General features: G+C 44.8%; 1 protein-coding gene across 1 annotated transcript; it reads left to right on the top strand.

Annotated features, from left to right (window-relative positions):
- Positions 1–5,927: 5,927 nt before the first annotated feature.
- Positions 5,928–84,143, top strand: RAB31 (RAB31, member RAS oncogene family). The gene is made up of 7 exons (XM_073631339.1): positions 5,928–6,156; positions 18,150–18,229; positions 27,468–27,549; positions 50,354–50,425; positions 55,786–55,892; positions 72,748–72,857; positions 77,558–84,143. The coding sequence occupies exons 1-7, from the start codon at positions 6,121–6,123 to the stop codon at positions 77,653–77,655; spliced, it is 585 nt and encodes a 194-aa protein (XP_073487440.1). The 5' UTR covers positions 5,928–6,120; the 3' UTR covers positions 77,656–84,143.
- The last annotated feature ends 32,237 nt before the right edge of the window (positions 84,144–116,380 follow it).

The raw sequence follows: 116,380 nt of genomic DNA, 5'->3' as shown, positions 1-116,380 counted from the left end.
AACGTGATGGACTGGCCAAGCATGTCTCCAGACCTAAACCCTATTGAGCATCTGTGGGGCATCCTCAAACTGAAGGTGGAGGAGCATCCGTGATGTCGTCATGGAGGAGTGGAAGAGGACTCCAGTGGCAACCTGTGAAGCTCTGGTGAACACCATGCCCAAAAGGGTTAAGGCAGTGCTGGAAAATAAAGGTGGCCACATAAAATATTGACACTTTGGGCCCAATTTGGACATTTTTACTTAGCGGTGTACTCACTTTTGTTGCCAGCGGTTTAGATATTAATGGCTGTGTGTTGAGTTATTTTGAGGGGACGGCAAATTTCCACTGTTATACAAGCTGTACACTCACTACTTTACATTAGAGCAAAGTGTCATTTCTTCAGTGTTGTCACATGAAAAGATATAATAAAATATTTACAAAAATGTGAGGGGTGTACTCCCTTTTGTGAGATACTGTAGATGCACATCAGTATGGAAATAATACAAACTTTATATAAGAAAAGATTAATAACAGTACATACATTCAATTATGCACATACAGGTATATGTTATTATTCCTAAATACCTCCAGATGAATGTTTCAGCAAATTCCCATTGCAGGAGCTCCTGAGAATGATGTGGCATCTGTCTTTGTATTGGAGACTTGAAGACAAGATCTGCAATGATGAGGAGACCCTACAGCCATCACCCAACCAACCTGGAATGTAGTCCTAGTTAACTGGCAGTAATTGTCTCTTTCGATCTAGTATTAGTAGCATGGACAGGACATGTGGCTGAGACCTTCTCTCCCTATTCCAGGATTTTTTCCCAGCAACTCCCAAGTCAGGAAGTGACATACATAATTATACAGTTCAGTGTGCTATCAGCAGCTTACAGTAAAAGACAGCGTATCCCTACACATGTCACAGAATACATTACCCCCTACATGCACCAGCAATAACTAAAGGAACAGAACACAATATTGCCCAAAACTAGACACCTGCCTACAGGTGTTTCTCCTGTTCTGGTGTTCCAGGGCCTCAAGAAGTGTTAGGTAGTCAAAAAATTCGTATTCATTATCTGTTCCCCTTGAAAGTTTGAGGGCGCTTTTTGGATTTGGGCTCCTTTATGTAATTAGGCAGCCAAAAAGTTCCCCACATGTGGTATCCCCATAGTCAGGAGGAGTAGAAGAATGTGTTTTGGGGTGTAATTGTAAGTATGCCTTTGTTGTGTGTGAGAAATAACTTCAAATGACAAATTTGTAAAATGAAATACATTTTTTTACTTCATTTTCCAAATAATTGTGGCAAAAAATGACAACTTCAAAAAACTTACCATGCCTCTTGCTAGAATGGCCTAGTATGGATTGGGGGGGGGGGGGGGCACCCCTCTCAGTTTTTTGTTGTATGCCAGCTCTTTTTTTGTTAAGGCCGCAGCTGGTGTTATTTACTGGTGTTATTTACTGGTTGTTAAGGGTGCCAGAAACTTAACAACAAGCTATTCCCTGGTTGTTAAGGATGCCTGTGTTATTATACCGCAAGTTTTCAAAACTAAAATTGCGCATATAGTATTCTAGAAGTGTTTTTAGTAAACTGAAAAAAAAAAAAATTAAAAACGTAATGCGCTATTTTATCACTGATCTTAAAGTGGTGAATACCACTTAGTGAATGGAGAACATGTTACCTGTGGTTATTTTTGTAGGGTTACTCTACCCAAAACTTTCATTAAAAGATGGAGCAGTGTTATACTACCTAATAGTTTAGTTAATTGAGCTCCCAGAGATTCACATGCAATGCCACCATGGGAAGGAGGTTCAACTCACCTGGATGTGTAATCCAATTTATTGCATGGGGCATGCAACAGAAGAAGTGGGAACAGAGAAACAAACTATTGTAAGGTAATAACACTACGAGAGACATAAGAAGACAATGGGTGACTAAGGCCAGCAGTCTCCACTTGTAACTGAAATATCACTTTTGGGTGAACAGATCAGGTGGCACAAATGATATGGTGGTGGTGCACAAATAAAAGGAGTACAGGAAACACTGAATTACAGAAAGGCCAGTCATCACAGATCTAAAGGTTTTCTGTGATTTCACCCTGTAGAGCAAAGCAACATATCCATATAGCTTCCTTTTCCCTCTCGTGTCACTCAGTCTCTGTGAATGAATGTCCTGTGTAACCTAGAGTTGCACCTCCTCTGATAAATTTAATTACTAGCTACAAGATTGGATCCATAGCTGTTTATTCGGATGCATTGTGTTCAAATGAATGGGCTACCAACACACCAGAATAGACAAAAAGTTAGACCATTACTTCTTACTCAGTGCACCACAATAGATGTGCAATATGGTACGCTGCAATGCATGTGTGTCAGAGGTGCGTTGGGTTACTGTGTTGGGTTACCATTGACAATAAATGGCACTGCAACATGCTAACACGTGCAATGTGTGTAAACCTACATTGCAGTAATGCATGTTACCACAACACAAAAGTGTGATAGGGTGCTTAAACTCAGGTGCACATGGGGAGGGTGGTGCACAGAACCATATAATACACTGGGGTCGATTTACTAAAGGCAAATCCATTCTGCACTACAAGTGCACTGAAAGTGCACTTGGAAGTGCAGTCGCTGTAGTTCTGAGGGGAAGATCTGAAATGAGGGGAAGCTCTTTTGATTTTATCATCCAATCATGTGCAAGCTACAATGCTGTTTTTTATTTTCCTTGCATGTCCCCCTCAGATCTACAGCGACTGCACTTCCAAGTGCACTTGCAATGCACTTGTAGTGCAAAGTGGATTTGCTTTTAGTAATAACCCCGACAGTGTCCTCCAGCATACTTACCAGCTAGCCAGCAAAATAACAAAAAATCTAAAATGTTTCAGCAATTTGTGTTCGATTTATGTTGGATATATTTGCAAACATATGTGAAGTCACACTACCATGTCAAGGCCTCTCTGCAAAGTGCGGCCCTTAACGCTGCTCTAACATTATTTCCAAATTGTGACATACATACTGTAGCAAGAAATACATTCAGAGTCTAAACTACTTACAAAAATTAATTAAAAAACAGGTTTTGGTTGCATGCATTTGCAATCATAAGTGAAATCAACCTTCCATTATAGCCAGTCCAAAACATGCCTCCAACCTCCCCTCATAGCTAGTCCAACACAGATATATCATCATGACATCATAATGGTGTATGTATGAACAGGGCTTTTTTTCTCATAGAATAGGTGCAGGTACTCCCCCTTTCAAGTCACCCCTTGTCTCCGCCCCTATCCACCTCCAAGCACCATCCCATGGTTCCACCCCCTACCCACCTCCCAGTATGGCCACTTTTAAAGAATACAGAGCCAAATATCATTTTTTGGTATTAAGTAGTTTGTTTGGAAATTGCAAACAAAAGGCAGTAAAATAGATCTCCTGCAGCAACAATAGCCCCCCCCCCCAGCCAAAATAGATTCATCCAGCAACAATAGACCCCCTCAGCAACAATAGATCCCCCTAGCAACTATAGCTCTCTCAGGAACAGTAGCCCCCCCAGCAACAATAGCTACTCCCAGCTACAATAGATCCACCCCAGCAACAATAGATCTCCCAGTAGCCAGCAACAATAGACCCCTCCCTCAACAGTAGGTCTCCCCCATTTACAATTGACCCCCAGCAAAAAAAGATCCCCCCACCAGCAGCAATAGATACCCCCAGTGATGACAATAGATCCCCCAGCAGCCAGCATGAATAGACCTTCAGCATACCCCAGCACTCCTTGTCATTATATACATTCAGTGCTGGAGGTGCTGGAACTGCGTTCCGCTGCTTTCTCGCTGAAAAAAAACCCTTTATATGAAAATATGGGGGCACAAGAGGTGTAGCAGTGTCATAAATTGCTAGAAGCAAGCAAATCCGTGCGGTCTGATCTATATTGGACGCACTAAAAGGCTTTTGAAAATAAGAATTGCAGAGCATATAGCCAACATCAAACTGGGCTTTAAAGACCACAATGTGTCTCTCCATTTTAAGCTGATGCACAATCAGGACCCGTCGGGTCTTAAGTTTTGGGGCATTGACCACCTTAAGCCGAAATGGAGGGGTTCCAATCTTGTCCGTGATCTCTCAAAAAGAGAGACCCAGTGGATATTTTTGGTGGATACTTTATCGCCGAAGGGGTTAAACGTTGACCTGGACATCAATTGTTTTATAAGTGATTCTTAAATTTTTTATATATTTTTTTTTTTTTTTTTTGTAGCAATTTTGACGATGACAGTTTTTATTATATTGGCAATGATCATCTCTAGATTAGAGTTTTTAATTAATGTCAATCATATATTATGACCCCCATTATTATGCTGAATATCTATGTGTGTGATATTTTGCTATTTCCGTTTGTTATATTTTTATATTTGTATTCACGCATATTACTAAATGTTTTTTAGCCTGAACTAATCAGTGTAAACCTGACCTACATGCTTGGTTATGACAATGCTATTTTTGTAATGCATATTGTTCAATGGATTGCGCCTGAAATAATTTATGCAATCATAGCTTGCAAGTTTAACTACACCATTATGTTTTTACTATGTATGTTGTTGTTTTCTCTATAGTACATGTAACCATGGCTATTTTAAATAATTGCAGCGGCATCCACATATTTATTATGAAGTATGCCGGTTGGTGATTTTATGGGCATGTACAATGTGTTTGGGTTTGTGAGATGAGCGATCTCTCATGGATTCAAGCACTTTGTTATTGTTGTTATTATGTGCAGTGAGGCTGAGTACGCCCCCTTCTTATCCCTGCACTGAGCCGCCGCTGAGCATCCTGTCTGGCATCGTGCGCCTGACGTCAGACGGAGTGCTCGGTGATTGGCGGTTATGATTGGAGCGGGTGATATAAGCCTCTCATTACGCCATGTAGCCACGCCCTCTGTCGAAGTCAGGATATGACGAAATGCATCAGGGCGTGGCTTACACGACGCCCAAAGTGAGGTATGCGCTCCACCACAGCCTGGATCCACAACCAGGAAGTGTTTTGCTCCTTTGGTTACTGAGCCGGCTGATCTTCGGAACGGTGATGTGCAATACTTCTATCTGCTTGATTGACTGTTCTCTTTTGTACGTATATTGGTTGAGGGGTATTCTGTGAAGATTGTGGGGTTCATTTAAATAAATAGAATTACGCTATGTGCACTTTTTTTCTTTGTTATCTATTTATTTGGAGTTGTGACCCCCCGCCTGAACCCCCTGGAGTGGTACTGAGAGAGATGTGATTAGGAGATCTTCTTCTCTTGGAGGCTTATTTAACTTGCAGTTCTGGTGAGTTTGACCCCCTAGGGGGAGAGTGTCAACACAGGGTGAAATCCTACTGACCGGTGGAAGGTGCACACTGCGATTCAGCTGTATTATCACTTATGGACATTTTCCTGATCACCTCACAGACTCTGTACCTCTCTGTGTAATCACTTTTGTGCGTAGTTGGCCGCATGATATTTATATATATTTTTTTGCTCAACAATAGCGCTGTTTGTAGTGTATGTTTACTTGTATTGTTTATATATACTATTATTTTGCAAGTATATCATTTCTGTTAGTGTTCTATAACAGAAGGTCTTGAATGTGCAAAGTTTTCCAGAGATAGTACTGTAGCAGTGGATTCCTCTCCACCCTTATTACTGGATTACAACCACTTTCCACTGTAGCTCATCCTAGCTGCTATGGTTTACGTACTGGGAAAAAAAAAAAAAAAAACGTCAAAAATCCTTAAAGCAAGTGACCTAACAGTTAATACAGCACCTCCTGGACACATAAGGTATTCGTCTCAGTCATTGCGTGCCCCTAAAGTATTTTTTTGTATAATGTGCAGCATTTTTGGGGGATTACGAAAGCAGCAAATGAGTAGCTGTCTGCCGGCCATGTGACAGGACTGCCCATAAATAGCCCAGACTGGTTTCCGTTTGTTTTGTAGGAATTAAAACCTCCTCTCTCTCTCTCTCTCTCTCTCTCTCCTTCTCTTTTTGTTAAGTCAGGAAATTATTTGCATGCAATCCACATGAGCATACAAGAGCAGCTTGGGAGATGTCTGTGTGCTGAAGCGCTGCTCTCCTGATGATGTGGTATAGGAAACAAGAATTCCTTTAAAGGATGGCTATCCGAGAGCTGAAAGTTTGCCTTCTGGGGGTGAGTGTTGTTTAAAATCGGTTTTAAGAAAAGGTTACGGGTAGGATGGCGGTGTACAAAGGAACAAAGTTTCTAACCGAAGAAGGACATTAGCTTGCTGATTCTGTATCAAGGACTGATTATAAATTCAAGTCACTGGCAGCTGTACTTACTTGGCCCATATGTTTATCCATTCTTCTGCCAGTAATACATAGTGCAGAACTGCATCTCAGAGAATAAAAGAGAGGAAAGGTATTGCACAAAAGAGACAACAGAGATGTGTTACTTAAACAGTGGCCTTACAGCTAAAACTTCCATCTTGCTTTTGTATTTTTTTATTGTTCCGTACAACATGTAACCACAAACATTGATTTTGGCAGATGTTATTGAGGCATGCATGTGTTGGCAACTGTATACAGTTTTCCTTTTACTCTTCTATTATTATTCTCAGTGCCAGGGTATTGTTCATTTATTAAAACATTTTATATGCTGAAAAACTCTTAGCTTTAGCAAGTACAAAAGGACTTGATTTATAGTCACAAGCTGCAAGCATATATAGTAGATACTGGGTACTGACTTTTTAAAACTCATTTTACAACGTATATTTTTATTCCCATCATTTAAAAGGCTAGTCATTGTCATAAGTAGTAAAGCTGAACTCCAGGCAAACATTTAAATACACAGATGAAATAATTATTTCTGTCCATCTAATCCTGAGATTTACACAGCTACCACACAGCACAGCTCCATCTAGTATAAAAGTGGGTCTGATCTTTCTTTGCTGCAGTTTCACTTTCACTTACAGCCTCCTCCCCACTTCTACCCTGTGTCTGGAGAATGAAAGAAAAGTAACATGCCAGTGAGTTAATTTTTCTGTCAGTCTGCTTTGTCCTCCAATCAGTATGCTGCTTGCACTGCAGCAAACCTGGTTGGCTCCTGCTTCTCTCTCCTCCTCACTAAGCTCTGCTGTAAAGGGGGACTGCAAGAGACTAAAGGCATGTGGGCGCAAAAAACATCACTTTCAGCACTTTCAGATCCATATAGCATTTTTATTTTATAAACCTGAACTCAGTTCTATTATTGCCAATCTAGAACCCAAATCAAAATCTTGCATTTGAGATTAGTGTTTTTTGGCGTAATTTACACCTATACATGCGTATAACTGTATATAAATGTTTTCTAGTGAAGTTGGAAGAGTGGAAGAAGAATTTTTTGGTTATATATGCTGTTTAGACGTATACGTGTCTAAATGTAGTTTACACATCATCACATGCATTTTTTTATGCTGCATGTTTCTGCAAACTTCTGGCCTTAAGATCCAGCATAAATATGAGTATTTTAATTTCACTGTGTGCATTAGCTAGAAGCTCTGCATTTTATCTGGCTTTCCTGATTTGCATACTTGTTCCAGGTCAGTGACTCAGGAAATAAGGATGCCAGAGATGGCCAAGCACCTTGCAGTTTTATAAGGAGGTCAGCAATGGTAGCCACTATATTTCTTTCAATGCAGTTTCCTTTTAAAGCTGATCTCTAGCCTAATTCCCCCCCACACCCCTCACCAACTAAACTTTAAGCACCTTGCTCTAGTTAACCCCCTAATTAGACTTTTAAGACATAAAACTTAATGTCACAATTTCTGCTCTTAATTTGCGATTACGAGACACTCCCAAATATTCTTACTTCTGCACTAAAGATTGTGAGGGTCTTTTTTCAAGTGGCATGGACACTTTCTATTGGTTGTCCATTGGTGGGTCCTCACTCAGAACCAAAGGCTTCAACGTTTTGTTGATGTTATGGTGAGGGATTGCAACATAACCAGTCAGTGTGAGGGATTGCAACATAACCAGTCAGTGGTGGACCAGAATTGTAGTGGTGGAACGCCTTTCTCATCTTACAGAGAAGTTGCTGCAGAGAGTCACATAACATTGAACTCAGGTGAGTAAAACATTTTTTTTTTTTTTAAAGTAAATATTGGTTAGAGAAGAGTGGTTGGGAAGGATGATTACTTGTGCCCGGAGATGGGCTTTAAAACATAATCTTACGCTTGAAGGAACACTCTTAGATTTGGGCACCATGAAATCTCAATGCAATAGACAACAAGTCTTGAAACCTGTGGTATTAGTATATGCAACCAATTATCTGTGGACCATAATAAAAGTCCTAATAAGTAAGTGCAGTTAATCTCCAAAAGCCTACAGCCTGTATTTATTGACTATTAAGTACAATGTGGAAGAATGGAGTAACAAAGGCTTGTATATGTCTAGTGGCAAAAACGCCAAGACATTACACCAGTTATGTTATAATAAATGACAGAAGTAAAAAAAAAAGGTTCTAGCTGGCAATAAAACAGGATCAGTAATGAAATGTGTGTAGCAGTCAGCGGCATGCGGTATTACACAATAGTAGTGTATTTAGAGAAATGGAATACTGTAGATGGTAGATAACACAGCAAGCAGGGTTAGGACAAACCATTTAATGCAAGCAGGTCACTAACTGATGAAAAAGATTAGGTTAGGTAGCAAGCTAAAATGCCACTTTACATGTATATGTAAAAATCTCCTCTCAAATTCACAGCTACCTTATAATATAATAGGCTTTGTAACATTTTAATCTTTACATAGATTCAAATGAGTGACATGTTGGTCCAAATATAATTTAAAAAGGTACCCCGCGCTGCCTAGATAAATAGTAGCAGCTAACACAACAAACAGATATTTTTGTTTAAAATCGCAAAGGTGTATACCTGTAGCGCTAAAGTGTTTGGGTTGATATATATATATATATATAAGTACATATAAGTGGCTGAAAATTACAAAGATAATAAATGAATAAAAAATGAATGCAAAATAAATAAATAAGTCCGTGAAGTTCTTAGAAATCCACAATGTGCAATGAGTGATTAAAGTCCATAATATATAGTGAATAGATTGAGGGTCTTGATCACCGCAGAAGTATCCAATATGGTGGATGGAAACTAAAAACACCAGTGTGATAAGGCCACCACCAAGATAGATGTAGGCTTACCGGATGGTTTGAACTCCAAAGAACATACGTTCTATGAGTCAAACAGGCTTGTGTTGTCTGCCGACAACTAGAATGGAACCTTGGGGATCCTCCGTGATTGGAACTCGGAATGTCCTAGAACCTCATGGAAAATCCGTCTCCGTACGGGTGGTTGTAGGTCAGAAGATAGTAATCAATTGGATGAGGGAAATGGAAAAAGATGGCCACATAGCATAATTCCATATGAACTCACGAATAACAATGCAGTCCTGGCCGCCAGTCACCATGTTGGTCCAAACCAGCCATTATAAAAAATTAATATTAAAATCTCCTGTATATTCAGGACTTTAGAGGCCAAGGTCTCTAGACAATGGATCCATTATCCTAGTTTCTGATCTAAACAAATGATAGGGTAACCTCCTCTCCATTTTGCTGTTACTTTCTGTATAGCCAACATTTCAGTGAGCTAGGGTCCCGTTTATGGAAGCATTTAAAATGATGGGGTTACACCATGGTTTTTTTCCATTTGGTAATATTCCTTACATACTGTACGAGTTCTTCCACACATTTAGCTAGGGTTGTTTTTGTACAGCCCTCATACTGTTGTCCACATTCACACTCCAACAGGTAGATAACATGTACCATTGCAAGTCAGGAAATCGCTAATTTGACGTAAAAGGGTAATGTTCTTGGAGATATGTGAGTGCTGGCATTCTGATGTGTAAATTAAACTGATTATGCCCATATATTAATATGACTATGCTGGCATTAAGTCAGACAGAATTTCACAATCCTGCAGTCTCTGACCCCTCTCTCTCTCCTCCTGGAAGGCACAGATTGGAGTTGACCTACGTATGTATAGGATTACATAAACAAACGGGTTGTCAATGGAAAAACGATAAAGTATGGGCCCACTGGACTGCTAACTAGTATGCTAAGGAGGAATACGCACCTTAGTATAAATGCTAGTGAATATATGCTGCTAGATAACTGTTTGGATTGTAACTCCTGAGTATCTCTGTCACCATGACTATGAACTATTGCTGCATGTTTTGATGTACACTGATTCTTGATCTGGATGTGCATAAATATTTATTTCATGCAATGCTCTGTATTGTACCAATGGATATGCTGTTAATTCACCTACATGACAACAATAAAGCACCTTTGTTTTGTTACAAGTTATTTAGTTTGCTAAATACATACCATGTTCCTTTGATTCGACATCTTCATTTCAACAACCTTAAACTTTAACTGTTTGACACAAAAAAAGGACTAGTAAATGGTGTGCATTTTCATTTGTAAATGAAATAAAATGTGTACTACACTCTTTCTGAAACAATGAGTTCCTTGACTGTCATGCTGATCCACTGGCTTCAGTACTTCCTCAGTTACTAACCTAGAACAAGTATGTAGATTACTGTAAGTGTTTACTATGCATTTCCAGACATGACAGCCAGGCAGATTCACTGCTCCAAACCCCATTCGACCCTCCTCAGTCTTTGTCTCAGATATACCAGATGTGGACTACAGGAAGCCCATTTCCACTCCATCCTGCCATCACTTCCAAACATCATAGCGTACACTGGTGATGTCACGCATAGTAAAGTTTGTTCAGTCGGCACATAGTCTACAATTAAGCCGGTAAAGGTGAAACATGTAATAGTGAGGCGAACTGTAGGTGGGGACACTGTGGGGGTTATTTACTAAAGGAAAATCCACTTTGCACTGCAAGTGCACTTGAAAGTAAAGTCGCTGTAGATCCGAGGGGGACATGCAAGGAAAATAAAAAACAGCATTTAAGCTTGCACATGAATGGATGATAAATCAGCAGAGCTTCCACTCATTTCAGATCTACCCCTTAGATTTAGAGCGACTGCACTTCCAAGTGCACTTGCAGTGCAAAGTGGATATGCCTTTCGTAAATAACCCCCAGTGTGTTTGTTGTAGTTCGATAAACTTTACTACATGTTCCACCATCAGTGTACAACTTGGTATTTGGAATGTGATGACAGCCAGGCAACTAGCATTTTCAGAGGCAGGTCCATAATGGTAGTCTCCATATTTATATCAGTAAGGTGCTCTATTAGCAAGACCTTGCCTTACATTCCTTTCACACCGAGCCGTCCATAGCGTCGGTGGTAAAACGCCGCTATTTTTAACAGCGTTTTACAGTCGGATTTGTGGCGCATTTCGGCCGCTAGCGGGCGCGCTTTTACCCCCCGCTAGCGGCCGAGAAAGAGTTAAAACCGCCCGCAATGCACCGCAATAGCAGTGTTTTGCCGGCGGTATCACATCGCTGCCCCATTGATTTCAGCGGTGGAGGAGCGGTAAACACAACGCTCCTTCACCGCTCCAAAGAAGCTGCTGGCAGGACTTTTCCTGACGTCCTGCCAGCGCACCGCTCCAGTGTGAAAGCCCTCAGGCTTTCACACTGGAAACAATGGAGCAGCTGTTTGAGGGTGGATTGCAGGCGCTATTTTTAATGCTATAGCGCCTGCAAAACGCCCTTGGTGTGAAAGGGGACTTAGGAAACAGGGAGGCTGCCACGGCTCAGTTCTAATTCTGTAAATACTACTCACCTTTAAGTCACTGACCCAGACCTAATATTCATACAAAGACATCTGTTTTAAAGGAGCAGTATGGCCAAAGCTTTTTTGGACATACTGTGGGTCACAGAAGTGCACTTACCTTTTACTCTCCTGTGATCCAGAATCAGAGCCAGCTTCTCCCTCCCCTCCCCAGCCTGGCACTCCAGTGAGTGTTGGAGGGGCAGAGCGGAGAGAATTGTAAGCAGGTGGATGTGAAGTGTTTATGTTTGATCAAAACGTTCTACAGTTTTTCAGTTACAGTCTATGGTTAGAGTTTTGTGTTATAGAATATTGCACTCTTTAGCTGTGCTTGCCCTGCTGAGATGGTACACCTTGGGACATAAGGGTTTACACTGCTGGTCAAGTTTTTCTGGGGAACTACCACTCTCTGCTGGGGCAAACACATAAAAAGGGAGGGAACCACCTCTCCGGGGCACCCTAGTTATCAAGACGCCCAGAGGTCGGGTTCCCTGGTCTTCCCAAGCCAAGGACTTGCTGCTAAGGATGTGATCCATTACTTTGCACTTGACCACCCCTTGTAAGAGCCCACCTGGGGTTTCAGGGGTATGGACTCATGCTTGACTAAAGGTCTCAGAGGACTTTTTCACCTATTAATAGAATGACTACCTCACTGGGCAATCAGGGGCACCAGTGGACTAACTAAGATGCACTTAGAAGATCATGTACAGGAATGTGTACTGAAGACATCTTTGTTGAACTGTTCATTTCAGTAAAACAACATTTATTATACAACATACAATCTCCTTTAGAACTACCATAAACTATGTAGTGCAAGGGTCTGTCTGATATTATACTATTTGAATATGTAGATTGGATAGGTCTTTACATAGTCTTGTTGAATCTAAACAAGATTGTTATAATTAGATTGTATAGTGTATGGCCAGCTTAAGAGAAACAAAGAGTCTGTAAATGCTGAACTTTTAAAAATGCCTCTTGTCTGTTATTATTCTCATGCGCCAGCTTCAATACTTTCTGAGTCACTGACCCAGAATATGTATACAAATCATTTAAAGAAGTTTGAACTAGAAAATAAACATACATACTCACCTCCATGCTGAAGCATCAGTCTGATGCTGTCCCCCACTGGCTATAAGCTTGTGAAGTGAGCAATCTCACAACTACCGATTGTTTAATTCTCGGTCTTCTCAAAGCTGAGAGTGGTTGAGGGCAGGGATTACTACGCCCAAGTGGGGACCCAGAGAAATCGCTCACTGGTGCCCCCAAAAGCTGGCTGACGCTGTCATTTACCTCAAGGTTGGCATTAAAGTGTTACTAAAGTCATATATTTTTTTTTTAATTAAAATAACAAACATGTTTTACTTACCTGCTTTGTGCAGCAGTATTGCACAGAGTGGCCCCGATCCTCTTTTTTGGGGCCCCCTGGCGGCGATCTTGGCTCCTCCTCTTCTTTTTAGGACTACCATAGCCAGCCGATTGCTATGGGGAGATACGTGGTGCGTGCTCTCCTGACCTGTGTGTCTATGGAGCCGCGCTCCATAGACTTACACAGCGGGACTTAGAATAGATGCAGCCGTGCACAGCGCTGATCTCTTCTCCCCTCCCTTCCCCTTCACACAGGGGAAGGGGGGCACAGAGAAAACTAAAAATGTGTTTTACCTTAATGCAAACAATGCGTTAAGGTAAAAAATGTTTTTAGGTTTAGTAACACTTTAAGGCAGCACTCCAACTTAAAAGTGATGCTTCTCCAGCAGAACATAATTAACTCCTTGTAATCCATGGTCCAACTTCTGTACTCTTTACATTGTTCATTACGACAACAGTTTATTATTACACTTCATAATTCGTCTCTAATTTCGGTTGTGCAGCATTTCTGAGCCGGTCCTGCTAAGTTTGTACTGGAATCCACCAGCCCAGTAACCTGTCACCTCACTTCCAGTGACATTGATTCATATATTATGCTTGAATACTAGGAACTTGAACTCTTGTACATATCCTGTGCTTATTCTTCTCCTGAGGCCTCACTCCATCTTCTGTAACTTCTAGGCTGAGTGCCTAGGATTCGGTGATGTCGGACCCAGTATTGGGGTTCCAATAGCTAAGGAAAGAGCCTAAGCACACATGCGCCTTCACTTCCATCACCTATGTCAAGCTACACCACTTCCCGACTGGCTGCTTATCCACTTGACACTAGTACTGTAGTCATTAGCAATGGCAATAAAGCCTCCTCTAAATAGCTTCACTACATTTTGAACTTCTGTACTGCATCTTCTCTAAATAATCTCGTCCCATAATAAGCCCTATTTGTGATATGCCATAAATGCATGCACCCCTTTTAAGAATGTCCTCAAGTAACTTCAGACCAGGCCAAGTTGAATAACAATAAGATTTATAGGATATGGTCAGCCTTAGGAAAGGTTTTATTTAAGTTTTCTGTATTATGAAGACTTTGAGGTTACAAATGTTCTTTTTTTATGATATAATGTTGGTGCATTTGTTTATATAAAGGCAGGAAAAATCTTTCTGCTATTCACATCTCTACATGTATTCATTTCTAGTAAGAGGGCATTAGCAAATGCCAGAGACAGTTTGCGTATAAGTGGCAGTGACAAGACAAACAGTGAATTCATCTTGTGTGACACACTAGGTTTTCGGTACAGCAATTTGGAGGGCAGGCTCAACAAGAGGAAATTTTGCAATATCAGATGTAAATAATTTTGCTGCTAACAGCAAGCAAAACAGACCACATACAAAAGGATGAGCTATGTAAATGCCTGGCGAGGTCCCTGTCTGTTTCACCTCCCCCTCTTCCCTTGTTAACCTCCGTCCTCCTTGTTTCAATCAGAGAATGCAGGCAAATGATGTGCTTCCTGGAAATTCATCCAGATAACATTTCCATCTGGGAAATAGCTTTGTAAACTACAGATGAAAGTGCTGTGGATATTCTGTGTTATTTGCTTCTGCCAGGAAAAGGAAAAGCCATAATGTTAATAAAATGACACAAGGTCTGCGTTATTCAAGTATACATTTCTAGTGAACTACTTCGTGAGTTACTGAGACTTGCAGCCGAAAGTTGTAGATGTAGGAATGTAAGATTAGAGGCCTCTACACCATATAGCAGTTCATATTGACTTATATTAGTTGTAGATTACTTGTTGGAAAGTACAGAAACTTTAAACTTTGAAACTTGAATACTCTTCCTTATGTGTGGGGTAATCTGAAGGGGGAACTGATCTGGCTTAACCGGTAACTGTTAACAGTCCTTTGCTAACCTGCTCCAGGCCTTATAACAATAGGCCCTGCTCTGCTCCTTGGGCACAAGTTTTGTTTTTAGGAAATGTCCCAATATAGAGGTTAGGAGAAGTCCACATCAGAAATGCCTTTTAAACGGTTTAATAAATCAACAGAAGCAAAGCATACTTCAGCCATCCTTGGAAGGTGGTGGCACTCTGACAATAGTTCAGAAAGATCTGCTGCTCACAAGAAAGGAAGGTCCTTCCACTGCTCCAGGCTTCCACTCTACGGGGAAGCTAAACAAATAATGCCCTACTGCCTACTGGTCCAGTCCACTCATAGAAACAACCACACTTTTTTGGGAAGCTCTCAGCCTTCTTGTTTTAAATCAAAAGGCTTTTATTGCGACAAAAGCAAAAGGTACTTCCAATACAGATATGCATATATACGGTGCATACAAATAATGCAACGTCACTTTTGCAATCAGATACACTTACCTGCCTGCTTACAATCCTCTGTAGAATGTGCATTGAGCTGCGCATGCACAGCTGAGTTTATATTGCGGCACAGTGCCTGTGTACTGCGATGACTACACTCCTGCACATGAGCTGGAGTGATTTCATCCTGCGTCAGCATTTCAATGCAGCTGAAGTTGCCGACGCCAGCGAGGGACTCTGTGGACCTTGGATCACTGGAACAGAATTAAGCATTTTTCACTTTAGCTATGCTTTAAGCAATGAAATGTCCCCATAACCATAAGTTAGAAAAGGCTCAGAAAATGTTGGGGTTAAGTGCTAGTCCTGCCCCTGCTGAAGAGAAGCAACCTGGGTAAGAGTATAATAAGAAGGCAGAGACAGTAGGGGTTAAATATCTGTACCAAATTTTTGACGAGACAGGCCTAAAATCTTGTGATACACTGAGAGGGGAGTTTCCAATATTTTGCCAGTCTGTTTGCAATGTTTTTTTTTTTTCAACTTTGGTTCTGCTTTAAGAGGGAATTACAATGGGCCAACTCTGTGCCCAATCCTACAGGTTTAAATATTTATATATACAGTGGAACCTTGGTTTACGAGTAACGCTGTTAACGAGCGTTTTGAAAGACCAGCAACTTTTTTTTTTAATTCTGACTCGGTTTGCAAGTGTCGTCTCGCAAAACGAGCAGAATTCAAGCTAATGGTGCGGTGCAGTACCGCATTTGGCCAGAGGTGCGGGGGCGCCGGGGACACTTGGAACGGTTCAGAAATACTCGGGAACAATCAGAAATACTCTGTTCCCAAGTGTTTCCGAGCCTTTCCGAGTTCAGCCGAGCTGTCCCCGAGGCTCTCCAGCGCCCCCCCACCTCTGGCCACATGCGGTATTGCATGTAATAGAAGTCAATGTGGAAGAAATTATCTTCGTTTCCATTGAATTCTATGGGGAAACTCGCTTTGATATGCGAGTGCTTTGGATTACAAGCATTCTCCTGGAATGGATTATGCTCGTAATCCAAGGTTCCACTGTATATATTTTTTCTTTTAGATGTTATATGCTGTGTCGATATACACATGATTTTTTATATGCATTAAGATCGGTGCACATGTTTATACTTTATCTGATTTAATGCACTATATTTTGTTTATTCTGGGTATTTACTCATTGAGGCATTTATATCGAGACAGCGCACTTTATATACTTTTTTCACAATTGAAAAAAGTAAGGCAGCCAGTGCTTTTTTTTTTTTTTTTTTTTGAGTTTGGGCATTTAGCCAATGGTTACAACATAAGGCCTGAAAAATAAACATGCCTGCGGGACATCTTTTCTTTGTGTGTACAGAAATATTCCACTTGTCCCTATAGATTGTTTATTTCCTGCTTCTATGCCCTTGTGTCATTTTCTGTACACAGATACACAAAGTAAGCATATCTGAGTCTATGCCATAGCCAGTTCCAGATTTAAAACGGAGTAAAAGGGGCAATTGCTCTGGACCTCTCTGCCAGAGGAGACTTCAAACTTCCTTCCTATATATATAAAAAAAAAAGAAACATATTTTCCCCTGAGATTTCAGTAATGTGTTTGATGTCCAGTTTGCAGCTTTTGCCAAGCTCTGGTCATGTCTCACTCCATCTTAACAGGCAGTTTTATTACATGATGAAGGGCTTGCTGATAGCTTTCCAGGTGTTAATGTACCTATTATAATATAGTTGAGCATGATGGTCACTAGTTTTTCAGGAGAAAGGTAACTTAGCAAATTGGCACTGATAGAATTATCTGAGAACCACCCATGAATGCCCAAGTGATCTGTGCCTTCCAGCTGTAGAGAGCAGTGTCCTAAAGATGATACAGTTTGATGAGTTAGTTAAAGATTTTGTAGATGCTAAGTGCAGGAAGAAAGACTTTTTGAAAATATTGTAGTGTGATGCATAACTATGATGTACGACTTGACAGTTCCAATTACCTGTGTAATGTGTATTCTTACAGTCAATAAAATTGAGAAAAAAAAAAAAAAAATCAGACAAGTGTCTTCTTCGGAACCTAACTTATATTTACTTAGAATACATGTGGTTTATAATTAATTTCAGTTCACTGTTTTATTTGTCATACAATTTCATTTCTATGTTGAGGGGCCCCCAAACCTGAAGTGCCCCAGGCCGCCCCCCAAGGTCTACATCCGGCACTAGCCATAGCTATTGATTTACATATGTCATTACTATAAAAATAAGGGAATATCACATTCTAAGACAAAGGCTGGCCAAATTGTTAGATGTGTGGGGCATGGCAAAGACTTGAAGTATGATAGTCCATTAGATCTCAAAATGATTTTCTATCCAGTGGCTTTCTGCATCTTTGATCCCCACTGGGTTACTCAGTAACTTTGAGGTGATTGATAGAGAACGATCTGACTGCTGAAAAATCAAATTCCAACCACTATTAAAGAGGAAGTAAACCCTGGTGGGTTTTTCTTCCTTTCTTCGTCCCTGCAAAGTAAAGGCATAATGTGCTAGTATGCATCAAGTATATATATATATATATATATATATATATATATATATCTATATAGATATATATAGATCTATATATATCTATATAGATCTATATATATCTATATATATCCGTTACCATAGAAAAGTAACCTCCTATTCAGTGATAACCTCATATATGTTTTTCTTACAGGCATGTTTAGTATTAGAGGTTGACGATAGCTTGATATTTTTATGATTTCATTTGCAGGACACTGGGGTTGGCAAGTCAAGCATTGTTTGCCGATTTGTTCAAGACCATTTTGACCATAACATCAGCCCCACCATTGGGTAAGTAATATGCACAACAATGTGTCTGTTTTATTGACTGTAGGGCTTAACCGGTTCAATACAGGGCATTTTCACCCCCTTCCTTCCCAGGCCAATTTTTAGTTTTCAGCGCTGTCGCACTTTAAACGACATTTGCGCAGTAGTGCGACGTTGTACCCAAAAAAAATTGATGTCCCTTTTCCCCCACAAATAGAGCTTTCTTTTGGTGGTATTTGATCACCTCTGCGGTTTTTATTTTTTGCGCTATAAACAAAAGAAGAGCGACAATTTTGAAAAAAAACACAATATTTTTTACTTTTTGCTATAATAAATATCCCAATTTAAAAAAAAAAAAAAACTAATTTTTTCCTCAGTTTCGGCCGATATGTATTCTTCTACATATTTTTGGTAAGAAAAAAATCGCAATAAGCGTATATTGATTGGTTTGCGCAAAAGTTATAGCGTCTACAAAATACGGGATAGATTTATGGCATTTTTAAAAAAAAATATTTATTTATTTTTTTTAGCGGCGATCGCGATTTTTTTTTTTCGTGACTGCGACATTATGACGGACACATTGGACACTTTTGACACATTTTTGGGACCATTCACATTTATACAGCGATCAATGCTATAAAATTGCATTGATTACTGTGTAAATGTGACAGGCAGTGAAGGGGTTAACCACTAGGGGGACACAAGGGGTTAAATGTTTCCTAAGGAAGTGTTTCTAACTGTAGGGGGGGGGACGTACAAGGGGAGGAGACCGATCTGTGTTCCTCTGTACTAGGAACATAGATCGCTCTCCTCACAACTGACAGGACGTGGATCTGGGTGTTTACACACCCAGATCCACGGACGGCCCGGTTAACGGGCAATCGCGGGTGCCCGGCGGACATCGCGGGTCCCGAGCAACGCGGCGGGCGCGCGCGTGCCCCCTAGACGGCCGGGAATCCCAGGCCATCATATGACGTCCACCCAGGATGGGAGATCCCATCTGTGGACGTCATATGCCTATGGCTGGGTAGGGAAGTGGTTAATCAATAAGTCTGTCATGGTCTGGAGTCATGTGTGAAGGACAGTAGCTATAGCAAGAGGGGCACCCGCTGACCAGCTGGATGAGTAGAGAAGCAGGCGCGAAGTCTAAGTACTAACCAGTGTTTACCAGAGCTCCTGATGATGGAGATAGGTTTTGTTGTGTGTTATTACCAGGTCGCGGCCCTCGAGATCGCCCCACAAGGAAGGAGGTGAACAAGCCAGGGGCCAGTAGCAGATATAGCAGGTAGGAATAAGCAGAAGCATAGTCAGTTAACAAACCAAACATTGGTAATGAGTGGTTGCAGGTTGGGATCAAGCAGAAGCATAGTCAAGGAACAAGCCAAAGGTCGGTAACGAATGGTAGCAAAGATACAGCCGGCAGCAGGAGAGGCAAGAACGAGATATTGTCTTTATAGACCACAATAATCTGGCAAACAGGAAGTGCAGAGACATGGCTTAAATCAGGAAGTTTGTGGGAGCAGCAAAGAGTTCAAGGTTCATGAAAACTAGGGTTCAAGGCAAGATCATTTAACCACTTCAGCCCCGGAAGGATTTGCCCCCTTAATGACCAAGCCATTTTTTGCGATACAGCACTGCATCGTTTTAACTGACAATTGCGCGGTCGTGCAACGTTGTACCCAAACAAAATGTATGTCTTTTTTTTTCCCCCACAAATAGAGCTTTCTTTGATGGTACTTGAAAACCTATGCTTTTTTTTTTGTTGTGCTATAGACAAAAAAAGAGCAACAATTTAGAAAAAAAAAACAATATTTTTTACTTTTTGCTATAATACATAGTCAAAAAAAATTGTAAATAAAACGAGTTTCTTCATAAATTTAGGCCAATATGTATTCTACATATTTTTGGTAAAAAAACAAAACAAAAAAAACCCCCCAATAAGCGTATATTGATTGGTTTGCGCAAAAGTTATTGCGTCTACAAACTACGGGATAGATTTATGGACTTTTAGTTATTTATATTTTACTGGTAATGGATTTTTAGCGGGACTGCGACATTGCGGTGGACAAATCTGACCCCAAATTACACTTTTTGGGGACCAGTGACATTATTACATTGATCAGTGCTATAAAAACGTACTGATCAATGTATAAATGACACTGGCAGGGAAGGGATTAACACTAGATGGTGATCAAGGGTTAACTGTGTTCCCTGGGTGTGTTCCAACTGTATGGGGGGATGGGCTTACTAGGTCATGACAGAGATTACTGTTCCCGATCACTGGGAACAGTAGATCTCTGTCATTTCATCTGGCAGAACGGGGAATAGACTTGTTTACAAAGGCAGATCCCCATTCTACCTCTGTGCATAATGATCGCGGGCGGCCATTGAGTCCATCGGACCTGCAGTCCGCCGGACCCGTGGGCATTCTCCCGCGGCTCTCAGCACACACGCCCGCAATCTCACATGCACGGACTGACGTACAGGTAGCTTTATTGTTTTATTGTCACTCTGATGTACCAATAAACAACACTTCAAGGATTACAGTTTTGCCGGCTCTCCTTATTACTGTATGTCTGTTCGCGCAGGAGAGCCAACCTGCCCCAGTAAATTTAAATGAGCTGGTTGGAAAGTGGTTAAGGAATTGTCCAGGGAGATGTCCAGCATCCCAGGTGGCTCAGCAAATAGAGACATCACTAGACACAGCAGAGTTTGCAGGTTCAGACCCAGGTCCTGATAAACAGCAATGTAAAAAGTGCAATAACTGAACTGCATTGCCGGAGTAAGGGCTGATTTTGTTACACTAAACCCACAACACTAAAATCAGTCTGTATATGCAGTAAAGTAGGCTTGTTATACTCGCTGTGGAACCTAAGGAGTTAATCCTGCGCATTGTGTAAAAAGGCTGTTTGATTTTGTCTTCTCTGATCCTCCCCTTCTTTTACTGTCCCCAATCCATCTCCTGATAGAACAGAGCCTAGGGGCACTCTGCACATGTTCAGTTCGGTGTGTATTTCTTTTTCTTGGGAGGGTGCATGTGATCAGCAAAGGGCCAATCAGCACTGTCCAGACAGAGGGTCAGGGGTCCTGCAGCCTCATAGGGCAGTCGGGGAAGAATGAGAACTCAAGCTACAAGCTTTAACCAGTGCTCAACCTGACACAGATAGAAGTCACAAGACTGCTATATACTCATAGTTGCCAACATTGTAAAAAAAGTTACAGGGACACTTTTTTGGCTGTAGGAGGAGTCTTATAGTTAGGGGGCGGGGAACGCGTTTGTAGGCGTGACATGGCAAATAAAGAAAAATGTGCCGTGTCAAAAAACGGGCATGGTTTACGTAAAAAATGGGCGTGGCTTATATGGGCGTGGTTCAAATGGGGGTGTGGTTAGAGCCTGAGATGAATGAGAGATGGCGAAAGAAAGGGTAAAAGAGGGAGGGAAGGAGAGAGAAAGAAGGAATGAAAGAGAGAAGGAAGGAAAGAGGGATGGAGGCACAGCAGGCCCAGATCCTACACCACAATAGAAATGTGTTTTCCAGAGTTTAACAATCAGCAGATAAAGATACTCCAAACACCTGGTGTTAGTGCTTCAATCATCCCAGCACCATGGTTGTTGTGTCAGGATGATTGAAGTGCATTATTACATTGTAATATTGAATGAAATCATTCAACTCACCATAATCCAGAATCAGTGGGACCCCTGAGCGTGTCACCTGCCACGTCGCCTGCCACCAGATGCCATCAGGTTCCCCCAGCAGAGTCTGTCCTTGCATCAGGTGCCCCCAACAGAGTCCGTCCTTACCTCAGGTGCCCCCAGAAGCAGAGGCCCTCCTTACAGATCTGTGTCCCTGGCAGCAGAGCCCCTCCTTACATCTGGCGTCCCCCAGCAGCGGAGCCCTCCTTTACATCTGGTGTCCCCCAGCAGCGGAGCACTCCTTACAGATCTGTGTTCCCCAGCAACAGAGCCCTCCTTACTTAAGTGTCCCCAGCAGCTGGCAGCAGCGGAGCCCTCATTACAGAGTGATCTGTGTCCCCAAGCAACAGAGCCCGCCTTACTTCAGTGTCCCCGCAAGCAGCAGCGGAACCCTCCTTACAGAGCGATCTGTGTCCCCCAGCAGCGCGGCAGCTACAGTTCCCGGCAGTTCCCGACTTTCTGGTGTGTGTGTTCAGTGGAGAGGGGAGAAGCTGATTGGCTGCCCCTCCCCTCTCCACTGAACACAAGGGGAAATAATCCTCGTGACGGCGGCCATCTTTTTGTAGCCCGCCGGCCGTTTTTTCCTTAAACATTCCCAATTTTCCCAGGACAAAGGCAAAATTCTGGGAAATTAATCAAGACGAGCTCCGATCGGGATGAGGATCCCAAATTGGGATTGTCCCGGGAAAAAATCGGGACTGTTGACAAATATGTTCCTTACATCAAGTGTCCCCAGCGGAGTGCCTCCTTACATCAGGTGTCCCCAGCACAGTACCTCTTACATCAGGTGTCCCCAGCACAGTGCCTCTTACATCAGGTGTCCCCAGCGGAATGCTTCTTACATCAAGTGCCCCCAGCGGAGTGCTTCTTATATCAGGTGTCCCCAGCGGAGTGCCTCTTACATCATTTGTCCCCAGCGGTCAGTGTCCCCAGCGGAGTGCCTCTTACATCAGGTGTCCCCAGCGGAGTGTCTCTTACATCAGGTGTCCCCAGCGGAGTGCCTCTTGCAGCAGGTGTCCCCAGCGGTCAGTGTCCCCAGCGGAGTGCCTCTTACATCAGGTGTCCCCAGCGGAGTGCCTCTTAAATCAGTGTCCCCAGCGGAGTGCCTCTTAAATCAGTGCCCCCAGCGGAGTGTTGGCTGCAGATGGAGTGTTGGCTGCAGTCTAGCTACATCTCCTCTCGTTCCACGTGTTCAGTGGAGAGGGGAGGGGCCGATCCGTGCAGCCAATGAATCGTGTTCTCTCTTCACAATTCTCCAGCCGGGGTTAGCTGCACGGATCGGCCCCTCCCCTCTCCAAGAGCCAGAACTGCTGCAGAGCCAAACATTCCCGTTTTTTCATGGACAAAAGGCGAATCGGGGCGGCCTCCAATCGGGATGAGGGTCCCAAAATCGGGATTGTCCTGGGAAAATCGGGACTGTTGGCAACTATGTATACTGCTGATGAGAAAAGTTTTAGCAGTTTATATTTACTAAAATAATTGCATTTCCATGTTCTGTGTACAGTGGGAGACCAGATATAGTTAATGCAGGGTCCTGGGTACAGCAACACTTTAAATAAAATTTTACCTGCACAAACCAGTACAATAATCCATTCAATAAATCATTCATTTTTTTGTTCAAATCGCTCACTACAAATATAAAATTGTGCAAGGATTACATTTCCTTGCCTCAAGAAGTTCTAGAACCAAATGCAATCTGTGATAGCCAGGAGGAGCCATGTCCAGAAGCTAAATTGAAAAGCTCCTGAGCTTCCAGTTCTGGTGGGTAGCACAATGTAAACACCATATTTATCCTATATGTTTTATGCCCATGTAATTTTGTCTTCTTTAGGACATTCCTTTTGATGCCGGATTCAACCCTTTAAGAAAAGTTAACTCAAAATAAATAAAAATATCCCCCTCTTCTTAATTGCCCATCGAGGCGATGACTTTGTGTGATGGGGCCCCCATAACAAAAAAATTTAGAAACCCTGCGTCTGTCTAATTCCCATCGTAAAAACAATTCCTGTAGTGATACAGAATGCTAACTGCTTTAATAGCAACTACATAGGGATTCTAGTTTTAAATACATTTATTTTCCCCATATATTTTCTTTTGCTAACTGCATAAAAGACTGTGTAACCAGACAGTCCCAGGTCCCCTGTACATCCAGGCCCCACAGCAGTTACATGATCTCCTATAGCTATACATACAGTGGGGACGGAAAGTACTCAGAACCCCTTAAATCTTTCACTCTTTGTTATATTGCAGCCATTTGCTAAAATCATTTAAGTTCATTTTCTCATTAATGTACACACAGCACCCCATATTGACAGAAAAATACAGAATTGTTGACATTCTTGCAGATTTATTAAAAAAGAAAAACTGAAATATCACATGGTCCTAAGTATTCAGACCCTTTGCTCAGTATTTAGTAGAAGCACCCTTTTGATCTAATACAGCCATGAGTCTTTTTGGGAAAGATGCAACAAGTTTTTCACACCTGGATTTGGGGATCCTCTGCCATTCCTCCTTGCAGATCCTCTCCAGTTCTGTCAGGTTGGATGGTAAACATTGGTGGACAGCCATTTTTAGGTCTCTCCAGAGATGCTCAATTAGGTTTAAGTCAGGGCTCTGGCTGGGCCATTCAAGAACAGTCACAGGGTTGTTGTGAAGCCACTCCTTCGTTATTTTAGCTGTGTGCTTAGGGTCATTGTCTTGTTGGAAGGTAAACCTTCGACCCAGTCTGCGGTCCTGAGCACTCTGGAGAAGGTTTTCGTCCAGGATATCCCTGTACTTGGCCGCATTCATCTTTCCCTTGATTGCAACCAGTCGTCCTGTCCCTGCAGCTGAAAAACACCCCCACAGCATGATGCTGCCACCACCATGCTTCACTGTTGGAACTGTATTGGACAGGTGATGAGCAGTATCTGGTTTTCACTAAACATACCACTTAGAATTAAGGCCAAAAAGTTCTATCTTGGTCTTATCAGACCAGAGAATCATATTTCTCACCATCTTTCAGGTGTTTTTTTAGCAAACTCCATGCGGGCTTTCATGTGTCTTGCACTGAGGAGAGGCTTCCTTCGGGCCCCTCTGCCATAAAGCCCCGACTGGTGGAGGGCTGCAGTGATGGTTGACTTTCTACAACTTTCTGCCATCTCCCGACTGCATGTCTGGAGCTCAGCCACGGTGATCTTTGGGTTCTTCTTTACCTCTCTCACCAAGGCTCTTCTCCCCCCGATAGCTTAGTTTGTCTGGACGGGTTCTGGTCGTCCCAAACGTCTTCCATTTAAGGATTATGGAGGCCACTGTGCTCTTAGGAACCTTAAGTGCAGCAGAAATTTTTTCGTAACCTTGGCCAGATCTGTGCCTTGCCACAATTCTGTCTCTGAGCTCTTCAGGCAGTTCCTTTGACCTCATGATTCTCATTTGCTCTGACATGCTCTGTGAGCTGTAAGGTCTTATATAGACAGGTGTGTGGCTTTCCAAATCAAGTCCAATCAGTATAATCAAACACAGCTGGACTCAAATGAAGGTGTAGAAACATCTCAAGGATGATCAGAAGAAATGGACAGCACCTGAATTAAATATATGATTGTCACATCAAAGGGTCTGAATACTTAGGACCATGTGACATTTCAGTTTTTCTTTTTGAATAAATCTGCAAAACTGTCAACAATTTTGTGTTTTTCTGTCAATATGGGGTGCTGTGCGTACATTAATGAGGAAAAAATTTAACTTAAATGATTTTAGCAAATGGCTGCAATATAACAAAGAGTGAAAAATTTAAGGGGGTCTGAATACTTTCCATCCCCACTGTATGCCTTTGATGGTAAATGCTAAGGTTGATATTTGCAATTAGTGTTTAAAGTGGTTGTAAACCCTTACAATCCACTTTTGACTACAGGTAAGCCTATAATAAGGCTTACCTGTAGCTAGGCCGGATATCTCCTAAACCTACACGGTTCAGGAGATATTCCCCTTACCTGCATGTGCCGACGTCATCGGCACATGAGCACTGAAGCAATGGCACCTTTGCGTTGTTGCTTCAGTTAGTGTGCGGTTACCAGCGGCTCCCGCGTGCATGCGTGGGAGTGAAGTCATCACGGCTCTGCCAATCACAGCGCTGGAGCCCGCGATACCCAGAAGTAACTCCGGGAGCGTTGTCGCCGGCCAGAGCGGTGTACAGGGACTGCTGCGCGGGCTTTGATCTAAGGTGAGTATTTCATAATGAGGTTTACAACAACTTTAAAAGAGAAGTATGGGGTATATAAAAAAAAACCTTATACTCACCTAGGTGGATGCAGCATTGATCCGAGAGCTGCATCTGTCCCCCGCCTCCTCTGCACTGAGAATTTAGCATTCAAACACCGATAGTCACTGAGTTCTCCCTCCTGCTCTGAGCAGAGGGCCATGACTTTCAGTAACCGACTCTCTGTTCTGCCCCTCCAGCGCTCACCGGAGCGCAGGGCTGGGGACGGGAGGGAGCAGCTGGCTCAGTCTCTGAGCGCAGCTGAGAGGCTGTGCCAGCTGCCAGACCTGGCACCTGGGTGGATCCTGAATGTAAAGACGGGATATTTCTCCAGCTTCGGCCGGCTGAGTGATGCCAGCCACCAGCAAGCTTTAGCCCATTGTCAGCTGAAAACCGGTCGCTCTGCACTCCTGTGATCCATAGAAGCAGTAGGGCCAAAAAAGCTTTGGCCCTACTTCTCCCTACTCTCGCAAGTGTGCATACAGACTCAATATAATCTTACCTTTAAGTTACTTTAACAAATTCCACAGATATGTTAATTCTTGCATCGCAATGTTGAAAGTAAAAAAAAATATACTCCTAAATTAAAAGACAAATTTTGACTTTGTACTTTGCCACTCCACAATGCTATGTACAAATTGTAGTTATGTGGTATGCTTTTTGTCAGAAGGCAGCTATTATATGGGATGGTACTATTTACTTATAATGTGTGTTTAAAAAATAATCTGCATTTCCCTTTTACTGTATTAAAACCAGTAATATACAGATATATATTATATGTCTTCAAATCTGCTACAGATTTAGGCTCGGTTCACACTAGTGCGGGCCATGCTTTCCGGTTGCAGGAATCACATCAATTCCCAATTCCCGCAACCACCCGCAGCCGAATCGCACTGTTTTTGTGAGATGCGTGGGTGTGTAATTCGCACCCTCACGCATCTCAGCCCGCAACGTGATCACTGGTGTGGGAACTGCAGGGAAACTGTATGGTTAAAAAGACCATGCAGTTTGCCTGTGGTCACGTTTTTAAAAAGGTGCATGCACCTTTTTTGTGTATTTCACCTGGCACAGCAGCCCATTCAAATGAATGGGCTGCTGTGCCCGAGCAAATGCAAGACGCACGGCCCACACTAGTGTGAACTGAGCCTTAAAGCCCTTTGTGTCTTAAATAAAAACCATTATATCAAGTGACCTGAAACCAAAAAGTCATGGTACTGTGTAAGTAATGTGAAATTTATGATGTACTGTGTCTTAATGTATAAACTAACACTTAATATGATCAACTATAGTTTTGTATGTGATACCTACAAAGTAACTTCATGTTTTTTCCTAAGAGCGTCATTTATGACTAAAACCGTACCTTGTGAAAATGAGCTGCATAAATTTCTGATATGGGATACTGCTGGTCAGGAACGAGTGAGTATAAATTAATTATGTTTGTGTTTGGTCAGAAGCTATGCTAATTCGCTTATTGTGTAAAGCTATGGTGAGGATATTACAACTATCCCTCAAAATGTTAATAGGACTGAAAAAAGTATGTAATGTAAACTTCTGTGATCTCTAAAGATAATCCATTACTTTCTTTTGGCTGATAGTCAATGCCCAGAATACACAGGTATTTAACCACTTCAATACAAGGCACTTAGACACCTTCCTGCCCAAGCCAATTTTCAGCTTTCAGTGCTGTCGCAATTTGAATGACAATTGCACGGTCATGCTACACTGTACCCAAACAAATTTTTTATCATTTTGTTCCCACAAATAGAGCTTTACTTTGGTGGTATTTGATCACCTCTGCGATTTTTATTTTTTGCGCAACAAATAAAAAAAGACCGAAAATTTTGCAAAAAAACACGTTTTCTTTGTTTCTGTAAATTTTTTTGTAAATATGTTTTCTTCTTCAATGACGGGCACTGATATGGCTGCACTGACGGGCACCAATGAGGTGGTACTGAGGTGGCACTGGTATGCGACACTGAGGGGCACTCAGGTGGCACTGATAGGTGGCATGGATGGGCACTGATAGGTGGGCACTGATGGGCATGGGTGGGCACTGATAGGTGGCACTGATGGACACTGATGGGTGGCATTGCTGGGCATCCATGTTTTGTCATGTAAATATGATGTGCCAGTAAGTGCCCATTTGTGTATTTTGGGCATTTTTTTTTAGATGTGGATGACCATGGGGGATGTACCTGGCCATCCACATGCTGGGGACTTCCCTGGTGGTCTAGTGTGGGCATCTGAGGGGGGGCTGCGCTGATAAACAATCAGCGCATACCCCCCTGTCAGGAGAGCCGTCGATTGACTCTCCTCTACTCGCGTCTGTCAGACACGAGCAGTGGCGTAGCGTAGGCTGCCAGCACCCGGGGCAAGGCAAGTAATTTGCGCCCCCTAACCTGCGGACTTTTAGCACTCCCCAAGTCCCTTTACAAACAATAGTACTGACCTACCTGATTCCTATACTGACCACTACACTAACCTACTTGATTTCAACACTGACCAACCTGATTCCTTTACTGACCATTACACACTACACTGATAACTATACTATACTGTCCATTACACTGAGAACTACACTGACCACTATACTATACTGTTCACTACACTATACTGTCCACTACACTATACTGACCACTATACTACCCACTACACTGAGAAATACACTGACCACTACACTGTCCACTATACTATACTGTCCACTACACTAACCACTACACTACACTGACCAATATACTGTCCACTACACTGAGAACTACACTGACCACTATACTATACTGACCCCTACACTGAGAACTACACTGACCACTATACGACACTGACCACTATACGACACTGACCACTATACTGTCCACTACACTATACTACACTGACCACTCTACTACACTGTCCACTACACTGAGAACTACACTGACCACTATACTATACTGACCCCTACAATGAAAACTACACTGACCACTATACTGTCCACTACACTATACTGACCACCATACTACACTACACTGAGAACTACACTGGCCACTATACTGCCCACTACACTATACTGACCACTATACTACACTGTCCACTACACTGATCGCTATACTGTCCACTATACTACACTGTCCACTACACTGACCACCATACTACACTACACTGACCACCATACTACACTACACTGACCACCACACTACACTAACTGACAACCATATTACACTACACTGAACCACTATACTACACTACACTGACCACCATACTACACTGAACCACCATACTACACTACACTGAACCACCATACTACACTAAACTGAACCACCATACTACACTAACTGCCCACCATACTACACTAACTGCCCACCATACTACACTAACTGCCCACCATACTACACTAACTGACCACTATACTACACTAACTGACTTTCTCTCTCTCCCCTGCCCCCTGGGGCCAGTAACACAACTCTCACGAGGGAGTCTCCCTCACCTTCGTGTCTGGCTGGCCTGCATCAGTCCAGAGGAGGAGAAGACAGCGGTGGCTCACATTGCTTCTCTCCCCCGCGCTGTAGCTGCCATGTTCAATGTCCGGTGCAGCGCACTGTGATAGGGCGTATGGGGGTCATGTGCGGAGGCGGGACTTCAGGAGCGATCGCGGACAGGCCAGCTCTACGCCTCATGTGACCTCCATACGCCCAATCACAGGACACCGGACATTGAACATGGCGGCCGAAGCCTGGGGACACAGGAATTTTAAATCAGGAGGAGGCAGCCAGTGACACATACTGGCGCCCCCCTAAATGTCGCGGCCGGGGCCACGGCACCCCCTACGCTACGCCACTGCACGCGAGTGAGGAAATGCCGATCAACGGCTCTTCCTATCTACATCATGATCACCCGTGATTGGACACGGCTGATCATGTGGTAAAGAGCCTCTGCCGGAGGCTCTTTACTGAGATCGGTGTAGCGGTGTGTCAGACTGAAACACCGCACCACTGATCGCCGCGATGTGCGCCCCCATGGGCACGCACTGGCATGTTATCCTGCTGGACGTCATGATGCCCAGTCAGGATAACTGAACCACCGCCCGGCCGCCGTTCTGCTATAGGCCGGACGGGAAGGGGTTAAACAGATGCTTAAGGCTTATGTCAAAATGGCAGAATCCCATTGGTTTCAGGTTGATTTTCTTTGAATGTTTTTATACAGCTTATACGTTTTTAAAATGTGTTCTAATATACACAAATTTTACAAATAAACATTTCCTACATAATAAAAGATTCCCTGAGCATAATGGGTTAGCTAAATAGCTAGCACAGCAGATGTAGCTTCAGGCACAGCTGTGTCTTACTACAGCCTCTGACTAGTCTACTTGGTAAGGGATAAGTCATTGCTCATCTATTGATCTATTGACCTCTGTAATCAATAGTTCACAGGCTTAACGTAGAACTATGGGAAAAACTTTTATTTCATTTTTGATAGAGTAAGGAAGAGTTATAACCCCTGTCAGATTTTTTTTTCTGCCATCTGTGTCCTATTGGGGAGATTTCCACTTCCTGTCCCATAGCCACAAGAGGAATGAGAGGTAATCCTTGCAAATTAAGGTCATTTCTTGGGGACCCCCATGTCACCAGAACTAGTGTCCCCATTGAAAGATTTCCCCTCTATTACTTTTCTGGGGACAACCCAAAATTTGGGATTTTCTGTTACTTTCACTTTCAATGATAATGATTTCCAGGACAAATAGAGAGGGTGAATCTCTTTAACGGGGGCACAGACAGTGAAAGAGACTATCAGGGGTTCTGATCCCTCTTCACTCCAATCAAAACTAAAAACAACATTTTGCCATTAGTTACACTTTAAGGCCCTGATCTCATTGACATTAGAAGCAGACATTTGAGGCACATTTTTTTACTTCTCATCAAATGTCTAGTAAAGCAGTCTGCATTTGATAATATGGACAATGCACAGAGCTGTTCACATTATAAAAACATTACGTTTTTTGTCAAGTCGCGTTGCTGAGCTTCAAAAATGAAGCTGTATATCGAGTTTTGAAGGAGTTGAAGCATCTCAGCAGCTTCCATTGAAGTCTATGGCAAAGCACCATAAATATGCCAGCACATGTTTGTGGTGCGTTTGTGGCATGTTAGGCCTTGCTCACAACTATAAAAAAATAGGTGCCTGGAGTTTTTAATGCACCTTTAGACCCATTTCACACTGTGCCGCCACCGGCATCAGCGGTAAAGTGGCACTATTTTTAGCGTCGCTTTACCGTCGTTTTAGCGGCGCTTTTCTGCGGAGCGGCATTTTACCGGCGGTATCGCAGCACTGCCCCATTGATTTCAATGGGGAGCAGCAGTGAGTTCACTGCTCCAAAGAAGCTGCTGGCAGGACTTTTTCTGACGCCCTGCCAGCGCACCGCTCCATTGTGAAAGCCCTCAGGCTTTCACACTGGAGTGAATGGAGCAGCTGTTTTAGGGCAGTTTGCAGGCACCATTTTTAATGCTATAGCGCCTGCAAAATGCTCCAGTGTGAAAGGGGTCTTAATGAGCATCAAACATATGTCAAACAAACATAGTGAGTTTCGGGAGTGTTTTAACACACCTTTAACATGTGTTAACGCTATAGGCACTTTTGTTCAGTGTCAGTATTGCAAGTGTAAACAATGCCTAATAAAGAGCCTAACTGAGAATTTAACTTTTGCAGTGTGAGGGGGCCACATTGCATGGATAGATTTTTTTTTTTTTCATATTGTTGGGCTTTAACCGATTGCCGACCGTATGTATTGTGGGGAGATTAGCTTGTGGGGATCACCTTTTCTTGAAATGAAGGTCAGCGTACAGGCAGTTTCTTTAAAATCTGGCAGGTTGCCAGCTTTATTTACAGGTGGTTTGCAAAGTCATAAAAATAAACAAAACAGTAAAACAAATCCTTGCCGCCCACCGCTAAACTAAACAGTAGGCCGCTCTCTATTAGGTGTGGGGCTGGTCCCTGTCACCCACAAAACATGAGGTATAGCAAACCTTTGTTTTCAATCCAAACAAACAGGGCTCCTCTCTCTCTCAGATTCCCTGCTGAGTCTCAGGCCAGAGCACTACTGTGCTCTCTTCCTGGTCATTTAAAGTCCACCTGAGCATGGACTCAAGTGGACCAGAAGACCCGTACCAGAACCAAGCCTGCCACAGAGGCTGGAGAAATCCGGGCCAGATTCCGGTTCAGTCTCTGACAATAGAACAAATACGAGGTGAAATAAATTGATTATCGATGACCTCACCTCACATACCGTCACAATATACAGTGGCAAGGTGGCTCTCCTGCGCAGGATCATGTACCTAGTACGTGATCCTGCACTCCGGGGTCTGGGGCGCGCATGCGCGCTGCCAGCAACTCGCTCCCACTGTGATTAGACACATCGGGAGCTGATCTGCGGGTACTGTGGACTTGATGTCCGCCAGCACCCGCTGATCATTAGGCAGAGAGCCAGAACAGTAAACACGGCAGACTGCCATTCTGTCAGTAGGTAAGGCATTGATCCTGTGTTCCTGCAAAGCAGGAACATGGATCAATGCCTTGCCATAATAAAATCACCTCCCCCTCAGTGAGAAAACACATTGTTAGGCACACAGTTAACCCTTTGCCAGTTAACCCCTTCCCAGCCAGTGTCATTAGTACAGTGACAGTGCATATTTTTAGCACTGATCCCTGTATTTGAGTCACTGGTCCCCCAAAAGTGTCAGTTGTGTCAGTTAGTGTCCGATTGGTCCCACTATAAGTTGCTGATCGCCGCCATTACGAATAAAAAATAAATAAAGAATTCCATAAATATATCCCATAGTTTGTAGACACTATAACCTTTACATATTCAATATATGTTTATTGGGATTTGTTTACCAAAAAAAGTAGCAGAATACATTTTGGCCTTAATTTTCTATAGAATTTTTTTACATTTTTGTATTGGATGTGGTTTATAGCAGAAAATAAACATGTTTTTGTTTTTTTTTTTTTTTTTAAATTGTTGGTCTTTTTTTGGTTTATAGTGCAAAAAATTAAAACCGCAGGAGTGATCAAAAACCACCAAAAGAAAGCTCTATTTATGGGAAAAAATGACATAACTTTTATTTGGGTACAGTGTCACACCACCACGCAATTGTCAATTAAAGTAACGCAGAACTGTATCACAAAAAATGGGCATGGTCATGAAGGGGGGTAAATTTTCTGAAGGTCAAGTGGTTAAAGGAGTTCTATGGTCACAGCATATACTTTCATTTTATAACATTGGCATTGTATTAGCAATACAAAACAATAGATATTTTAGCAATCCAATATAAGCTTACTGGAAAAAAGTAATGGTCATTATGGCCCGTGCACACAAATCGAAAATTGGACGAAAAATACCGCTTTTAACGCGATCGTACTATAACTGGATTGTTAGTACAGAGCTTTCCAGAGCCGATCACGACAATTCATCCGATATTATTCGATCGGACAAGCACGAAAATTTTCCTCGTACGATACCAGATCATACGACTTTCGCTTAGTCAGTACAATTGTCGTCCGAAAAAACAATACAAACACATGACATCACTTTCCATTTTTTTTTCTGTCGTACGAGAATTTTCGTGACTTTAGTAACCTATTCAATTTGTACTTGCGACTATTAACCACTTGAGCCCCGGACCATTATGCTGCCTAAGGACCAGAGGTCTTTTTCCAATTTGGCACTGCGTCGCTTTAACTGCTAATTGCGCGGTTATGCAATGCTGTACCCAAACGAAATTTGCGTCCTTTTCTTCCCACAAATAGAGCTTTCTTTTGATGGTATTTGATCACCTCTGCAGTTTTTATTTTTTGCGCTATAAACGGAAAAAGACCGAAAATTTTGAAAAAAAATGATATTTTCTACTTTTTGTTATAAAAAAAATCCAATAAACTAAATTTTAGTCATACATTTAGGCCAAAATGTATTCGGCCACATGTCTTTGGTAAAAAAAATGTCAATAAGCATATATTTATTGGTTTGCGCAAAAGTTATAGCGTCTACAAACTAGGGTACATTTTCTGTAATTTACACAGCTTTTAGTTTATGACTGCCTATGTCATTTCTTGAGGTGCTAAAATGGCAGGGCAGTACAAAACCCCCCCAAATGACCCCATTTTGGAAAGTAGACACCCCAAGGAAATTGCTGAGAGGCATGTTGAACCCATTGAATATTTATTTTTTTTGTCCCAAGTGATTGAATAATGACAAAAAAAAAAAAAAAAAAATATTTACAAAAAGTTGTCACTAAATGATATATTGCTCACACAGGCCATGGGCCTATGTGGAATTGCACCCCAAAATACATTCAGCTGCTTCTCCTGAGTATGGGGATACCACATGTGTGGGACTTTTTGGGAGCTTAGCCGCGTACGGGGCCCCGAAAACCAATCACCGCCTTCAGGATTTCTAAGGGTGTAAATTTTTGATTTCACTCTTCACTGCCTATCACAGTTTCGGAGGCCATGGAATGCCCAGGTGGCACAAAACCCCCCCAAATGACCCCATTTTGGAAAGTAGACAACCCAAGCTATTTGCTGAGAGGCATATTGAGTCCATGGAATATTTTATATTTTGACACAAGTTGCGGGAATGTGACACTTTTTTTTTTTTTTTTTTGCACAAAGTTGTCACTAAATGATATATTGCTCACACAGGCCATGGGCATATGTGGAATTGCACCCCAAAATACATTTAGCTGCTTCTCCTGAGTATGGGGATACCACATGTGTGGGACTTTTTGGGAGCCTAGCCGCGTACGGGGCCCCGAAAACCAATCACCGCCTTCAGGATTTCTAAGGGTGAAAATTTTTGATTTCACTCTTCGCTGCCTATCACAGTTTCGGAGGCCATGGAATGCCCAGGTGGCACAAACCCCCCCCAAATGACCCCATTTTGGAAAGTAGACACCCCAAGCTATTTGCTGAGAGGCATGGTGAGTATTTTGCAGCTCTCATTTGTTTTTGAAAATGAAGAAAGACAAGAAAAAACTTTTTTTTTTTTCTTTTTTCAATTTTCAAAACTTTGTGACAAAAAGTGAGGTCTGCAAAATACTCACTATACCTCTCAGCAAATAGCTTGGGGTGTCTACTTTCCAAAATGGGGTCATTTGGGGGGGTTTTGTGCCACCTGGGCTTTCCATGGCCTCCGAAACTGTGATAGGCAGTGAAGAGTGAAATCAAAAATTCACACCCTTAGAAAGCCTGAAGGCGGTGCTTGGTTTTCGGGGTCCCGTACGCGGTTAGGCTCCCAAAAAGTCTCACACATGTGGTATCCCCGTACTCAGGAGAAGCAGCAGAATGTATTTTGGGGTGTAATTTCACATATTCCCATGGCATGTTTGAGCAATATATCATTTAGTGACAACTTTGTGCAAAAAAAAAAAAAAAAAAAAATTTGTCTCTTTCCCGCAACTTGTGTCGCAATATAAAATATTCCATGGACTCGACATGCCTCTCAGCAAATAGCTTGGGGTGTCTACTTTCCAAAATGGGGTCATTCGGGAGGGTTTTGAACTGTCCTGGCATTTTATGCACAACATTTAGAAGCTTATGTCACACATCACCAACTCTTCTAACCACTTGAAGACAAGCCCTTTCTGACACTTTTTGTTTACATGAAAAAGTTATTTTTTTTTGCAAAAAAATTACTTTGAACCCCCAAACATTATATATTTTTTTAAAGCAAATGCCCTACAGATTAAAATGGTGGGTGTTTCATTTTTTTTTTCACACAGTATTTGCGCAGCGATTTTTCAAACGCATTTTTTGGGGAAAAAACACACTTTTTAAAATTTTAATGCACTAAAACACACTATATTGCCCAAATGTTTGATGAAATAAAAAAGATGATCTTAGGCCGAGTACATGGATACCAAACATGACATGCTTTAAAATTGCGCACAAACGTGCAGTGGCAACAAAATAAATACATTTTTAAAAGCCTTTAAAAGCCTTTACAGGTTACCACTTTAGATTTACAGAGGAGGTCTACTGCAAAAATTACTGCCCTCGATCTGACCTTCGCGGCGATACCTCACATGCATGGTGCAATTGCTGTTTACGTTTGACGACAGACCGCCGCTTGCGTTCGCCTTAGCGCGAGAGCAGGGGGCGACAGGGGTGCTTTTTTTTTTTTCTTTATTATTTTTTTGCTTTTTTATCTTATTTTTAAACTGTTCCTTTCATTTTTTTTTTTTTTTAATCATTTTTATTGTTATCTCGGGGAATGTAAATATCCCCTATGATAGCAATAGGTAGTGACAGGTACTCTTTTTTGAAAAAATTGGGGTCTATTAGACCCTAGATCTCTCCTCTGCCCTCAAAGCATCTGATGACACCAAGATCGGTGTGATAAAATGCTTCCCCAATTTCCCAATGGCGCTATTTACATCTGGCGAAATCTAAGTCATAAAATGCTCGTAGCTTCCGGTTTCTTAGGCCATAGAGATGTTTGGAGCCACTCTGGTCTCTGATCAGCTCTATGGTCAGCTGGCTGAATCACCGGCTGCATTCTCAGGTTCCCTGTTGAGACAGGAGAGCCAGAGAAAAACACGGAAGACGGTGGGGGGGGGGGGGGGGCATTCCCTCCCACGGCTTGTAAAAGCAGTCTAGAGGCTAATTAGCCGCTAGGATTGCTTTTACATGAAAGCCGACCGCTGGCTGAAAAGAATGATACCAAGATGATACCTAAACCTGCAGGCATCATTCTGGTATAACCATTCAAAGTCGTGAATGGCGTACCTGAAGACGAAAAAATGGTTAACAATAAAGCACAGTAAACGGTAAAGTATAAAAAATTGCATACCTGAAAAGCAAACATGATAAAACATAATAACAATAAAACATTGCAGAATAGAATACAGTAAAAAAGAGCAGAACAAGAGAGAGAGAATAGAGAGAGAGAGAACAACTATTTTTTTTTATTTTATATATATTTTTTTTTTTTTTTTACACTTTTTTTGTAACTAACTTTTATAACTGTAACCGGTTCCAGGTTTGGGTCTCTCAAAATGCGATGGCATCTTGGGAGACCCTGTGAAAGTGTGTCCTAGTCTGTGCAATGCTGTACCCTACGCTAATACTCAACTAATGAATGGTAGCGTTCAAAACATTCACCAATGCAAAGACCAGGATTGTCAGGACAGGAGGGACAATAATAGCAGGTGTCACGCCTATATCCGCGCTTGCTGCAGACACGACATCTTTTTTGGGGGTTCGTTGGGTAGGGGTACTCGGGAGGACATAAAGAGAATGCCTCTCATGCAGCCGACTGCATTTGGTTGGGGATGTGAATGGGGGAAGTACGGGCGCTGCAGAAGTGGTGGGTTCCCAATTAGGATTGGCGAATGCAGCAGGAAGGGCACTATGGGCACAACGGGCCTGTGTTTGTCTTTTTGGTGGCAGCGGGACACTACTTGTGCTTGCCACCTCACCAGCTTGAACTGCACTTATGGGACTCGCCACGTCACCAAGTGTTACTGCAGTGCTGGTTTGACTACGACCAGGGTGTACTAGGCCGCTGGCGCTTGCCAGTTCAATAAAAAGCTACCAAAAAAACTGTTAGCGATCGCAGGGATCAGGCCTGACTCTGCGAACACTGCAGTTAGGCGTTTAGTGTTTTGTAAGTGTCAGTGATCGATCGATACTGCACTTGGGTGGGCTGGGCTGGGCCGGGCGGAGGGGCAAAACGCAGGTGCTAGCAGGTATCTGGGCTGATCCCGCTAACACTGCGTTTTTGGGAACCCTAAACTGCTGGGGACGCTAGTATAGATCTGATCGGATCAGATATTGATCCGATCAGATACTATACAACTAAGGGAGCTGTACGGTGCGTGCGTGGGTGTTAGCGCTACTGGCGCTAACCTGACGCTGCCTGGGGATGGTGCTTGCCAGTTCACCAAAATGCTACCAAAAAAATGTTAGCGATCGCAGGGATCAGGCCTGACTCTGCGAACGCTGCAGTTATGCGTTTAGTGTTTTGTAAGTGATAGTGATCGATCGATACTGCACTTGGGTGGGCCGGGCGGAGGGGCAAAACGCAGGTGCTAGCAGGTATCTGGGCTGATCCCGCTAACACTGTGTTTTTGGGAACCCTAAACTGCTGGGGACGCTAGTATAGATCTGATCGGATCAGATATTGATCCGATCAGATACTATACCACTAATGGAGGCGTATGCTGCGTGCGTGGGTGTTAGCGGTACTAGCGCTAATCTGACGCTGCCTGGGGCGACGCATATCACCGCCGGGCGATCAGGGGGCTAAACCTTTATTCGGTAATAAACGGCGGGTGCCCTGACACTAAAAAAAATAAACAAACTAACCAGCGTCACCCGTAACACTTATACGGTGATCAGTGGTGAAAGGGTTAACTAGGGGGCAATCAAGGGGTTAAAACATTTATTAGGTAGTATATGGGGGTCCCTGTCGCTATAAAACGCTGACGGCGAACCTAAATATTTAGGTCCCTAACTAGCGTCACCAGCGACACTAATACAGCGATCAGAAAAATGATCGCTTAGCGACACTGGTGACGGGGGGTGATCAAGGGGTTAAAACTTTATTAGGGGGGGTTAGGGGGGTATCCTAGACCTAAAGGGGGCTAATATTCACTGTCCCAACACTGTAACTGTCACAAACTGACACCAATGCAGTAATCAGAAAAAAAAAAAAAATAACTGCTGGTGTCAGTTTGTGACAGGGAGGGGGGGGGGGATCGGGGGGCGATCGGGGGGGGGGATCGGGGTCTTTTGTGTGCCTGGCATGTTCTACTGTGTTGTGTAGTGTTGGTGCACTCACAGTGAAGTCTTCTCTCCTCGGCGCTGCAACGGAATACCGAGCCGAGGAGAGATGACATCATTTCCTTTGCTGCTGTTTAGCATACAGCAGCAAAGGAAGTGATCTGATTGGCCGGCGGCGATCGCGAGGGGGGGGCCACGAACGGATGGCCTCCCCCTCACCTTTGATCGCCGCTGGACAAAAGACGACCGCCTCGGGCACCGGGGGGGGGTCCGATCGGACCCCCCACCCGCGGAAGGAAAATCACGTATATGTACGTGATTTTGCATGTCCGTGCCACCTTGCCGACGTAAATCGGCGTGAGGCGGTCGTCAAGTGGTTAAGCGGAAAGAGTCGGATGATCTGTCGTCTGATTTTCAGATCGTGTGTACGGGCCATAAACAGCAACATAATTGCTTTCATATGAAGCATTGACTGCACAATCCACCAAGCAGAATATTTTCATGGTTTTGGGTGGCAGTACCAAAGTGACACAAACAATTACAGTATTCACAGTGACATCATTCTCTGTCAGGGGCTTTATGTTTATTGAGTTGTTGCCTGCTGCTACCATTCTGATAGTTTTACTTTATAAGCATTCTTATGAATGTGGATCATTTTTTAACAAATATTTCCAACTAATGCACTGATATTCTTTGAGTTCCTAAATAGTGTAGGCATGAAAGCCAACACAGCTTCTTGCAGGCATTTTTAGTAGCAATTAATTTAGCATGTATGCACGACTCTACTATGAAAACCTTTTATTGCACTTGTACCATATTATTTTTCCTGGCCATTTTTACATTCCATGTACTCATGGAAAAAAGCAAAATTGGTTTGGCTACCTAAGATACAAAACAAGAAGCAGAGCCCAGCCGAGTTAAAGCAAAATTTAGCTCTAGTTTGGGGATAGTGAAAAAAGATAATAATTTTCTGTCTGACTGTCACATTAACCAAGCCACTAACAAGCTTCAGCAAGCTTTTAACGAGTTTCAAGTATTGCTTAAGTGCTTGTGTAAATTGCTAGCACTCAAATCACTTCAAATGCATAAACCTCTTATAATCTTTAATGTATTAATGTCATTTCAAAAGTAATTTTCAATATTTTGAAATCCGCACCTGTCTTGAAAATAATACCTGGTAATCCTGCCATGTTCAGACACTTTCTTTTAATAGGTGACAATGATCTTTTTCTAAAATAATGTAATGCAATCAGTGCAATCACAAACTATAAATAATGAAGCCACAATATCCTCATAAACCACAGTGTAAATGTCTTAGATTAAAAAATGTTTTTGCTCCCAATTTCTATAGACCACGGAAACCCGAGAAAAAGGCTATGGGCAATCTCAGGTCTTGCTCCATGATTTCACTTTCATATCTTATGACAAAAACAATATATAAAACAAATGACAGTTGTACAATGTTAGCAACAATCCTTTCTTTGCAACCTTGCTTGTTTTCTCTTCATATTAGATGTATATTTTCAAGCCTGACAACTTATTGGAAGCATAAGATGTATGTTCAAAGTTTTCACTGTCTACTCATTGTGGTTGTAATGACTTGTTTTTGCCTGTTTTGGGTGTTAATAAAAATTCTGTTTGGAAAAAAAAAAAAAAAAAAAAAAAAAAAACTTTTTTCCCTGCAGAAACACTCTACTGGTGATTTCACAACACCCACCACATTCCTCACATAAAACATAAAAAAGTGCAGCGCAACTTATATCATAATAAATCACAAATTAAACTACACATATACTTATAACGCTACATAAATGGTGAGAAACACAGTGACAGTTGGTGTGATTAACCATTTGCTTACTGGGCACTTAAATCCCCTTCCTACCCAGGCCAATTTTCAGCTTTCAGCTCTGTTGCACTTGCGCGGTCATACAACACAGTACCCATATGAAAATTGAACAATTTTTCACACAAATAGAGCTTTCTTTTGGTGGTATTTAATCACCACTGGGGTTTTTATTTTTTCTAAACAAAAAAAAAAAAAAAAGATCGATAAAAAAAACAGTTTTTTCATAGTTTCTTATAAAATTTTGCAAACAGGTAATTTTTCTCCTTCATTGATGTGCTCTGATGAGCTGGCACTGAAGGGCACTAATAGGTGACACTGATAAGCAGCACTGATAGGTGGCACTGATGGGCTGCACTGATAGGTGGCACTGGTAGGTGGCGCTGGCGGGCACTGCTTAGCAGTGCTGATATGCACTGGTAGGTGGCCCTGGTGGACACTGGTATGTGGCACTGTTGGGCAATGCTTAGCAGCAGTGGGCCTGGAGTGTGCGGGACCGATGTCCCGTTTACTCCAGACAGTAATCTGCTTTATTTTTCTCCTCACGCTGTCAGCGTGAGTAAAAAAAAAAAAAAGGTTACTGGCTTTGTTTACATCATGTGATCAGCTGTCATTGGCTCACAGCTGATCACGTGGTAAGGGGCCGGGATCGGGGGGGTCTTCTCTATGTGTCCAGTGAACCTCCACTGAGGCTTGGTTCACACCTATGCAGGTTGCAGTTGATGCATATTCCAGGTGCATTTTGCGTTTTTCAATATATATTTTTGATCCATTGAAGTCTATGGAACCAAAAACACAACCTGCTGCTCCCTGACCTTTTCCATAAAATGCACAGATGTAAACGTAACCTATAGGAAACCATGTTAAATGGACTGTAGTGTGTTTCTGCAAAACTGAAAACGCACTAAAAAATGCATAGGTGTGAACCAGGCCTTATAGGTGAAAAACCTGCTTATCTCCAAATTAGACCCCACTACAGAGTCATATTCTCTTATGACCATTTCCTCCTGCAAGGGCTTTAGCTCCACACTCCTCCTCCTCTTGGTCCTGAATGCACCATATATCCACTTCCTACTTCATTAGTCACCAAAATGACCGCATGAGAGGGAGAACCATGGTGCTCTCTGTAGCAATGTGCACTACAATTAAAAAGTACGGTGATCCTCCGGTATTTATATGCATCGCTTGTCTCTCAGTTGATAACACTAGTTCCAGTGTTATCAACTGACATCATGTTTGTGAGCCAAACTAAAGGGATTGTGGGATGAGTAGTTCCTCAGACTGATAATTGCTTTGCATGACTCCGTACCTGGACTACATATTCCAGGGATCATTTCATACCATTGGAGAGAATACTGGGAGGAACTATATAAGAAGCCAAAGCTCCAACCTGTGCTCTCTTCCTCCTGGGCCTGACGCGAGATGGACCTCTCCATGCATGGAGAGAGAGGTCGTGGCCTACCACGCGGTGTATTACATTTCAACCCGGCTGAGAGGGGCCTAGCACTGCTTGCTGTTCGTCAGACATCCATTCAGCACCACTTCGGTTGCCTGCCAACCTGTGTTCTGAGCCTCGGGAGATCGATACAGCGGATCCGCTGCACGTGTGTCGCTACAGGAGCTGCTGTCCGGAGGGCATTAAATTGACCTGGTCGTTGGTGAGAGGGCAATTGCTCACCTTTACAAATCCTGTTCTCACGGGTTCACTGGGACACTTTGCAATGACATCTTTACCTTGGAAATACTTTACTGAACTTGTCTTGAACACTGTGCATAGACACCTTTAGCTTTTACCATTTCAAGAAACCTTATTGCTTCCTATTACACCTTATTGGATACAATTAATGAGCTCTTACGGCCAGTAAAGACCATCAGATCTGCAACGGGGACATTGCTGTCATTATTGCTACAAGGGTCTTTATACCATTGCCATTAAGTCTGACCTCTCATTAGGGTTAAAGGTTTATAGGCTGGCCGAGGGTCCCCCTTTAGAAATTTGTCAGTATAACCATTTATCTCTGTTTATCCTTTCAGGTGCAAGCAGTACTCCACTGCAGTACTCTACAGTACTCCACTGTACATGTGTATATAATAGACTGTTTACCTGCAAATATCTTGACTTGTGTTATTCCGAGGAATTCCTTTGCTGAGTTGGCAGAGTTGGCAGAAAAGAGAAGAAGGCACCTGCTGAAGGAGTGGGAAGATTGTGGCGATTGGATAGCCATGAGAAGGTGTTGCAGCCTTAAGAGAGGGCCTGTCTGAAAGCCACAGTCTAGCTGTCATGGGACCAGCCGGGTCCTTACGTGGTGGTGGAACCTGATTCAGCAGAGGAGGAGGCTGGAATAGAACTGGTCTCTGAGATCGTACTAAGAAACGGGGGGGGGGGGGGGGGGGCGAATTCCTGTCAGCGTGAGGAACATCACTAGTCACCCAAAAAGCTTAAAGCCCCGTATGGTGATCGAAAAAGTGAGTGCTGCCACCCAAGTGGCAGGAGATGAGGTAGTTCAGAAGGGAGATGGAAAAAGAACCACTGCCCAAATCTACCCTCTGCATGGGAGGAGAGGATCAAAGCTCAGATAGCTCGATGGGAGAAAATGTTCTCCAAGAATGACTTTGATGTGGGCTGTGCCAGGAGTGCTCAACATCGAATTCGACTGACCGAAGATGAGCCTTTTCAAGAAAGGGCTAGGCGAATCACCTTGTGTGATCTGGAGGATCCTCAAGAGCAGCTGGCTGAATTGAAGAGATCAGGGGTCATTAAGGAGTCCAGGAGACTCTATGCTTTCCTGATCGTGGTAGCGAGGAAGAAGAATGGGTCCCTTCGGATGTGCATCATCTACTGAATCTTGAACCGAATAACTATCCCAGATCAGTACACAACCCCTCGCACAGAAGAAGCCCTGCAAAGCTTCTCAGGGGCCAAATGGTTCAGTGTGATTTAAAGAGTGGATATTACCAGATCCCCATGCATCCAGATGACCGAGAACAAGATGGCCTTTATCAGCCCTCTAGGGTTTTTTGAGTTTGACCGAATGCAACAGGGATTAACAGGGGCCGGCCCCTGCTACTTTCAAGAGACTGATGGAGAACACTGTGGGTTATATGAACTTGGTGGAAGTGCTAGTTTATCTCAATGATATCATTGTGTTTGGCAGAATGTTGGAGGAGCATGCAGCTTGGTTAAAGAAAGTTTTCCAGCGACTACACGCCGAGGGGTTGAAGCTGTCTTTAGAGAAGTGCCAGTTCTACCAGACCTCAGTCACGTATCTAGGGCATGTGGTGTCAGCCGAGGGAATAACAACTGACCCTCAAAAGTTGGAGGCTGTCACTTCCTGGCCTCGTCCAAATACCGTCACCGAGTTGAGGTCATTCTTGGGTTTCTGCTCTTACTATAGAAGATTTGTGAAGAACGTCTCACAGCGTGCTGGCCCTTGAACGAGCTGTTACAGAAGCAAGTGAAAGGGAAACCAGCAGAAAATCCAAAGGGGAGGCCCCAGGAAGCCTCGTGAGTCTATCCAGGAACAATAGACAGCGAAGTGTGAAAGGTCGTTTGAACGGCTGAAGGAGAGCCTGGTTGAAGCCCTGGTGTTGGCCTACACTGATCCTGCTAATCGTATGAAATACATGTGGATGCCAGCAGAGATGGCCTTGGAGGGGTGTTGTACCAAGAGACGGGGGGGAACTACGCCCAGTGGCGTATGTGAGTTGCAGCCTCACCTCACCTGAGAAGAACTATCCTGTCCATAAATTTGAGTTCTTGGCCCTCAAGTGGGCTGTGGTAGATAAGCTACATGACTATCTGTACGGGGCTACCTTTGTGGTGAAGACTGACAACAACCCCCTGACTTACCTACTGTCCACTGCAAAGGTGGGCACCACTGGACATTGGTGGCTGGCAGCTCTGTCCGATTTTCAGTTCAGCTTGAAATACCGACCGGGTGTGGGAAACAGAGATGCTGACGCTCATTCCCGAAGGCCTCACTCTATCAAGGCTGGCCCGAAGAGTTGGGTACATTTACCTTTCGAAAGAGTACAGGCTGTGTGTCAAGGAGTAGAGTATAAAGACAGAGGAGCCATAGGGGCCGAAGCTGTGGGCGTCACCCCCGCGGGAGTACCGAAGTTTTACTGTCACGGATAGTACTTACCGAGGCCGAGATGCCGAGAGCGGCTCGCCCTTGTGACCACGCGCACCCTGTCCCACGGAGGTGATATAGGGAACAGTTGGCACATGGAGGCACGGGCCACCAGCAGGTGAGAGTTCCAGAAGAATCTGAGGAGCTGTATGAAGGGTAGCTGAGCTTCAGGAACTGGCTGAGGGTCCAATGCAGGACAGAAGGATCAGGTGCAAAGACAAGCAGACAATGCCAGAGCTCAAGGCAGGTGATCAGATATAGCAAAACTGGAAACAGGCACAAACAGGAAGCTGACAACAAACCAGCAACCCGTTTGGGTGCCAGAGCCGTCTGAAATAGCCCCGCCACAGCATGCGCATCGGCGTGCGCCATTGTGCACACTGCATGCGCTACCGTGCACACTCGCGAGCAACTGTGCGCACACGGAAACTGTTGTGCACACGCACACTCTGCACCATCGGGCCATGCACATGTGTGCACCGAAGTGCCAATCCGCGGCGCATGCGCGCAGGAGCATGGGGTGCGAAGGTAGGAGTCCTTCTCTGACAATTACTGTGATTTGACCCAAGTACGCAGCCAAGAATTGCCTCAGCTGACAAAAGAGGATATGAGACGGGATCAACGGGAAGATGCATTAGGGAGTCTGATAAGGAAATCATTATTCGCCCAAGACCCTCAGATACTGGTGAATAGCCCCATCGAGGGGGCCAAAGTAATCCATTGAGAGTGGGAACGAATGAAGTTCAAAGATGAAGTCATAGATCAAAGTGGTCCCTTTGAGGAACCAGGAGGTGTGAGTCAACTGTTCTTCCCTGAGAAACATCGTCTAACTGTGTTGACCGCTCTTCATGATGATCATGGTCACTTAGGCCCAGATAGAACCTTCAACCTGGTCAGGGATAAATTTTACTGGCTGTCCATGAAAACAGAGGTGGAAAACTACTGTCGCTCTTGCATCAGATGCATTCAGATAAAAACTTTAACGGGCAGGGCAGCCCCAATGGGCCATCTTCAAAGTCAGGGACCCATGGAGTTGGTATGCATTGATTTCTTGTGTCTGGAACCTGAAATGTGTGGATGAAGTAATATCCTGGTTGTGACAGATCAATTCACCCAATATGCTCAAGCTTTTCGCACTAGGGATCAACAAGCTAGTACCGTGGCAAAGACTCTATGAAGAAATTCTTTCTTCATTAGGGGTTACCCCAGCGCCTGCATTCAGATCAAGGTCGGGACTTTGAGAGCAAACTGATCAAAAGATTATGTGAACTCTTAAGCATAAAGAAATCCTACTCCTGACTACTCCTTATCATCCTCAAGGGGATCCACAACCTACGCGGTTTAACCGTACCTTGCAGAACACGTTGGGGACTCTCCCATTAGAGAAGAAAAAGCATTGGGGGGGATCATATCGCTGCAGTAGTTCATGCTTATAATAAATGATTCTACTGGATACTCCCCCTACAGGTTAATCTTCGGGAGAGAAGCTTGTCTACCTGTGGATCTGGCTTTTGGAACATCACTAGATCACACCTCCCAAGCCTCTTATAGGGGGTACATTGAAAGACTTCAGAAGAATCTCAAAGTAGCTTATGAGAAAGCCAAGGAGGCCTCTACCATCAGAGAACAGAGGAACAAGAAAAACTTTGATCTCAGAGTGATGGTTCAAGATTTACAACCTGGAGATCAAGTGTTGTTGTGCAATCTAGGGGTGCCAGGGAAACATAAGCTGGCTGATCGATGGTGTTCCCAACTCTACATTGTCTGTAAACGACTACCTGGGCTCCCTGTGTACCAGATTCAGCCTGAAGGGAAGACCGGCCCTATCAAGACTTGGCATCGAAAACATTTGCTGTGCAGAGGCTGTTCGAGTACCCTCACCCCCTTTCTTAGAGACTTATCAGTCCCCAACGCTGAGGCCTAGGGCCCAGAAAACTTGCCCACCCACACCCCCTGAAGAGAAGAGGAGTAATGATGAAGAATTAACTCTTGATTGGCTGTGGGTTTCTCCTTCGGAAGATGATTCTATCATCCCTGCTACTGAGGAAGAAGATCATCAAAAGACATCCTTTAGGAGCAGGACATGTCTTCCTTTGCCTGAAATTGAAACAGATCCTCACCCACCAAGGGGAGATGAGGAGGTCAAGGTGGAACCCAGTGAAGTGCCGTGTGTAACGGATGCTCCCACTCCTACTAATCTCGCTGAGAGAGAGAGAGAAGGTCCCTGAACCAGAACCGGAGTCTGAAGTAGAAGTTGAACCTGAATCTGGATGCAGTTTCTGAGGAACAGAACAGGGACCAGAGTGGAAAACATCTACTCCCGGTTGAGACAGAGGATATGCCCTCCAAAAAGACTGACGTATGATGCACTTGGAGAAAATTCTGACGAACTTATACCTACTGCTCAACCTTCCAGTCAAGCACTTGCCTCCTTTATCGAACCTTTAGTAAAGGATGACTTTGATCCACCTCCTGAAACTACTGGGTGGGCCACTAACTTGTTACTGGCTTGTCACAAAATTAATATGACTTAAACTGAGGATGTATGTAATTTGCTTTTAGAAGATCCTTTGTTGGGTCAGTTGTTAGCTGTTGCAACATCTAGTTTATCAGATGATTAATTATTCAGTTCTTATGATACAGTAAAGTGATCCCACAGGTTGTGATCTGTCTTTAGGGACCAAAGACTTTCAAGTGGGGGGAGGATGTAGCAATGTGGACTACAATTATAAAGTACAGTGATCCTCCGGTATTTCTATCATCATGTTTGTGAGCCAAACTAAAGGGATTGTGGGATGAGTAGTTCCTCAGACTGATAATTGCTTTGCATGACTCTGTACCTGGACTACATATCCCAGGGATCATTTCATACCATTGGAGGGAATGCTGGGAAGAACTATATAAGAAGCCAAAGCTCCAACCTGCACTCTCTTCCTCCTGGGCCTGACGCGAGACGGACCCCTCCATGCATGGAGAGAAATGTCGCGGCCTACCACGTGGTTTATCACATTCCAACCCGGCTGAGAGGGGCCTAGCACTGCTTGCTGTTCGTCAGACATCCATTCAGCACCACTTCAGTCGCCCGCCAACCTGTGTTCTGAGCTTCGCATCGGGAGATTGATACAGCGGATCTGCTGCACGTGTGTCACTACAGGAGCTGCTGTCCGGAGGGCATTAAATCGGCCCGGTCGCTGGTGAGAGGACAATTCCCCACCTTTACAAATCCTTTTCTCACGTGTTCATTGGGACACTTTGCACAGACATCTTTACATTGGGAGTACTTTACTAAACTTATCTTGAACACTGTGCATAGACACCTTTAGCTTCTATCATTTCAAGAAACCTTATTCCATACACTTCCACACAGCATAAAAAAGCAAGCATTCAATTTTCTCAGCTCACCGCTAAACCTCGGATGGCCGATACGTGACATCACGGACTCGGCTCCTCCCACCCATACGCATTACGCCCCGTGATTGGGCTTCCTCAGTAGGAGGAGTGTGGAGCCCTTGCAGGAGGAAATGGTCATAGGAAAATAAGTGGGGTCTTATTTGGAAATGAGCAGGTTTTTTATCTATTGGTGGAGGTTCACTGGACAGATAGAGAAGATACAAGAATTGCGATTCACGTATTACACTGTGGTGTTGATTATTGGACGGGACTATTTTCAAGATATTTGATGGATGCAAGTGGTTAATCACATCAACTGTCACTGTGTTTGTCACCATTTATGTAGAGTTATAAGCATATATGTAGTTTAATTTTTGTTTTATTATGATATTCGTTGCGCTGCACTATATGAGGAATAATCTGTTTCTGTCTCCCAGTTGCTCTCTTGTGTTGTCACCTTGCCACGTGTCCTTTATGTATAGATTATAAGGGGCTGCACCAATACTCATAACTCAGGCATGATCTGCTTTTGTCATTATTAACAAGCCCGTACTGAGCAATGACATGTACTGTAGTCGACACAGTGAGGAGTGAAAACACTTTTTTTTAAGAGAAAGAAAATTCGGCAATTGTTCAACAAACTTAAAGGGATTTCAAAGTTAAAATGTGTTTTTCCCTAATGCATTCCCTGCATTAGGTAAAAGATACCCCACAACCTGCTCTACTCAACCCTATTCCTGAACACTTTCCTGGCTGTTGTAACCACTTCAGTGCTGTCACAGCTACAGCACTGTTCCCCCCACTTCCTGGTCTCACAGGAGACACTGAGGCCAGTAGGATCCATGGGTTCCTGCTGCTGTCAGTCATCAGTCAAACTTCTGTGGGGAGGGAGCAGGGACATGGCTTAACGGCATTGTGTGTGTGGACACACACACAGCTCGGCTCAAAAGTGCACATACACGGGTGCCTCCATAGCATCTAGCATGCTAAGGAGGCACCCGGAGGAGGTAGGAGCAGGCAGCGCCGAGGGGGGACTACCAAAAGAGGAGGTAAGGAACCTTTCTGCGCAATATCATTGAACAGAGCAGGTAAATAGAACCAATTTTCTATTTTAACCAAAAAAAAATGTATCCTTTAGCCTAGGTTCACACTGACTGAGGTAAAGAAAACGTGCGAGTTCAGCTGAACTCGCACAATTTCATTCCCGCATGACAGTCCCGACTTCGGGGGGCGATTTCAGAGACATCTGTGCGGGTCTGCACAGATGTCAATGGGAATCGCACCCCCAAATTGCCAAAAGTAGTACAGAAACTACTTTTGGGAATTGGTGTGGCACCGCAAATTTGGGGTCGCACCGATTCGGAAGCTGCCATTGCCGGCATGTGCTGCCGATTTGGCATGCGATTGAACATGTCCAATCGCATGGCAAATCGCATCAATGTGAACCAGGGCTGCATATCACTTTAATATTACCTGGTTAACGTTTACATCTACTTTAATGTGTCCAAGATGGAGTTAATGGATGCATTAAAGGACCCATTGACACCATATACATTGGGCTGCGCTGGGCAGCCTTGTTCGACTCAATCTCATGGCAATTTGCCTTGAGTTTTATGGGTTCAGTTTACACCACTGGGCTGCACTGATGGAAAGTAGGACATACTCTACTTTTCTTCAGTGCACTACATCACATTGCAATATGCTGCAGTACATAAAGATGAATGAATTGCAACTTTGTGACTTTTCAAGTTGAAAAAAGTAAACAATGCAATGCGTCATTACAACAAATTGTCAGCATACCCTTCACAGCACACACCAGTGGTGCTAGTATAATGCAGCTGGTGGGATGCACAAGCCCACAGGCTTCAAGAAGGCTGTTGGAAGCTTTATAATAGCTTGTTGTACACATTGTTCTTATACAAGCTGAATCCCATGTGTTCAAGACATATAAGCACAACAGGTCCATATACATTGTCAAATTTATGATATTGCAAAGGAATTCATGATGGCATGGGGTCACTGTTATTACAATAAATGTGAATAGGCCGTTTTCTTACTAAAATTATTGACTATGCATTATGTAACTCACTGACATCTAATGCCTTTACAGTTCCATTCACTGGCACCAATGTACTACCGAGGCTCGGCAGCTGCTGTTATTGTATATGATATTACAAAGCAGGTACGATTCATTATATTTGAAGTTATAGCAATCCATTCGACTGCTCTAAGGCCCAGCATCATCGTTGCCAGCACCGTCTCGCTGCATAATCATTTTTGCAGATAGTAATAGCATTTGCTAAATTTTATGTATATGTAGTTTGTAACTATGCGATTACTAAAAAAGCAATTGGATTTTATATCGCTAGAGGGATTGCCTTGGGGGGGCATTAATGGTTTTACTATGGGACCTTATCACAAAGGAATATACCAGGTTGTGTGTGGCATCCTGGGCAACTTGTTTCATAAGGAAGTGTAATATGGAGTGGGTAGATGACGTGTTCAGCATGATTTGAACCAAATGTCCAGTTTTAGAAAAGGATGAGTGTAATTTTGGTTCACTTTTTCTCTTTCAGCTATGGATGTAGGCACTTCTAAATCCAGGTACACAGTAGGAATTTAGAATAGTACAAGGCGCCATTCTCTGGTTCTCACACTTCCCTGACTCAGAATGCAAACAATTATGATTCTAGTGCTGTACCTTTTTTTTTTTTTTTCATTTTGCATAGAGTAAGGGAGTGCAAAAACCTCATCATGTGTTTGGTTTTTTTTTCGTCTCTGTCGCATCAGAGAGATTTCCCTATACTTCCTGTCCCATAGCCAAAACAGGTAGCGAGAGAAATGCCTCCACAGTAAGGGATTGTCACCAGGGTCACCAGAACTAGTCTCTCCATTGGAAGATTTCTGCTCTCTTTCTATTTTGGGGACAACCCAAAGGTTGGTATTTTCTTTTACATTCACTTTCAATCATAGGAAAAATAGAGAGGGTGAATCTTCCTAATGGTGACATAGACAGCAATAAAACCCTGACAGGTGTTCTAGATTTTCTCCTCTCCATTTAAAACAAAACCAAAAAAGTATGCTTTCAGTTATACTTGAACACGAAGGGGTATATTTACAAAAGGGTGAATCTGACATTCAGTAAAAGTGAAGTTGTCCTTTTGGAGGCATTTACACCAGGTGTGGTGGGGCTACCATGGGCAGCCTTTCCAAGCGCAGTCTCAGTGCAAGACAAGGCAAATGCCTTGTCTTCTACCAGGACAGTTCACATCACTCTATTGTGATGGTGTGCACTGAAATAAGTACGACAGGCCCCTTTCAGTTTGATGCAATGCAGTCCACAACCTCGCACCACACTGAGGTCAACAGAACTTAATGAAATGTCACTTAGGGGGAGATTTACTAAAATTGGAGCACTGAGATTATGGTGCAGCTGTGCATGGTAGCTAAGCAACTTCAGCTTGTTCAATTAAGCTTTGACAATAAGCCCCTGTTCACATCGGAGCGATTTGAAATGCGATTTGACATGTCAAATAGCAGCTTATTGCGGGCAATGGCACTGTCCCAAGCGGTGCGACTCCAACTTTGCAGGGCCGATCCTAGGGTCACAGACGCCTGGGTGCAGAAATATTTCTGGCGCCCCCACGTGGGCGTGGTCATCTTACCAACTCCTCCCCTTTACAAATGTTTCTATGGCAATGACTCAAACACAGAGATGCTCCCCTAAGAAGTCTTCGTTACCCTGGGCTCCTCCCATGATCTCTTAACAATAAGCCTCGGTTCACACCAGAGGCGGCACGACTTGCAGGTCGCCTCACCGAGGCGATCTGCACACGACTGCCCGGGCGACTTGCAAAACGACTTCTGTATAGAAGTCTATGCAAGTCGCCCCCAAAGTCGTACAGGAACCTTTTTCTAAGTCGGAGCGACTTGCGTCACTCCCCTTAGGACGGTTCCATAGCACAGAACGGGAGGCGACTTGTCAGGCGACTAGGTCGCCTGACAAGTCGTCCCTGTGTGAACTGAGCCTAAAGCAAATACAGGAAGAGTTTACACTTATGAGACCTGGAGCGGAGTCTCTCTGATGCACACAGAGAGGGCTTCTGTTAGAGAGTCTGTTAGAAAAAGCCCGCAGACATAGTACAGGAGATGATCAGAGACTGCAGACATGGTACAGGAGATGGTCAGAGACTGCAGACATGGTACAGGAGATGGTCAGAGACTGCAGACATATCACAGGAGATGGTCAGAGACTGCAGACATAGTACAGGAGATGATCAGAGACTGTAGACATATTACAGGAGATGATCAGAGACTGCAGACATAATACAGGAGATGGTCAGAGACTGCAGACATAATACAGGAAATGGTCAGAGACTGCAGACATAATACAGGAGATGATCAGAGACTGCAGACCTAATACAGGAGACGGTCAGAGACTGCAGACCTAATACAGGAGACGGTCAGAGACTGCAGACATAGTACAGGAGATGATCGGAGACTGCAGACATAATACAGGAGACGGTTAGAGACTGCAGACATAATACAGGAGATGATCAGAGACTGCAGACATAATACAGGAGATGATCAGAGACTGCATAGTACAGGAGATGGTCAGAGACTGCAGACATAGTACAGGAGACGATCAGAGACTGCAGACATGATACAGGAGATGATCAGAGACTGCAGACATAGTACAGGAGATGATCAGAGACTGCAGACATGATACAGGAGATGATCAGAGACTGCAGACATAGTACAGGAGATGATCAGAGACTGCAGACATAATACAGGAGATGATCAGAGACTGCAGACATAGTACAGGAGATGGTCAGAGACTGCAGACATAGTACAGGAGATGGTCAGAGACTGCAGTTCTTATGAACGTTAGTAGCTAATGACCGATCAGCCCTCTCACCTGACCCAGCGATACAGCAACAGTTCCTCTGATCAGGAGTCAGCTCACTCTGAATTGCCCGTGGTGACTCCGCTTGGTAGAGCCAGATATATATTCTGGCAATGACTCCATTCCTTTCTCTGCCAGGCATGGCACCAGGCTGTGTGGCTTTCCCTCATGTGGCGCAGGTCAGCGGGGTTCTCTCTCTGATGGTGTTCCCTCAGCACTGCCCTCTCCCTCTGGAGTCCTGGGTGTACTTCCCTGAAAGCTTTCCCAGGCTTCTGGCTCTCTCTCTCTCCCATTCAGCTGAGCATGCTGTGTGGGCTGCAGTTTCCATGTTACAGTGGGGCTGCCAGTCCTCGGGACTACATGTCCCACAATCCTCTTCTTTGCTCCTTTTTTTTTCTTCCCTGGCTAATATAAAGGTGGGGGAAGAAACATAGTGCGCCGCTCACTAGTACAGACCTCCCATCAGTATAGACCCCCCTCAGGACAAACCACCCCCTCCATTAGTACAGAACCACCCCTCCTCCATTAGTACAGACCCCCCAGAACAAGCCACCCCCCTCAATTAGTACAGACCCCCCAGAACAAACCACCCCTCCTCTATTAGTACAGACCCCTAGGACAAACCCCCCTCCATTAGTACAGACCCCCCGGACAAACCACCCCCTCTATTAGTACAGACCCCCCAACAAACCACACCCCTCTATTAGTACAGACCCCCCCGGCCAAACTACCTCCCCTACATTAGTACAGACCCCCCCAGGACAAACCACCCCCCCCTCCATTAGTACAGACCCCCCAGGACAAACCACCCCCCTACATTAGTACAGACCCCCCCAGGACAAACCATCCCCCTACATTAGTACAGACCCCCCCCAGGACAAACCACCCCCCTACATTAGTATAGACCCCCCAGGACGACCCCCAGAACAAACCACCCCTCCTCCATTAGTACAGACCCCCCCAGAACAAACCACCCCCTTCCATTAATACAGACCCCCCAGAACAAATCACCCCCCCTCTATTAGTACAGACCCCTAGGACAAACCCCCCTCCATTAGTACAGACCCCCCGGACAAACCACCCCCCTCTATTAGTACAGACCCCCCCAGAACAAACCACCCCCCTCCATTAGTACAGACCCCTCTGGCCAAACTACCTCCCCTACATTAGTACAGACCCCCCAGGACAAACCACCCCCCCACATTAGTACAGACCCCCAGAACAAACCACCCCCCCAACATTAGTATAGACCCCCCCAAGACAAACCACCCTCCCCCTACATTAGTATAGACCCCCCCAGGAGAAACCCCTCCCCCTACATTAGTATAGACCCCCCCCAGGACAAACATCCCCCCCATTACGTTAATTTAAAACACCCGGGCGGCAGCTGGAGAGTAGAGAACAGTGTGCAGCCGCGCCGCCTGGGTGGAGCATGTCAGGCTTGGGCAGCAGGCGGGATCGAGACACAGGAGGTCAAAGGAGGAGTACTGGAACACGTTGGGCTTGGGCACGGCACGGGCCGCCCCCCCCAGTGACATCACCGCGCGGCAGAGACAGCCACTCCGATCTCATTTTGCTCTCCTCCTCTGACGGGAGGAGGGGGGGAGGCGGGCTTCGGCACGTCGAGGCGGCGACCAGCAGAGAGAGCGAACAAGGAAGAGGAGGAGGGAGGGGAGCACTCTGGCGCTTCAGCGCCCCCACCTCTGTGGCGCCTGGGTGCACTGCACCCCGTGCACCCCATCCAGGATCGTCACTGTTTGCAGCGCAGCACCGATTTCTAAAAGTAGCTCCTGCACTACTTTTGGTGACTTCGGAGGCGATTTTAATAGATATCTGTGCATGAACTCGCACAGATGTCTTTCAAACCGCCCCCAAACTGCGGGTTTGAAATTGGGCGAGCTCAGCTAAACTCGCACGATTTCAAACCCGCCTTCAGTGTGATTGAGGGATAAAACCTGGAAGCTGATTGGTTTCTATGCAAAGCTGCACCATATTTTCCATGCTCCAATCTTAGTAAATCTTCCCCCAGTGTGACACTTCAATAAAGTTTGCTTACAAAATAAAATAAAAAGGCAACAGTGCAATGTGTCATTATCGGTGCATTGGTACTGCTATCATTCAACCACCTGTACTTACCTTCTATTGTGTTCTTCTCAGGATCAGAGGAATGGGGAGAGTGCTAAACACCACCATAGTTCATATACTGTATTTTTATTGGAAGGAAACACTAATTATTTCCCCCTGTACAGTTATGAGGAGCGAAAATCCAGCTGGTGCTGATAAAATCAAAAATGATCTGACAAATGCAGTCAAAAGCAGAGCAATCTTGTGCACTGATAGGCTTCAATGATACTGGAAGTCCTTTTTGAGTTTAGGAAAAATGAAGTTTTAGTGCACAAATAACAAATAGAAAGGTTGTGGTTGGGGGCCCAACCAGTGGTTTCAATTATGGGAGATGACATACAGCTTTTGAAGCGTTTATGTGAGAATCGCTTTGAAGAGCACATGTTTATGTACTGTCAAAGTCTTTGTTTTAGTATGCAGTAATACATACAAGATTTGAGAAATACAGTAGATGCTTCAAGGAACCATCAAACAAGAGGTAATGAATATGTAATGCTCTAATATGTACACAGGACTCGTTCCATACACTGAAGAAATGGGTGAAGGAGCTGAAAGAACATGGTCCAGAGAACATTGTTATGGCCATCGCTGGAAATAAATGTGATCTCTCTGACATCAGGTAAAAATTTGTATACATTACATGTGTACATCAATGTTTACAAAGGGTAAAGCAAGGATTTAAAGCAGTATTAAACCCAAAAGCAAACATTTATTATATTGCAGCTTACCAATTCTTAGATTTGATAGCTGCATTAGTTTTATTTTTGTAGGCTTTCTTTCTTCTATTTTTATTTGGTGATCCATCCAATAAGTCTGTTGTTTTTCAAAAGAACAAGCTTTCTTCCAGTTCATTTTCAGTTTACAGGGATGAGACAAACCATTGAACACTAACAGCATTTATTTATTCATGTAAAACCTTTATCCCATTAGGAAAAAACTGTTTGCTGTAACTGATTATAAACTGTGAGTTGGAGTTTGGCTTCAATTCTTAAAGTGGATATACACCCGATTCATGAAATTTGAGTTGGGCACATATATCTACAGCTTATTCTTATCTCCCTCCAAACTTCTGACAAGTTCTCCATCACATACAGTATGATAAAAGCAACCAGACTTTTGTGTTGGGGAGGATGCTATAAATAGATTAGCAGAGCCCTGAACTACTCAACAATCAGCTTTGAAAGTCTCTACCTATGAGGAGAGGGGGTGTGTGTCTTTCCTCCAATCAGCTGTCTTGGCTGTATGCCCAGGCTTCACTGCAATGTTGAACAGGAAGAGAAAATCTAACATGATCTGCACTTTCTAAATGGTATATAAAGATGAAGACAGCAGATATACATGTAAAACGTATGCAGGGAGATTTGTTTCATCCCTGTGTATCTGAGGCTGTTCACTTCACTGTGTATATGTGAGGCTAATATATCTAGTACTCCCTTCCCCAGACTGACAATGCTGTTGTCCAAAAGGATCTTCATTCATCCAGGGTATAGACACTTTAATACAGGAGTGGTGTTACTAGTCAGATCACCAGGGGAAAATAGAGGGAAAAAAGTCTAAAAAATAAAAATAATACAGCCACCACATCGAATGATTAGTAAGCTGCAATATATTATTTTTTTTGGTTTGGGTTTAATACCACTTTAAGTTATTGGGCTCATCTTTATATACTTAGTGTGTCTTGTTTGAAATGCTAAGTAAAAAAAAAAAAGAAAAATTATACATTTGCATTTGTACCAATAAAGGGGAGGGGTTTTAGGGGTTGTAAAATGCTCCGTAGGTCTTTCTCTAATTTGGAGAAGAAAGCTCATTGGGAAAACTATGACAATTTTACAGTTTGATAAGCAATTATGCTTGCAGTATACTTTTTTGCAAGCAAAATTTCTGCAATTCCTACTTTACGGCAAGTGAGGTACTGTTGATCCTGTCAAAAATTCAGGTCCTGTACACTCTGCATTCTCAAGCAGTCTTATCTGTCCTCCCAGTTCTCTTCTTGGGCTAAAGAACACCAACCCCCATTAGGAACCAAATGCATTTCTACTGGATCCACAAGTATTTTCTTGCAGCATTTTTAAAGGGATAAAGCATGGGGAAATGTGATATACTGTAGAGAAATACTGTATGTTTTAATTTTGGGGAGTAGCAGCCAGCTATCTCGATCCCAACAATGCTGTATTGTCCTTTGGTATGCCCAAACATACCCACTGCAGACATATTGTGGTCTTTTTGCTACAAGAAGCTTGATGTAACATCCAACATGCCTTGGACGTTTGTAACTGATTAGTAACACACTCTGTAACATTTTAATAAAGCTTAAAAACCGCACAGGAAAAATGTTAAAGAAAATCTGTTCTAAGGAAAAAATTGAGGCTGCTATTGCTGACTTCTTTCTGAGCATGTCAGTTATCCGGTTGACAATTAACTGGAAAAAGTTTGAAGATTAAATGTTTAGACTTTAACCGCTTCAGCCCCGGAAGATTTTACCCCCTTCCTGACCAGAGCATTTTTTGCGATTCGGCACTGCGTCGCTTTAACTGACAATTGCGCGGACGTGCGACGTGGCTCCCAAACAAAATTGGCGTCCTTTTTTTCCCACAAATAGAGCTTTCTTTTGGTGGTATTTGATCGCCTCTGCGATTTTTATTTTTTGCGCTATAAACAAAATAAGAGCGACAATTTTGAAAAAAACGCATTCTTTTTTACATTTTGCTATAATAAATATCCCCCAAAAATATATTAAAACATTTTTTTCCCCTCAGTTTAGGCCGATCGTATTCTTCTACATATTTTTGGTAAAAAAAATCGCAATAAGCGTTTATTGATTGGTTTGCGCAAAAGTTATAGCGTTTACTAAATAGGGGATAGTTTTTGTGGCATTTTTATTAATAATTTTTGTTTACTAGTAATGGCGGCGATCAGTGATTTTTATTGTGACTGCGACGTTATGGCGGACATGTCGGACATTTTGACACAAAAATGCACTGATTACTGTGTAAATGACACTGACAGTGAAGGGGTTAACCACTAGGGGGCGGGGAGGGGTTAAGTGTGTCCTAGGGGAGTGATTACTAACTGTAGGGGGATGGGCTAGCAGTGTCATTACACTGATCACTGCTCCCGATGACAGGGAGCTGTGATCAGTGACACTTGTCACTAGGCAGAACGGGGTCCCGCTGACTCGATCGCCACGGGGATACCCGCGATCGCCTCACGGAGAGGACGAACGGGGAGATGCTGATGAAAAACAGCATCTCCCCGGTCGTCCTCTCCGTGAGGCGATCACGGGTATCCCCGTGGCGATCGAGTCAGCGGGACCCGCGACCCGACTCACGGAGCTCCCGGCCGGCGGCGCACGCACAATGGCATGGTGGGAAATTCAAATGGACGTACCTATACATCCATTTGCCCAGCTGTGCCATTTTGCCGACGTACATCGGCATGCGCCGGTCGGGAAGGGGATGAACAAGAAAATAGCGACGATGGAAAAGATCCTGCGAGCCACACAAAACTTGGTAAAGCACTACTCAGCTGCATGCGTTAAACACGTCTCATACGCGTGCAAAATGACAAATGTAAAAATGCTTACGCTGCGCTAGAGTGTGTTAGACATGCTACTAAATTATAGCATGATAGAACAACTGCGTCTAAATAAACGCATGTGGATGTGGGAAACACAATACCTCTACAAGGTAAGCGGACCTAATAATAGATACCGTAAATACTCTGAATACAAATGTGAAAAATGACAAATACATATAAACGCATCAAAGTATAAATGCAAATTCGAAATGTGAAATAAGACAGATTAACGCATCAAAGTGCACATGTACCAATAAGCATAACTGAATCACAGCATTACTAGATAGTGCAGTGAATAAATGAATATAAACGCATCAAATGTGTCAATATGCATAACTAAATGTCAATATTGCTCAAATGTGCAAAATATAAAACGCATAAAGTGCAAATGTGCAAATAAACATACTTATTACAATATAAATATAGGGGGCGGGGAGGGGTTAAGTGTGTCCTAGGGGAGTGATTACTAACTGTAGGGGGATGGGCTAGCAGTGTCATTACTCTGATCACAGCTCACGATGACAGGGAGCTGTGATCAGTGACACTTGTCACTAGGCAGAACGGGGAGATGCTGTTTACATCAGCATCTCCCCGTTCGTCCTCTCTGTGAGGCGATCGTGGGTATCCCCGCGGTGATCGAGTCCGCGAGACTCGCGACCCGACTCACGGAGCTCCCAGCTGGCGCGCGCGCCGCCGGCGGTGCACACGCAATGGCACGGCGTGGAATTCAAATGGACGTTCAGGTACGCCCATTTGCCCAGCCGTGCCATTCTGCCAATGTACATCGGCGTGCGCTGGTCGGTTAATCGCTTTATACTTATTTCAGGTCAGCAACTCAAAAAGCTTTGAAACTAGAGGCAGTCAGACAACTAGCATGTTCAGAAGGAGGTCAGTAATAGCAGCATCCATTTTCTCTCAGTACAGGTTTGTGTTAAAGTAATAATAAACCCTTAGCCTATTTTTATTTTAACACATTGAGAGCAATAAAACAACCATTCCCCAGTGAACTATGTGTTAAACTGTTTACCCCAGCACTTGCACTTTGCAGCTTTCAATGCTGCTGCCTCCTGCTCTCTCCGTTTTGCTTTCCTGAACTTTCTGTTTTCACAGTGTAGGGCCTATCCCCGGAGAGACAGCTGTAAATAGAAAGGTTCTCCCAAGTAGTACAGAGGCTGCCAGTCAAACAAGAATTTAGGCTCAGTCCAAGGGATGCCTTTTTAGAATTTATTGCTGAAGAACTTTAACAGGAGAGGGATTTAGGGTCGCTGCTCCAAAATGATCAGTAACAATATTTGGGAGGACAGACTTCTCTCTAATCTTTCAATAGCAGTTTTCTGGAGGAAGCAGGGAATGGCCAGTATATCTAGGACCCTACAACAGAGGTCCATATAGCCATGTCTGGCTCTCAGTTTTCTTCCGGCACTTACACAATCAATAATCCCCAGCAAGGTCTTTACTCACTATGTCTGCCAAACAGCATCCACAGGTAGATATTCGTTGAGGAAGATAACAAGAATCTTCTCCAGACCAGAACTTCTTTGCAGTGCCCTCCAGAATATGTTAACCCTCAAGCAATCTTGCCCAGGCCCTCAGCTTCTGAGGCCCAGACCGCAAATTCTTGTCTTAGTATAACTGCCTCCAGAGGATCGGAACCCTCCCTTGATGGAAACTCGCTCATCCATGTCTTTATGGACCTTGCTTTGTGCACTGGTCCAAATCATTTGGTGGAGGGGGATTATGGTGTGGGGTTGTTTTTCAGGGGTTGGGCTTGGCCCTTTAGTTCCGATGAAGGGAACTCTTAAAGGGGTTGTAAACCCTAATGGTTTTTCACCTTAATGCATTTTATGCATCCACAGGTACAGTGGTGGTGTCTTTTGGGGGGATGGCAAACAAACAACACTGACAGCACCCCCCCCCTCCCCGGGGGGTAGTCCGGCACTTATACGCTTGTGTGGTAGGGCTTTCCTCCTGATTGGTGGGGAGGAACTTTAGTGTGAAAATAGCGAAAATTAATTTGCTTAGAGCCCACTGCTCTGCGCTCCGAGCCCGTTTTTGAAGCCTATTATCAGGTGCTTCAAAAAAACACCCACCCCACATTGGAATCCATAGTCCAGTGCCCTGATATGTAGATCAGGGGGCTGGACACATGGATAGGGAAGGCGGCGCCCATGTGCCCTCTATGGAAGCGCCGCCACTGCTAAACAACTAACTAAATATACAAATATATACAGTACAAATGTGAACTGTGTAAGGCAAGGGAAAACTGGAGGAACTGATGGGAAGGGGGAAACAAAACGGGGAAAGGAACAACAGGGAACAAGGCAGCAGGGTACTGGGTACAGGGCAGGAGCAAGAGTAAATGGCAACAGAGTCAGGCAGCAGGTCGAGCATAAAGAAGAACTGGGCTTGCGACTCCTCTATACTGGGCAATAGGTAGGCACACAGAATCACAGGCTCCCATCCTTCTTTTGTACTAGAACAACGGGAGTGACCCATGGTGTCACGTACCTGGTAGGTTGTGAGCCTGAAGTGCAGAGAAGGACCTCCCTTACAGCTCCCACTCCTGTTCCTCTGGAATGGAGACAGAAGGCCAGGAGTGAGGAGTGGTATGGGTGCCTGACAGGATCGACAGTCACCGGAAGTGCAGGAGTGGTGACACCCTCTGGGTCCAGAAGCTGAAGAGGACGCTGGATCGCAGGGAGGACCCGGAGCCACAGCAGATAAGGAAGCAGGTAAGTAAGCAGGTAAGTAAGTAGGACTGGAACCAGGAACAAGCAGCAGGTAGCAGCCTGGAACGCTGGACTGGAACCTGGAACAAACAGCAGGTAGTAGCCTGGAACGCTGGACTGGAACCCAGAACAGGCAGCAGGTAGTAGCCTGGAACGCTGGACTGGAACCTGGAACAAGCAGCAGGTAGTAGCCTGGAACGCTGGACTGGAACCTGGAACAAGCAGTAGGTAGTAGTAGGGCTGGGAAAAAAATCGATTTGAATCTTGAATCGAATTGAGAGGTCAAATCGATTCAAATCTTCTTCAAATCGATTTTTTTAGATTTTTTTTTTTTTTAACAGCACCACGCCGGGCCTGAGGAGCTGCGGGCACGATTTTTCAGGCGAGGCCCGACGCTGTGCATGGGTGGGTGGGTGTGTAGGCGGGGTAATGGGCGAGGCTGTTGGTGGAACACTGCTGTGCATTGGAGGGCTGTGATATCAGAAGGAGGAGGGGGTGGGGGGATCACAGGGACATTCCCGGGCTGCAGAGAGAGCGAGAAGGGAGGGTGAGTCAGAGCTGCCTGTATGGTGTATTTCATGAGATACTGATAGCCATGTGATCACTGCCAGAAAGAATAATACCTCAGAGGAGAGAAGTCACATCACATCCCATTCCATATATTCACCCTTCTTAAATTTCATTACACAGCACTGTGCTCAATATATGACAATACCCCCATATGACATCACACAGCAATGTGCTCATCACTGTATACTGACATGCTACATCACTGAATACTGACACACTACATCACTGAGTGATGTAGTGTGTCAGTATACGGTGATGTAGCGTGTCAGTATACGGTGATGTAGCGTGTCAGTATACGGTGATGTAGCGTGTCAGTATACGGTGATGTAGCGGCGTGTCAGTATACGGTGATGTAGCGGCGTGTCAGTATACGGTGATGTAGCGGCGTGTCAGTATACGGTGATGTAGCGGCGTGTCAGTATACGGTGATGTAGCGGCGTGTCAGTATACGGTGATGTAGCGGCGTGTCAGTATACGGTGATGTAGCGGCGTATCAGTATACGGTGATGTAGCGGCGTGTCAGTATACGGTGATGTAGCGTGTCAGTATACGGTGATGTAGCGTGTCAGTATACGGTGATGTAGCGTGTCAGTATACGGTGATGTAGCGTGTCAGTATACGGTGATGTAGCGTGTCAGTATATGGTGATGTAGTATGTCAGTATACGGTGATGTAGTATGTCAGTATACGGTGATGTAGTATGTCAGTATACGGTGATGTAGTATGTCAGTATATACAGTGATGTAGTGTCACCTGTCACCACCGAGCTTGCCTCAACCTGCTGTTGTTGATAGGTACATTTTCCTTGCAAAGAATGTTTAAAATGCACTTAAATTTTTTTTGAGATTTTGTTTGTTGATGCACTTTAAGATAATAATAAAAAAAAAAAAAATCGGATTCGAATCGTGAATCGAGTTTTTTATAAAAAAATCGCAGATTTTTTTGGGGGGGAAAATCTCCCAGCCCTAGGTAGTAGCCTGGAACGCTGGACTGGAACCTGAAACAAGGCAGCAGGTAGTAGCCTGGAACGCTGGACTGGAACCAGGAGCAAGGCAGCAGGTAGTAGACTGGAACGCTGGACTGGAACCAGGAACAAGGCAGCAGGTAGTAGACTGGAACGCTGGACTGGAACCAGGAACAAGGCAGCAGGTAGTAGACTGGAACGCTGGACTGGAACCAGGAACAAGGCAGCAGGTAGTAGACTGGAACGCTGGATTGGAACCAGGAACAAGGCAGCAGGTAGTAGACTGGAATGCTGGATACAGGTATCAGACTGAGGGGTGGTCAAACAAGCCAGAAGTCGGTATCGGTCGATCAGCAGAGGTACCAGGGACAACACAGAGGGATGGTCAGGCAAGCCAAGAGGGTCTGGTGCAGGCGGATAGCAGGATGGTCTAACAGGAAGCCGGGTCAGATAGCAGAGTACACAGGTCAGATCAGGTTAAGGCACACGGAACGTTGTAGAGCAGACAGCGGGGATGGAGTGTGACAGGCCGGTTTAAATAGCCCGCCTGGCACTAGCGGGAGTGCGCGCGCGCGTGCCCGTGCGTGACAGCACCCGTGAACGCGCGCGCATGCGCAGTGGAACCCGCGGCCGTGTCCCCCTGCGTCTGGATCGCTGATTATTGGCAGGATCTTCATGACATTGCCCCCCCCCAAGGGGCAGCCTCCGGATGCCCCTTTGAAGGAATTTCTCCGGATGGGCTCTTTTAAAAGATTGTAAAAGATTTTCAGCATGAATATTATCCTCGGGTTCCCAAGAATTTTCTTCTGGGCCGAACCCCCTCCATTTTATCAAAAATTGATTTTGGTTGCCTCTTCTCCTATGGTCCATGATAGCCTCCACCTCGAATTCTTCCTCCCCATCCACCAAAATTGGATCAGGAGGATCCGTACTTCGGCCTGGAAATGGATTAGAAACAGAGGGTTTGAGTAGAGACACAAGAAATACTGGGTGCACCTTTAATGAATCCGGTAGTTCAAGTTCGTATGCCACCTCATTAATCCTTCGCTTAACAGGAAATGGGCCAAGAAACTTGGGACCCAATTTCTTTGATGGGCAAGCCATCCTGAGATTTACTGTAGATAACCATACCTGGTCCCCGGGTGTAAGTAACAGCTCACCTCGTCTCTTCTTATCAAAAGTTGCTTTATTATACTCCTGGGTCCTGGTCATGGTCTCCTGCAAAACTTGATTGTTGGAAGTGAAGAAGTCCAACCTCTCCTGAACTGCAGGTACTGTGCACTCTGGAAGAGAATTAGGCAGAAAAGAAGGGTGGTAACCATAATTTGCAAAAAATGGGGTTTGTTTGATAGCGGAATGAATAGAGTTGTTGTAGGCAAACTCAGCCAATGGAAGAACAGAAATCCAATCATCCTGGGCAAATGAGGAAAAGCAGCGTAAATATTGTTCAAGAGTCTGGTTTGTTCTCTCTGTTTGCCCATTAGTCTGGGGGTGGTAAGCAGATGAAAATGAGAGTTCAATCTTCAATGTTTTGCATAGAGACCTCCAGAATCGGGAGGTAAACTGTACCCCCCGATCTGAAACGATATTAACTGGTACCCCATGGAGCCTGATGACTTCTCTAATGAATGCCTGTGCCGTTTCTGTAGCTGAGGGGGTGCCCTTCATTGGGACAAAGTGGGCCATCTTCGACAACCGGTCTACAATGACAAAAATTGAGGTGAAACCCCCAGCCGGAGGTAATTCCACAATAAAATCTATAGAAAGCATCTTCCAAGGTCTATCTGGGACAGGTAATGGCTTTAGCAGACCCCAAGCCTTGGTCCTGTGCCCCTTGTTTCTGATACAGGTGGTACAGGATTCAACAAATCTCCTACAATCATCACGTAACTGAGGCCACCAAAAGGTACGCTGTACCAGATCAGTAGTTTTAGCCACTCCAAAATGCCCAGCAAAAGCATGGTCATGACAGAGTTCTAGTACTGAAACTCGTAGTTCTTCAGGTATAAAAATCCTATTCTCGTGCCATAATAACCCATCCTTAACTTGGAGTTCTGGCCTAATGGAAGACCCCAATTCTGCGGAAGCCTGCTTAATCCGGGAAAGCAGATCTCCCTGAAGCAAAAGAAAATTCCCCGGGGACAGAATGGTGTCCGGAGGGGAAATCTCTTGGGGTTTTTGAAACATCCTGGATAGGGCATCAGGCTTGGTATTCTTGGAACCAGGGCGATAAGTGACATGAAAAGAGAACCTGGAGAAAAAGAGGGCCCACCTGGCTTGGCGTGGCTTCAACCTTTTTGCAGACCTCAAATACTCCAGGTTCTTATGATCTGTAAAAATTAAGACTGGATGAGCGGCACCTTCTAGCAGATAGCGCCACTCCTCCAATGCGGATTTGATAGCCAATAATTCTCTGTCACCTACATCATAATTTCTCTCTGCCGTGGACAATTTACGAGAGAAGAAGGCCACAGGATATAACAGGGCCTTAGTTCCCTGTCTTTGGGACAACACTGCCCCTACCGCAATTTCGGATGCGTCCACCTCTAGTACAAATGGCAAAGAGGAATCTGGATGTTTTAGCACGGAAGCAGAGGTAAAAAGGCCCTTGAGAGTCTCGAAAGCCTTTTGCGCCTCAGCAGACCAGTGGAAACGTGTACCCTGTTTAGTTAGCTGTGTGATGGGTGTGATGATGGCTGAAAAACCCTTAATAAATTTGCGGTAGAAATTCGCGAATCCAACGAATCGCTGGATCCCCTTCTTATCTGTTGGGACTGGCCAGTCTAGTACTGCAGTGACCTTTTGGGGGTCCATCTTAATGCCCTTGCTGGAAATGATTAACCCCAAAAATGGAATACTTTCCTGTTCAAATTCACATTTCTCAGCTTTTGCATATAGACCGTGTTGCCGAAGCCGGGCCAATACACTTCTGACGTGCCTGCGATGGGATTCAAGGGAACAAGAAAAAATTAGTATGTCGTCTAGATAGACGATAACAAACAGATCTAAAAAGTCTCGTAAAACGTCATTGATGAAGTACTGGAATGTAGCAGGAGCATTGCACAGTCCAAACGGCATCACAAGGTATTCAAAGTGTCCATAACGGGTACGAAAGGCGGTCTTCCATTCGTCTCCGTCCCTAATACGAACCAAATTGTAGGCTCCGCGGAGGTCAAGCTTAGTGAATATGGTAGCTGTCCCAAGTCTTTGGAACAGCTCTGGTACCAGAGGAAGAGGGTAACGGTTCTTTACAGTGATTTTGTTCAGCTCACGGTAATCTACACATGGTCTGAGGGTCTTGTCTTTCTTTTGTACGAAGAAGATACCTGCACCTGCTGGAGACGTGGATGGACGAATGAAGCCTTTCTTTAGATTCTCATCGATATATTCTTTTAAAGCCCCTTGTTCCACTTCTGTTAAAGGAAATATTCTTCCAAAAGGTATCTCGGCACCGGGGAGTAATTCGATAGGACAGTCATAGGCCCGGTGAGGGGGTAAGACCTCTGCCCCCTGCTTGCTGAATACATCTAAGAAATCATGATATGCAGAAGGGATGGAAAGGTGCAGACTAGGATCTGTGTTTAAACAGAGCAAGGTAGGATTCGTCTGAGTGTCCTGAAGTCTACAAGACTGTTGGCAATATGAGGAGGAAAAGGTAACCTCACCTGTAATCCAATTAATGTCAGGATTGTGGGCCTGTAACCATGGCATGCCGAGGATTATGGGGAACATAGGTGAAGCGATGATATCTAGGCGTAACAGTTCTTGATGAGAATTGGAGATGGAAATGGGTAGTGGAACAGTCTCTTGGGTAACAGGCCCTGACTTAATGGCTGTTCCATCAGCTAGATGAATGGAAAGTCCATGGGTTTTAGGCAACAGAGGTATCCGGTGTTGGGTAGCAAAAAGAGAGTCCATGAAACAACTGCAAGCTCCAAAGTCAATAATGGCGGCTATTTGCAGGGTCTCTCCTGGAAGCTGTAACAGGAGAGAGAGAGCAAGGTGAGTAGTGTTCTTAACCAGAGGTGCAACATAGTCAGAGGACAGAGATAGGCACTTACGAAGTTTAAGGGGACAGTTCCTGACATAGTGCCCAGGTTCCCCACAATACAGGCACAGATTATTCACTCGACGACGTTGTCGTTCCTCCTGAGTCAGAGAAGGCCGCAGAACCCCTAATTGCATTGGCTCAGGTGGGTTAAATGTAGACATTGGTGGTGCTGGTGATGTATGATGGGGAACTTTAGGGGTAACCCAAGCTGGGCGAGAGGTTCCCATCGCTCTCTCAGTCCTTCGTTCTCTTAGACATCGATCGATCTGGATGGTTAGATCGATCAATGCGTTCAAAGTCTGTGGGGTACCCACCCTGGCCAATTCGTCTTTCAGAGTCAGAAAGTCCCATTCGAAACTGATAGCGGAGAGCCGCATCATTCCAATTCGTGTCTACACTCCACTTTCTGAATTCCGCCACATAGTCTTCTGCAGCCCTGCGACCCTGCTGAAGGGTGTGCAAAGCCGCTTCTGCAGTCACGGACAGCTGGGGGTCATCATACAGCTGACCGAGTGCGTCAAAGAAGGCGGAAAGATTAGTCAAGGATACGTCCTTTTGCTCCAAGAGGCAGTGGGCCCAGGTTTGGGGGTCACCAGAAAGCAGAGAGATTACGTAGCCCACCTTAGTAGCCTCAAGGGAAAAGGTACGTGGCTGAAGAGCAAAGAACAGTTCACAGGAGTTGCGGAAAGCCTTGAATTTGAGGCGATTTCCAGAGAAACGTTCAGGCGTCGGAACCTTGGGTTCTGGAGGGAGCATCATCACTGTTGAGGAAGGCCCGACTGAAGGAGCAGAAGCGGAAGGGACTCCCTGAGCCCCAATGGGATTAGACAAAGTTAACACTCGTTCCTCCAGCCTGGTGTATCCTTGCTGCAGATTCTTGACTGCTTCAGTCAATCCTGCCAGGTGTGCACAAAGTTCCTCCATGGGAGACGTTCCCTGCTCAGGCTCAGACATGGCTGTCTGCTACTGTCACGTACCTGGTAGGTTGTGAGCCTGAAGTGCAGAGAAGGACCTCCCTTACAGCTCCCACTCCTGTTCCTCTGGAATGGAGACAGAAGGCCAGGAGTGAGGAGTGGTATGGGTGCCTGGCAGGATCGACAGTCACCGGAAATGCAGGAGTGGTGACACCCTCTGGGTCCAGAAGCTGAAGAGGACGCTGGATCGCAGGGAGGACCCGGAGCCACAGCAGATAAGGAAGCAGGTAAGTAAGCAGGTAAGTAAGTAGGACTGGAACCAGGAACAAGCAGCAGGTAGCAGCCTGGAATGCTGGACTGGAACCTGGAACAAACAGCAGGTAGTAGCCTGGAACGCTGGACTGGAACCCGGAAGAGGCAGCAGGTAGTAGCCTGGAACGCTGGACTGGAACCTGGAACAAGCAGCAGGTAGTAGCCTGGAACGCTGGACTGGAACCTGGAACAAGCAGTAGGTAGTAGCCTGGAACGCTGGACTGGAACCTGGAACAAGGCAGCAGGTAGTAGCCTGGAACGCTGGACTGGAACCAGGAGCAAGGCAGCAGGTAGTAGACTGGAACGCTGGACTGGAACCAGGAACAAGGCAGCAGGTAGTAGACTGGAACGCTGGACTGGAACCAGGAACAAGGCAGCAGGTAGTAGACTGGAACGCTGGATTGGAACCAGGAACAAGGCAGCAGGTAGTAAACTGGAATGCTGGATACAGGTATCAGACTGAGGGGTGGTCAAACAAGCCAGAGGTCGGTATCGGTCGATCAGCAGAGGTACCAGGGACAACACAGAGGTATGGTCAGGCAAGCCAAGAGGGTCTGGTGTAGGCGGATAGCAGGATGGTCTAACAGGAAGCCGGGTCAGATAGCAGAGTACACAGGTCAGATCAGGTTAAGGCACACGGAACGCTGTAGAGCAGACAGCGGGGATGGAGTGTGACAGGCCGGTTTAAATAGCCCGCCTGGCACTAGCGGGAGTGCGCGTGCCCGTGCGTGACAGCACCCGTGAACGCGCGCGCATGCGCAGTGGAACCCGCGGCCGTGTCCCCCTGTGTCTGGATCGCTGATTATTGGCAGGATCTTCATGACACATGGACTACGGCTCTCCCAAATTACTCTAATCTGCAGCATGTTGCAGATTGAGTCCTTGATCTGGCACATAGGTTGGGAAAAATGTCAGTAACACACCAGGATGGGTGGAGTGTCTCCCGTATGAATCGGGTGGTCTATTGCCGACTGCAGCTGTAGTCCTCGGGGCTGGTAGCAATGAGCAGTAGGTACGTCTCCAGTAGTTGATGAAGTAGCTGAGGTAGAGACTTAGTCCCAGAATGGAATGGCCAGCTGTTCCAGCAGTAATTTGTATTGCAGCTCATTCAACGAGGTCATGGCCGCCTGTAATGGGGTGCAGATGGCTTCCACCCCTAGCTTGGCCTCAGAGATGCAGCTGCCTGGTACCACATAGAGGTCTGCAATACTGGTGTGGGTAGGGAGTGGGGTCGTGGAGGTCTCCAGATTGATAAGCTGGACCAACACCTTTCCTTTGTGTACTTTGGACAAGGTGCTGGCGACCAGCCACTTGCCCAGCACGGTTGGGTCTTTGCGGGGGTTCCACCATTATCCTGGCCCCTTGCATCTTCCTGTGGGCCCCAATGGGCAGAGACCAGACTACCTCTTGGAGGGGTGCCAGGAGTTTTGCTTAGAGCAGCATACGGACAATACCCCCATGTTCAGGCTGCTTTCTCACTGCCTTCTGGTAGGCCTCATAGACTCTGATCACATTCAGCCACACAGCTCGCAGACCACAGCCTTGTGCACGCTGGCCTGAAAGCTCAGACTTGGCCAGCAAGTGGTGTAAGTCCAAGTCTTTCAAGACGTGCATGCCCAGGACAAAAGGCACTGCTGAGCTCACTGAGCTGCAAGTCACCATGACCTCAAATTGCTCCACTACCTGGTCGTCTATCTGTGTCTTCAACCAGGTGAGACCTTCCACCAAGATGGGCAGGTTGTTGGCTGCTTTTAGGGACAGCCAGGAGAGGTCCAGTTGGTCCGGTGTCCTAAACCGCTGGGAACAGAACTCGTATTCCATGACAGTGACATTGATCAGGCAAGGGACTTCTTGATCATTGACGAGGGCATTCACCATTGGACGTAGCAGGACCATAACCTCTGATATAATGAGACCTTGTGTTGACAGTCCCAGGGGTCAACCTTCAGCCCCAGAAGCCAAGAGTTTAACGGCGGCCTCTGGGTATTCTTGGATTTAGGCTGACCACAGTTCCTGGCTACATGCCCAAAGTGGCCACACAGACAATGTTTACAGTCTTCAACTGGGTCCCTCCCCCCTTGGAGGGTTGGCCCAACTCCTGTTTGAAGGTAAACATTTCTTGTTTCAAGGAGGCCACATCCTGGGTGAGCTTTCTGATGGCCGTCTGCATGGCCAACAGGGGAGATGGAGCTAAGGCCTCCTCTTTCAGGTGTAGCGGTTCGAACCTCTTTGTCACCACCACAATTGCTTCTGCATCTTCTCACAGCACTGTGTCCACTACAGTATGGTTGAATGAGAGGGTGGGCTGTGCTTTTATTCGCTCCTGTATGGCTCTCCTGACTGGCCAGTCTTCATTCCCACTATGAACTGATCCTTCAGTAGTTTGTCTGAGGCGGTTATGTCAGCACAGCCGTGTACATCGTTCTTCTCTAGGCATTTCCACTGTCACGTACCTGGTTCATGAGCCTGATGTGTAGAGGAGAGCCTCTCGTACCACACCAGCTTGTGGGCCACTGAGGTTGAGACAGCAGCCACAGAAGCACAGTGACATAGGAGTGCCTAGGATCAGTCCAGTATTTAGTATGGCTGGTTGTCCGTGGCTGGATATGTAGCAGGAAGACCGGTAAAGGTTAAGCAGAGCAGAACTGTGGCAGGCTGAGATCGCAGCAGGAGCAGGATGTGATCCGCAGAGCAGAGCCGTAGTGGACTGGAAGAGCAGATGCAGGGTTAGGCAGGCCGGGTCGGTAACGCTCGAGCAGGATCAGCAGAGCAGCAGGCAGAAGAGAATTCCAAAAGCAAGCCGGGGTCGGGGTATCAAGCAGACAGCGTTAGAGAGAACAAGCCGGATCAAAATCAGAGGTCAGCACAGAAAACAGGTCAGGACACACAGAAGCTGCAGACCAAGCAGCAAAGAGTCTTTGGTCGATCCCGGCCCCTTACCTCGTGATCAGCTGTCAGCCAATGATGGCTGATCACATGATGTAAACAGAAAGCTTGGTTATTGGTATTTTTTTTTCCTCACGCTGTCAGCACGAGGGGAAAAAAAAGCCGATCACCGGCTTCTGTCAGAGGGACATTGGCCCCTCACTCAGAAAGCCGCGGCTGTGCCCACCAGTGTCACCTGCCAGTGTCCACTGTGCCACCTACCAGTGCCATCCATCAATGCCCACCAGTACTGCCAATCAATGCCCATCAGTGTCTAATAATCAGTGCCACAGATCAGTGCTGCCTATCAGTGTCACCTACCAGTGCCCATCAGTGCCCTTCAGTGCCACCCATCAGTGCCACCCCTCAGTGCCACCTATCAGTGCCGCCACATCAGTGCTTATCAGTGCCACCTATTGGTGCCGCCTCATTAGTGCCCATTAGTGCCGCCTTATCAGTGCCTATCAGCAGAGCCTATCAGTGCCCATCAGTGCAGCCTCATCAGCGCACATCAGTGAAGGAGAAAAATTACCTGTTTTCAAAATTTTATAACAAACTATGAAACAATTTTGTTTTTTTCTTCAAAATTTCGGTCCCTTTTTGTTTTATTTAGCAAAAAATAAAAAAACCAGCAGCAACTAAATACCACCAAAAGAAAGCTCTATCTGTGTGAAAAAAATAATAATAAAAATTTCATTTGGGTAAACTGTAGCATGACCGCGCAATTGTCATTCAAAGAGTGACAGCGCTGAAAGCTGAAAATTGGTCTGGGCAGGAAGGGTGTTTAAGTGCCCAGTAAGCAAGTGGTTAAAGGAAGCCTTTGCTCAGAAAAATAATAAGGGCTGCTAATGCTGACCTCCTTGTGAAAATGCTTTGTGTCTGGCTGTCAGGTTGATCTAAGAACTTCAAGACTTTCTAAGGCCGGGTTCACACCTATGCGAATTAGATGCGGGTTTCTCCGCATCCAATTCGCATAGAACCCGCATCCAATTCACATAGCAGGAGAATATGACTGGCTCCCTATGGAGCCGGTTCACATATCTCAGTTGCGGCTGTGGAGCGCACTGTGTGTCTTTGGCTCCGTTTCAGGACCGACTTCAAGCATAGAATTGGCCCTGATTCGTCCCTGTAACGGGGGAACAGGGATGCACAGCGCTCCCGTGTGATCCGCAGCGGGTTACAGTGTGAACCCGGCCTAAATCATGACCTTTAGCAAATATGCAACAAGTGAAGGCAGAGCTTCTAGACTGCATATTTATCCGGGTTAATTGGTTCAGAAAGTACTGAAATCTTTTGATCCACATGAGAGCCAGGCATGTAGCATTGCAAAGGGATACGTTTTGATCAGTCTTTTGGAAAAGTAATTAAAGCAAATTCACGGCCTGTTATGTAAATGTGGCCAATTCAGTAACTTGTGTTTGTCTTTATTTCAGGGAAGTATCAATGAAAGATGCCAACGAATATGCAGACAACATTGGGGCAATCGTTGTTGAAACTAGCGCAAAGAATGCCATCAATGTTGAGGAACTCTTCCGTGATATAAGTAAATATATGACTTTCTTTTATTTATATTAGCATAGTATGTATTTTCCTTTTGATGTATACTCTGCATCTTGTTACCCACCCTCCCCCCTCCCCCCCCCTACAAATCCCCAACCCTCAACTTCCAACTACAGAGAACAAACTATGCTGTAATTCTAATCTACAAAGCCAGTGTCCCTACTTTGCATTTCTTCCTTGAAATCTTTCTTCTTTGAAATTTAAATAAGTGACATATGAAAACAGTTGCTTCTAGGACTGAAGATGGGCTTGGGCCTATGTTGCCATCCCTGTAATATCTGCAAACATTGTGCTGTCTTCTCTTCTTCAGGCATCCTTGTTCATATAGAGAGAGTGTGTGTGTGTGTTGTAGGGTTCAATATTGAGTTGGCCCTCCCTTTGCAGCTATAACAGCTTCAACTCTTCTGGGAAGGTTGTCCTCAAGGTTTAGGAGTGTGTCTGTAGGAATGCGCACAGAGTCCTGACCTCAACCCCATAGAACACCTTTGGGATGACTTAGAGAAGAGACTGCGAGCCAGGCCTTCTCGTCCAACATCAGTGCCTGACCTCACAAATGCATGTTCTATTGGGTTGAGGTCAGGACTCTGTTTTTTAGGGAACAAAATGACAGTCATTGCAACTTTTTATGTCACACAGTATCTGTGCAGTAATTTTTGAAACACGATTTTTTTGGAAAAAATATAATGAATTAAAAAAAACAAAAAAAAAAGGTTGGCCCGATTTTTTTGTATAATTTGAAAGATGATGTTACGGCAAGTAAATAGATTCCTAACATGTCATGCTTTAAAATTGTGCATACTCATGGAATGGCGCTAAATTTCAATACATAAAATTCTCCATAGGCTGCACTTTACAAATTTTTACAGGTTACCTGTTTAGAGTTACAGAGGAGGTCTTGTGCTAGAAATTTTCCTCCCACTCTAAAGTTCGTGGTGATACCTCACATATTTGAACGCCGTTTACATATGCAAGCTCGATGTACGTATGCTTTCGCTTCTGTCTCTGAGCACGCGGGGATGTGGGCAGTTTACATTTTTATTTTTACACTTTCTTTTTCATTTTATTTATTTTTTGATCACTTTTATTCCTATTACAAGGAATGTAAACATCCCTTGTAATAGGAATAGGGCATGACAGGTCCTCTTTACAGTGGGATTTGGAGACTATAAGACCCCACATCACTCCTCTAGGCTGGAAAGCCTAGGATAAAAACTAAAACTGATCTCAGCCTTTTCAGTTGAAAACACAGCATTATTTACATCTGCCGGTGCCAGAAGTGACATCATAACGTCGAGCCCGGTCTCCGAGAGTCATAGAGATGGCCTGGAACCATCTGATCTTTGGTCAGCTCTATGTTAAACTTCAGCTGTCGACGGATTGCTTCTCCGCACGCCCCCCCCCCCCCCTCCCCTTCAGCCGCCGGTTAAAACAATCAAGGTGTAGGGAATCGCTGGCGGAAAAGAATGATATCTGAATGATGCCTGCAGCTGCACTCACCATCCAGATATCACCACTCAAAATCTAAGATGTCATATGACGGTCCTACGGGCAGGAAGTGGTTAAAACATACTTCTTCTCTTACAAAGTATTTTTGTCCTTTTACCGATGTACAATCTAAATGAGTTTGATCACAAATTATGTAATTCTAATAACTAAATAATAATTGTGTGCAACCAATGAGAACATACAGTATCTAACAAAAGTGAGTGCACCTCTCACATTTTTGTAAATATTTTATTATATCTTTTAATGTGACAACACTGAAGAAAAGACACTTTGCTGCAATGTAAAGTAGTGAGTGTACAGCTTGTATAACAGTGAAAATTCGCTGTTCCCCCAAAATAACTCAACACACAACCATTATGTCTAAACTGCTGGCAACAAAAGTGAGTACACCCCTAAGGGAAAATGTCCAAATTGGGCCCAAAGTGTCAATATTTTGTGTAGCCACCATTATTTTCACTGCCTTAACCCTCTTGGGCATGGAGTTCACCAGAGCTTGACACTCCTACCCCCATGCTTGACTGTAGGCAAGACACACGCTTGACACCATCTGAACCAAATAAGTTTATCTTGGTCTCATCAGACCACAGGACATGGTTCCAGTAATCCACGTCCTTAGTCTGCTTGTCTTCAGCAAACTGTTTGTGGGCTTTCTTGCGCATTATGTTTAGAAGAGGCTTCCTTCTGGGACGACAACCATGCAGACCAATTTGATGCAGTGTGCGGCGTATGGTCTGAGCACTGACTGCTGACCCCCACCCCTTTAACCTCTGCAGCAATGCTGGCAGCACTCATTCATCTATTTCCTAAAGACAACCTCTGGATGACGCTGAGCACGTGCACTCATCTTCTTTGGTCGACCATGGTGAGGCCTGTTCTGAGTGGAACCTGTCCTGTTAAACTGCTGTATGGTCTTGGCCACTGTGCTGCAGCTCAGTTTCAGCGTCTTGGCAATCTTCTTATAGCCTAGGCCATCTTTATGTAGAGAAAGAATTATTTTTTTCAGAGTCTCAGAGAGTTCTTTGCAATGAGGTGCCATGTTGAACGTCCAGTGACCAGTATGAGAGAACGAAAGAGATAACACCGAATTTAGCACACCTGCTCCCCATTCACACACTGAGACCTTGTAACACTAACGAGTCACATGACTCAGGGGAGGGAAAATGGCTAATTGGGCCAATTTGGAGTGTACTCACTTTGGTTGCCAGCGGTTTAGACATTAATGGCTGGGTACTGAGTTATTTTGAGGGGACAGCAAGTTTACACTGTTATACAAGCTGTACACTCACTACTTTACATTGTTGCAAAGTTTAATTTCTTCAGTGTTGTCACATGAAAAGATATAATAAAAAATATTTACAAAAATGTGAGGGGTGTACTCACTTTTGTGAGATACTGTACGTGGCCTGGTGTGAATGTAATGGCTTGATGCATTTGCAAAGCATGTAGGGGCTCTCTAGGAGACAATAACAAGAGTTTCCTATTGTTGAACTTTCTCACTTATGTTCGCTAATATTTTTTAGCTTGTTAGGAAATCCCTGACAGACAGGTGATAGGGGAAAAAGAGTTGGGTTGATAACTACAAAGTAGTGGAGGCCTATCAAGTTCAACGATAAGCAGATGTCCACCACCCTTGGTGAGAAATCTGAGTGTACATAGTCATCCGTACTCTGACACACATGCAAAATAACAATATTAATTAGTGAGTGTTACAAAAAAGTCCTATTCAAGTTACACTGTGTAGCTGAAATTTTGTGAACACCAAACATATCACACCTATATCAGCTGGTTGGACATCCCTTCTAAAACTAGATGCAAACATAAAAATCTTTTATGCTTTCCTAGCAGCTCCAAACTGGTGCTTATTTGTGTTATTAAGCCTAGGTTCACACTGACTGCAGGAATTAAATCGTGCGAGTCCAACTGAACTCGCACGATTTCATTCCCGCATGTCAGTCCCGACTTCGGGGGCGATTTCAGAGACATCTGTGTGGGTTTCTGCACAGATGCCAATGGAAATTGCACGCCGAAATCGCCAAAAGTAGTACAGAAACTACTTTTGGGAATCAGTGTGGTGCCACAAATGTGGCGTCGCACCGATTCGGACACTGCCATTGATGGCAATTGCCGCCGATTTGGCATGCGATTTGATATGCACTCACCAGAAATATGCTATATAAACGCATGTAGTATAAAATCTCCTGAAGTTGACAAAAATATTCCACCACATGAAGATGAGAACAAGTGATATCAATCCTCCCCCCTTTACGCACTCACCAGAAATATAATGTTTAAATGCTTGTAATAATCTCTCCACAGGGCCCCCACACTCGACGACACAGGGCACCTCCAAATGGGTGAAAGCTGTGTACAGAAAGGTCACCACATGGAGCCAGAAAATGCTGAACATAGCGTAATATTTATTATATATGAAAAAATTCCAACTAAAAAGCTGCAGCATGAGCATTCAAATAAAACAAACAACCTCAGCCGGACTTACAAAGATAGCTGCTGTCGTGGAAACTGAAAGCGGCGGCATGACATCAGCATGTTGGCCCCTCCCAACGCATTTCGTGCATGCGCACATATGTCCTCTGGTGATTAGTAAGCTTGGTGTGGAGAAACTTGAATAACCTGCATAAACCTCTAGCTTCAACCTTACTGAGAATCTGTGGGATAATTTGGAATGCCTATTGTGAGCCAGCTCTTCTTGTCCAACATCAGTACCTGACTTTAAATTCTCCCAGACACACCAAAATCTTTCCAGGAGAATGGAGGCTGTTAAAGCCACAAAAAAGGGGGTTAGGTGAAATTTAATATTATTGCCCATGGTTTTGGAGTACTAAGGCCAACAAGCTCATATAGATGTAATGCCTGGATGTCAAAGAAACATATGGACCATATAATGTAGTTGACTTCCTTTTGTTGCGAACAGACATGTGGACATGTGGTAACAATTGCACATGCGATAATTAAGCTATATAAATTATTATACAGGTAGCCTTCTGCCATATGTTAAAGGATATTTGTTAAAGGAAGCTTATTTTGTTCCTTCTTGTGAAAATATTACCTTTCTGATGATAGGTTTACACATGAAAAGAATATTATTTTATGAAGAAATTAGTTCTAAAGAAAGTGCTGATTTAAATTATTGACAAAATGGCTGTGTGTTTATTGCAGGTCGGAGAATCCCTCCACTGGATCCACATCAGAATGGTTCTAATGGAGCAATGAAACTCGGAAGACAGACCACGCACACCACAAACAGATGCTGTTGATCTCACTAGCCATCATTTAAATTGCTCTTTTCACACAATGAGATTGTTTGCTAATAATAAGCAGTACCTTGAAACAAACCAAGAGAGGATGTAAAAACAGAACAAAAACATGCTGAATTTTAGAATCTTGAGCAAGCAGTTATTTTTTTTCTAATTGTTTACAATTGCGTTCTACTCAATGTTTAATCGTTTGAAAGTAATTACTGTACTGCATTTTTTATATTTTTATCAGAGGCCTTGAAATTGTGACTTTATTTTTACAGTGAAATGCATACAATTTTATGAAGGCCTAATAACCTAGTTACAATATATTTTGCACAGTACACTAAAACATTTCTATAGTAATTTTCATGAGCTACAAGGGAAACTAATGAAGCTGTAAATAAGGCTCACTAACCAAAATACCTATTGGAGGAGTTCAGGTACAAGGACCTTAAAAAAGTCATCACATATCTTTTTAGCCTAGTACTCATTTACAGTATAAAAGTCAGTGTGTACCAGTGCATGTAATACTGTGCCTCAATACTGTATGAATGTTTTTCAAAGAGGACCTGAACTTTGGAAGCTGTGCACAAAAAAGGCAAGCAGTGGACGAAGGACTAGTCAACTTATCTGTAGGCTCTCTGTGGTTGATCCTTCTCCTATTTCTGACTTGACGTTGCTGTTTTACACTGTGTTTCTGTGTGTATGTGGCCATCTTTATTGAAAATTAGGGCTTTACTTCCTTGGAGCTGCACTGACCCTCCCCTTCCCCTCTGATTACTGGGGGAGCAAAACTTAAGAAGCAGTAGGAAAGGTATAGGAAGAACAGATCCACAGAATAAATTAAATAAAAAAGCAGTGCATATTCCTGTTCAGCAAGCAGCACAATAGCGACATCTCCAAATCGCATTAGACTAGCAGGCAGATGCAGCAATGCTTTACATGATTTCACACAGCAGACAATCAACAAAGAGGCTGTTGGGACCATCACATTGTCAGGAAGTGCACTGCTATTTTTCAGTTGGAATTCAAGAAAAAATGTACTTTTTCAGGGTACTACTTAGGCACAATTAACAGTTTTAGATATTCATTATAACACAGAAAGTCTTCATTTCTTAACATCAGGTCCAATTTAAAAACTAACAATAATTATTTAGATAGTTTATATATGTTTTTTTTTTATTTGCTTAAATTCTAAGGCCCCTTGCGCACTTTTGGGAAGTCTGTGTAGTAATAAGAAGCCCCAAGATATGATCACATAGAATGCAGTGCAGCTAAGGGTATTCTACAGAGCTAAAAGTATCCGCAATTACAGCCTTCACCCAGTGTTCATTTTTTCTTAATACCATGATGTGTTTTCCTACATTACTTCAGCTGTGAAGACCCCATTAAGAAGTGTTAAGGGGTTCAGAGGACTCTTTTACCAGATCATGTAATTATATTTCCTTTGGGGGCCCTAACATTTCTGTGGGCCCTAGACACAGTGCCTACATTTGTCTAATGATAAACTGAACCATGTACTGAGTCAGTTATCTGTCGACATGCAATCAGTCATTTGCAGTTTCAGAAATGTTGTATTATAAAATGCTATACAGAATGCTACCCTTGCACAAGGGATAGAAAATCCTTGATAACATTAGAACTACTCAGAGATCCTATTGCCACATTCCCCGTTGAAGGCACCTCAAATAATATAGTAGTTGAGAAATTTGGCAGGTTCTACCACTGAGACATGAGACATATAGGTGGATTGCCAGAGTCTACTCTAATCACATACATACTTCCAGAAACAGAGGTATTGAAGCCTTCTGCATAACTTTGAAACAGAAATCTACTGTTTTATGATAGAATAAAGTTGACTAGCCAGTGTTTGTTTTTTTGCCAAGTTAATGTTTGTATTCAGTGGATTTGCAACAATCCTATCAAGCTTCATTTTAAAAAAATGGAATTCCGGATTTTTTAAAGAACAGTGATCAGATTCAAAATAATAAGTTGTACGAGCATTTAGGGACTTATGCATCCACAATGAATATCATTATTTTTAAAAAAAAGCCAGTTTAATGGAAATCTGTACCGAGGAAAAAATAGAGGCTGCCATTGTAGACCTGTTTCTAAGAATGTTAGTTCTCTGGCTGTCTCTGGAAGACTGAGCTGGAGTAAGAAGAATCAGATTAGTAAGTGATGTCAGAATTCTTCATCTGCATACATACATGTTCCAGGTCAGTGTCTCAGAAAGTAATAAAATCACTGGATAGGCATGCCAGCTTGGCAACTAGCATTTCAGTAGTAATGCCTCAGCAATGCCTCACCATTCTGTCAATGGATGTTTTTTTTAAGTTATTCATGAACAATATTTCTATTACATATCTTCCTACTTTTAAAAACTTTTCCTGTCCCAGGAACACAATGCCCACCATTGTCTATGGGCTTAAATCTTTAAAAGTATGGAGGATGACCCTTAAAAAGAGGTACATTTTAAAGTGGAGCTCAAGATCAATGTTTTTAGGGATAAAAAGGGCACATTTTGAAATGTTTAATAGTGGCAATCTACAAACAAATACATTAAGATAATTGCAGGCTTTTAGTGCTGCCTGTGTCTCTGTTGGAGAGATTTGTTCTTTTTTTCTAAATGGTTACAGGAGTGAAGAAAAATCTTCAGAATGGTGAAAGGCAGGAATAAAAACCTAACACGGTTCCCAACATTTCCCCACACTAAAATGAAAAAAAATAAAATTTCAGTAGAAATTCATTAGAACTTACACTGGCCATATACAACCTGCTAAAAGAAGGTAACGTAACCAATATGAACATCACTCATGACAAAACAATGTTATGACAATAAGGCTATTTACAAAGGGTTATTAACAAGTACTTGCAACTGTTGGAAGTGATAGGATTGTCATTAACCCATTTCCTGACGATCTTTTCTTCATATGAAGAAAAGGGAAAGAAGCTTTCACTGTGCGTGTGTCCTATTTGTGCATCGGTCAAATTTGGAAGGAGATTGAGGCAGGCTCTGGAAGCAATTAAGTTGGCTTCCTTAAAAGAAAATCTGATTGGTGGGACACATTTGTAAACGAGGCTCAATGTTGTAGGTAGGACATACATAGCTTGTGCCAACATATGGATGCCAGTTGACAATTCATTTTTTTTTTTTTTTGCAAAAGAATACAGTAGTAAACAAATCATGTACCATATCAAATAGAGCTTAGGCATGAAGACAGCCCCCTAAAGCATCTTGATTCTTGGACTCGTACAGGACATGTCACAAAAAAGAAACCAGAATTCTGAGTAGGTTATCTGCTAGGAGGTATGAGATCACTAGGCTTTCTTGCAGCATCAATGCAAGCTGTAATCTTTATGCCACGTACAGACGATTGAACATTCCGAAAACAAAACCGTGGATTTTTTTCTGAGGGATGTTGGCTCAAACTTGTCTTGCATACACGCGGTCGCACAAATGGTGTCAGAAATTCTGAGCGTCAAGAACGCGGTGACGCACAACACGTACGATGACCTGAGAAAATGAAGTTCAATAGTCAGTGCGGCTCTTCTGCTTGATTCCGAGCATGCGTGGACTTTTGTGCGTCGGAGTTGTGTACACACGCTCGGAATTTCCGACAAGTCTTCTTGTCGGAAAATTTGAGAACCTGATCTCAAACAGTTGTTGTCGGAAATTCCGACAGCAAATGTCCGATGGAGCATACACACGGTCAGAATTTCCAACTAGCTCACATCGAACATTTGTTGTCGGAAATTCCAATCGCGTGTATGCGGCATTATGCCCTGTACACACAATCGGACTTTCCGACGGAAAATGTGCGATCGGAGCTTGTTGTCGGAAATTCCGACCGTGTGTGGGCCCCATCGGACTTTTTCCATTGCAATTTCCGACACACAAAGTTTGAGAGCAGGTTCTAAAATTTTCCGACAACAAAATCCGTTCATGTAAATTCTGATCGTGTGTAGACAATTACGATGCACAAAGTGCCACGTATGCTCGGAACCAAGCAGAAAAGCAGCACTGGCTATTGAACTTCATTTTTCTTGGCTCATCGTACATGTTGTACGTCACCGCGTTCTTGACGTTCAGAATTTCTCACCAACTTTGTGTGACCGTGTGTATGCAAGGCAAATTTGAGCCAACATCCGTCGGAAAAAGTCGGATGGATTTTGTTGTCGGAATGTGCGATCGTGTGTACGCGGCATAAGAGTGCCCATGAAATTAGTTTTCAATCTTAAAAGACCAGTACATTGCTAAATGTATCACTTTTTTTTTAAGTTATTATTGTCAAGGATTTGGTAACAGCTATTTTCCTAAATGATTCAGACTCATAAATTAAATTTACCACCAGAAGCAAATAAACATGCTGATACAGAAGGGAGTGGACCTCATGTATGAAAAAAGTGCTTGGATCTTGTTTCCATTTCCAGTATGCCTGGCAAACATTATGGCTAGAAGTAAATTGCTTGATATTGCATCTTAACAGTCCTTAGAAGAGGTGGCTGCATTCATTTTCTCCTTTTCAGGCTTTTCCCCCCTTATTTTAACCTGGTAACCCTGCAAGTAAGTGGCTATAGTCACTCCACTGTATCTACGGAGGGAGCCACAGCTGCCATTGGGGTTAGACTTCAGGCATATATTTCCCTCTTCATCTCCATTATATGGGGAGTGGGGAATTAGTAGTTTACAGAGGTAACTTCCAGTTTAGCTCACATAAATTGACAAGGACACTGCATTTCTGGCAAGATCAACAAACATTTTCTGTATTTGCTGAAAATTGTATTAGCTTGAAAATGCAAACCACCATATCTAAGAACTGCTTAAATTTTAGTTTTTACATTAAACATCCATTAAAGAAACTTTCATAGTTCTGCTGGCTCTGCCAAACGTGCAATTCTGCAGTAGAAATGACATCTGGAGAATGAAAGTTTGGAGCCGAATTGTTATGCTGGGGCAATACAGACAGTTCTTATCAAATATACTAATAAAGCAAGCCAGTTTATTAAAACAAGTTTAGGGTTAATTTCTTTTCTTTTTTTTCATTTATCCATTTTCGAACCTTATTCCCATTTGACTATATATACAATATATAATTTAATTTTTCAAATAAAAATTGAATACATTGTGCACCCATAACACAGGAGTTAAGCCTGGGAGTGTTTTCTTTCTGAGAGGGCACAGCAGAAGTTTTAAGACTCTCTCTCTCTTTAATTAAAAGATTATAACCAACCAAAAAGAGCAAGCAGAGACGGAAGGGGATGTATCCCTTCTCTCATTCAGTCATGCATTTACATTTCAGGCTCAGCAATGAGCTCTATAAACAGAGTGCTTTTTTTCAGCAAAGCAGACAAGATTTGAGTCAAGATTTGCCTGAAAAACCTGCAAAAAGAAGCCTAGGGCTCCATCTGCTGGCTGGAAATGTGGATATGAAATATTCATATACTGTACAATATTTTATACTGGATTTACCTGTATAAAAGCATTTTAAATTTATATTTCGTTTTGAACTGTATGATGCAAATCTAAATTCTCCTTCAGTTTTTCTTTCCAGTGCATGTTTGAATTTTATTGGTGGCTATGCACCAACATTTATGGTTCTTAGGTAAGATGCGTTAAACAATAGCATAGCATCCCAAGGTTTCAATACTGGGAGTTGCTGATATTAAACAAATAAGTTGAGAAGAATTTTTGACTTCCTATTATGCATATTTGTTCCAGGCCAGTGACTCAGAACACTTTGAAGCCAGTGGGTAAGTATGATAGCCAGTTAACTAGCATTCTCAGAAGGAGGTCAGCCCGTTTTTTTCTCTTCTGACAAGTTTATTTAGTCCCTATGGTGGACATATTTTTAGTAGTCATGTGGAAATCAAGGTTTGCAGAATGCACAGAAGCAGATCCAACTATAAATACTGTATGTGTAGTAGGAAGGCAGTCTTTAATTTGACCTAGTCTCTATGAAGTTGAAAAACCCATGAAGACTTACCCAAACTACCGTATCATGTTATAGCTTGCAATGTGGAGCGCAAGGGAAGGTCGGATATGTAAATATTAATGTAATGCGCCGCTTGACAAAATAATATGGACGTTAAATGTAGCTTTTAAAAGCAAATGTTTTACAAAGAATGCTTTGAAATAATAGTTGGCATTAGTTGAATCTTAACAGTAGTCATTGTTCTTAAGAATACCTGAAATGACTGTCTTTCGGCATCAATGCTAAAGTTAATAGTGAAAGGTCAAATTCAATCTATCATAAGTATTAGTTTATTATCCTGCTTCCACCTCATGCAAACTTATCCGGATATATTAGTGTTACTATGTGCAATGATTATTCCTTGTTTTTGTTATTCTATAAATGTGCAAGTGGGCTGGTTCCCAAGTTTTTTGAATTATTGTATAACACTCAGAAAATATGTTCATTATTCAACATTTTATTATATTATACTTTTTATGTGCTTATGATTTTATTCAAGACTAAACTGAATAAAGACTTGTTTTTCATTAACTGTGATCATGGAACTGCAAACAGTGATGAATTATGATTTTAGTTCTTAGGCTTATATACATTTATATACTGTATGTGCAATATACTGTGTATATATATATATATATATATATATATATATATATATATATATATATATATATATATATATATTGATGCTTCTGTTTCTTCTGGACCCTCCTTTTTATCTGTTGTGTTGCTATTCGTGTTGCTTTCTCTTGGTTGTTTTAGACTCCAGTGTCTTTGCTGTGTGCTTATGTTCTGCTTGGCCCACAACTCATTCTTCACTCTAGCTGCCCTTAAAAGTGTTTCTTGGTTGCAGGTCCATGTGACGATCCCCCCTGGTGGGTGACATAGGCTCTCTCAGGGAACAGAATCTAACAACCAGTTGGTCTTCACCACAGCTCCTAATGGTGGAGATGGGCCGGAAACCCTAGTGGTACCACCATTCTTTGCTGCAGCTGGCACCAGGTTGTGGCCCCTGGGATTGCTCCACCAGGAGCTATCAGGTACAGGAGGGCAGAGAATGGAGACTAGAGTGCAGTCAAGATCAAGCAGGGTTCTTGCATCAAGCAGAGAAAAGTCAGACAATCAGATCTGGCAACAAAGGTCAACTAGGCAGAAGAGGAGAGAACAGTTAGGCAATCTGGCTGGAGCTTAAAAGTACCATATGGGTCAGAGGGCATGCTTGGAATCATTTTAGGAAACTTTGGAAGTCCTCGTATTGATTCTGCATGTACTATTGGAGGTATTGGCAGTAAATTTGGATGTCCTGGCAGGGATTCTGTGTGTAAATTGGCAATACTGGCATAAATTCTGGAAGTCCTGACAGGGATTCTGGAAGTTTTGTAACAGTGCATTTCTCTGTGCTTCTTTTTTATTTATCTCACTGCTGCCCCTCTCTGAACCTTTTGTGACCTTTGATTCCATTTTACATGTTGGCTTTGACACATGGTTTTTAGATTTACTGGTAAAGATTTAGCCCCTGAATTTAGTTTTACATGTTGATATGATGTTGATATGATGCCCAACTATTTTGGACCCTTGCTTGCACAACTATTACTCTGTGTTTGATTCCTTGGTGCTGTTAGCTCACACTGGTTAAACCGTGTACCCATTTGTTCTTAGCTGGATGCTATATGAGAGATGTGGTTCAGCTCTGGTTAAACAGTGATTTTACATCAAGCTAGGTATAGACATGATATCATTCTGTTTCAGATCTTCAGCAGATCTGCATTATTATTAGAGATGGAAACAGCTCTGCTATCACAAACTATTTAAAGGTTTTCGGTTAGACTGCAGTTTTTCATTTTGTACATATTACATACATTTATAATTCTAGAACTATTTATTGATATACATGTAGATTGTAAAACTGCATTGGCCATCCCAGCCATTTAAAGACTAACTCCACTTTTGTTGAGAATAAAACATTCTCCTCTGGGTGATCTATGTACTTTGCAGGCATTTTAAGAAACTTTGTTATAGATTCCTACCTGTTGTTATTCTGAAGAAATCGATGTTTTGTTTGTCTGGGTCCTTGTAGAAAGTAAATCTAAAGGGAGTGAATTTATAATTATCAATCAGCTGCTGCACTTGCAGGGTTTTAATGAGGAACGTGGCAGGGTCTGCATCACTTTAGACCTGATTTCCCTTTCGGTGTATCAACAAAAAATGAAATTTTTGTTGCAGGGAATGTCCACAATCTGACTTGTAGCTTAGTGCAGACATTTGGGAAAATTAATAAGCCAATAAGACAAGCAGGAAATGACATATCTGGGGGCATCCTGTACACATCTGTGTACAGAAAGCCTCAAGGTTACCATATTGCATTGCAATTTACAGAAAATTACAGCGTTGCAGACTAGACATGTGCATTGCCGAAAAATGTGTTAGTTTTCGTTTTAGAAAATTTGAAAAATTCGAAAATTCGTAAATTCGAAAATTTGGAATTCGTAATTTTGAAAATTTGAAAATTCGGAATTCAGAAATTCGGAATTTGTAAATTTGAAAATTCGGAATTCAGAAATTCGGAAGTTCGAAAATTCGGAATTCGGAAATTCGAAAATAAGTAAGGAAAATCCAAAAATTAGAAAGAACGAAAATCCAAAAATCATAAAATTTGAAACAATAACTAACTAACTAACTAATAATAACTAACTATTAATTTATAGGTATTGTAATTTCCTTTCAAATTTGGCTGTTATTGAACGTAACGAATTCGAATTTATCTGAAGTTACGAATTATCCAAAATAAAGAATGCTGCATCTAAACAAATGGAACAAAACTAAATATGTTTTTATTGTTATTATTATTATTGTTATTTATTATTATTAATTTGTTACATTCCCTTCGTTTAGATATGGCATTCGTTATTAGGCTCCATGCACACTGAAGCTCATAAACGGCCGGTTTTGGGAGTTTGGGCATTTTTTTTAACAGCCCACACGGACGTTTTTCAGCAGTGGAGTTTATGGGCTGTTGTCTGAACGCCCTAAAATCACATTCAGGAGCTGTTACCCACAAAAAACCGCTTAAAAACGTTAAACGTGTTAAACGTCGATAAACGCTCAAAAACGTGGCTCACCAGCATTTTTTAACGTTTTTGATCCATTGAAAAAAAAATTCCAAAAAAAAAAAAAAACATAAAAAATGCTAACGCGGAAAAACGATAAAAATGCTCATAAACGCTATTGCAAAAAATTAAAAACCATAGAAAAACTCGCTGTAAAGCTACTGCCGTTTTTATAACGTTATTTTAACGTCCGATGTGCTCGGAGCCTTACAGATGATTCGTAACTTTGGATACATTCGTATTTGTTACGTTCACTTACAGCCAAATTTTCCAAATAAAAAAAAAAAATTCCAATACCTACTGTATAATTTAATAGTTAGTGATAGTCAAGTTATTATTAGTTAGCTATGATTTCAGATTTTCGAGTTTTTGGGTTTTTGAATTCTCGGATTTTCATTCTTATTTTTTGATTTCCGAAATTTCGGATTTTCGAATATTTGGATTTCCGAAATTTAGAATTTTCGGATTTTCTCATGTTGAATTTCCGAAATTTAGAATTTAGAATTTCCGAATATTCTGAAAAAATCGGAAATTCGAAAATTCGGATATTTCGGAATTAACTAATTTGTCTAATTGGTTAAGAGACAAATTTGGAACTAAACAAATTGCACATTCTACTGCAGACTGAAAATGAAAGGTAATTTTACAATTACAATTGAATTAGAATATGACTTTTGTAGCAGTTGCATATAGAATATTATTATTTTTTATATGCTATTTTTTTTTTCTACGAAAGTGAAGTTACCCTTTAATATCAATATATCAAATTAGTATTGGAGCTTGGAACTTCTACTAAATGCATCACCTCCTTTAAATATGACAAAAAAAGTATATACTCAAAGAGCAAAGAATGGAGTTTTAAGGTGCAAGAAAATCAATCAGAATCAAATTTACAAAAAATACAAAAAAAATATTTATTACATAGATAGTATAAAACTATTTATAAAATTAGGGCCAAAACAGGCCAATGGTCAAAATACAAAAGAATGGTTGCCTCTACAGGTTTCACCCAAACGTGGCCTCTTTTGGAGCTTTTGTAGGACCTTTTTTAATACACTACCACCTTTCAGAATAAACATGTTTCCAAATAATTCCCAAGACCCACCAAGAGGTCCAATGGGGGACGTCTGTGCCACAAAGAGTGAGGGAAGAACAATTTCCCAACAGTCACACCTGTTATCTCAAGAAGCAAATTAATCGATCAATATTCATGTCTTTTTCCCAAATGCAAACTTCCTCTGGTGACGGCAAATTTCAAGGTACTTGTGCCATCTGAGCACTCCCTGCTTTCAATCTGCCACCGTTCCTTAGCTCAGTATCAATATGACACCTTTTAACCAGGGAGGATCAAAACTTTTATGTAATCTATCCCAAGGGATTGACCCTTTTAAACTGGTTTTGGAGCCTCACTGGTAACAGGATGAATGGCCACAGTGGCCATTTAATGGAACCAGGGTGTTTTTTTTTTAAAGGGGGCTATTTGTAAGAAAATATACAACCTTTACTGAATATATTACTAAGCACTGGCACTGTGTATGTTACATCAAGGGCTTTTACAACCTGCTGCAGCCTGATGATAATTTCATATGTAATAGGCATATTCTTACTTAGTAATTACTAGACTAAACAGCACTTGGGGGAAGGTACGTTGTATTTGCACTTTCTATAATGTACAGTAGGTGTATATTACAAGCTAATGGCTTCAAGTTACAGTCACATTACTTACACAGATGCATTATTCATTTTAGCCTGTTGATGACTACAATGGCCTATGCTAAAAGATGTGCAGCTGACACCAGTTTTATCTAAGTATAACCTTTCCTAAGGCTCGGTTTCCACTATTGCAACCCAAAAGTCGCGCAATTTTGCCGAAATTTTACTGCGATTTTTTGCCGCGACATGAAGCAATGCCTGTGAATTCTTGAGGTCTATGGACCTCAAGTCACATCAAAGTGGGACCAAAGTTGTGCAGGGACTACTTTGAAGTCGCTGCGACTTGAAGATACGAACAGATACGAATGGTACTCATTGGAAATCATGGGGTACGACTTGTCATGCGACTTTTCAGTTCCAAATCGCATGTAAAGTCGTACTAGTGGAAACTGAGCCATAATGAAAAGGCAAAGACTTTAAAAAAAAAAAAGTTATTGCCACCTAAATTGGTTGTGTCATGATACAACGTTGTAGACACATAGAGAAAAGAGATAATAATAGACCCTGGAGTAGTGATGAATGGATCTATTCCTAAATTAAGGAAATCTGCATTTAGAACTGGTTTGATTTTCTTGAATATATGCATACAAATACACTAAGTCCATGAAGAGCCATGTCAAGAATCACAACTTGTGGTCTGGTGTGTTGCAATGAGGTGACTATTTATTTGACTGAGCTGGCAATGCACCAGTAAGCTCTAAAATAAGTGCATGGACCATTTTTTGCAACTCAATGCACCACAATGCACAGTAGTACATTAACATGCCTTGCAGTGAGCTATAATGCAGATGCATTGAGATGCTATTCTAAGTGAAAAGCACAGCAGCGTACCAACGAGCATAATGTGCACTGCTGCAATGTAATAGTGTGATCCCAGCCTAATTCCATGATTATCTACAGATTAGTCAGATCTACATGCAAATATACAGGCAAATCATATGTATTGGAAACCCACCTTGGAGTAAAGTAAGTTGTGAATCATATAGTATGTAATGTGCTTTCTTGTAATCCATCAAAACCCAACCAGTCCATCTAAGTGTCAATTGTTATACAGAAATCACATACAGTCATGTTTACAAAAATAAAACATAGGACCCACTAACCAATTGTAGTATGCAAATTTGTATATCTACACCGATTCGTCACTTAGACAGGACCCCTCTAAAGCTATAAAGAGTCAATTGCAAAAACAAGGGCCTGAGACAACGAGATGTCTCCCAAAAGATAGCAATAACGGGGGTCAACCACGGTATATCAAAAAAATATATATAGAAAAACAACCTTTATTATACAATGAAGTGATATGAAAATAGCACTAGGGGTGAATATCCACCATGCTAGTGGGATAACCCGCCCAGAGTGCCCTATTAAAAACACTCTACTAATAAAATGTTGACAACGTTGTCACACTAAGGTGCCAAACACCGGGCCCCAAACACACACACATGCATAACCAACTAGGAATGCCTGGAGCTGTTGGAGGGATTTAAACAACAAGGTAGTCCACACAGAGCATATCCAATTCAGGACTGTTGCAATAATTGTGTAGAAATATTCAAATGAACAACTGCATTGATCACTCAGGATAACATGGTACTATATTCGGGAACCAATGACATTGACTGCATAGATCAGCCTATAGCTGAGAAGCTGCGGTATAAATATACCAAAAACCACGCAACTAACACGAGGATACACTCAGGATTTGCCTATCGCTGACTGCAGTGCTCATGAAGGAATATATCCTCTCAGTCGCAATTTCAGTAAACGTATTTTATTGGGATTATATGTGGTAGACCAACACAAAGTGGCACATAATTGTGAAGTACAATGAAAATGATAAATGTTTTTTTTAAACATGTTTTACAAATAAATATCTGAAAAGCGTGGCGTGCATTTGTATTCAGCCCCCTTTACTCTGATACCCCTAACTAAAATCTAGTGGAAGCTTTGTTAGAGAACCTTAGTGAACAAACAGCATCATGAAAACCAAGGAACACACCAGAAGTGGCTTATACCTCCTACACACGATCGGACTTTCCGCCAACAAAACTGTGGAATTTTGTCCGAAGGGCGTTGGCCCAAACTTGTCTTGCATACACATGGCCACACAATTGTTGACCAACAATTACAATTGGCCTTGGCGTTATTGCTTTGACATTATTTTTTTGGTTGAATAATGATTTGATTTGGTATATTTTCTATATTTTTGGATGCATAGAATGCACTTTTAGGTTACATTCTATTGGCAGATAGCATGTCTAATTTTATTTGTTTTATTTTTTTAATGCACAGTAAAAAAATTGTGGAGAATAATACTTGGCTATGTGTTTTACTTGTAAACTAGCGTTCGTAATGGAGAATTAACATTAGTGACGTGGCAAATTATGAAATCTCCAAATGCAGCGCACAATTCTGTTCTTCTTTAATGGGATAATAATGAAGCTGCTTTGCTGGTGATACTGATAGAGTTATTGCAAATGAATTTTCAAAGGATTTTTTTTTCTAATGATATCAAGAATATTATTTTTTTTTTTTTTTTATTTGGGCAAGGTACCACAACACCATTATCCTGTAGTTTTTAAGATCAAAGATACAACTATGTTGGTGTCACTTGTTAATTTTACATTGTATTTTTTTTTTTATGTAACTGCCTACTACCAAACTGTCATTTGAAGTAAAAAAACAAGATATTTGGGGGGCACACCCTAAAAGATGCATCAAAGATGGTGCAGCCATAAGACCATACAACAGAACAAAATATTACAGTGCACACAAGAGCGCACACAAGAAAGACATTTACCTCCTGCAAGGCTTATTTAAAACACCTAGACATTTTCAAAAAACATTATCAAAAAATATGGGGATTTGTTCACACCATATTGCTATATGGTGCTTAAGCCCACTTACTGCACCAAAGTATCCCATGATTAGTGGGTCCTACACTATCCATAGACTGGAAGATCCTGCTTCTCTGAACCATGGGACCAATACACTCCTGTCAGGGAAATAGCCGTAGGAGAACTGGCAATGCCAGTTGTCAGAGAACCAACAACAGGAGAAGGGCTTTAGGACCCAGAATCTCTGGCAGAAAAAAGAACTTTAGGACCCAGTATCTTTACCAGCAGGTCACATGGGCCTATATAAGGAAGTCTGCTAGTGTCTGCAATTGCTGGTTTGTCTTCAGCCTTCCTGTGTTCCTGAGCCTCTGTACAATTGCTGTTTGGATCTCCCATTGTGACCCGGCTTGTTCCTGACCTGTCTGATCTGCTCTCCTGGTTTGACCCCCTGGCTTTCTTCACCGACTTGTCACCTTCTTCAGTACCTGATTCCGGCTTGTATCATGGACTTTGCTACAGTTATCTGTTCCTGCCTGCTTCCTGATAACAGACCTTTGGCTTGTCTCCATTTCTCCATGCAACCTGCCTCTTCCTCCTGCCAGATCTACTGTCTTTGGCCCCTGGCCTGGTTTCCACTACTGTTCAAGATGTTGTGTCAACAAGTCACCACCCTTACACAAGCCATTCAGAAACTCCAGGAGGGCTACTTCCAGTTGGAAGATCGGCTCCAGCATTTGCCTGTTGCTCCAGCCTTGGTGGACTCCAGTCCATCCTCCACTAACACAGCGCAAGCTTTCCTGCCTCAAGAATATGCTAACCCAACCCATACAGTGATAGTGCCTCCATCCTGAACTGCGGGTACCTACACCCGAACGATTCTTCGGTGACCAGAAAAAGTTCAGGGCCTTCAAGAATGCTTGCCTACTGTACCTGGCCCTCCAGCCTAGAACTTTTTCTTACGAGTTTGTGAAAGTCGGATTTATCATCTCCCTACTATCCAAGGAACCCCAAGCCTGGGCTCATAACCTGCTGGAACAAAAGAACTCGGCTTTGAATACTATGGACACTTTCTTTGAGGCTATGACTCTATTGTATGATGACCCCCAGCGTACGGCCTCCGCTAAATCTTCCTTAGTCGCTTTACGGCAAGGAAAAGGCCCAGTGGAAGATTATACCAAGGAATTCTGCAGATGGTCCACCGATACAAGCTGGAATGAGGCGGCACTCAGGTTTCAGTACCACCAAGGACTGTCTGAGATCCTTAAAGATGAATTAGCCCGAGTTTCTATTACCGACATTCTGGACGAACTTATCCACCTAGCCATTCAGCTTGACAGGCGCCTGCAGGAGTGGCGGTCAGAATATGCTCAAACCTTCCAGCCTACCCAGAGGCCACCCAAGATTCCACCTGCTGTTGCACCCACGTCTGTTTGCCCTGCAATCCCGAAAAGAGGACCAAAGCAAGTTGGCCTGGTCCATTCCTCCCTTACTCTTGATGAGAGACAACGCCGTTGGCAGGCCAATCTCTGCCTGTATTGTGGAGGGGCTGGACATTTTTTACGCAGCTGCCCCATAAGACCCAGTAAGGTCTACCCACCAAGTTCCACATATTTCCAAGTCTCTGGATCCTCCCATTCTTACCTTGTTCTCCCCGTCTCCTTACAAGTGGCAGAAAGAGAGATCCGACTACAAGCAATCATCGATTCTGGGGTATGCAGTTGTTTTATGGACTTATCTCTGGTTAAGAAACTTGGTGTGCCCCTTTATGAAAAGAAACAAAGACTAGATGGTTCCCTGCCCAGTTCTGGACTCCTCACCCAGGAAACCATACCCATCTTCACTACTACAGATATTGGCCATCAAGAATTTGTCCGTTTTGACGTTTTATGCTCTCCCATGTTTCCCATCATCTTGGGAATTCCGTGGCTGCAGGCACATAACCCACAAATCAACTGGGCAGAGAAGAAAATCTCCTTTTCTTCAGTATATTGCTTGCAACATTGCTTTACTTCCAATTCCAGTAAGCCTGTTAGCTGTCTGGCCATGCAACCTGCTCTCGATAACCTCCAGCATGTTCCTTCAGCCTATCATGAGTTCATAGACATTTTTGACAAGAAAAGGGCTGATGTCCTCCCACCTCACCGGCCTTATGACTGTCCAATTGAACTGCTACCGGGGCCGAGATCCCGTTTGGACGAATCTTCCCCCTATCTGAAAATGAGCTGGAGGCCTTATGTTTATATATTGATGAGAACCTTGAAAAGGGGTTTATCCGACCCTCTTCTTCTCCTGCTGGGGCGGGTATATTCTTCGTGGAGAAGAAGTATGTGTAGACTACAGAGACATCAATAAAATCACTGTAAAAAATCGATACCCACTCCCTCTTGTTCCTGAACTCTTTCAAAGGTTCCGAACCGCCCGGATTTTCACTAAATTAGATCTGAGGGGCGCCTACAACCTTGTCCACATCTACCAGGGAGACGAGTGGAAAACAGCATTCCGGCCGCTTTTCGGCCACTTCGAATACCTTGTGATGCTGTTCGGAATATGCAACGCCCCAGCCACATTCCAGCATCTAGTGAACGTCATTTTCCGGGAATTCCTTGATTACTTTGTAATAGTATACCTCGATGATAGTCTCATCTTTTCTGCCTCTTTGGAGCTTCATCGAACCCACGTAAAAAAGGTGCTCCTTACCCTGAGAAAACATGGACTATATGTCAAGTAGGGCTGCGCATCTTCACTGGTCTCACGATTCGATTCGATTACGATTATCTGGTCAACGATTCGATTCGATTCCGCGATGCATCCTGATGCATCACGATTACCGACGAGCTCCCACTTCCGCTTGGGCCGCCTAGGTGGCCCTTCCACCCTGCAATCTTCTGGGACACATCACAGTTCCCAAAAGATTGCCCGGCTATGCAGGACAGCGCAGTGAGACATGCGCACCCGGCTGTGAAGCTGCAAGCTGTCACAGCCGGATGCCCACAGTAGTATTGCCAGCGCTGTGGACAGGTGGGGGAGAGAAGGGAGGGTTTGGGTGGCCACGTCGCTGGATTGTGGGACAGCTGAGTGTCTTTTTATTAAAAGTCAGAACATGCACTTTTTTTGTAGCTGCTGACTTCTAATAAACAAAAAATTGACTGGAACTCCGCTTTGAATTAAAAATAACCTCACTCCCTAAAAAAGTGCACTAATCCGGTGCACTACAGGGTACAGAGATTCACACACACTGCTGCTGGGAGGTCAAAAGGGATAGAATCCATAGATGACAAACAGCCCTGTGAAGTTCCCTGTACTGTCTCTGTGCTGACCAGTGGCGGCTGGTGCTCAAAATTTTTTTGGGGGGCGCAAACAAACTGAAAAATACTGAACCTCCCCCGTCAAACGCAGCCATCTGTGCCCGTCAAACGCAGCCACTTGTGCCCGTCAAACGCAGCCACTTGTGCCCGTCAAACGCAGCCACCTGTGCCCATCAAATGCAGCCACCTGTGCCCAAACGCAGCCACTGTGCCCAAACGCAGCCACTGTGCCCAAACACAGCCACTTGTGCCCAAACGCAGCCACTTGTGCCCGCCAAACTCAGCCACCTGTGCAAAAACGCAGCTACTTGTGCCCAAACTCAGCCACTTGTGCCAGCCAAACTCAGCCACCTGTGCCCAAACTCAGCCACTTGTGCCCAAACGCAGCCACTTGTGCCCGCCAAACTCAGCCACCTGTGCCCAAACTCAGCCACTTGTGCCCAAACGCAGCCACTTGTGCCCGCCAAACTCAGCCACCTGTGCCAAAACTCAGCCACTTGTGCCCAAACGCAGCCACTTGTGCCCAAACGCAGTCACTTGTGCCCACCAAACTTAGCCACCTGTGCCAAAACGCAGCCACTTGTGCCCGCCAAACTCAGCCACCTGTGCCCAAACTCAGCCACTTGTGCCCAAACGCAGCCACTTGTGCCCGCCAAACTCAGCCACCTGTGCCAAAACGCAGCCACCTGTGCCAAAACGCAGCCACCTGTGCCCGCCAAACGCAGCCACCTGTGCCCAAATGCAGCCACCTGTGCCCGCCAAACGCAGCCATCACTGACCCCCCCCCCCAATTACTTTCTTTTAATAAATATATTACAAAGGATGGTGTGCCCCCGCTGTATGTGCTTTTAAAAAACGATGTCACTTCATACCAAATTTTGCCGGTATACGATCATGTGACTCCCGGCCGTCCCGCCCCTCTCCGCTCTCCTCTTCCCTCTCCGCTCTCCGCTCACGTGTCTCCTGAGTCCTGACGTCAGCGGGGAATTCTCAGTCCCGCCCGCTGACTATAGTTATCGTATCAGAAGAGAGGCGGGCGGGACTGAGAAATCCCCGCTGACGTCAGGACTCAGGAGGCGGAAGCGGAGAGCGAAGAAAAGAGCGGAGAGGGGCGGGGCGGGCCGGGAGTCACATGATCGTATACCAGCGAAGTTCGGTATGAAGTGACATTGTTTTTTAAAAAAGCACATACAGCGGGGGCACACCATCCTTTGTAATATATTTATTAAAATAAAGACAGTTTAAAAATTTTCTCGAGCGCTTTCCCGGGAGGGGCGGGGCTATTAATGACGTCACCAAACATCGATTTTCGGGGTTTTATGCATCGATGCCGCATCGGGGACACCCGAATCGCGATGCATCGATGCAACGATTAATTTCAGCACCCCTAATGTCAAGGCAGACAAATGTGACTTTGAAAAAACATCTATTCAATTTCTGCATCTCTTCATCTCCACAGAAGCAATTGCAATGGTCCCAAAAAAGGTGGAAGCGATACTAGACTGGCCAGCTCCCTCAGACAAGAAAGGTGTTCAGCGCTTTATAGGGTTCTCCAATTTTTACAGGAGGTTTGTGAGGGATTTCTCCACCACCATTGCACCCATCACTCAATTGACCCACCAGAAGGTCTGGTTCCAGTGGTCCCCAGAAGCTCAGACAGCCTTTGACAAATTAAATAATCTGTTCATTTCTGCACCAATCCTACAGCACCCAGACCCAACCCTGCCTTATGTGTTGGAAGTGGACGCTTCTGAAGTAGCTACAGGGGCTATCCTGTCCCAATGGCAGGGACCTAAGGCTCTTCTTCACCCTGTAGCTTTCTTCTCTCGAAAAATGAGCCCACCAAAGAGAAATAATTATGTCGGAGATCGAGAACTATTAGTCATTAAATCTTCCTTAGAAAAATGGAGGTACTTATTGGAGGGTGCCGCTCACCCCATTATGATTTTTACAGACCATAAGAACCTGGAGTACCTCAGGACAGCCATACATTTAAGACCCCGGCAAGCCAGATGGGCTCTGTTCTTCTCCAGGTTCAATTTCCATCTTACATATCGGCCAGGTTCCAAGAATGGGAAGGCGGATGCACTCTCCGGAATGTTTCCGAACACCCCTGAAACAACAGAGGCAAGTACGATTCTATCCACTCAGAATTTTTTGCTTATCCAACCCGACTTAAAGACTTTGATCAAGCAAGCCTCAACCCAGTGCCCTGGATCAGAAGTGTCCTCATTGAGAAACCAAGATGGACTTTTGTGGCACCAGGATAAAATTTTTGTTCCCCAGCCAGTCTGTCAGGAGACGCAGGTCGCCTCCGTCCGCCGGGCTTTGGGGCACATGCGCAGCGGGCTAGCACTGAGACGTACACCCGTGCGCGGCCTGATGGTGCGGCGCGCGTGGGTGCACGGCGGTCCCCGTGTACGCGCCGTGGTCCGTGCGGGTGCCCGGTAGCGCGTCACGCTGACGCGCTCGCTGGGAGGCTACTTCAGACGACTCCAGCGCCCAGTCGGGTTGCTGGTTTGTCGTCAGCTCTCCTTGTTCCCCTGAGCCCTTTGCTAAAGTTCTTGTTCCTGTCTGCCTGCCTGATACCCTGACCTCTGCCTGTCTAAAGGAATACGCTGTCTGCCTGATACCCTGACCTCTGCCTGTCTAAAGGAATACGTTGTCTGCCTGATACCCTGACCTCTGCCTGTCTAAAGGAATACGTTGTCTGCCTGATACCCTGACCTCTGCCCGTCTAAAGGAATACGTTGTCTGCCTGATACCCTGACCTCTGCCTGTCTAACGGATTACTCTGACCGCCTGTGACCTCTGACCTCAGCCTGTTTAAAGGAATACTCCACCTGCTTATACCCCTGACCGCTGCTTGCTATAAGACTCTGATCTGCCTGATATACCGGTTCTGACCCCTGTCTGCCTATAGGACTTTGATCTGCCTGATATCCCGGTTCTGACCTTGCTTGCCTTACCTTCCTGTTCCTCAGTTCCCCGGTCCTGTACCACACCTGCTGGTACTCTCCAACTACCCACCAGGACTTCTAGTCGGCCTTCCTGTGATCCCGCAACTTCCGGAAGCCCGTGCCTCAGCGTGCCACCGACTCCCTGTATCACTTTCAGGGGTTCGGGTGCGCGTGGTCGTAAGGGCGAGCCGCTCTCAGCATCTTGGCCTCGGTGAGTATTAGTCGTGACAGTACAAACCAGCCAGATGTCCGTGGCCGACAGAGCGCGCTCCCCCTTGGAGATCCTGTGTCAGCAGGTTTCCACCTTGGCCGATTCAGTGCAGAAACTGCAGGAGGGATATACGCAAATCGACAGTCGCCTCCAACAGCTTACGGGGCCACTCCCCTCTGCTGCCGCAGCTCCCGCACCCAGCAGTGAAGTTCTGCTTCATCAAGCTACCGCCAGTCCCACAGTTGTCATGGCACTTCCGGAACCCAGGGTCCCTACACCTGAACGGTTCTCAGGGGACCGTAAGAAATTTAGGGCTTTTACGAATGCATGTTCTCTCTATTTCGCCCTCCAGCCCCGAACCTTCACATCAGAGGTGGTCAAAGTGGGATTTGCGATCTCATTGCTGTCCGAAGAACCTCAGGCCTGGGCCCACGGCTTGATGGAACAGGGGAGTCAGGTACTAAATACTATTGATACCTTCTTCGAGAGTATGTCCCAGCTTTATGATGACCCCCAGCGTATGGCCACAGCCGAAGCCATCTTGCACCACCTATCCCAAGGAAGGAGACCAATTGAAGATTACACGGTGGAGTTCCGTAAATGGGCGGCTGATACAAACTGTAACGAGCCGGCCCTGCGCTATCAATACCGTCAGGGCCTGTCCGAACTCCTTAAGGACGAGTTAGCCAGGATGGAGACTCCCGCATCCTTGGAGGAACTAATCCAGGCAGCCACAAAGCTGGATAGACGTTTGCGGGAACGTCGTTCAGAACGGTTCCAAAATCCACGTCCTGCGTGGACACCGTTGAAACTCCTACCTGCGCAATCACCATCTCCTATGGCAGCTGGTTCTACTCCACTTCCCGAAGCCGAGCCCATGCAGCTCGGCCTGGTCCGGGCACCCCTGACCTCAGAAAAAAGGCAACGCAGACGGCAGTCCAACTTGTGTCTCTATTGTGGGGGGGCCGGAAATTTCCTGCGCAACTGCCCGATAAGGCCCAGTAAGTTCCTTCAACCAAAATCGATGAATTGCCAAGATAACACTGCTCCTAAATCTTATGTAATGTTGTTTGTTTCTCTACAGCTACTGGAAGGGGAGTCCCGCCTGCCAGCCATCATTGATTCAGGGGCATGCAGCTGCTTCATGGATGCTGCCTTGGCCCGCAACCTGCATGTTCCCTTGCAAGCCAAAACTCAGCATCTACGTGTACATCTGGCTGATGGGTCTCTCCCCAGTTCAGGTCCCATCACACAGGAGACCCAACCTATCTTAGTAACCACCGACTCCGGGCATCAAGAGCTCCTACGCCTAGACCTCATTCACTCTCCCATGTTTCCAGTCATTCTAGGCCTACCCTGGCTACAGGCTCACGATCCACAGATCCAATGGAGTACTAAGGCGGTTTCGTTCTCCTCTCCATATTGCTCCCAACATTGCCTTCCTTCGGCTCCAAAAGCCTGTGCTACGGTGACTGTCCCATCAGAGAATCTTTAGCATGTTCCCCAGGAATATCTTGAGTTCCAGGAGGTCTTCAGCAAACAAATGGCCGATCGCCTACCACCTCATCGACCTTATGACTGCCCAATTGACCTGCTGCCAGGGTCAGTAATCCCGTTTGGTCGTATATTTCCCCTCTCAGAGACTGAGCTGGAGGCTCTCAAACAATATATCGATGAGAACTTGAAGAAGGGGTTCATCCGTCCATCATCCTCACCTGCCGGTGCGGGTATATTCTTTGTCGGGAAGAAAGACGGCTCCCTTAGACCCTGTGTGGACTACCGGCAGCTCAACATTACCATCAAGAATAGGTACCCTCTGCCGCTCATCCCGGAACTGTTCCAACGGTTCCGATCAGCTAGAGTCTTTTCCAAATTAGATCTCCGAGGTGCCTATAACCTTGTCAGAATCGGGGCCCGGGATGAATGGAAGACGGCTTTCAGGTCCAGGTTTGGACACTTTGAGTACTTGGTGATGCCATTCGGGCTTTGCAATGCCCCAGCCACCTTTCAGCACCTAGTAAATGATATATTCCGAGAATACCTGGACGACTTCCTTGTGGTCTATTTAGACGATATACTAATTTTCTCCTCCACGATTGAGCTACACAAGGGGCACGTCAGAAAAGTCCTCACCATACTGAAACAACATAAACTCTACCTGAAAATGGAGAAGTGCGAGTTCGAAAAGTCAGTCGTGCAATTCTTGGGGTTCATCATATCAGCAAATGGGGTCGCAATGGATCCCCAAAAGATACAAGCTATCCAGGAGTGGCCAGCCCCATCGGATAAAAGAGGGGTCCAGCGGTTTATAGGATTTGCCAACTTCTACCGGAAGTTTATTGTTGGATTCTCTGCCATAGTGGCGCCCATCACCCAGCTAACCCGCCAGCACGGTTCATTCCGGTGGTCCCAAGCTGCACAGGAGGCCTTTCTGAGATTGAAGACCCTGTTCAGTTCCGCTCCAGTTCTTTGACACCCCGACCCTTCTCAGCCATTTGTACTGGAGGTGGACGCATCGGAGATCGCAACAGGAGCAATTCTTTCTCAACAACAGGGACCTAAGGCCATCTTACATCCCGTTGCGTTTGCATCCAGGAGACTTAGCCCGCCGGAATTAAACTATGATGTGGGTGACAGGGAGCTGCTGGCCATAAAATTCGCCCTGGAGGAATGGAGATATTTGCTTGAGGGGGCACTCCACCCGGTGATGATCTTTACGGATCACAAGAACCTTGAATATCTCCGGACAGCAAAACGACTCAAACCCAGACAAGCTCGTTGGGCCCTCTTCTTCTCTCGCTTCAATTCTCATATTTCCTACAGACCTGGACCAAAGAATGGAAAGGCAGATGCTCTCTCTCGGATGTTCTCGGCTGATCCCCAAACTCCGGAACCGAGTACAATCCTCTCTCCTCAAAATTTCCTTGGGCTGGCGCAGGCGGACTTAATGTCATCCATCAAAGCCTCATCTAATTCATGTACGGAACCAGTAGTACATTCCCTGAAGAAATATGGGAATTTTTTTTGGATCCGGGGGAAAATTTTTGTACCTCAGGAGACACAGTCAGTAACCCTCAAAATGTGCCATGACCACAAACTGGCAGGGCACTTCGGAATTAGGAAAACATCTGAGCTGGTCTCTCGCTCCTTCTGGTGGCCTGGGTGGAGACAGGATTGCAAGGAGTATGTGGCCTCCTGTCCTCTTTGTCAATGGAACAAGGGCCAGAACACTAAGTCCTGGGGTCTGCTCAAACCCCTGCCCATTCCGGAACGACCGTGGACCGACGTATCCATGGATTTCATCGTGGACTTGCCGACCTCGGAGGGCTGTACCACTATTTTTGTTGTGGTCGACCGTCTCTCCAAGATGGCTCATTTTTTGCCCATGGAGGGCACTCCTTCTGCAGTAGAGACTGTCAATACCTTCCTGAAAGAAATCATCAGGCTCCATGGCATACCGAGGAGTATAGTGTCGGATAGGGGCGTGCAATTTACGTCTAAGTTCTGGAAAGAACTCTGCAAAGCCCTGGATATCAAAGTTTGCCTCTCATCAGCATACCACCCTCAGAGCAACGGTCAAACGGAGAGGACGAACCAGACCTTGGAGCAATACCTCCGTTGCTTCTGCTCAGGATTCCAGGATGATTGGGCAAGTCTCCTCCCGTATGCGGAATTCGCTTACAATAACTCTGTTCACGCAGCCACCAACCAAACTCCTTTCTGGGCAAATTACGGATTCCATCCTACGTTTCTGTCTAACGATATTCCTGAGATAGCAGTCCCTGCAGTTCACGACAGGATAACCTCCTTACAATTTAATTTTCAGAAAATCCAAGACACGTTACAGAAAGCTCAAAGGGACTACAAGGAGCAGTATGATCGGGGTAGGAGGGAGAACCCAACGATATTGGGGAGGAGGTCTGGTTATCCACCGCCAATCTTAAACTACCGGTGCCATCTCGGAAACTGGGACCTAAGTTCATTGGTCCTTTTCCTATCAAGAGAATTATCAATCCTGTGGCCATGGAACTAACACTACCAAAGACTTACAGGATCCATCCTGTCTTCCATGTGTCCCTGCTGAAGACGGTGGTGCCTAGTGCTTTTCCAGGGAGAGGAGAGTTTCCTCCTTCACCAATCAGGGTGGATGGGGAGAATGAGTTTGAGGTAGAGTCCATCCTTAATTGTAGAAAGAGGGGCAGGCAACTACAGTATCTGATCCAGTGGAAAGGATACCCACCTGAGGACAATTCATGGGAGCCTGCAAGGAACTTACATGCACCTCGTTTAATGCAAGCCTTTCATCGAGACCATCCGGAATTGATGTCCAGCCTTGGCGTCCAGTGTCCGCCCTTAGGAGGGGGGCACTGTCAGGAGACGCAGGTCGCCTCCGTCCGCCGGGCTTTGGGACGCATGCTCAGCGGGCTAGCGCTGAGACGTACACCCGTGCGCGGCCTGATGGTGCGGCGCGCGCGGGTGCACGGCGGTCCCCGTGTGCGCGCCGTGACCCGTGCGGGTGCCCGGTAGCACGTCACGCTGACGCGCTCGCCGGGAGGCTACTTCAGACGACTCCAGCGCCCAGTCGGGTTGCTGGTTTGTCGTCAGCTCTCCTTGTTCCCCTGAGCCCTTTGCTAAAGTTCTTGTTCCTGTCTGCCTGCCTGATACCCTGACCTCTGCCTGTCTAAAGGAATACGCTGTCTGCCTGATACCCTGACCTCTGCCTGTCTAAAGGAATACGCTGTCTGCCTGATACCCTGACCTCTGCCTGTCTAAAGGAATACGCTGTCTGCCTGATACCCTGACCTCTGTCTGTCTAAAGGAATACGTTGTCTGCCTGATACCCTGACCTCTGCCCATCTAAAGGAATACGTTGTCTGCCTGATACCCTGACCTCTGCCTGTCTAACGGATTACTCTGACCGCCTGTGACCTCTGACCTCAGCCTGTTTAAAGGAATACTCCACCTGCTTATACCCCTGACCGCTGCTTGCTATAAGACTCTGATCTGCCTGATATACCGGTTCTGACCCCTGCCCGCCTATAGGACTTTGATCTGCCTGATATCCCGGTTCTGACCTTGCTTCCCTTACGGACTTCCTGTTCCTCAGTTCCCCGGTCCTGTACCACACCTGCCGGTACTCTCCAACTACCCACCAGGACTTCTAGCCGGCCTTCCTGTGATCCCGCAACTTCCGGAAGCCCGTGCCTCCGCGTGCCACCGACTCCCTGTATCACTTCCAGGAGTTCGGGTGCGCGTGGTCGTAAGGGCGAGACAAGGCATCTTGGCCTCGGTGAGCATTAGTCGTGACACAGTCAGACTCACATGATCATAAACTTGCCGGACATTTTGGGATACGAAGAACCACTGAACTTGTTCAGCACTAATTCTGGCAGGCCAGCCTTAGATAGGACTGCAGAAAATATGTTAACTCTTGCAGCATGTGCCAGTGCAACAAGGGTTCCAATGCCAAGCCATGGAGACTTTTGAGGCAATTACCCATTCCTGAACAACCCTGGAAAGAAATATCCATGGATTTTATAGTAGACCTGCCCCCCTCTGGGGGATGCACCACCATCATGGTGGTGGTAGACCGCCTTTCCAAAATGGCACACTTCCTTCCGATGATTGGCACACCCTCCGCTTCGGACACAGCAAACATGTTCATTAAGGAGATTGTCAGATTACATGGACTAACAGAGGGGTACAGTTCACCTCCAAGTTCTGGAGAGATCTCTGCAAGTCTCTATCAATTGAAGTGTGTCTTTCCTCAGCTTACCACCTCCAGAGCAATGGTGAAACAGAGAGGACTAACCAGACCCTAGAACAGTATCTTCGATGTTTCTGTACTTGCTCACAGGATGACTGGATCTCCCTTCTTCCCTGTGCTGAGTTTGCATATAATAACTCATTACACTCAGCCATCAATCAGTCTCCTTTCTGGACAAATTATGGATTCCACCCCTCCTTCCTTCCGAATACTATACCTGAAACTTCTTCCCCCACTGTCCAGGATCGATTAAGGTTCATTCAAACCAACTATAAGTTGCTTCAGGAGGCCATGCGAAAAGCCCAAGAGGACTATAAAAAGTTCCATGATAAAACAAGAAGAGGGAATCCTGTCTTTAAGATTGGGAACAAGGTATGGCTTTCTTCAGTAAACCTCAAGCTCTCATGTCCCTCCCGGAAGCTTGGACCCAAATTCATCGGTCCCTTTGAAATCAATAAAGAGATAAATCCGGTCGCTTTCGAGGTGGCACTTCCCAATACTTACAAGATCCATTCAGTGTTCCACATCTCCCTGCTTAAACCAGCCGTACCCAGTCCCTTCCCTGGAAGAGAAGAGCCACCTCCAGTCTTGGTAGAAGGGGAAACAGAATTTGAGGTCGAAGCTATTATGGATTGCTGGAGGAGAGGTAGGCAGGTCCAGTATCTCATCAAATGGAGGGGGTACCCTCCTGAAGACAATTCCTGGGAGCCTGCAAACAATGTGCATGCTCCTAGACTTGTGCAGGACTTTCACAGAAGACATCCCGAAGCATTGGCCCGTTGGGGCATCCGGAGGCTGCCCCTGGGGGGGGCACTGTCAGGGAAATAGCCGTAGGAGAACTGGCAATAGTGCCAGTTGTCATAGAACCAACAGCAGAAGGGCTTTAGAACCCAGCATCTCTGGCAGGAGAAAGACTTTAGGACCCAGTATCTTACCAGCAGGTCACATGGGCCTATATAAGGAAATCTGCTAGTGTCTGCAATTGCTGGTTTGTCTTCAGCCTTCCTGTGTTCCTGAGCCTCTGTACAATTGCTGTTTGGATTTCCCGTTGTGCCCCGGCTTGTTCCTGACCTGTCTGATCTGCTCTCCTGGTTTGACCCCCTGCCTTGCTTCCCTGACTTGTCACCTTCTCCAGTACCTGATCCCAGCTTGTATCAAGGACTTTGCTACAGTTATCTGTTCCTGCCTGCTTCCTGATAACAGACCATTAGCTTGTCTCCATTTCTGCAACCTGCCTCTTCCTCCTGCCAGATCTACTGTGTTTGACCCCTGGCCTGGCATCAACTACTGTTCCTTGTGCACACCTTGCCAAGTGTTACCGAGGATTCTTAGAGACTTCAGCCCAGCTGTGTTTTCTGTACTACCAAGTGTTCTTCAGGGATCCACCAGCTCTTCTCTCCTGGATCCATCTGGCAACCTGTGCTTCTCTGGGCACTACACCCTCTGTACCCAACTTCAGGGGTGTACTGCACTCAGCCGCAAGGGGAGCCCTCTCGGCATTTCGGCCTCCAACCAGGTACGTGACAACTCCTTTATATGGGAGAACTGAGGTCTCCACCCATGACACAGGTGGACACTAATGAGAGGCACTGATGAGGGTATTTAAAACACCTAGACATTTTCAAAAAACATCAACAAATATGGGGATTTGGTCACACCATATTGCTATATGGTGCTTAAACCCACTTACTGCGCACTTACTGCAATTACAGCACACACATTCACATCCATATTTTTTGATAATTTTTTTTTTTAATGTCTAGATGTTTTAAATAAGCCTTGCAGGAGGTAAATGTCTTTTTTGCATGTGTGCGCTGTAATATTTTCTTCTATTGTATAGTCTTATGGCTGCATCATCTTTAATGCATCTTTTAGGGTGTGCCCCCCAAATATCTTGTTTTTTTACTTCAAATGACAGTTTGGGAGTAGGCAGTTACATTAAAAAAAATACAATGTAAAATTAACAAGTGACACCAACATAGTTGTATCTTTGATCTTAAAAACCACAGGATAATGGTGTTATGGTAACTTGCACAAATAAAAAAAAAATAGCATAATAATATTATTCTTGATATCATTAGTGTTCTGTTCTCGCTACACGTTTGCCCCTGGCGTGTATGTAGCTCAACCTACAGTTTAAACCTTAAATCCCACAATAACCAGACTGTCTGTAACTTTGGATCTTTATTACGATGAACAGGTGATGGTCATATAAGAATAGGATATGATATGCACACGGTGAAACTAGGAATAAACAGACAATGAACATATATAAGAATTACATGAACATAACAAATGTCTACTAGGTATACAAATAAACAGTCTTTAGCATACCAGCGATGCTGCCCTAGAAGGATTGGGAACTCCTGTGAACATGTAGTACAGGCTTAGCTGGCTCCATTGCAGTCTCTCCTCCTCATGGTAAAGATGAAAGAGTTGCAATAGGAAGTGGGCTAGTTCCTAGTGTTATGACAGGAAATGTCTATTAACCATAGAACACTACATATCAATAGTCCTTTGTTGAGAGTGGCATCTAGTGGGCAATGTTGATATTGCAAGCCAAGAAGATGTTATTTTTCCTTTATAGGCTGAAGGCATGACAATTAGAAAAAAAATCCTTTGAAAATTTGTTTGCAATAACTCCATCAGTATCACCAGCAAAGTAGCTTCATTATTATCCCATTAAAGAAGAAGAGAATTGTGCGCTGCATTTGGAGATTTCATAATTTGCCACGTCACTAATGTTAATTCTCCATTACGAACGCTAGTTTACAAGACCGACCGCTTCTGGCTCGTCCTTGCTTCCGAGCATGCTTGTTTGTACTTTGGACTTTTGTCCGACGGACTAGTGTACACACGATCGGAAAATCCGACAACACACATTTGTTGGCGAAAAATTTGAAGACATGCTAGCCAATATTTGTTGGCGGAAAGTCCGACAACAATTGTCCGATGGAGCATACAGACATTCCGATTTTCAGCCTGACATCGAACATTTCCCGTTGGAAAATCCGATTGTGTATACGGGCCTTAAGTCTTATGCTGCGTAGAAGGTTTTTCACGGTCAGGGCAGTAAGGATGTGGAACTTTCTTCTACAATCTGTGGTGTCAGCAGTAAGTATTGATAGCTTTAACCCCTTCCGGACCAGCCGCCGCAGTTGTACTGCGGCAGGTTGGCTCCCCTGCACAAAACCACATAGCTATACGTCGGCTTGCGGGGTCCGGATAGCAGGCGCGCGTGCCTAGTGCTCAGCGGGGGGTGACGATGCTCGTGGCCGACGGTCGCGATGACCGCTGGCCACGAGTGATCTTGAGCAGGAGGCACAGAACAGGGGCGAGTGTGTGTAAACACACACTTCCCTGTTCTGTTCTGACAGGAGTGACAGATCGTGTGTTCCTATTAGCTAGGAACCATCCGTCCTCTTGTTAGTCCACTCCCCCTTCAGTTAGAATCACCTCCCAGGGAACACAGTTAACCCCTTCACCGCCCCCTAGTGTTAACCCTTCACTGCCAATGGCATTTTTACAGTAATCAATGCATTTTTAATCGCACTGATCGCTGTATTAACCCTTTCATGACTAAGCCTATTTCTGACATTTGGTGTTTACAAGTTATCATCCGTATTTTTTGCTAGAAAATTACTTAGAGCCCCCAAACATTATATATATTTTTTAGCAGAGAATCTAGAGAATAAAATGGTGATTGTTGCAATATTTTATGTCACACGGTATTTGTGCAGCGGTGTTTTAAATGCAACTTTTTGGGAAAAGGGACACTTTCATGAATTTAAAAAAAAGAAACAGTAAAGTTAGCCCAATTTTTTTGTATAATGTGAAAGATGATGTTATGCCAAGTAAATAGATACCAAACGCTTTATAATTGCAAGCACTCGTGGAATGGCGACAAACTACGGTACCTAAGAATCTCCATAGGCGACGCTTTAAATTTTTTTTAGGGTTACCAGGTTAGAGTGCTAGAATTATTGCTCTCGCTGTGACGATTGCGGCGATACCTCACATATGCGGGCGCGACTTCCGTATGCGTTTTCTTTGCTGCGCGAGCTCGCAGGGACGGGGGTGCTTTAAAAAATTTTTTTTTTCTTATAAATTTTTATATTATTAAATTGTGTTTAAAAAAAAAAAATTTGATCACTTTTATTGCTGTCACAAGGAATGTAAACATCCCTTGTGACAGTTATAGTTGGTGACAGGTACTCTTTATGGAGGGATCAGGGGTACAATGCCCTGTACACATGGTTGGATTTTCCGACAGAGAAAGTGCGATCGGATTGTGTTGTCGGAAATTCTGATCGTATGTGGGCTCCATCGGACTTTTTCCGTCAGAATTTCTGACACACAAAGTTTGAGAGCAGGATATAAAATTTTCCGACAACAAAATCCAATCCTTTAAATTCTGATCGTGTGTAGAGAAATCCGATGCACAAAGTGCCACGCATGCTCAGAATAAATTAAGAGACGAAAGCTATTGGCTATTGCCCCATTTATAATCCCAACGTATGTGTTTTACGTCACCGCGTTCAGAACGATCGGATTTTCCGACAACTTTGTGCGACTGTGTGTATGCAAGACAAGTTTGAGCCAACATCCGTTGGAAAAAATCCAATGGATTTTGTTGTCGGAATGTCCAATCAATGTCTGATCCTGTGTACAGGGCATAAAAGACCCCCAATCCCTCCTTTGCACTTCAAAGTATTCAGATCGCCATTTTCGGCGATTCTGAAAATTGTATATATTTTTAAAACCGGCACCATTGGCAGCCAAGTAAACAGGAAGTTACGTTGTGACGTTGCTTCCGTGTTTACAATCAGGAGACTGGCACAAAGCCGTTTCTGGCTTTGTGCCAGTCTGTCCCTAGCTGCCGGAAGAAGCGGATCGATGATCGGGCCTTCCGGTGGGACGGGAACCCCGTTCAGAGCAGCCAGAGGCGGTGGGAGGGGGGGACGTCCCCTCCCGCTCCTCCGGGATAACAGCCGAGCAGCTTTTAGCCGCATCAGTTGTTATCCCTGGAAAGGCAATCGCCCGCTCTACAATATCGTACTGGGATGATGCCTGCAGCTGCCGATCCTGGCCGGGGTGCACGGGATGCAGTGCACCCGGGCGCCACAGAGGTGGGGGCGCTGAAGCGCCAGAGTGCTCCCCTCCTCCTCTCCTTGTCCGTAGGCGGCTCTCTTCGCTGGTCACCGCCACCGCCGCCGCTGTGCCCATCCCCCCTCCCTCCTCCTGTCAGAGGAGGAGAGTGTGCAGAGAGAGACCGGCCGCGCAGTGACGTCACGGGGGGGCGGTCCGAGCACGACCTCGACGTGTTCCACTTCTCCTCCTGTGTGTAAGCCTGACAAGCTCTGTTCTCCACCCGGGTGGCGCGGCTGCACACCGTCCTCTTCTCTCCAGCTGCCGCCCGGGTGTTTTTAATTAGCCTAATGGAGCGGGGGGTCTGTACTAATGTAGGGGGGTGGTTTGTCCTGGGGGGTCTAAATTAATTTAAGGGGAGGTGATTTGTCCTGGGGGTGGGGGGTCTGTACTAATGTGAGGGGGTGGTTTGTCCTGGGGGGTCTATACTAATGTAGGGGGGTGATTTGTCCTGGGGGGTCTGTACTAATGTAGGGGGGGATTTGTCCTTGGGGGTCTAAACTAATGTAGGGGGAGGTGATTTGTCCTGGGGGGTCTATACTAATGTAGGGGGGTGGTTTGTCCTGGGGGACAAACCCCGACGTGTTCCACTTCTCCTGTGTGTAAGCCTGACATGCTCTGTTCTCCACTCAGGCGACATGGCTGCACACCGTCCTCTCCTCTCCAGCTGCCGCCCGGGTGTTTTTAATTAGCCTAATGGAGGGGGGGTCTGTACTAATGTAGGGGGATGGTTTGTCCTGGGGGGTCTAAACTAATTTAGGGGGAGGTGATTTTTCCTGGGGTGGGGGGGTCTGTACTAATGTGGGGGGGGGGTTGTCCTGGGGGGGTCTATACTAATGTAGGGGGTGATTTGTCCTGGGGGGTCTGTACTAATGTAGGGGGGGTGATTTGTCCTGGGTGGTCTAAACTAATGTAGGGGGGTGGTGATTTGTCCTGGGGGGTCTATACTAATGTAGGGGGGGTGGTTTGTCCTGGGGGTCTGCACTAATATGGGGGGTGGTTTGTCCTGGGGGGTCTATACTAATGTGGGGGGGTGGTTTGTCCTGGGGGGGTCTAAACTAATGTAGGGGGGGGTGATTTGTCCTGGGGGTCTGTACTAACGTAGGGGGGTGGTTTGTCCTGGGGGGTCTATACTAATGTAGGGGGGTTGATTTGTCCTGGGGGGTCTAAACTAATGTAGGGGGAGGTGATTTGTCCTGAGGGGGGTCTGTACTATTGTGGGGGGTGGTTTGTTCTGGGGGGTCTAAACTAATTTAGGGGGAGGTGATTTGTCCTGGGGAGTCTAAACTAATGTGGGGGGGATGATTTTTCCTGGGGGGGTCTGTAATAATGTAGGGGGAGGTGATTTGTCTTCGGGGGATCTGTACTAACTTGGGGGGGGGTGATTTGTCCTGGGGGGTCTAAACTAATGTAGGGAGAAGGTGATTTGTCCTGGGGGGTCTGTACTAATGTAGGGGGTGGTTTGTCCTGGGGGGTCTATACTAATGTAGGGGGGGGTGATTTGTCCTGGGGGTCTAAACTAATGTAGGGGGGGTGATTTGTCCTGGGGAGTCTGTACTAATGTAGGGGGTGGTTTGTCCTGGGGGGCTGTACTAATGTAGGGGGGTGGTTTGTCCTGGGGGGGTCTATACTAATGTAGGGGGGTGATTTGTCCTGGGGGGGGTCTGTACTAATGTAGAGGGGTGATTTGTCCTGGGGGGGGCCTGTACTAATGTAGGGGGGGTGTTTGTCCTGGGGGGTTCTATACTAATGTAGGGGGGTGGTTTGTCCTGGGGGGTCTATACTAATGTAGGGGGGTGATTTGTCCTGGGGGGTCTATACTAATGTAGGGGGGGTGGTTTGTCCTGGGGGGTGTATACTAATGTAGGGGGGGTGGTTTGTCCTGGGGGTCTATACTAATGTAGAGAGGGTGATTTGTCCTGGGGGGTCTAAACTAATGTGGGGGGGTGATTTGTCCTGGGGGTCTGTACTAATGTAGGGGGGGTGTCCTGGGGGTCTATGCTAATGTAGGGGGGGTGGTTTGTCCTGGGGGGTCTGTACTAATGTAGGGGTGGTGGTTAGTTCTGGGGGGTCTATATTAATGTAGGGGGGTGATTTGTCCTGAAGGGTCTGTACTAATGTAGGGGGGGTGGTTTGTACTGGGGGGTCTATACTAATGTAAAGGGGTGATTTGTCCTGGGGGGGTCTGAACTACTGGAGGGGGGTGGCTTGTCCTGGGGGTCTGTACTAATGGAGGGGGGTGGTTTGTCCTGAGGGGGTCTGTACTAAGGGGGGGTGGTTTGTCCTGGGGGTCTGTACTAATGGAGGGGGTGGTTTGTCCTGGGGGGTCTGTACTAACGGAGGGGGGTGGTTTGTCCTGGGGGGTCTGTACTAAGGGGGGTGGTTTGTCCTGGGGGGTCTGTACTAATGGAGGGGGGTGGTTTGTCCTTGGGGGCTGTACTAATGTAGGGGGGTGGTTTGTCTGGGGGTCTGTACTAATGGAAGGAGGCAGGTGGTTTGTCGCGGGGGTCTGTACTAATGGAGGGGGTGGTTTGTCCTGGGGTGTCTGTACTAATGGAAGGGGGGTGGTTTGTTCTGGGGTCTGTACTAATGTGGGGGGGTGGTTTGTTCTGGGGGGTCTGTACTAATGGAGGGGGGTGGTTTGTCCTGAGGGGGTCTGTACTAATATAGGGGGGTGGTTTGTCCTGAGGGGGGTCTGTACTAATGTAGGGGTGGTTTGTCCTGGGGGGGTCTGTACTAATGGAAGGGGGGTGGTTTGTTCTGGGGTCTGTACTAATGTGGGGGGGTGGTTTGTGCTGAGGGGGTCTGTACTAATATAGGGGGGTGGTTTGTCCTGAGGGGGGTCTGTACTAATGTAGGGGTGGTTTGTCCTGGGGGGGTCTGTACTAATGGAGGGGGTGGTCTGTCCTGGGGGAGTCTGTACTAATGGAGGGGGGTGGTTTGTTCTGGGGGTCTGTACTAACGGAGGGAGGTGGTTTGTTCTGGGGGGTCTGTACTAATGGAGGGGGGGTGGTTTGTTCTGGGGGGGTCTGTACTAATGGAGGGGGGGTGGTTTGTTCTGGGGGTCCTGCACTAATGGAGGGGGTGGTTCTGTACTAATAGATGGGGTGGTTTGTCCTGAGGGGGGTCTGTACTAATGGAGGAGGGTGGTTTGTCCTGAGGGGGTCTATTCTGATAAATGGGGGTGTTTTGTCCTGGGGGGTCTATACTGAGGGAGGGGTTTATACTTAGTGGGGGGTCTGCACTGATGGAGGGGGGTCTATACTTAGTGGAGGGGGGTCTGTACTGAGGGGCGACTATAGTTGGTGGAGGGGGTGAGACCATGTTTTACTGCACCAGGTGACACAACCCTAGTGACGCCACTGCAGCCGCGGGCTCTTGTTTCCCCTCTCCCTCTCGTGCGCGCTGCTGTATTAGTGAGCGGCGCACTATGTTTCTTCCCCCACCTTCATATCGGCCAGGGAAGAAAAAAAGGAGCAAAGAAGAGGATTGTGGGACATGTAGTTCCAAGGCAGCCCCACTGTAAGACAGAAACTGCAGCCCACACAGCATGCTCAGCTGAATGGGAGAGAGAGCCAGGAGCCCGGGAAAGCTTTCAGGGAAGTGCACCCAGGACTCCAGAGGGAGAGGACAGTGCTGAGTTGTAGGGGGGTGTCCTGGGGGTCTATGCTAATGTAGGGGGGGTGATTTGTCCTGGGGGGTCTGTACTAATGTAGTGGTGGTGGTTTGTCCTGGGGGGTCTATATTAATGTAGGGGGGTGATTTGTCCTGAGGGGTCTGTACTAATGTAGGGGTGGTGGTTTGTAATGGGGGGTCTATACTAATGTAAAGGGGTGATTTGTCCTGGGGGGGTCTGAACTACTGGAGGGGGGTGGCTTGTCCTGGGGGGTCTGTACTAAGGAGGGTGGTTTGTCCTGGGGGTCTGTACTAATGGAGGGGGGTGGTTTGTCCTGGGGGGGTCTGTACTAATGGAGGGGGGTGGTTTGTCCTGGGGGGTCTGTACTAAGGGGGGTGGTTTGTCCTGGGGGGTCTGTACTAATGGAGGGGGGTGGTTTGTCCTGGGGGGCTGTACTAATGTGGGGGGGTGGTTTGTCTGGGGGTCTGTACTAATGGAAGGAGGCAGGTGGTTTGTCGCGGGGGTCTGTACTAATGGAGGGGGTGGTTTGTCCTGGGGGGGTCTGTACTAATGGAGGGGGGGTGGTTTGTTCTGGGGGGTCTGTACTAATGGAGGGGGGTGGTTTGTCCTGAGGGGGGTCTGTACTAATGTAGGGGGGTGGTTTGTCCTGAGGGGGGTCTGTACTAATGTAGGGGGGTGGTTTGTCCTGGGGGGGTCTGTACTAATGGAGGGGGTGGTCTGTCCTGGGGGAGTCTGTACTAATGGAGGGGGGTGGTTTGTTCTGGGGGTCTGTACTAATGGAGGGAGGTGGTTTGTTCTGGGGGTCTGTACTAATGGAGGGGGGGTGCTGTATTAGTGAGCGGCGCACTATGTTTCTTCCCCCACCTTCATATCGGCCAGGGAAGAAAAAAAAGGAGCAAAGAAGAGGATTGTGGGACATGTAGTCCCAAGGCAGCCCCACTGTAACACAGAAACTGCAGCCCACACAGCATGCTCAGCTGAATGGGAGAGAGAGAGAGAGCCAGGAGCCCGGGAAAGCTTTCAGGGAAGTACACCCAGGACTCCAGAGGGAGAGGACAGTGCTGAGGGAACACCATCAGAGAGAGAACCCTGCTGACCTGTGCCACATGAGGAAAAGCCACACAGCCTGGCGCCATCCCTGGTGGAGAAAGGAATGGAGTCATTGCCAGAATACAGATCTGGGCTCTACCCAGCGGAGTCGCCGCGGGCAATTCACAGTGAGCTGACCCCTGATCAGAGGAACCGTTGTTGCTGGATCGCTGGGTCAGGCGAGAGGGCCGATCGGCCATTATTTACTAACGTCCATAGGAACTGCAGTCTCTGACAATCTTTTGTAACATGTCTGCAGTCTCTGACCATCTCTTGTTTCATGTCTGTAGTCTCTGACCATCTCTTGTATCATATCTGTAGTCTCTGACTATCTCCTGTAGTATGTCTGCAGTCTCTGACCATCTTCTGTACCAAGTCTGCAGTCTCTGACCATCTCCTGTAGCATGTCTGCAGTCTCTGACCATCTCCTGTAGTATGTCTGCAGTCTCTGACCGTCTCCTGTAGTATGTCTGCAGTCTCTGACCATCTTCTGTACCAAGTCTGCAGTCTCTGACCGTCTCCTGTAGTATGTCTGCAGTCTCTGACCGTCTCCTGTAGCATGTCTGCAGTCTCTGACCGTCTCCTGTAGTATGTCTGCAGTCTCTGACCATCTCCTGTAGTATGTCTGCAGTCTCTGACCGTCTCCTGTAGTATGTCTGCAGTCTCCGACCATCTCCTGTACTATGTCTGCAGTCTCTGACCATCTCCTGTATTATATCTCCAGTCTCTGACCATCTCCTGTAATATGTCTGCATTCTCTGACCATCTCCTGTAATATGTCTGCATTCTCTGACCATCTCCTGTAATATGTCCACATTCTCTGACCATCTCTTGTAACATGTCTGCAGTCTCTGACCATCTCTTGTAACATGTCTGCAGTCTCTGACCATCTCTTGTAACATGTCTCCAGTCTCTGACCATCTCTTGGTACATGTCTGCAGTCTCTGACCATCTCCTGTAGTATGTCCATCTCTTGTAACATGTCTGCAGTCTGACCATCTCTTGTATCATGTCTGCAGTCTCCGACCATCTCCTGCAGTATGTCTGCAGTCTCTGACCATCTCCTGTACCATGTCTGCAGTCTCTGACCATCTCTTGTAACATGTCTGCAGTCTCTGACAATCTTCTGTATTATGTCTGCAGTCTGACCATCTCCTGTACTATGATTGCAGTCTCTGACCATCTCCTGTACTATGTCTGGGGGCTCTTTTTAACAGATTCTCTAACAGAAGCCCTCTCTGTGTGCATCAGAGAGACTCCGCTCCAGGTCTCATTAGTGTACGCTCTTCCTGTATTTTCTCTTTTGTTAAAAGATCATGAGAGGATCCCAGGGTAACGAAGAGTTCTTAGGGGAACATCTTTGTGTTTGAGTCGTTGCCATAGAAACATTTGTAAAGGGGAGGAGTTGGTAAGATGACCACGCCCACGTGGGGGCACCAGAAATATTTCTGCACCCAGGCGTCTGTGACCCTAGGATCAGGCCTGTCCCGGTATAACCCCCGAAAGACGAGGCCGCACATCTGCGTACATTCGGCGGGAAGGGGTTAATGCCAATGGTTCCAAAAATGTGTCAAAATTGTCCGATGTGTCCGCCATAATGACGCAGATCGCTGCCATTACTAGTAAAAAAAAAAAATAATAATACAAATGCTATAAATCTCTCCCCTATTTTGTAGACACTATAACTTTTGAGCAAACCAATCAATATGCGCTTATTGCGTTTTTTTTTTACCAAAAATATGTAGAAGAATACATATCGGCCTAAACTGAGAAAAAATGAGCTTTTTTTTAAAAAAAAAATGGGGATATTTATTATAGCAAAAAGTAGAAAATATTGTCGCTCTTTTTTTGTTTATAGCGCAAAAAATAAAAACCAAGTCGATGGTTCTCCTACCTGAAGATGATTCCCCTGCGATCAGGATCAGCTGAGCGACCAGGATTCACGTTCCTCCGATAAGCCTTGTCTGTTAAGCAGGGTATGGAGTGTATGAGCAGAGTAGCGCTGAAGATTTGGGGGCCTAGCAGTCCACAGGCAAAAGAGCGCTGGCCTGATTGCCTAGCTATGAGCAAGCGGACGTCATCTGCCACAAGCCCGGGGTGTGTGTGTGGATGTCACTCGGCCTGGATGATCGTGGGGTGGTGAGCTTACAATTTTAGCCATGCAGCAGTGTCTGTATTTATTTATTTGTATGTACAAATGTCTTTTTTTTCTGCTATGGTGCTGTTTCCCTTTGTACATGGTGGCTGGCTCCTTCTGCACTCCAGCCGCCACTTGCTCTTTCTTCCGGGTCCCAGGGTACGTTTCGCACATGTGCGGACCCGGAGCGACAACGAGGCTTGGTTCGCGAATGCGTTCGAGCGTCTCGTGTCTGGTGCTAGCGGTGACGTCACATGGCGCCACTTTTAAATCCTGGGGGAAACCTGCAGAGCCTCGGAAATTATCATGGGCTTATGCGGCGACTTCCCTGGGCTCCTGTGATGGCTTCCCCAGGTAAGTACTAGTTCTGTGGAGAATACAGTGTCCCCTTCCTGGCAGCTGACCTCTCTTTCCCTACAGTGTCTGCCTGGATGACAATGGATCCTTCACTGCCTCCTGGTGGCCAGCCCTCTCGCAGCAAGTATCCATTAGGGATTCCCTGTGCTTTGCCTGCTGGGGGGGGAGGAGAGTGGTACAAGAGCACCAGAGCTAATGTATTCCATTGCCTCTTCTTTCTTCTTTTTCCCTACAGCCCTTCTAGGTCTGACCCACAGCATAGTTCCCGCAGAGGAAGCGGGTCTTCAAAGTCACACCCCCGACACTATATCTCCAGATACAGGCACCACGGGTCTCCCTCTAGGTCCAGACACCACAGTAAAGACCCTTCGACCCCTCTCATCTCACCCCAGCAGGGGGACAGAGATCATGTTGGGGTGTAGTGCTCCTACTGGCAAGTCCCTCTGTGAGCACTGTTTCTCCAAAGCAGCAAACGAGAGTTGGGTGCAGACCAGCAC

This window comes from Aquarana catesbeiana, linkage group LG05 (genome assembly GCF_042186555.1).
Source record: "Aquarana catesbeiana isolate 2022-GZ linkage group LG05, ASM4218655v1, whole genome shotgun sequence".
In the NCBI taxonomy this organism is placed as follows: domain Eukaryota; kingdom Metazoa; phylum Chordata; class Amphibia; order Anura; family Ranidae; genus Aquarana; species Aquarana catesbeiana.
Note: the sequence above shows the minus strand (reverse complement) of the source record. Positions and strands in the feature narration are given on the sequence as shown.

Bases quoted from the DNA above. Each gene is read 5' to 3' on its own strand.
- RAB31 (XM_073631339.1), top strand. From the start codon at position 6,121: ATGGCTATCCGAGAGCTGAAAGTTTGCCTTCTGGGG. The intron at 18,230-27,467 runs GTAAGTAATATG...TTTTTTCCTAAG, and splicing joins AACATCAGCCCCACCATTGG to AGCGTCATTTATGACTAAAA. The intron at 55,893-72,747 runs GTAAAAATTTGT...TCTTTATTTCAG, and splicing joins TGTGATCTCTCTGACATCAG to GGAAGTATCAATGAAAGATG.